Source organism: Epinephelus lanceolatus, chromosome 16, assembly GCF_041903045.1.
Source record: "Epinephelus lanceolatus isolate andai-2023 chromosome 16, ASM4190304v1, whole genome shotgun sequence".
Lineage (NCBI taxonomy): Eukaryota > Metazoa > Chordata > Actinopteri > Perciformes > Serranidae > Epinephelus > Epinephelus lanceolatus.
In genome coordinates, this window is record NC_135749.1 from 42,855,926 (window position 1) to 42,968,541 (window position 112,616).

The 112,616-nt window shown below is 41.5% G+C and overlaps 1 protein-coding gene, 3 long non-coding RNA genes and 1 pseudogene across 9 annotated transcripts; 2 read left to right on the forward strand and 3 right to left on the reverse strand.

Annotated features, from left to right (window-relative positions):
- Nucleotides 1–21,656: 21,656 nt before the first annotated feature.
- Nucleotides 21,657–23,632, reverse strand: LOC144467384 (uncharacterized). The gene is made up of 2 exons (XR_013493617.1): nucleotides 23,390–23,632; nucleotides 21,657–21,978 (listed from the first exon to the last, which is right to left on the reverse strand). It is a non-coding gene; the product is annotated as an uncharacterized LOC144467384 (long non-coding RNA).
- Nucleotides 23,633–38,643: 15,011 nt separating this feature from the next.
- Nucleotides 38,644–44,633, forward strand: LOC117263718 (uncharacterized; annotated as a pseudogene). Its single transcript, XR_013493670.1, has 11 exons — nucleotides 38,644–40,374; nucleotides 41,334–41,457; nucleotides 41,580–41,829; nucleotides 41,935–42,211; nucleotides 42,318–42,495; nucleotides 42,619–42,695; nucleotides 42,812–42,992; nucleotides 43,176–43,424; nucleotides 43,520–43,691; nucleotides 43,776–43,924; nucleotides 44,180–44,633. The product of XR_013493670.1 is annotated as an uncharacterized LOC117263718 (transcript).
- A 4,120-nt stretch (nucleotides 44,634–48,753) lies between these two features.
- Nucleotides 48,754–82,531, reverse strand: LOC117263743 (tRNA selenocysteine 1-associated protein 1-like). Of its 5 annotated transcripts, none has more exons than XM_078176124.1 (10): nucleotides 82,353–82,509; nucleotides 73,213–73,302; nucleotides 72,909–73,006; nucleotides 72,732–72,846; nucleotides 72,581–72,630; nucleotides 63,016–63,147; nucleotides 52,591–52,707; nucleotides 52,289–52,490; nucleotides 52,160–52,193; nucleotides 48,754–49,056 (listed from the first exon to the last, which is right to left on the reverse strand). In XM_078176124.1, exons 3-10 carry the CDS (start codon nucleotides 72,992–72,994, stop codon nucleotides 48,896–48,898), a joined length of 897 nt encoding a protein of 298 aa, XP_078032250.1. In that variant the 5' UTR covers nucleotides 72,995–73,006; nucleotides 73,213–73,302; nucleotides 82,353–82,509; the 3' UTR covers nucleotides 48,754–48,895. The 5 variants fall into 5 exon arrangements, with proteins under 5 accessions (XP_078032250.1, XP_078032251.1, XP_078032249.1 ...); XM_078176125.1 differs by having other exon boundaries at nucleotides 73,213–73,317; XM_078176123.1 differs by lacking the exon at nucleotides 73,213–73,302 and having other exon boundaries at nucleotides 82,353–82,531.
- On the forward strand, nucleotides 81,827–101,751 carry LOC144467476 (uncharacterized). The gene is made up of 3 exons (XR_013493671.1): nucleotides 81,827–82,212; nucleotides 100,618–100,921; nucleotides 101,019–101,751. It is a non-coding gene; the product is annotated as an uncharacterized LOC144467476 (long non-coding RNA).
- LOC144467475 (uncharacterized) lies at nucleotides 90,218–92,360 on the reverse strand. Its single transcript, XR_013493669.1, has 4 exons — nucleotides 91,991–92,360; nucleotides 91,268–91,318; nucleotides 91,099–91,163; nucleotides 90,218–90,848 (listed from the first exon to the last, which is right to left on the reverse strand). It is a non-coding gene; the product is annotated as an uncharacterized LOC144467475 (long non-coding RNA).
- Nucleotides 101,752–112,616: the final 10,865 nt, after the last annotated feature.

Sequence of the window (112,616 nt, forward strand, 5' to 3'; positions counted from 1 at the left end):
AGCAAGGTAGGATATTAACGTATTGGGGCGTTTGGGGCGGAGCCATCATCATGTCCAGCAAGTTTGAAGCTGCTGAGATCAAGTATGTGGGCGGGAGAGCCGTTCGAAATTCGATGGCAAGAAAACAAAAAGTTGCCAAAATTTGTCACGTCCTAGCGGCCACGCCCCTTGACATAGAGAAAAGCTTTTAATAACTTTTGATCAGCATGTTCTCAGGATGATCTATACCAACATTGAAGTCAATAGGACGAAATCCCTAGGAGGAGTTCGTTCAAATGTAAGTTGTGGAAATCGCCGTAACGAAAAAATTCAAAACAAAATGGCCGACTTCCTGTTGGGATTTCACCATGACGTTAAGAGACTTTTTTGTGCGTCTCAGTATGATACATGTCTGGACCAAATTTCATTTACCTACGACAAACTAACCCCAATGGGGAAGGTATTTTGAAAATTTGTAGGGGGCGCTATTTCGGCATTTCGCGCCAACCATGTGCAACCGCCGAAAAATATGAAATTTCGGATGTGGCCGGACGAATGTGGAGAGTTAGAAGCATTTTCAAATTTGGGAAAGGGCCGAAATTGGGACACGAAATGTTGCAAGAATAATAATGATAATGAACAGCGCGATTTCAAGAGGGTCCTCCACGGAAGACTTCGTCGTCGCTCGGGCCCTAATTAAAGCTGCAAGCTGCGATGAACGGACCCTCGCAGTCCGCGCGTCTGGGCATGCTGCCGTCGGGGGGCGTGCACCTAGAAGTCTTGTCAGCTGTAATAAATAAAAAAAATAAACGTTATCTCTTACTTACATTTCCAGTATAGAGATAGGCACCCAACCCACGTATGTATTTTTCCAAAAAGTAGAAGCTTAATACATGCCCAATAGTTCAAGGTCTTCTGACTCTTTAAAAGTTGACATGGTGTCTCTAGCTCAAAGTATGAGGGACAAGAAGAGGTTGAAAGTCAATGAGTTTTGAAGAGGATTTGAAGATTTTCCAATTTACTTTTGTTCACACTAATTAGACTGCCACCAGAGTGCCACCTATTGGCCGATTTGCACTGAATTTTGCACAATCACTCATCGGACCATGGAACACAATTAGCAAAAGTGTTGTGGTAATCAGACTGTATTGAGTCAAGATATGAAAGACTGTCTGTTTTGAAAACAATGTGCAGGAATTTGTTGTTTTATATTTTTGCCGTTTAATGGACAATCAAAATTCTTTTAATGACTTTTTGTCAGGAGGGTTGACAGATGCTACATGCAAAGTTTCGTGCAAATCGGTCAAATCGCCTAGGAGGAGTTCAAAAAAGTACATTTTTCATTTGTCGCGATTTAGCGAATGGAAAGTTATTGCAAAAGTGGGCGTGGCTTACACCACACAATTCAGCGGAATTCAGAGAATGCGTAAATAGAAGGTTTAACAGTGTGCGACATATTATTTGGGAGTTATTAGCCAAAAACGCTTTTGCACTGAAAATAGCGCCACCTGCTGGTCATTTTTGGTGTGTGAGTTACAGGGGCCAGTCTATACCACCCCTATCAATTTTATTTCCATGAGTGTTATGGTGTTGGCAGTGCCAAATATTAAATTAGACGGCCACCAGAGCGCCACCTAGTGGCGGATCGGTAAGTCCTTCGTTAGATATCCTCAGGAGGGCATTGACAATAATTAAACCAAGTTTCATGTTAATCCGCCCAAGCGATGTTGAGATATAAAATACTTCAATTTAAAGAGCGCCACCTTGCGGTCATCACCCGAAATTTTGCACAGAGCCTCAGGGGCTCATGGGGAAGGGTTAACCTGAGTTTCATGTCAATTGGATACACCAATGTGGAGATATGCAACACTTCCTGTTTAGAACAAAATCTGCAGGAAGTTGCTATTAAATAACTTGAGTATTGTTTGGAATATTGAAATGCTTTTAATAACTTTTTGTCGGGAGGGTCCACTGATGCTGTGTGGAAAGTTTCATGCCAATAGGTGAAATTGCCTGGGAGGAGTTCGAAAAAGTAGGCGTAAATGGGTGTGGCCTATATCACAAGATTCAGCACAATTCACTGAAAGCGTGGATATAAGGTTTTTGAATGTGTGACAAAGTATATGGGAGTTATGAGCCAAAACGCACTTTCCTTAATAATAACGCCACCTAGTGGTGGAAATTCAGGACGACAATAGATTATAAAATTTTTCGCCAGGTGTGACTTATATTCCAAGTTTGGTGAGTTTTGGGGTATGTTCAGGCAGTGAAAAATGATCATATGGGCGGAAGAAAATATATATATAGGAGATGAGTTTGTTGAAGCCATCAAAAAGCCAAACGTATTTAGTGGCGAGGGATCGATAGTCACCACGCCGCCACAGGGACACCATTAGACGTAGCTTCACAGTGTTCATAAGGTAGCTTCACCAACTTGTTCTGCATGCATTAGAAGTGGAATGAAGTTGATGCAGTCAAGTTTGAGGCATTCGTACATGTTAAAGTAAAAACTGGTCACTTCCTGTTACCACCAGGGCCGCTATGAGTAAGGTGGGATATTAACGTATCGGGCCGTTCGGGGCAGAGCCATCATCATGTCCAGCAAGTTTGAAGCTGCTGAGATCAAGTATGTGGGAGGGAGAGCCGTTCGAAATTCAATGGCAAGAAAATGAAAAGTCGCCAAAATTTGTCACGCCCTAGCGACCACCCCCCTTGACATAGAGAAAAGCTTTTAATAACTTTTGATCAGCATGTTCTCAGGATGATCTGTAGCTAATTTGAAGTCAATCGGACGAAATCCCTAGGAGGAGTTTGTTCAAATTTAAGTTGTGGAAATCACCGTAACGAAAAAATTCAAAACAAAATGGCCGACTTCCTGTTGGGATTTTACCATGACGTCAAGAGACTTTTTTCTGCGTCTCGGTATGATACATGTGCGTACCAAATTTCGTTTGCCTACGACAAACTAACCCCAAGGGGAGGGGTTTTTGAAAATTTGTAGGGGGCGGTATTTCGGCATTTTGCGTCAACCATGTGCAAACGCCAAAAAATATTGAATTTCGGAGGCGGCCAGACGAATGTGGAAAGTTAGAAGCATTTTGAAATTTGGGAAAGGTGCGAAATTGGGGCACGAAATGTCGCAAGAATAATAATAATATTAATTAAAGCTGCAAGCAGCTGTGATCGGGCCCTCGCACCTTCACACAACTCGGGGGGGCTGGCAACATGTCTTCTGACACGTCAGTTCATTTCTGTCAAAGTTAGATATCGCATGCAGGAGTGACTCTGCATATCCTTGATACAGTGCAGGAATGACATATTTCACATTTTGTATCACTTTCTCTTTCCACTAGAGGGAGTTGGAGAGCGCACTAATCATACATCATGTTTTTGTACATCAAATATACACCACAGCATTTAACTTTCAGATAAATCGAAAATTAAGTGTTTGATGAGACCTACTTCCTGTTGCCACTAGGTGGGTCTATGAGTATCAGGCGATATGGTAATGAAAATGTGTTCAGGGCGGGACTAATATGAATCATGTGAAGTTTGGTGAAGACAGGACCATTTATGCCAAAGCTACAGCAATTTCGTTTTTCACGGCGAGACCTCAAGATTCAATACTCGGCAGCGGGCGCGCCACTCAACATTGGGCAAATTCTGTGATAACTTTTGGTCACAACCTTGTCACGCTTACATACACCAAGTTTGGAGCCAATCTGATCAAATCTGTAGGACAAGCTCGTTAATTTACAAGCCCTGGAAATAGGCAAAAATGCACAAAAGTGGCACAAGTAAATTCAAAATGGGGGACTTCCTGTTGGGTTTGGAGCATGGCTCCAAGAGGCTTTTTTTGTACGTAATAGAGTGTTACAGGTGCCTACCAAGTTTCATACATGCAGGTCAAACCAGCTTTGGGGGCTGCTTAATTGAAATATTCTAGGGGGCGCTGTTGAGCCATCTTGATGCATCAAAGCACAAAAATCACATCAGACAACAGGACTTGCGACCTGTGATGTGTATGCCACGTTTGGTGAGTTTTCAAGCATCCCTTGTCCCTTCAAAACAACATCGTGTTTGATGGCGAACAAGGCGGCGCCACGGTGACAGCTTCGTTTTTAAGCATCATCAAGGTCTAAGGACTTAGACCAGCAAGTTTGAGGTGGGTCTGATTAACCTGCTAGAAGCGGGACATCAAAGAATGTATAAAGTAGCTTTCTGTTGCCAGAAGGTGGCACTTTGGCGGTGATTCAAAATTCCTCTGTAGATGTGTTCAGGGCTGGACTGTCATCATATGTGTGAAGTTTTGGCAAGATATTCCCACGTGGAGTCAAGTTACAGCAACGTTTATCATCACGGCGAAACATCAAAGTTCACCGCCAGGCTGTGGCCACGCCCTTCGACGAAAACTCACAGTTTCCACAATAAAGCATCATCAACGTCTTATGACTTTTTTCACCAAGTTTGAAGTGGATCTGGTCAAGTCTGTAGGAGATGTACATTAAAGTCTAAAACATGACATTTCCCATTGCCAGTAGGGGGCGCTATGTTTATCTCTAATTACTGACATGTGCATGTGTTCAGGGCGGGACTGGCATCAATCCTGTGAAGTTTGGCCAAAATTGGACATGTATGCTGGAGTTATAAACTACTTCCTGTTTAGTTGTCGAGACCCCTAACTTTGACGCCATCCCACGGTCACACGCATTGACGAAAACTCAAGCTTTTGATAACTTTTCATCTTCAAGGTCTTGGGATGGGACAGACCAAGGTTTGAAGTCAATCGGATGAAATCTCTAGGACTAGTTTGTTCATTTATGACCCCTGGAAATGGCCAAAAATGCACCAAAATTGCACAGTAAATTCAAAATGGCTGACTTCCTGTTGGGTTTAGAGCATGCCTCCAAGAGGCTTTTTTGTATGTCTCTGGGCATTACATAAGCCTGCCGAGTTTCATACTTGTAGGTTAAACTAGCTTCAGGGGCTGTTTCCTCTTCTTTATGCCAAAGCTACAGCAATTTCGTTTTTCATGGTGAGACCTCAAGATTCAACGCTCAGCAGCGGGTGCACCATTCAACATTGGACAAATCCTGTGATAACTTTTGGTTACATAGTCAAGCTTACATACACCAAGTTTGGAGCCAATCTGATTAAATCTGTAGGACAAGTTCGTTCATTTACAAGCCCTGGAAATGGGCAAAAATGCACAAAAGTGGCACAAGTAAATTCAAAATGGCGGACTTCCTGTTGGGTTTAGAATAATAATAATAAAAAATCCTTGCATTTCAATAGGGTCCTCGCACTGCTAGGTGCTCGGGCCCTGATAATAATAATACAAAATCCTTGCATTTCAATAGGGTCCTCGCACCGCTAGGTGCTCGGGCCCTAATTAAAGCTGCAAGCAGCGATGAACGGGCCCTCACAGTCCACGCGCGTCGGGGCATGCTGTCGTTGGGGGGCCTGCACCTAGATGTCTTGTCAGCTGTAATAAATAAAAAAATAAACGTTATCTCTTACTCATATTTCCAGTATACAGGTAGGCACCCCACCCACGTATGTATTTTTCTAAAAAGTAGAAGCTGAATACATACCCAATAGTTCAAGGTCTTCTGACTCTTTAAAAGGTGACATGGTGTCTCTAGCTCAAAGTATGAGGGACAAGAAGAGGTTGAAAGTCGATGAGTTTTGAAGAGGATTTGAAGATTTTCCAATTTACTGCCATTCACACTAATTAGACTGCCACCAGAGCGCCACCTATTGGCCGATTTGCACCGAATTTTGCACAATCCCTCATTGGGCCATGGAACACAATTAGCAAGAGTGTTGTGGTAATCGGACTGTATTTGGTCAAGATATGAAAGACTGTCTCTTTTGAACACCATGTGCAGGAATTTGTTGTTGTATATTTTGGGCGTTTTATGGACGATCAAAATTCTTTTCATAACTTTTTGTCAGAAGGGTCCACAGATGCTTCATGCAAAGTTTGGTGCAAATCAGTCAAATTGCCTAGGAGGAGTTCGAAAAAGTACGTTTTTCATTTGTCGCGATTTAGTGAATGGAAAGTTACTGCGAAAGTGGGCGTGGCTTACATCACACAATTCAGCTGAATTCAGAGAACACGTAAATAGAAGGTTTAACAATGTGCAACATATTATGTGGGAGTTATAAGCCAAAAACGCTTTTATAGTCTATACCACCCCTATCAATTTTATTTCCATGAGTGTTATGGTGTTGGCACAGTACCAAATATTAAATTAGACAGCCACCAGAGCGCCACCTAGTGGCAGATCAGTAAGTCCTTCGTCAGATATCCTCAGGAGGGCACTGACAATAATTATACCAAGTTTCGTGCTATTCCACCCAAGCGATGTTGAGATATAAAATACTTCAATTTAAAGAGCGCCACCTTGTGGTCATCACCCAAAACTTTGCACAGAGCCTCAGGGGCTCATGGGGAAGTAGTAACCTGAGTTTCATGTCATTTAGATACACCAATGTGGAGATATGCAGCACTTCCAGTTTAGAACGAAATCTGCAGGAAGTTGCTATTTAATAATGTGAGTATTGTTTGGAATATCGAAATTCTTTTAATAACTTTTTGTCGGGAGGGTCCACAGACACTGTGTGTTACGTTTCGTGCCAATTGGTGAAATTGCCTGGGAGGAGTTCGAAAAAGTAGGTTTGCGACTATACCACAAGATTCAGCTCAATTCACTGAACGCGTGGATATAAGGTCTTTGAATGTGCGACAAAGTACATGGGAGTTATGAGCCAAAACGCACTTTCCTTAATAATAGCGCCACCTAGTGGTGGAAATTCAGGACGACAATAGATTATAAAATTTTTCGCCAGGTGTGACTTATATTCCAAGTTGGGTGAGTTTTGGGGTATGTTCAGGCAGTGAAAAATGCGATCATATGGGCGGAAGAAAAAAAAAATTTGTGAGAAAAACAATCGGGACCTCACAGGTCTCCTGCTCGGGCCTTAATTAAAGCTGCAAGCAGCTGTGATCGGGCCCTCACTCCCCTATGCAACCGCGGGGGCCTGAGGCATGCGGGGGCTGTGGTACGAAGCGAGAAGGGACAAAAAACCTGGGAGGAGCGAAAAAACGCAATATTTTGTTCATCCACCAGGTGGCGCTACAAGCAAGACCAGATGTGGCCAGGTGCGTTTAGGGGTGGATCCTCATCACACAGGTGAAATTTCGAGCAAATCGGACAATGCATGAAGGATTTATACCAAGTTGATGTTCCATGGCGAAGGATGAAAAGTCGCCGCCACGGCAGCCTGCAACATGACAGGACACGTGTGTCACTGTGGAGATTCATCAGCTTGATTGTCATGTGGCCACAAAATCAGGTCGATTAGGTTGATCAGGTCAGGAGCTTGAGGTTGGTGTTTGTCTGTGTAAAAGATGGCATTTCCTGTTTCCACAAGGGGGCGCCATGAGCAAGATTGCCTATGAGCATATGGAGGCGTTGAGGGTGGGGCTCTTATCATGTACAGAAATTCTGAAGCACTTTGGATGAATTATGTGGGAGAGAGAGCTGCTTGAATATGCATGGTGATGGATAAAAAATGGCAGCGCCAATAGTAGCCATGCCCTTTGACCTACAGACATGCAGAGCACAATTTTTGATTAGCATGGTCTCTGGATGATCTGTAAAAACGCTGAAGTCGATTGGATGAAATCCCTAGTACTAGTTCATTAAAATACATGTGGAAATCACGCCAAAATGACAAGTCAAAATCAAAATGGCCGACTTCCTGTTTGGAGTAGATCATTGGTGTCAAAGACTTTTTTTGTGTATCTGGGCAACATGCAGATATGTACCAGTTTTCATCTTCCTACTCCAAAAAAACCTAATGGGGAGGGCTTTTTGAAAATTTCAAGGGGGCGCTGTAGAGGCCTTTTGTCCCCCCCATGGGCGACGCCCCTATCAGATGCAAGAGCTCGCCATTCTTGACCTGTATATCAATTTTCATGAGGATATGAGGCCATTGAAGGGGTCTGGTTGGCACCACCTTCTAGCCCCTCTCATCCATCCCTCCAGCCTTCGGGCCGGGCCTACACTGGCCTGGCCTCCTAAACCGCTGGCGGCCGGCGCCTGGTGCGGGCCCTGTCCGTTGTGGTGCTGGTCCTCTCCCCGGGGACGGTGCCGGGCCCCTGCGCCTGGCCCCTTGGATCGGGGGTGGTCCCCGGGTGTGTCCGTGGGTGGGGGCGGGCGGGTGGTCGGGGGTGGGTGGTGGTTGAGGGGGGGCAGGGGGGGGTCCGCGTCGGGTGGTGGGTGGGCGGGCCCTCCTGCCCCACCCACCTGGGGTGTGTCTCTGGCTCCCTGGGGGTGCTGGCCATTGCCGCCCCGGTTCCTTGGGCCTGCGTGGTGTCCTGCGGCCTCTGCGGCTCCCTGGGCGTGGGGTCTGGGCGTTCCTGCGGTCTTGGGGTGCCATACTGCCCGCCTTCCCCAGCAGGGCTGGCCCTGGACCCTGTGATGGTTTTCATAAACACATTGGGAGGGTTCAAATACACGCATGCATGTTCGATACTTCAGCTCCGTGACACATCGCAAAGAACCGATGGGATCACTTAAAAGGGGCCCACTTGCTTCTCGAACCTACCACACTGCGCTGGCAACTCTTCTCCACCAGGACTCTCACATTTTTGGTGTTCAGTATAGACTTCTCTTTTGTTTTTGTTTTTCAGTACAGTATAGTAGATGTGTATATGTTTATTTTTGATCATCTGTATGGAGCACAACCACCTCAAGGCCACAATACATCAGCTACACTGCCTGTTTCTCCTCTGTTTTTTTGTATGTTTGTTTGTTTTTTCCTCCTTCTTCTCCGCATGCACTGTCGCTATATAACTCAGGACTTAAGCACCTGCCCCTCAATCCCCCCTGCTTGTTCCTTACTTTCCCCTTGACACACTTTGGTGTATCACAGCCCTCTCTGGCTCATATTAGGAAGTTTCTCCAATAAAGGCTGATAGGCTAATCTCCAGGGAGGGTGGGTGACGGTCACAACCACGCACAAGTATGGGTATAAAATACTTGACTGCAAGACTAACAGTACATCAATCTTCATAAGAAGCTTACACCCTTTCGTGGCGCTAAGCTACGAAGACCAATGCAGACAGGTAGAAAAAATAAATAAATAAATAAATAATATATATATATATATATATATATATATATATATATATATATATATATATATATATATATATATATATATATATATATATATATATATAATTCAGGGAAACCTGAGTTTCATATCATTCGGACACACCAATGTGGAGATATGCAGCACTTCCTGTTTAGAACGAAATCTGCAGGAAGTTGCTATTAAATAACTTGAGTATTGTTTGGAATATCGAAATTCTTTTAATAACTTTTTGTCGGGAGGGTCCACAGATGCTGTGTGCAAAGTTTCATGCCAATAGGTGAAATTGCCTGGGAGGAGTTCGAAAAAGTACGTTTGCAACATTTTGCGAATTTGCGGAAAAAAACGGTAGGCAGAAATAGGCGTAGCCTAAACCACAAGACTCAGCACAATTCACTGAACGCGTGGATATAAGGTTTTTGAATGTGCGACAAAGTATATGGGAGTTATGAGCCAAAACGCACTTTCCTTAATAATAGCGCCACCTAGAGGTGGAAATTCAGGACGACAATAGATTATAAAATTTTTCGCCAGGTGTGACTTATATTCCAAGTTTGGTGAGTTTTGGCGTATGTTCAGGCAGTGACAAATGCGATCATATGGGCGGAAGAAAAAAATAAAATAAAATAAATAATCGGAAGAAAAACAATCGGGACCTCGCAGGTCTGTGACCTGCTCGGGATCTAATAATAATAATAATAAACAGCGCAATTATAATAGGGTCCTACGGATGACTTCGTTGTCGCTCTGGCCCTAATTAAAGCTCCAAGCAGCTGTGATCAGGCCCTCGCTCCCCCATGCAACCGTCGGGGCCTAAGGCACGTGGGAGCTGTCGCACGAAGCGAGAAGGGACAAAAAACCTGGCAGGAGCGAAAAAACGCAATGTTTTGTTCATCCACCAGGATGCTACAAGCGTAACCAGATGTGGCCAGGTGTGTTCAGGGGTGGACCCTCATCGCACATGAAATTTTGAGCAAATCAGACAATGCATGAAGGATTTATACCAAGTTGATGTTCAGTGGCGAAGGATGAAAAGTCGCCACCGCCGCCGCGGCAGCCTGCAACATGACAGGACACATGTGTCACTGTGGACATTCATCCACTTGATCGTCATGTGGCCACAAAATGTAGTTGATCAGGTCAGGAGCTTAAGGTTGGTGTTTGTCAGTGTAAAAGATGGCATTTCCTGTTTCCACAAGGGGGCGCCATGAGCAACATTGCCTACGAGCATATGGAGGCGTTGAGGACGGGACTCTTATCACGTACAGAAATTTTGAAGCAGTTTTGATGAATTATGTGGGAGAAAGAGCTGCTTGAATATGCATGGCGATGGATCAAAAATGGCAGCGCCATAGCAGCCACGCCCTTTGACCTACAGACATGCAATGCACAACTTTTGATCAGCATGGTCTCTGGATGATCTGTAAAATATCTGAAGTCGATTGGATGAAATCCCTAGGACTAGTTCGATAAAATACAACATGTGGAAATCACGCCAAAATGACAAGTCAAAATCAAAATGGCCAACTTCCTCTTTGGAGTAGACCACTGATGCCAGAGACTTTTATGTGTGTCTGGACAACATACACATTGACCTGTGTAACAGTTTTCATGAGGATATGAGGTCGCTGAAACCATCAAAAAGCCAAACGTATTTAGTGACGAGGGATCGATAGTCGCCACACGGCCACATGGACACCATTAGACGTAGCTTCACAGCGTTCATAAGGTAGCTTCACCAACTTGTTCTGCATGCATTAGAAGTGGAATGAAGTTGATGCGGTCAAGTTTGTGTCATCAGTACATGTTAAAGTAAAAACTGGTCACTTCCTGTTACCACCGGGGGGCGCTATGAATGAGGTGGGATATTAACATATCGGGACATTCAGGGCGGAGCCATCATCATGTCCAGCAAGTTTGAAGCTGCTGAGATCAAGTATGTGGGCTTCAGGTCCGTTTGAAATTCGATGGCAAGAAAACGAAAAGTCGCCAAAGTTTGTCACGCCCCAGCGGCCACAGCCCTTGACGTAGAGAAAAGCTTTTAATAACTTTTGATCAGCATGTTCTCAGAATGATCTGTACCAACTTTGAAGTCGATCGGACAAAATCCCTAGGAGGAGTTTGTTCAAATTTAAGTTGTGGAAATCGCCGTGACGAAAAAATTCAAAACAAAATGGCCGACTTCCTGTTGGAATTTTACCATGACGTCATGAGACTTTTTTGTGTGTCTCGGTATGATACATGTGCGTACCAAATTTCGTTTGCCTACAACAAACTAACCCCAAGGGGAGGGGTTTTTGAAAATTTGTAGGGGGCACTATTTCGGCATTTCACGTCAACCATGTGCAACCGGCCAAAAATATTGAATTTCGGATCCGGCCAGAGCAATGTGGAAAGTTAGAAGCATTTTGAAATTTGGGAAAGGGGCGAAATTGGGACACGAAATGTCGGAACAATAATAATAATAATAATAATAATAATAATGATAAACAGCGCGATTACAATAGGGTCCTACGGACGAGTTCGTTGTCGCTCGGGCCCTAATAATAGTAATAATAAACATTCGAAAAACAATAGGGAGCTCGCAGGTCTCCTGCTCGGGCCCAAATTAAAGCTGCAAGCAGCGATGAACGGGCCCTCGCAGTCCACGCGCGTCAGGGCGTGCGGCTGTCGGGGGGCGTGCACCTAGAAGTCTTGTCTTGTAAACGTTATCTCTTACTTACATTTCCAGTATACAGGTAGGCACCCTACCCACGTATGTATTTTTCCAAAAAGTAGAAGCTGAATACATGCCCAATAGTTCAAGGTCTTCTGGCTCTTTAAAAGCTGACATGGTGTCTCTAGCTCAAAGTATGAGGGACAAGAAGAGGTTGAAAGTCAATGAGTTTTGAAGAGAATTTGAAGATTTTCCAATTTACTTTCTTTCACACTAATTAGACTGCCACCAGAGCGCCGCCTATTGGCCGATTTGTACCGAATTTTGCACAAACCCTTATCGGGCCATGGAACACAATTAGCAAAAGTGTTGTGGTAATCAGACTGTATTTGGTCAAGATATGAAAGACTGTCTGTTTTGAAAACAATGTGCAGGAATTTATTGTTTTATATTTTGGCCGTTTTTTGGACGATCAAAATTCTTTTAATAACTTTTTGTCAGGAGGGTCCACAGATGCTTCATGCAAAGTTTGGTGCACATCGGTCAAATCACCTAGGAGGAGTTCAAAAAAGTACGATTTTCATTTGTCGCGATTTAGAGAATGGAAAGTTACTGTGAATGTGGCCGTGGCTTACACTACACAATTCAGCTGAATTCAGAGAACACGTAAATAGAAGGTTTAACAATGTGCCACATATTATGTGGGAGTTATAAGCCAAAAACGCTTTTGCATTGAAAATAGCGCCACCTGCTGGTCATTTTTGGTGTGTGAGTTACAGGGGCCAGTCTTTACCACCCCTGTCAATTTTATTTCCATGAGCGTTATGGTGTTGGCACAGTGCCAAACATTAAATTAGACAGCCACCAGAGCGCCACCTAGTGGTGGATCGGTAAGTCCTTCATCAGATATCCTCAGGAGGGCATTGACAATAATTAAACCAAGTTTCGTTTTAATCCGCCCAACCAATGTTGAGATATAAAATACTTCAATTTCGCAGGTCTGTGACCTGCTCGGGCCCTGATAAATAAATAAATAATCAGGAGAAAAACAATAGGGACCTCGCAGGTCTGTGACCTGGGGCCTGTATCACAAAGCGAGATCAACCTTTCCTGGGTTACCCAGACCTATCCTGGGTTGACTAACCCTAACAATGGCAATCAGGATAATCCGTATCACGATGCTGGATATCAACTCGGTAACTCAACCCAGGGTTGGTTTATCAAGAGCTGTGAATGCACACACAGCAGACAAATCACAATCATGAGAGAAGCGCAGCGTCACTGAGCATCCTCACAGAGCGCCATAAGTGAGGGAAAAAAAAGTATTTCTTGTGAGGATCAGAGATTAATTCTACTAAAATATGAGGAGGAGGAAATCAACATTACAGAAAAGGCCAACACCGTGGCAGCTGCAGGAGGAGGAAACATGCGTGGCAACGCATAACGGGATGGATAATGTTTAGTTTTAGTTTAGATTAGTTTATTTGCACATAATGTTAAAAACAGACAGTATAAAATTTACAAGATTAAGAAAAGAAAAGTGCCGGAGAGGTTAGAAGCCACTAAAAGCTTATAAAAGAAATTCCCCTGTCAAAACATCAATGAAATCACATAATAGAGAAGAAAAAAATGGGTAAGGAAAGAAGAAATAGAGGAGGAGAGAGGGAAAAATCAAGACAAAACAAGGTAGCAAATAAAATGATGTGTAGGTTAAATTACTCATCACTGGTTCAAGTAGCTACAGTACCTGTACCTGTACATCTGACACTGATCACACCCTTGAATCCCATGAAATCAATGCTGCGCAGATGAATTGCGTGTATTACAATTATCGTCTAACATCATTGCGTCTGATAAATTGGTCTTCTTTGTCATAACGTTATATATGCTACAATAAAGCTTAAAGCTGACGCCACAATTAAATCATATCAACACCAAATTGATAGTCTGAATAAAATCATCCTGATATTGAGCTGTGTTAGAAATTAACAGCTGCACAAAAATATACAGTACAAGCCAAAAGTTTGGACACACCTTCTCATTCAATGCATTTTCTTTATTTTCATGACTATTTACATTGTAGATTCTCACTGAAGGCATCAAAACTATGAATGAACACATGTGGAGTTATGTACTTAACAAAAAAAGGTGAAATAACTGAAAACATGTTTTATATTCCAGTTTCTTCAAAATAGCCACCCTTTGCTCTGATTACTGCTTTGCACACTCTTGGCATTCTCTCGATGAGCTTCAAGAGGTAGTCACCTGAAATGGTTTTCCAACAGTCTTGAAGGAGTTCCCAGAGGTGTTTAGCACTTGTTGGCCCCTTTGCCTTCACTCTGCGGTCCAGCTCACCCCAAACCATCTCGATTGGGTTCAGGTCCGGTGACTGGAGGCCAGGTCATCTGCCGCAGCACTCCATCACTCTCCTTCTTGGTCAAATAGCCCTTACACAGCCTGGAGGTGTGTTTGGGGTCATTGTCCTGTTGAAAAATAAATGATCGTCCAACTAAACGCAAACCGGATGGGATGGCATGTCGCTGCAGGATGCTGTGGTAGCCATGCTGGTTCAGTGTGCCTTCAATTTTGAATAAATCCCCAACAGTGTCACCAGCAAAACACCCCCACACCATCACACCTCCTCCTCCATGCTTCACAGTGGGAACCAGGCATGTGGAATCCATCCGTTCACCTTTTCTGTGTCTCACAAAGACACGGCGGTTGGAACCAAAGATCTCAAATTTGGACTCATCAGACCAAAGCACAGATTTCCACTGGTCTAATGTCCATTCCTTGTGTTTCTTGGCCCAAACAAATCTCTTCTGCTTGTTGCCTCTCTTTAGCAGTGGTTTCCTAGCAGCTATTTGACCATGAAGGCCTGATTCACGCAGTCTCCTCTTAACAGTTGTTCTAGAGATGGGTCTGCTGCTAGAACTCTGTGTGGCATTCATCTGGTCTCTGATCTGAGCTGCTGTTAACTTGCCATTTCTGAGGCTGGTGACTCGGATGAACTTATCCTCAGAAGCAGAGGTGACTCTTGGTCTTCCTTTCCTGGGTCGGTCCTCATGTGTGCCAGTTTGGTTGTAGCGCTAGATGGTTTTTGCGACTCCACTTGGGGACACATTTAAAGTTTTTGCAATTTTCCGGACTGACTGACCTTCATTTCTTAAAGTAATGATGGCCACTCGTTTTTCTTTAGTTAGCTGATTGGTTCTTGCCATAATATGAATTTTAACAGTTGTCCAATAGGGCTGTCGGCTGTGTATTAACCTGACTTCTGCACAACACAACTGATGGTCCCAACCCCATTGATAAAGCAAGAAATTCCACTACTTAACCCTGATAAGGCACACCTGTGAAGTGGAAACCATTTCAGCTGACTACCTCTTGAAGCTCATGGAGAGAATGCCAAGAGTGTGCAAAGCAGTAATCAGAGCAAAGGGTGGCTATTTTGAAGAAACTGGAATATAAAACATGTTTTCAGTTATTTCACCTTTTTTTGTTAAGTACATAACTCCACATGTGTTCATTCATAGTTTTGATGCCTTCAGTGAGAATCTACAATGTAAATAGTCATGAAAATAAAGAAAACGCATTGAATGAGAAGGTGTGTCCAAACTTTTGGCCTGTACTGTATATTGAACGTGTTGTTCTAACTGTTCTTATACCATATACATCATCTGTATGATCATGATGTAAACATTACATCTAAGTTATCGAATTTCATTCATTTGTTGCACATTACCATACTTGCAAAAAAGCTTATTCTCATACCAATTTGATGAATTAAGTCTTACTTTGATGGTATAGAGTACTTCACATAAAGCAGGGAATAGGTTGTGTATTTATTTGTATATTTGTATAACAGTGATGTCTCTCCGTATTTCAGGCTGCATTGTTGGAAGGGATGACAAATGAAAATATTTGAACCTCTGGCACTACATGTGATAATCTAAAATGTAAAGGTGTAAGCTTCTCTCTCTCTCTCTCTCTCTCTCTCTCTCTCTCTCTCTCTCTCTCTCTCTCTCTCTCTCTCTCTCTCTCTCTCTCTCTCTCTCTCTCTCTCTCTCTCTCTTCTCTCTCTCTCTCTCTCTCTCTCTCTCTCTCTCTCTCTCTCTCTCTCTCTCTCTCTCTCTCTCTCTCTCTCTCTCGTCATACGGATTACTGTTTATTTTTATGCTGATCTGTTCTGTACGACATCTATTGCACGTCTGTCCGTCCTGGAAGAGGGATCCCTCCTCAGTTGCTCTTCCTGAGGTTTCTACTGTTTTTTTCCCCCATTAAAGGGCTTTTTTTTGGGGAGTTTTTCCTTATCCGCTGTTGAGGGTCCAAAGGACAGAGGGATATTGTATGCTGTAAAGCCCTGTGAGGCAAACTGTAATTTGTGATATTGGGCTTTATAAATAAAATTGATTGATTGATTGATTGATACATGTGTAATACACTGAAATTTAGTCAAATATAAAAAATATAGTTGAGAAAATAATTTAAAAAAAAATATATAGTACTACAGGAACAAATGTATGTTAACGTACATGATCCTGCTGCATTTTCGGAATATTCTCCTCAGGAACACCTCTGTTCTGAAGAAATATCCACAGACCATCATCTTGTCGGACGGGGGGGGTTTGAGGATGTAGCCATTGTTGGCCCTGCAAAAATGTAGGAAAAAGGCAGATAAATATTTGTTGCGCCAAAAATTAACATGTTTAAAACTCTAAAGCCCAATAGTGTCATATTGTCAAATTATATGAAAGCATAAGCAGTTGACCTATAAATACTCTATCTATACAGTAAGTATACTCATTTGAAAGTCGACCTGTCATTAGATATTTGAATGTGCTCACTCAAATCACCACAAGAACAGGTTTGTGTAATGTCCATCTGCATGAAAGCTTTCACTGGTTATTCATAAAAAATAACATTACTCAAATATTACAGAAGACTAAACTCTGCAGCACATAGAGTGTGCTTTATTATTGTTATTACTATTACTATTTAAATAGTCAATAAAATCCAGATTGGGGCTTTGCAACATATGGAGTAGCTCATTGTACTTTACCAGTAAGCAGGGGCAAAAATGTTTCAAATTTTAAAGCCGCTACAATGAACTTTTAACTGGATATGCAAAAGTCTCTCATTTCTGCTGATGTCTGTGCATGACCTACAACAGCAAATGAGATGATTGGTGTGAAGATAAGCTATTTCTATATAGTGTATATCCATACCTTTAGGAAACTGTCTCCGGGTCCGCCCCAGGTCGCTTCCAGGACGAAACGATTTATGGCACTCAGACGGCACACGTCATCTTACCTAGCTGCTTACATTTATAGTGACTCTTATAAATAGTTGCTATTACTCCTCCTCGACCTGACGTCTGTGGGGATTTAAAATAGCAGCAATCATTGGGTAAAAGTTCTGTGAAAGCACTGGACTCACCAACAGTCAGCCACGTCTCAGTCACACAGAGAAAATCCAATCCTCGGGAAGTCAGGAAATCCTTCAGGATAAACGTTTTGTTCGCTAGCGATCTAGCATTTACCAGCCCAATCCTGGCAGGAGCCGGCGGGTCCACAGTGTTAGCTGTCCGGGGAACCACACACAGAGGCCGCAGGTTGCGCAGATTCACCCCGTGCCAGCGGGGACGAGGAGAGCAGGGGCCGTGGGGCTGGAACACCTCATCCGGGCCGATGACAGGTACCAGCCAGGCGTCGACAGGGTCCAGCGAGTGCCAAGCAATAAAGAGGCGAGGCACCGCTCCATACTCAGTCCAAGAAGCCGTGGAAGTGCTCGCCAAACAGGCCTTCAGCCTTACCAGCCGACCACTGCGTTTACCCCGGCGGCGGTGCTTACGCCAGAGAGGTGGAGCTGGGGTTCGGCAGAGGTGAGCTGGGATCCCCGATAGGAGGGGGGGCAAAGGTTTCCCGTCTTGTTTCATTCATCCTCAAAACAGACACATGCACGAGTCAGGTAAGCGTCTTTACGACAATACGCGCTAGAGCTCATGGGAAATGTAGGCTTCATTCCGGCAAAACACTACTGCTTTTGTCCACAGGGTTGCCAAAATCAACTCAAAATGAAAGTTCCTTGTAGGGGCTTTAAATAATTTTATTCCATACCATATACAAATATGTGTAGGGGCGTTTCATGCAGGATCTTTCCTCACTGTGTATCAGGTGCATGCATGTATTAAATGACAAACCACAACAATCTCAGTAACTCAAAGTACTTGTCATGGTGCTTCAATATAATGACTAGTCTACTGGCAATATTTCACTTAGCAGACGCTTTTATCCAAAGCGACGTACAACACAAGCAAGATCTAGGATGTTCTGGTTATGTTTACGTGCTCATGTTAAACTACTTCTATGTTAATATCCTCACGTTACGTTTCTATAGTGTTAGCGTGTACTATAGCATATAAGTTAACCAACGCTGTGACGAATGTCTCATTAGCATAACCCCCTCTCTAGCGAAACCACTGGCATATAACTTTGCATTTAACTTAACGTTATAACGAATGTCTAGCTCGTTCTACTTGTGCCAAGTCAATATATTGAAATAAAGGTGGTTAATTTGTGATGAGTAACAATGTCCAGCATGATGGAAAAAACTGTTAGCTTAACGTTAATGTTACCTGACAACTGAAAACATGCCCATACATGTTTGTCAGCTAACGTTGTTACAACCTGTTACTAACCTAACCTGTTACACTAGAATGCAGTCGAAAACATAGCTAGATTATCATACCCTGTGTGTAACCAATTACATGCCTTATCCTTATTGAACCGTAGTTGAAATTGTCTAGGAGCAGGAGCACGGATGCAAAATACATCCATGAGCAGGTGCCAGGTGGGAGCAGAAAATATTACTCAGAAAAACAGGGAAAATTTACTCAGAAAAACAGAAAAAATTACACCAAAAAACAGAAAAATAAATAAATTACTCCGAAAAACAGAAAAAAATACTCTTACGCTTTTTTTTATTTGTCAAGTGAATGCAATACGCTTCCGTACATTTTACCACACTGATATGGGAGGGATTTTATATCTTTCCAACACAGACATTACTGACTGTTGTTGAAAAGTTTTAATTTTGCTGATAAATGCTTTATGCAGAGGTATCCCCAAAAGTAACAGAATAGGTTATATGGTTGTATTTCAACCTTTTCACAATATTTTTCCAAATGAGATGAAATGGGTGCAATTTCAAAATAAAAAAATAAAAAAATATATACAACTTCCCACTTTTGCTTTTTTCTACATTTGGAAAAGATTAGAAAATAATCTAAGACTCTGACCAGTTGCAAATTCAACTCACTACTTTGACAGACCACCCTGTGGCTCCAAAAGACTTTAGGTCAGTAACTGTGATAGATGAGTGGAGGGCAACTTCAGCCATTTTTCTCAACTTCCTGCAACATGCAAGCAGAGTCTTTAAAAACCCAACTACACACCAGACACAGGTGTCAAATGCCAAGTAATTAACAATGGTCATGGGTGTAGCTTTTCTCTTAAGAGCACATTCAGCCTGCATGAGTGCACCAATGCAAATTAACTCACTGATCCTGCAACAGTGAGGGGCTAAGAAAAGGTATGTTCAGCAACTCATCAGACTTGGCATCTGTATATCAAACCATAGCACCCTGATTAGACTTAAGAACATAAGCAAATGATAGAACAGAAAGCTAGTCCAGTGGAAGCAAAGTACATGCCAGATAAGTACTGCAATGCATAATCCCACCCATAAAGAAGTGAACAGGGATGTCCATCACGTAAGTCAACTTTTTTTTCAATAAAATGGCTTACAAGATATGAAGTTAATTATATTTAATTAAAAAAAGCCAACCCTGGATCCAGAGGTGTTAGTTAACTATAGACCAATATCTAATCTTCCCTTTCTCTCAAAGATCCTTGAGAAAGTAGTCGCAGACTAGCTGTGTGATTTTCTCCATGATAATAATTTATTTGAGGAATTTCAGTCAGGATTTAGAGTGCATCATAGCACTGAGACAGCACTAGTTAAAAAGCATTTGAAGCACCTCAAATGAACTCTCTACCCCTCCTTTTGGCACCCGGATGTCTGGAGGACGCATCCCTCCTGACTGGATACGGGAAGGGGGCGGGGTTATTGAGCCACTCAGCCGCTGCAATGCTGGAGGCGATGGTGGACAAAAGCATAACGCTGCCGCAAATGGACCCCGGTAAGTTTCTTTTCAAACATTTTCGCCATGCACATAGTTCTTTAGTTTTACCAGTTTCTTCAGATAACAGCTGTGTCCCAATTTAGGGCCTGCGTCCCTCAGAAGATGCGGTCCTAAATTGGGACACAGCTATTGTTTGTGATGTCTGCTTGTCTTAATGTTAACTGATCAACAGGTTAACCTTGCTAACATTAGCTAACGTTAGCAAGTTACCTAGCCATGGGCTCACCTACCAGCCCCACTTTCAGTTGGCTAAACATTGTATAATGTGTAGTGGACAAGTCACTGTTTAAAGCACTGTTTTTCATGTGGTCTACAGAGTTATCTGTCATCGAACAAGATGATGCACTGTTGCCAACTCCTCAGTAAGAAAAGTAGCTATTGGCTGTCCTAAAAGTCGTTAGAAGTCACTAAATGACATCATCGCCTAATTTGCATAATTGTCCATATGCATGTAATTGTAATGGCTGCTGTAGGAGAGAGGAATAACGTCGTGGGAGAGACAAAAACTGAGTAAAAAAACACCCTGAATATGTTTAGAACTACAAATGAACCTTCTTTCAGTGATTTATATTACACAAAGAAAATTTTACATTTACATCCCGCCCTGACTGTAAACCAGGTCGGGATCAGAGCGATAGATCAGCCAGCGGCGGTTCCGCGCATGCGCGATTCACTTGCAGTCTGGACATGGAGGGGTTAACGTCTCCTGCTCTGACTGCTGCTGGGAGGGAGGACTGGGCCTAAAAGTACCTTACCTAAAAGTATGACTTGATAATATAAATGTGTGCTGTGATAAATGAACAATCATTCATACACAATCCCTACCACCCATGACTGCTGCCATTGAACCAGGGCTGCTACATACTCCAATCAGCAATAATTTAATTTAATTTTATATACTTTATTAATCCCCGAGGGGAAATTCAATTTTTCACTCTGTTGTCAATTACACACAGGTCCAAACACACACATGAACAAACTGGACCTATACATGCACTAAGTGGAGAAATGTCAGAGTGAGGGGGCTGCCCATGACAGGCGCTCTGAGCGGTTGGGAGGTTCGGTGCCTTGCTCAGGGGCACCTCGGCAGTGCCCAGGAGGTGAACTGGCACCTCTCAAGCTACCATTCCACGCTCCATATTTTTGGTCCGGACGGGGACTTGAACAGACAACCCTCCGGTTCCCAACCCAAGTTCCTATGGACTGAGCTACTGCCGCCCCCAAATACTATGCACAATTGTCACTGTTACTTTTATACCCACATCCTCATTTGGATATGGTGTGAGGTCTGTATACTGTGTCATAAGACTAGTGCTGATTGTTGAGCTGACATGTTTGTTACATTGTACTGCTGAACCTGTGTTTATCTACTTATGACTTAATGAAAAACTTTTAAACTGATTCTTCTATTCTTGTACACAGGGAAAATGAAGAGAGACAGCAACACAGAGCTGCTGGAATACCTGGAGAGGGCAGATGAGAGGTTCTTGCAACACAGCAAGGACCTGAATGATGCCCTGCTGCAGAAGCTGGAGACTGACACCAGTGTGTTTCTTGGAATGATGGGGTTACCCATTTATGAAGATGCTTTTCATAGATGTCTTCAGTCACTGTGTTTATAAAGAAATGAGAACATGACAGCTATAATCATTTCTATGAATTTATTGAACTGAAGGATTAAACAATATTGGTGACATGAAGTAGTCCAGCAAACACAGGTAAAAGTAGTCAGGTAAGTAGCAAAACAGCAAAAACAATGGAGAGTAGCAGCCATAACATGTGCATCATACACAACCAGAACTAAATAAAACAAACATTTGAATGGCAGGTTTTTAGGAGGCACCTCCACCGTCCTTTCAATCTCCCAAAAGCCATTTCCACAACCGACCGTGCACTGCTTAATCTGTAGTTATAGGTGTGTTGTTCAGGGGTCAATCTGCCAGTTTCCGCAAAGGGCTTCATGAGCCAGCTGTGCAAAAATTCATAGGTAAATAAGCATGTTGAGTGGAGAGTGATCAATACTAAAATCAATATCCATCATGCTATTTAACCCTTATGCCTCAGTTTTGCTTGTATTGAAAAATAAATGCGTATGTGCATGAGTGTCTGTACATAAATGTGTGTATGTGCAGATACATACAGGGTCTTGCAGATTTGCATTCATAGCATGTGAATGTGCTGTACATTTAATGTATGAGGAAATGTACAGCACATTTGAAGTGTAATATATCATTCTATTGAGTTTATTACGTTCTATTGATGCCATATATATATATATATATATATATATATATATATATATATATATATATATATATATATATATATATATATATATATATATATATATATATATATAAACACAGCCAAAATTATCAAGGAAATTAAGTGACAAACCAAGAATGTTCTTAGTGAGCCATATGGATTAAGAAAATGAGGTTAAACATAAATCACTGACTTGTATTTTCATACAGTTTGTTTACATGCATTTCAAATAGTAGAGTTCATTTGACAGAGCTAAGCATCCTCTTTTGTTCAGCTGAAACTAAAATAAACTAGCCCTCAGTTGTCTAAATAAGTACACATAACGTTACACATTTGCATTGTGAATTAGCTGTGCTCTGCCAGCTAACGTTATCTTACAACAAAAACTAACATAATCTCACGTTCAGTGTTAGTAAGAGACAAACCGTGTTAGGTTATTACCTGTCTTCTGGAACGTAATTGCCGTCCATACAAATCTTCTCGAGCAGCACAAATACGATGTATCTGGAACGTTAGCATGGCAGCCGACTAGTGCTAACGTCCCTACGCTTCTCCGCCAGGCTCAGTGAGCCGGAGCCGAGAAGCGTGGGGACGTTAGCGTTAGCACTAGTCGGCTGCCATGCTAACGTTCCAACTCTTCTCCGTGAGACCGTGAGCCTCTGGCTCCAGCTCACGGAGAAAAGAGGGATGTTAGCGTTAGCTCCCAGAGTTAGCACTAGAGCTACTATGGCTACTGGAGTAACTTGCAGCTATGGAGCGCTTCTACCAGCTCTTCTAGTCACTGAGCCTCGCCTCCATTTCAGCAAATATACTGCATTTATTACAGGTACCATCATCATTGAAGTAGGCAGGGGAATAGCTAAACACAGCCGCCAGGCTGCCGGCCGGGCTACATTTTACAATGCTAATTGCAAATGTTAGCTGGGCTGCCGGGCTACTCACCTAACACAACCGTAACGCCTGACCCATTGCTGGACAGAGCCGCTAATAACTCAAGCTCCGGACATTAACCCATGCTACAATTGTAACATTAAATTTAATTGAATCGACATAGCGACATGTGCCTAACGTTACTGTAACACTAATTAAAACAGACATTTGACTTTATCTTGTACCTGTCCAGGAGAAGAAGAGCTGGCTCCGAGTCAGATTGTAGCCCCTTTAGCTCTTGCAGTGCTCTCCACCTTGGAAATGCAAGGCCAATGTTAATCCGAGTTCTGTCCCTTTCTTTATCCGACAACTTCTTCGCCAACAATTGTTGTTTCTTTAGAGGTAATGTCAGATCCTGGTCGTCTTCAGGTGGACGTTCCGCTCTCTGCCATTTCATTTCGAAAATACGCGCTACCATTGCTCACTGGCTGTAGCCTTTTATAGGGAGGGAGGGCCGGGGGGGGGGGGGGATTCACATGAACACACATGAACGCACAGCTGGACCGGTTTGTAAACAATGGGCTGGAGATCAACACAGAGAGAGGGTGTGTGAGGTCATGCTACACTCCAGATGAAATTACACCTCTAGTTATTCACATAGCAATTTTTTAATTCCTTCAATCTAGAAATGATGAATTTTGCTTATTGCTCCTTTAAATTGAGTTTTACCTAGTCAGATTAACACTGTAGATATCTTTAAGTGGAATTATGACCAGTCAAAATTATGTTGTAGATATCTCAAACTAGAATCAGGGATAGTCGTAATTTAATTGCAGATATCTTTAATCAAGTTGTAGATAGTTGAAGAATTATGATAAGAGATATCCAAATTGGAGATATCTTAACTCTCATTCTGCCTTGTCAAAATGTGATTGCAGATATCTTGAATTAGAGTTTTGACTAGGCAAAATGACGATGCAGATATCTGTAAAATTGGGAAGCGGGAGCAGGTGGGAGGCGGGAGCAGCTTGCTATTCAATGAATCAAACCCATTCAAATCATCGACCACTGCAACCTTATTTCTCCAGCCTAGCTATGAAATGCTAAAACGGCTTGCCATATGTAATATAACCCATATGGTTTGCTGCCATGTCGGAGCAGCCGGAAGCTGCTGTAGTTGGAGTTTTTGACAGGGTTTTTAACAATGCAGCCTGTGCACAACAGGAGCTGTCGGCGATAAATGCAGAGGATTTACTCTCGACAACAAGACAACTATTTCGCCGTCAAGTGGATTTCTTCTGCTAACACTGTTCAATTGTATTGTTTACTAAGCCAATATCCAATGGAAAGCTTGCCATAATGAGCAACGAATGGGATGCCTCGCTTGAGCAACGTCTTCCACAACAATTCTGAGTCGTCATAATTACGTTTGAAATAGCTTTAACTTTCATTCTGCCTAATCGAAACTGAATTATAGATATCTGTAAGTGTAATTTAGGATGTGTGACGAGTCGAGTTACGTTTTCAGTGACGTCATTGCTGATATCTAATTTAGGTTTGATTAGTCAAAACTGAATTACAGATATCTCTAACTGTCATTTTGACTGGTCAGAATGAAGTTATAGGTATCTTGAATGACAATTCTTACTAGTCACAATGTAATCATGACTAGTCAAAATGAAGTTGTTGATATCTATAATGTTAATTCTGGATAGTCAAGCTTAGCCATTAAATGTTAAAACGGCTTGCCATAGTGGTCCTGCTGATGCCTCCTACTGCTACTGTTAATATTAGTCATACTTCTACTGGTACTATACACATATGATTATTGTCACATACACAATCATATATTAACATATACTTACAACATATTGTACAATAGTCATAATTATTATTATAATATTATTTCTTAAATAATGTTGTTGTAAGCTACTGTCATTACTGTCTGTCCTGCATCGCTCTGTCATATGGATTACTGTAAATTTATTATGTTGTCATTATGTCTGTTCTGTACAACATCTATTGCCCATCTGTCCATACTGGAAGAGGGATCCCTCCTCAGTGGCTCTTCCTGAGGTTTCTACCCCCCCCCCCCTCCTTTAAAGGGTTTTTTTGGGGGGAGTTTTTCCTTATCCGCTGTGAGGGCCCCCTCTGAGGCAAATTGTGACGTGATATTGGGCTTTATTAATAAAACTGAATTGAATTGAAACTTCGGGTATGCCTTGGACACTTGTTTTAAGTAAATTTATGTGGGTTTTACAGAATGCCTAATTATAGAAGACATTTTAAAAAAATAAGTCCATTAATAGCTTAGATGGAGCTTTATTTTGAAAAACATTGGCGGAAATCGTATTGTTTACTTTGTGTGGCTTGGTGGCGCCTCTGAACTGGGTATCTCAGTTGGTCCGATAATATCACAGCCAAATTTGAGAGAACACGTCCTGAGGACAACTCCTATGAACCTGCTTGCTGTCTTTATTGCATGAAAATGGTAAAGGTAAGTTTCCTAAAGCGGTACTACGAATTACTTTGATGTATTGTCATCGTGATTACTGTCGTTATAAGCAGCTGAAAATAATTCCTCCTCACGAATCAAATAGGTTTCCACTATGTTGTATGTTGTTACATGACAACATAGTGGAATCAAATAGGTTTCCACTATGTTGTCATGTAACGTTCACGTGCGTCTCATTACCGGTCTATGTGGCATTAACGTTAAATGTGCAGGCCGGGCTGTCAGCCACGCCAAGCTCAATATAGCCAATTTAACTTTTAGGATTTTTCAACACTTGTTGGCATCATAGTCTCAAATCGAGTTCGTTGTGGTCTTACAACAGAGAGAACTGACATATGTGCCAGGCTCCATCTAAAAATCTCGCAAATTAACGCCGCTTTGACTCCTTTCAGTTATAAAGCCAGGTTTACCTGTCGTATTTGTTGTGAGATTTTCTGGCTCCTTGGTGAGCGCTATTCAGTTCGGGCCAGATTTGTTACTCAGAGCACCACAGAATGTCAATGAAAGAGGCCTATCCACTTTTGTGATAATAAAGGTATTCTCAGTCTCCTTCCACCAACATGCAGTGATCAGGGCGGTCGCGGTAGCTGTGCCCCAAATATTAAAGTCGCGATTATATTGCAATTGAATCCTAACCTAATGTATGCCGAACACCGTTGTGAGTTGTTACAGCTGTTGGATGTTGTTTTGCGGTTTGTGTGTTTGCCAATGAGCAAGGCTTCATTAATTGGGAAATAGCATTTTTCCTTCTCCTTTCAGCATGCGGGAGAAGTCAGTGGGCTAAATGCTGACGAGTAACACCTATCTGTGAGCCTATCTATTTGACTGTGTTCTCCTCGGATCTGTCCCTATCACTGAACGCTGGATGATCGACTGAAATTGTGATTTCATAGACCTCATGTTGTTTACTGAATGACACAGTGAATAGAAATTACCATGTGAAATCCCTGTTGGCTGCTGTGGTGTTGCATTTGCAAATGGACTGCTATCCACCCTGCTGCTCTAGTTCTCATTCATCTCTCACTGTCGGTATAATGTGAGGATGTGTACACCAAGGGAGAGGGGGATATATTCACTTGTTGGGTGATTGCTCTTTTAGAAAGCAATTGAGTAGTGGGTGTTTCTGTGCTTTGACTTATTATGCATGCTGTGTTGAACCCCCTTCCCAGGCTCCTGCTGCAGTGTCTATGGATTAAAAGCAGCCTAGTGAATATTGGTGACGACTTCTCCTCTGTGTAGCAAGATGGGGAACGGATTTTCAGATCATCACTTCCTCTTCCCCTGCCTGCCGTCCTTCCAGGCTTTCCACATTGTCATTCTAGGACTGGACTGTGCAGGCAAAACCACTGTACTGTACCGCCTGCGTTTCAATGAGTTTGTGAACACTGTTCCAACTAAAGGTTTTAACACAGAGAAGATCAAAGTGTTAATCGGAGGAAGTCGACAGACAGTGTCTTTCCATTTCTGGGATGTAGGTGGTCAGGAGAAGCTGCGTCCTCTGTGGCGCACTTACACACGCTGTGCTGATGGCATCTTGTTTGTGGTGGACTCAGTGGATGTTGAGCGCATCGAGGAGGCCAAGACAGAACTGCACAAGATCACACGGCTGGCAGAGAACCAGGGAGTGCCAGTCCTGGTGGTGGCTAACAAACAGGACCTGAGGAACTCACTCAGCCTGGCTGAGATGGAGAGCATGTTGGCTCTAGGTGAGCTCAACATTGCCACACCCTGGCACCTTCAGCCTGCTTGTGCTATCATTGGTGAGGGGCTGCATGAAGGTCTGGAGAAGCTACATGCCATGATCATGAAGAAGAGAAAGATGCTGCGGCAACAGAGGAAGAAGAGATGATGTGCTCACAGCAGGAACTATAAAATGTGAGGTGGATCTACATAAGAACTTCTATGAGTTGCATACAGTCTGCTGTTCTATTGTGACAAGTAATTTGGCTGCCATTTCAAGTCTGATTGGCAGAGTTTAATTGTTCCAGTGGAACTATTTGTTCAGGTCAGCCAGTGTATGGCTCCGACCGAGATGTGAGATTGATTTTTTCCTGTGGACTTGGGATGCCAACAGTCTGTTTAGCAAGGAGTCATTTGTCAAGGGAGTCCAGTATCAGGCTACATACATACATGCAGCAGCAAGCTATGAAGTTTACATTGAGCTCTTACGAGGAGACAATGAGCTCTGTCCTGCCTGTTTTGTGTTATTTGCTCAAATATCTGCTGCTTATCTGTTAAAAACAATCAGTCTTTATAATTTTATTTTACCAAAGCTTGTGTAAGCAAATTAATCAATACTGCATATGTTAGTACAGGATCAAGTATTTTGTATTCATGTTGCACAGCAGGGATTAGTCAAGAAGTTCACGTTAAGACTAATGATTTACTAAGAACGGGTTGCACAATGATCCCAATACATGCAGACATGTAAAATGGCTGTTCATGATGTAAACATTTATTTATCACGAGCCAACATATTGTCAGCCCAGCCACAGTGATAGCAAAATGTGTCAGTGCGTTTAAAACATTAGATTTTGGTGTCAATTACTCTGAATGAAAAAGGGAGAGGGCTTCTTTCTAGAACCATCACTCTATACCAACAGGAAGTCAAGAGCAGAATGGGGGAGATGTCAAGTTTCTCCACTGAAAGTAGCCTTGAAAGAGCAGAATGCAGGGGATAGCAGACTGTTCCTCTATGCCAGATTGGGATCTTTGTTACAGTAATTAATGCAGGTCATACAACAGTTAATAATAGAAAGTTTAGTAATATAGTAACAGTAAAATGAGGTACAATACAATCATCTTAAATTTGTTATTTATTAGATTATATTATTAAGGGCTGTTATTGGGACTAGACCTATAAATTTTCCTGGCTGGTTGTACAACATATATTGGCCAAGCTAATTGCAGATATTGTGGTGTCATATGTCAGCTCTTAAGTAATGAGCAATGACAGTACAGAAATGCCAAATATATGGTTGAGGTAATTTGGAGAAAAAGTTTTGTTAAAAAGTGACTATCTGATATTCAGTTCAATTCAGTTTTATTAATCAAGCCCAATATCACAAATCACAATTTCCATCAAAGGCCTTTAGAGCACACGCCATCCCTCTGTCCTTAGACCGTCACAGCAGATAAGGAATGAGCGAATATATTGATCAAGTCACCTAATCTATGTCGCTTTGTTACCTGAGAGTTAACTACCATTTGTTTAAGGTATGTTAGCTTGCTAGCAGGGCTTGGTATATTTTAAAATGTGTCTCTACTAGTGGTACTGAGAGTTTTAGCATCATAATCAAAATTATACTTTTTTTTAGGGATGTACTGATTCATCGGCTACAGATTGGTATTGGACAAAATTTGCTTTGTTGGCTGCCATCGGCCTATCGGCAAGTAAGATGATATTCACCGATGGCAGTGGCCGAAGTTTTTATGTTGTGTCACATCAATTTTGCGCATGCTAAAAAGCAGGACTCCAGACTTATGTCGGGGACAATAGAAAACGTGTTTGGGATGGACAGAGAACTTCTCTGGGATGCCGTCAGGACGAAAAGACAAAATAAACTGACTATTGAAACCTCAGGGGATGCACCCTGTTGTTTCCGTGGTAATGCTACATTGTGAAAACAAATCAGTGTTGACATCAACAGGAAGAGGGCTAGTTAACGTTAGCTGTTACCTGGTAGCAATTGGTGACCAGAACTAACTGCGGGCGGTGGTTGCATCAGGGGCCATACATATACAGCATTTTGTGCGCCCCCAAATTCATTGTTTATTAAATGTAGACACGTAGCAGGCATGCTTAAACGCCAGAGCGATGACGTCATGGTGCGCACGCATTGCCGAGTTCGTGATGAGGAACAACTAATCACAGCGGGCAGATATCTTTTCCTTCATTGGTAAATATCAGTCTGTGGTAAATATGGAGAAGAAGGTGATCATTTTTGTGTAGGGCTGCCAGAGCTTTACATTTGACCTACACACAGACAACACCTGGAAGAAGATCAGCTCTGCACCTAGGATTTGAGGTAAATAGACTATGATATGGGGCTTGTTGAGGTTGCTTAGCAACCTCAGAAGCAACCTGCCACCATTCTCCGGAAAGGCACAATAGTGGCACCTAGTGCCTGACATCACGTCTTGCAGGTGGTTAAAGATGCAGCATGTGTACGGCCTCTTAAATTACATTATGATGCGTTCAATCACTAGTCAGTAAAAATGATTATTGTCTGCAGGTAAATTGTAAAGTTTTCATGATGTGTTAAATGTAATCTTGTAAAATGTAGTTTTTGGTTAGAAACTTGAATAAATACAGCTGTTTGAAGGAGAAATTTGTTTGTTTTCACAGCAATATAAAATAGATATTAGAGAGTGAATTATGAGATGTGTATGTGTGTGTTTGTGTATATATATATATATATATATATATATATATACACACAGTACAGGCCAAAAGTTTGGACACACCTTCTCATTCAATGCGTTTTCTTTATTTTCATGACTATTTACATTGTAGATTCTCACTGAAGGCATCAAAACTATGAATGAACACATGTGGAGTTATGTACTTAACAAAAAAAGGTGAAATAACTGAAAACATGTTTTATCTTCTAGTTTCTTCAAAATAGCCACCCTTTGCTCTGATTACTGCTTTGCACACTCTTGGCATTCTCTCCATGAGCTTCAAGAGGTAGTCACCTGAAATGGTTTCCACTTCACAGGTGTGCCTTATCAGGGTTAATTAGTGGAATTTCTTGCTTTATCAGTGGGGTTGGGACCATCAGTTGTGTTGTGCAGAAGTCAGGTTAATACACAGCCGACAGCCCTATTGGACAACTGTTAAAATTCATATTATGGCAAGAACCAATCAGCTAACTAAAGAAAAACGAGTGGCCATCATTACTTTAAGAAATGAAGGTCAGTCAGTCCAGAAAATTGCAAAAACTTTAAATGTGTCCCCAAGTGGAGTCGCAAAAACCATCAAGCGCTACAAGGAAACTGGCACACATGAGGACTGACCCAGGAAAGGAAGACCAAGAGTCACCTCTGCTTCTGAGGATAAGTTCATCCGAGTCACCAGCCTCAGAAATGGCAAGTTAACAGCAGCTCAGATCAGAGACCAGATGAATGCCACACAGAGTTCTAGCAGCAGACCCATCTCTAGAACAACTGTTAAGAGGAGACTGCGCGAATCAGGCCTTCATGGTCAAATAGCTGCTAGGAAACCACTGCTAAGGAGAGGCAACAAGCAGAAGAGATTTGTTTGGGCCAAGAAACACAAGGAATGGACATTAGACCAGTGGAAATCTGTGCTTTGGTCTGATGAGTCCAAATTTGAGATCTTTGGTTCCAACCGCCGTGTCTTTGTGAGACGCAGAAAAGGTGAACGGATGGATTCCACATGCCTGGTTCCCACTGTGAAGCATGGAGGAGGAGGTGTGATGGTGTGGGGGTGTTTTGCTGGTGACATTGTTGGGGATTTATTCAAAATTGAAGGCACACTGAACCAGCATGGCTACCACAGCATCCTGCAGCGACATGCCATCCCATCCGGTTTGCGTTTAGTTGGACGATCATTTATTTTTCAACAGGACAATGACCCCAAACACACCTCCAGGCTGTGTAAGGGCTATTTGACCAAGAAGGAGAGTGATGGAGTGCTGCGGCAGATGACCTGGCCTCCACAGTCACCGGACCTGAACCCAATCGAGATGGTTTGGGGTGAGCTGGACCGCAGAGTGAAGGCAAAGGGGCCAACAAGTGCTAAACACCTCTGGGAACTCCTTCAAGACTGTTGGAAAACCATTTCAGGTGACTACCTCTTGAAGCTCATGGAGAGAATGCCAAGAGTGTGCAAAGCAGTAATCAGAGCAAAGGGTGGCTATTTTGAAGAAAGTAGAATATAAAACATGTTTTCAGTTATTTCACCTTTTTTTGTTAAGTACATAACTCCACATGTGTTCATTCATAGTTTTGATGCCTTCAGTGAGAATCTACAATGTAAATAGTCATGAAAATAAAGAAAACGCATTGAATGAGAAGGTGCGTCCAAACTTTTGGCCTGTACTGTATATATAGTAAAAAGGCTTTTGAAGCTTTTTTTATGTTATTCATGTGAAAGGTTATATTACAGGTTGTTTCATAACTGTGTCTGATAGAATTTGTACTCGTTCAAAGATAGTGTAATGAAGGACTAAATGACTTTAAAACAGTTATTTGTTTTTAGAATGAAGATTTCTGTGTTTCCCTAGCACAAATGGGGGGATAAATGAAAAAAAAAACAAAACAAAAAAAAAAACATAAGTATCGTCCATCACCCTGGCATTGATACTGACCCAACAACTGGTGCAGCCCTACTGTTTCTGATACCTAGCTTTGAGGTGTAGAAACAACGTTTTTGACCATTTTGAACAAAAGTTGCCAACATACTCAAATTGTAAATGTCTAAACACTGAGCAGCCGTTGAAGGACTCTGATTAAAGCTAAAACTATAGCAAACTTTGATTTTAGTAAAATATCTGATCATAAACTGGATTACAGAATTGACCTGACAGTCATTACTTGGATATTCTGTGCAGCTGAAACATTTCTAAATAACATTTAGATTGACGAGCCTGAATTGCAAGCGAACAAATGTTAGTGCTGGATTGTTCAGAGTGATTTTAAAACACTTGTGATCATCCATAATGCACTTTGTTCTGGTGATGTTAGCTTCATTAGCCAATTTTTCTTCAGAGGCTCCGATAGTGAGCTAACATTTCTTAGCTGACAGCAGTTCGCTCACTAGCTAACTTTGGCAAACTTGTCCCTTGTTAGTAAGTTAGCTATTATTATAGATTTATACTTGTCAGGTTATTTTAATGTTTGTCAAACTGAATCTATTTTTCAACATAGATTCAATTTGACAGCATTTTCTTCAATCTCAGTTTTAGCAGTTATTCAGTAATATGACTTGTGAATGTGAAGTGTCATATATGTATGCATCATTTACTGGGTTCCTTAGATGGCAACTTAGCATAATCACATAGGAGCAAATGAAGGGGAAAGTGGATACACCAAAGATGTCAATAACACAAAATGTAAAAAAAAAACAACAAAAAAAAACAACTGATGATAATATTAATAATAAGCCCTTTTTAAATAGGAATTGTGCAAATTTGCAGGAAAGCCCAATCAGTCGTCTTTCAGCATTGGAGGTATAAAAACAAAATCGGGGAGGGCGTGCAATGGGGGGCGTGAGCAAGTAACAAAACGTGTAGCTCAGCGTGTGACGTAAACAGTGATGTACTCCAAGGGAAGCAGCAGCTGGTCAGTCCTTTGGTGATTCTCTCATAAGTTGGCCCGTCCTTCACATTCCCCGTCATTTGACAGTTAATGGTCTCTTCATTTGGAGGGCAAGAAGGGCGCGCAATTCTTTGTCTCCCCAGTTGCTCATTTTTACAGTGTCTTTCAGGTTTGCGTTTCCCTCTTGCTACTATAGTACTAGCTGCTCATTCCTGCTATCAGCTGTTTCCTGTTTATCCACTGCCAGCGGGTCGCACGTGCGGCGTCATCAACAGCTCCTCCAACAAGTCATCAACAGCCCCTCCTGAGGCAGAAAGGCGCCTCATTCTTTTCAAACCAAAAAGGGTTCCACCAATATATTTACCCCTACGTGGCAGAAAATTGGGCTCCTCGGATCAACTCGCCAATCCAGCTCTGTGTGTCTAAATGCTCGCAGCTTGCCAGCAAAACAACCCAACATTCCCAAAAATCTTGCAGTGTAAAAGGGGCTACAGTCTAATAACTATCAATTGTTTCCATGTGTAAAAAGTGAGACTGTTTGGCTGGGGTAAGCTGTGACTTCATCATTAGCATAGTTCCCTGTAGATGTGCCTTGAGCAATTGTAATTTCTGACAGGCCCAGTTGGATAAGCAGGAATATTCTTCAGCTGCCTGCAGGTCTTTGAATGGCTACTTGAGGCTGGCTCTATAAGCCAGTCAGTCCCCATAGACCTCCATGTGAAAATACCCAACTTTACAGTAGAAATAAACATGTTTGCAGCCTGGTACAAAAACCAACTTTGGTTACTTTAAGTAATTTCCTTCTTCATGACAGTCATGTGGCAGATGGATACACAACTTGCCTGTTTAAATGTTGTTAAGGCTTAAAGTTAAGGGCAGGCTGCTTTCATTGACAGACTGTCTGCCGATAGTGTTCTTGGTTTCTCAATCAGATCCACCCCTTGATCCTCCACAGCTCCAGCCTCTCACCCAAACATGATCACTTATGGCTACAAAAATCCAAAACTGAGTCGGCCAAAATGCCAAAGTCAAGGCTTCAAAATGGGAGTCCACAAACAAATTGGTGACATCACAGTAGCTATGTCCATTATTTTTACAGTGTATGGTCAGTCTCACCTATGACACATGACACATTTACATACTCTGTAGAGCGGACTTCTGAGTGCACTTTACTGATTGTATAAGGATCCTGACATTGACTTCAGAGTAGAGCAATGCCAAAAACAGCAAACAATATATACTCATGGGCAAAAGTGCTCTATTTACAGTGCTCAAACAAAAGAATACTAGAAAACCAAATAATAACTAAAAAAAAAGGTAGTCAGCGAAACAAAAACTCAACTCACCTACAGATAGCTTTCCTAAATAACAAAGTTATCAAGTTACAGATGTAGAGCTTAGGCCATAGTGCTTCACAAAATGAATGAAAATTAAATTAAATTATAAATATATTAACTATTTAAGTAAAAGTGAGATGAGAATTATGAATTTCTTGCTCAAGATGACAGATATCAGCAGCTAACAGTAGCTTTAAGCCAATACATACAGTAATGTACGGAAACGTATTGCATTCACTTGACAAATAAAAAAAGTCCTGTTTTTCAGAGTAATTTTTTCAGTTTTTCTGAGTAATTTATTTATTTTTCTGTTTTTTTGGTGTAATTTATTCTGTTTTTCTGAGTATTTTTTCCCCTGTTTTTCAGAGTAATATTTTCTGAGTATTTTTTTGTTTTTCGGGGTAATTTTTTTTCCTGAATGAGGAGACGAGATACTTCAAAATCTCGCAAGAAGCTCCCACCTGGCACCTGCAAGTGACCCCGGCATCCATGGTGACTCCTGCTCATGGATGTATTTTGCATCCGTGCTCCTGCTCCTAGACAATTTCAACTACGGGATCAATAAGGGTAAGGCATGTAATACACGTGTATGGGCATGATTTCAGTTGTCAAGTAATGTTGTTACAACCTGTTACTAACCTGTTACATTGAGCGATAGGCCTACACTAGAAGGATGCAGTCGAAAACATAGCTAGATTATTATACCCTGTGTGTAACTAATTATATGCCTTACCCTTATTGATTCTGTAGTTGAAAAGAGGCCCGTTTCCATTGCAGGAACTTCAGGGTAATTTTACAGGGCTGGGGCCGTTGGTGCGTGTCTCCACCGCAGGAACCACCCCCAAAGGACAGAGTTCCGGAGCTTTTACAGGGGCTAAACAAGTCCCTGCCTTGGGGTAGGTACTCAGAATGGCCCCGAAAGACTTGTCCAACGACAAGAAAAACGGCGGATGCAGAACAGGTGTGTGGAATGACAAGGGAGACGCGGAGTGAGCCAACACTGCCAGAGAAAGAGACACGGTGCGTACAGACTGCGACGTCAGGCTGAGGAGACGCCAGGTTCAGGGGGACTGTGGAACGAGGGGATGTTTGGAGCCAGAGGAATAGCCGACAACCCGTACGAGCCAAGAGAGAGGCTGCGTCCAAAAGGCCCACTGGCATACTGCATACTACTACTACGTACTACCACTAGATACTACTCCTATCTACTAAACAAGTTGGGTCCATTCGGACATACTAAAAGATTGGAGGGAAAACACTCCATCCGCTGGCAGAGCAGAGGTACTGCACATCTGCCAGCAGATGGAGTGCCTACGAAAGCAGCCCATCTGCTGGCTTGGCTGAGGTACTGCACCAAAATCCGAACGCACCTGTGACTATTGAAATTACCCAAAAATGAAGCTGGCCATCCTTTACCCACCAGCAACATGGCTGCAAGCTCTCTCATGCTTCTCAACATGCAAAATGCGAGGCGTAGGCGAGCCAGAGCTTGCAGATGCCTCCTTTTGCACATAATAATTAATTCACTTAAATTCAAAACTTAAACTTTGCACTTTGAAGATCCTTCATATTGTTTCTGAAATAATCCAACCTGTTAAGGTGATGACAACCATCATCACTTCTCATAAGTGTCACAACACTAACATCATGTGTCAGTCAAGTGATTAGTTCATTGAATATCAATATCTAGATACAGCATTTCCACCAGCACATTCTGTCATGTGTGTAGGCTGAGTCACTTTGAACACCTGTCACCTCACACAGTACAATGACATCCAATAAAACTGCTCTGCCATGATGTACTTTCATTATGCCAAACTTTATTATCATTTGTTTTAACAGTACTAGTATTTATTATTATCATTACTTATTTTATTATTGTTATTTGTTTTATGTCACCATTATTATTGTGGTTTTTGTACACACACACACACACACACACACACACTGTCACTACTGTCACTAGTCTTTGCTGTATGTCATATGTCTTTATTTGTACGTATGTATGTAACTGTGTATTATGTGTCTTCTTTCACACAAAAAAACAGTACTAGTATTTTAGGTTGTGTTCAAGCATTTGAGGTCACAGTAGGCCAGTGGTTTCAATTCACTGTAGCCCATATGACAAGCACACACAATCACTTTAAATTATTAATTTAATGTAATTAAATTATTCCTTTTTGTTCACATTTCAGGGTGGACCCTGTGGTACATACTGCCAACTAAACACCAACGTGCCCATCATTCGGCAGTTCTTGGATGACACAGTTGACCTGCGCCCCAACCTTCGTCTCTCTTGTCGATCCCTTGCTGCTTTGACTGCTGCCCTCAACTTCAGTGTAACCCAAGGCTGGCCAAAGGACATTGAGGTGCTGGTGTTTGTCTGCTGGCTGGCCCATGCTGCTCCGTACAGAGTCGTGTCTGCAGCCTGTGACATCCCAAAGTCCACTGTGCATGACATAGTGCACAGGGTCAGCAAGGCTGTCATGGGCATCCTGGGCCGCACCATCCGCTTCCCCAACCCTGACCAGCTGGAGAACATCAGTGCTGGCTTCAGCCGCCTTGCTGGATGTCCAGCATTGAGCACAGTGGTTGGGGCAATTGATGGCTGCCATGTGCGCATAAAACCACCCACTGTTGACGAACAGGACTACCTGAACAGGAAGCTGTTTCACTCTATCCAGTTGCAGGCCATCTGTGACCACGAGGGGAAGTTCCTTGATATCTTCGTGAGCTTCCCTGGCTTGGTCCATGATGTCCGTGTACTGCGAAACAGCCCCGTGTATTACAGGCAGCTCTACCCACCAGAGGGATGGTGCATCTTGGGTGATGGAGACTACCCTTCCTTGGCTGCCTCCATCTGCCTCATAATGCCCTACCGGGAACCTGTGGTGAACCCTGTGCAGGCCCGGTTCAACAGCATGCATGCAAAGGCCTGGAACATCATCGAATGAGCTTTTGGGATGATGAAGGCCCATTGGCGGTCCATCTTCTTCAAGGCCCTTGAGGTGAAGCCAAGATTTGCACCGGAGGTCATCGCTTGTTGTGCCATCCTCCATAACATCCACATGGACAATGGTGACCTGTTTGAGGCCGAGCCTGCCGATGAGGAAGATGGACAGTCGCCCTGTTCAGAAGCAGCATCAGGGGACAACCTGCGGACAGACTACTTCTGAATATTGTATAGTGCCATAAGTAGACACTTACTATACAACATTATGTTCCATTACCCTATGTATATATATGTGTGTGTTTGCATACATACATACACACACATGTACATACATAGGGTAATACAACGGAATATTGTATAGTATCATGTGTCTACTTATGGTACTATACAATATTCATAACACACACACATTTCAATGTCCTTTGGCCAGTCATGGGTCTATGGCAGCAGTTAGGGCAGGAAAAGAGAGACGAGAGAGACAAAGGTTGAGGTTCACGTTAACTGTTCATCCATAAACTGCAGAATGATGGGCACGTTGGTGTTTAAGTTTAAGTAATAGTTTAGGTTCTAGTTATAGGTTAATTTAATTTACATATATTGGGTTTTGTATTGCTATGTACCTCAGCAAATTTTTAATTTTGTATAATTATTTTGGTTTATTTTCTGTTTGGATTCAATAAACAACTTTTTGACTCAAATGTACCTGAAATTGTTGTGTGATTCTTGAGCATGATCAAATCAAACCTGAAGTATAAAATACAAAGTCAATACACAGAGATGCACAAACTTAAGAACACCAACCTTTTCTACACAGTCAAAGACGAAATCAACATTCCACACAACTTGTGATTTTCAAAGTGTGTTTTCATAGAAACAATTTAATTTAATAAAGGATTTCCACAAAATATCAAAAACAAAAAACTGATCCTGTGCTACTGTATATACTAATAAATATAAATTCACTTAAACAAAATATATAAATAAATAAAATCATTTAAACATCTCCTAACTCAAAAAGAGGCACAAAACCAAACCAAACAGAAATTACTTTTTTGTGAGCATCTCAAGAAGTTTAAGCTAGCGCTCTTCTCTCTCTCTTGCTTCCTGGTCCCTTCTCTCTTCTCTTTCCTCTCTTTTCTTTCCTCTCTTTCAATTCTCTCCCTCTCTCGTCTGTCCTCTCTCTCTAACTGCTCTCTCCACCTTCTCTCTCCTCTTTCTTGTGACTGCCTCTCTTGCTCCTCCAGTCTCTCATCCACCTCTTGCAGTATCTCGGCAACATCTGGCCTCCTCCTCTTCCTCCTGGGCATCCATGCCTCCTCCTCCTGGCTCTCAGGGGTGGTGGTTGATCTTGCAGTAGAGGTGGAGGGTCGTGCAGAGATGGAGGGTCGTGCAGTGGCCGAGGTGGAGGGTCGCGCAGAGGTGGAGGTGGAGGGTTTAGTGCCAGGGGTGGAGGGTTCAGTGCCAGGGGTGGAGGGTTCAGTGCCAGTGGTGGATGCAGTGGCAGAGGGTGACGAGGATGCAGTAGCCTCCTGGCTGGCTGAGAAAATGAGGCTGGGTGGTGTTATTTGTGGCCTCTCACCCAGAGCGATAGATAAGAACAGAGTGGCGACACTCCCATAGGACTCCGTTGTAAAACATGGCGGACAGAACTTCCGGGTTATGGAGCCCTCTATAGTTCCAAACATTCCTCCCGTGGGGTCGGACCCCGTTTATTTCAATGGCAGCATGACGAGAAACTCCTGAGGTAAGGTGATGAAATATCGACCAATTTTAAGTCATTAGGTGTGTTTATTATATGGAGGTCCTTTATTATGTAGATATCAATTTTTTTTGTATGTTCACAATGTAATTATGGTTTTTTTGAGTCAGGAATTATGATCGGTTTTCAGTCATTGCCTGCTAGTTCGTTAGCTTGACGTCGCCAGCTGTGGAGGTTTAGCACCGTTTTGCACCTGACATTTGTGATGTCCCTGTTTGATTAATGAATCACAGACAAATCACATATAGTTGGGATGATTACTAACGGGTTTTATTTAGATTTTATCATCCGAACCTGACGGCGTTAACTAAGGGTAACGTTAATAGGATGTGTTAGCTTTTATTAGTTTTCTCAACTGTTCCATAAGAAGATAATGTAGGACAGGCGCACATACTTCTGCCCGAGCCTTTATTAAATACCTAATGCTACGTATGGTGTATTCTTTTAATGTTTACATAAGAGTGTTATTATCTCATAATTTAATTCCTGTTTATATGTATGCCTTGGGATGACAGACTAAAATAGGACTACTACTTCACTACTACTATTATGTTTAACTTGGAACTATGTCACAGTCACACTATAGAGGCTAGACAGCTTAAAAATGCTATTTCAGCTTGTCTTTGAATGTTACATTCATAAACTTAATTGTACAAGACCAAAACATTGCACAGTGGTTGAAACACTACGGGAGTATATCACAACACTTGTTACCACTGAATTAATGATATTATTTACCTATGGCTTAAAAATATTACATGTTTATATGGAACGTTGAGTTTAATTATTTTAAAGGGGACATATTACGCAAAACTCACTTTTTCGTTGCTTTAGTATGTATATTTGCATATCCGGAGTGCCTCCCCACCCCTTAAGAATGATTTTCGACCACTAAGTCAATGTTTTGTAAACTTGCTGAGTCAGGGAATGTGTCTCTAGAAGAGCCATTTAGATTTCACCCGCACTGTTACGTAACAGTCCGGGTGAAATCTGAGTGATATGAATACTCCCACCCTCACGCTGGGTATCTCCTCCCATATTACGCCGGCTACCTGAACGAGGATCCGCCATGACAGCCTGACCGCTACCATGTACAACCCGAAAGCCAAGCACTCCTGCTCTGTCGTCGGATGCACGGATACTCATGTTTCCCTACATCGCCTCCCTGCCAAAGAGGATATCAGAGCGAAGTGGCTAAATTTTATTTTTCAGGGAAACGTCCCAGCTTCAGTGAGCAAAAGCGTTTTTGTCTGTGCCAATCACTTCACGCCGGACTGTTTCAGCAACGAGGGTCAGTATAAGGCTGGACTGGCAACGAGATTGTTCCTAAAAGATGGATCCATACCTACCCTGTCCGTGGCGACGCCACAGATGAAGGAACTGTAAGTATTAAAAAAACAGTGTAGTTTGTGTTACTTTGGCTGTTTAGCACATGAGCTAACGCTAACCGTCGATGTAAATATGAGGCTGAACTAACGTTACAACGTTGGGCTTACTGGCCATAGGATTCACGGTAATGTTAATGTTGCCAAACGTTAATTTGTCATATCAGCACTCTTAAAATGAATTAGGATATTGAGATTTGATGGCTTCTAACCGGCCGGTGAACCACTGCGCGGCCGTGAACATGCTAGCTGGCGCTAGCTAGCGCTAGCTGCTAGCTAGCTCACCGTCCGCGAACAATTTTTCAGTTGTTAGTGCTGCTGTTCCGACGTGATCATGCATGGGAGACCGTCTCCTCCACATGCTCACGGCCGAGCAGACTGTATGAAATGGTCTCAGTTGTTCACGGACGGTGAGCTATTGTTCCGCCGTGAACACGCAGAGAGGACGGCATGAAATGGTCTGTTATTCACGGCCAGTGAGCTACGTTAATTAATTAGCATGTTGTGCTAAAGGACAGTGTGTTAGATGTCCAGGAGCACGTTGGCAGTCGAACGACTTCCTTTGTGTTGGTATGCATGTAACTACGTGTGTAGTGTTAGCTGCTGGCATGAGAGACCCGATCTGAGAGTACCAAAACGTTATCTGCAGTAAAGCAATCACTACTTTGTTTTGGAGCCGGAGACAGGGGTTACCTGCCACATGTCTGCTGTGTTGTGCTACGATTAACGTTAGTTATATGCAGGCACGGACACAGAAAAGTTGCTTCGCAAATGTGTATTGCTCACTTACTAAATCTAATGTGAAATGAGGGATTTGCGTGGGTTTGCTCGGATTATGATTTGCCAGATTTTGCCTTATCAAATTGATTTTTTAATCATCATTTCTGTCTACATAGCTTTGTTTCATGTAACATGAGAAAACAGACACATAACATATTATCTCCTTTTGTGTTTAGCCAAGCACATCTGTACAGCAGCCTGTGGTGCATCATGTTGCCTGCCAGACAGACCAACCAGTGACATGCACAGTTGGCACACAGCTTTCCATGAGAACTCTCCAGCCTCACTTCAGAAGCACAGGTTTGTTGAACAAAAGCATATGATGTAATGTTAGTCACTATGTTACTGTAATATGTAATTTTTGTTTTACTCTGTTATGAATATGGATTGGCTAATGAAAATTCTGTTTTCATCTATCAAAGGCACACAGAAATCAGTGTCCTGTGCTGATGTTGGAGTTGGCATCTCAACCATTGCCTTCTCAACTTCTCAACCATTCTTATCATCAACCCCAATAAAGAGACCACGCAAAAGGGCTCGCTTGGAACTGGAGGAGGAGGAAGAGGAGAATCCATTGGAGGGCAGTTCATCCATGGACATTCCCGACCCCAAGGATTCTTTGTATGATCCTGAGGACTCTGTCACAGTTTTGTCTGAGTCAGCAGATGTGACGTGAGTAAATAACCTCAGAATTTACTTTTTTTTTTTTTTACATTATTTGTTTCAAGTAGTATGGGAGTTACTAATTTATCTTTGCAATTTTTGTTTTTCTACTAGACTGGAGCCTTCCTGCCCTGTTCATAAGACACCAGCATATATTGTCTATGAAAAGTGTCTGATGGAGCTGTTTGAGGTGTGCCCTGTCTGTCAGCGTGTTTTAGACGTGCAGACAAGAAGGATAGGCACGTTCCTCTCTGTAGAACAGACATGCCCACATTGTCAGTTCTTCAGAAAATGGAACAGCCAGCCAATTCTGGGAAGCACACCTGCAGGAAACCTCCAGCTTTCAGCTGCCGTATACACCACAGTTGCATCTTTCTTCAAACTTGAAAAGGTAATGGATTAAGACTTCACTATGTAATTTTATTTGTTTTGCATATCATATTGCTAAATGTTGTATAGAGCAGTACTTATGACACATCTTGTCTGTCTGTCCTCAGATCTTCCGGGCAATGCAGCTGAAGATGTTTCAGTATGACACTTTTCGCCGTCATGCACGGACGTACATAGAGCCTGCCATCATACACACGTGGAAGACTGTGCAGGACGCCATGATGGAGCAGCTTAGTCAGCAGGAGAGTGTTATCCTGGGTGGTGACCTAAGGGCTGACTCACCAGGTATACAAGATTCTCTGATACATTTTACTCTAATTTTTTTGTTTAGAAAAGTGGTTACTATGAAGTACAACAAAGTGATATGTAAAATGTAATTTTTGTGAAATGATGCATTTATTTTTGAAGGGTACTCTGCCAAGTTTGGCAGTTAGTCAATGATGGACCTGAGGAGCAACACTATTATTGACATACAGCTGGTTCAGGTGAGTTCAAAAGTGTGATCTGTATTCAAGTTAACTAATCTGTGTTTAACGAGTGCTTTTAAAAATCATTTTGTTTAATAGACTTTTATGTTCTGTTTTTGTGTTTTTCTGATCAGAGCAACGAAGTTGGTGGAAGTTATCACATGGAGAAAGAAGGTCTGAAGAGGAGCCTTGCTCTCTTGGAGGCACGTGGTGTTGCATTGGACAGCATTGTCACAGACCGTCACCCTCAGATCCAGAAGTTCCTGAGGGAGGCCAAAGTGACACAGTACTACGATGTCTGGCACATGGAAAAAGGTATTCGTTACTGTGTTTGTGTGTTAGACGGTGAAAATCAGGATAAAATGCCCTTGCTCACAGGTTCACACACTATATTTTCCTAGTATCATAATTACTAATGTGTTACATGGGTTAGGGTTACGTGTTTTGTTTTCAACATATACTGTTTATCTGAACGTGACTGAAATATTGTTTTATTAGGACTGTCCAAAAAACTGGTCAAGATAGCCCAGAACAAAGATTGCGCGAAGCTGAAGAAGTGGCTTCGCAGCATAAAGAACCATGTGTACTGGACAGCAGCCTCCTCTACGTCAGGGCCAGAGAGAGTGGCTAAGTGGACCTCCATTCTTAACCATGTCCAAGACATCCACACACATCAAGATCCTGCTTTCCCCCAGTGCTTGCATCCGCAGCGCACCTCGAGAGACAAGAGCAAATGGTTGACAGCAGGTAGATAGACACACAAAATTGTGTGTAAAATGTGTTTTTTTTATATATCTAAAAGATGTTTAAACCATTTGAATTCATGTGTTTTGTTTTTTCAGGAACACCAGCTTTCTGCAGGCTAGAAAAGGCGTTGACTAATAAGAGAATTCTGAAAGATGTGGAAAAGCTCAGCCCTCACTATCAGACCTCATCGCTGGAGGCATTTCACAGCGTCATTCTGCAGTTTGCACCCAAGAATGTTGTCTTCCCCTACCTTGGAATGTTATGCAGGTGAATAAAACATCACTATCTGTTTAGTTCATTATAGTTTAGTGTGCTTGCTATGATTTTTAAAGTACTATTTTTCCACCCAAGACTCTACCTGGCTGCCCTGCATTACAATGAAAATACTGGCCGACCACAGGCAACATCTACAAGTGGAGAGCTGCTGTACAGAGTCAACTTCCCCAAATCTAAACATGGAGAATGCACCGCAAAGCCTGTGAAAGCAGAGCCAACATTCCGTAAGTTTTAAAATCTTTTATTTGAACCCAACAAATTAAAATAAACATGAACACACAAGCATAACACAAAAGGTTGAAAATAAACACAAATAAAATCTGAATTCTTTTTAGATGGTTTTCAAAATAAATAATAAATAAGGAGAATGTATAAATTAGGAGAAATAAGAAGAGACACTTTACAACACTGCAGCACAAGGCTTTTTGGTTCTAGTGCAATTTTCTTGTAAACATTAATTTTTGTTTATTGCACTGCAGACTACGTTGATGCACTGTTGGACCTGATCTTCGAGAAGGTTTTCCAGGACCCTGCCCCATATGTGAACGAGGTGCTGAAACTTACAATCCCTGAAGACCTCTCTGCTCAGTATGAAAGACCCGACAAGCTGGATGTTATAGCCAGTTACGTGTCAAGGTTCAACCAAGGACAGGTCTGAACCCAACATACTGTCCTTCTGCGTCAGGGAACTCTGCACGAATCCTCAGCACCACGCAGGCAGGCAGCACAACTCTCACTCTCCGCCCCAGAAAGCCCCAGCACCAGCTTACAAAGCTTCTGTAGGCTAGGTATCTATATTGGCTGGACACAATTCAATAGAAAGTCAGCACTGAATGTTCACATCCATGGCAACTGGCAAGTTCAACTGTTCCACTTCAGATATTTATTTTGTATGTTTACAAATGTTTCTTGCAATAAAACATCTTTACTAACTGTTCTGTGTGTTTTCATTGTTTGATATGTAGTTGTGTTACCATGTTACCAAGTAAAAAATAGTAAAGATAAACTATAAGCAATGTAAGATAGAGAAAGCAGTTATGTACTTTTCATCATAACACTTTTGCAATAAATTAATAGTATTTATAGGACTAAAAGCTTACTGCACTATTCCCCTCAGACGTAAAGGTCCATAGTCTGCCCGATAAATGTTCAGTGCATTCTGCAGTGAAAATACATTCAGGCAGACAGGTTCTAGGCCAGGATGATCCACCATGCATGATGGTGGCTCAGGAAGCTGCTGTAGTCTTCGTGTAACCTAGAAATTATGAAAGGTAAGTGAGTGACAATGGATAACAGAAAAGAGAGACTGTAAAATGACAACCATGTTTGCCCAGTGTTCACACTTGTGGTATTTCCATACAGCAGATATTCTCGGGCTCGGTAGGCATTTGTTCACAATTGCCACAGGAACACCTGTTTTTAAACAGAATTTGTGTTATTCATTGGAAACTACATAGCTAATCAATCACGTCGCGTTGTTTCTTTTGTAATATTTATTTAAAGTTTATAAACTGTTGGAACTGGTTCAAAAACAATACTGCTGGTAGAGAGGTGATGGGAGGCAACTGGCTCATTGAAAACTACAGTTGTTGAAAATTGTGGCAGTAGCTATTTACAGGTTGTCACTGCAAATAAGAGCAGGTTCTTAACAGACTTACCTGGCTACATAAAGGTAAATTAAAATAAATAAATAATATGGGGTTATGCTTTTCTCTAGTATGGGCGAGTGCTCAATTGCATCCGCGTTACTGCAACTTAACAGCAGTAAACGCCAACCGAGGTTTGGCGAAGATTTATGATGTAAACACTCTAGGCAGGAGAAGGGGGTTGTGATCTGTAACAACATGAGAAGACGGCCACTAAGCCAGTAAAACTTTCGTTAGTCTATGCAGTAACATAAAAGTAATGTCGAGGTAACAAACTTAACTACTAACCACTGAGAAACATCCATGTTCATTCTTGGCTGCTGACTTTCTTCTGGAGCGTCTTGTTGTTCAGGGTCGGACTCCGGCTCGAACATGTACGGTTGCACCGCAGTCTGTTGTCCAGCAGCCATTTCTTTCACAAACTCAGCCGTTGCCATGGTCACACGGTGCCGGCCTCACGTCTTCCACAGGCAGGAAAAGGTGGGCGGCGCAAATACCGTCTCTGGGCGGCGCACGCAGTAGCTCATTAGCATTTAAAGGGAAAGGCACTGAAACCGGCCATCTGGAGCAGGGCTGTGAAACTGGTGTTTCAAGAACCCTGCTGTGCTCAATCCTTCAGCTTTTTCGACCAAAGCACGTTACTAACGTACCATTTAGACATCAGGGAACCTTGTCAGGAAGCAGAAATGAGCATAATATGTCACCTTTAATGGATAAAACTCCTATACAGTTCACCCATGGCTTGTGTCAGAACAAACACTTTGCACTCCCCCTATTTTTCTCTTTGTCGTGGGACTAGACAGGGATGCCCCCTCTCCCCTCTCCTATTTATTATATTTATCAAACCATTAGCAATTAAACTACAAACAGATGACAAGGTAACAAGGACAAAGAAAATCTTACCCCCTTCTAGAACGTGCCAAGTCAGATTTTCAGAGATGGGATAATCTCACACTGTAATTAATTGGACGTATCATTGTCATGAAAATGACCATTCTACCAAAATTCTTATTTTTATTTCAATGTATTCCACTTTGTATACCTAAAAAGTATTATAAATATATTTCTACATTTATTTGGAACAGCAAGCCCCAAAGGATCCGTAAAGATTTCATGCAAAGAACAAGACAATCAAGGGGGACAAGCTCTACCCAATTTTCAGTTCTACTATTGAGCAGCAAATGTACGAAATATGCTTTACTGGCTAGGTGCTTCATCTTTAGAGGCACCAACATGACTCCATATTGAATCGTCATACTGGCTACGGTTACACGATGGCTTCTCATTCAGAATGAAATAAATCTGAATGAAATCATTCGGAATTAATGTTTTTCCAGGTAGTTTACATGACAAATATTCATTCCGAATGAGGGTTTACACGGGAGATCAGTTTAATCGCCTATATTCGGGTCTGTGCAAGGTTTGGGGCAGGGAAGGTTTCTGATTGGATAGGGGGCGGGGCGGATGTTACGTGTTTACATTTACCAGAAGAAAACACTGTAGTCCTCGCTCCGGATAACAAGATGCTTGACGACGCCGTTCCTAGTGCCTTTTTCGGGCTTGTTTTGCTTATGTCTTGTCTTGCCTTCTGGCAGAAGGTACAGACTTCCCAAATGCAAACTGAACTGTTTCAAACACTCATTCATTCCTAATTCCATCAAATTGTTAAATAGCTCTTGAAGGCTGGGAAATACTGGGGACTGTGCAATAACTTAACTTCATGTAATAACTTGGGTTGGGAAATATTGGGGATTGTGCAATAACTTGGTGTTGTTCTGTTTTTCACATTTTGTCTGGTTTGTGTCTTGAGTGTGTATGTTTGCCATTTCCTGTGTCTTTGCTGTTTTGTGTATATTTATTGTCTGCAAGGCAGCCAGTGTATGCACTCGAGTCCACAACAAATTTCCCCTAGGGGACAATAAAGTATATTCTATTCTATTCTTGAAGCAGCAGTACGACAACAACCTTGTTCTGCTAATGCTTCGTCTGTTGAGGAGGAGAAAGGAGGTAGAAGGTAGAAGAAGGCAGATAGAAGACCGTGCTTTGGCGTATGGAAACCGGTGAGTGCAACGAGTCAGACTGTTCTATCTCAGCCCGTTGCTATGCGCGCTATATACGTCATCGCGCCAGAAGGGCAAGGAAACGAGCATGCTCAGAAAGACCGGAATGAACTTAAAGAGGAATGAGCATATACAAGCGCGAGAAATTCTTTAATGCGGAATGACAAACAGAGTAAACCACCCCCTTAAATCGGATTTAATTTTCAATCGGAATGACCATTTTTCAATCAGAATGACCGTTTACATGACCACTTTTAATCGGAATGGCCTTTCATTCCAAATGAAAGTGGAATTAAACTGTCCATGTAAATGGGCTGACTGTGGTAAAACCTCACTGCCGGCTTTGCTTGGGTCAGCTCTTCAATTAGAACACTTGAACACTTTTAAGTGCAATCCTTTGGTATATCATTCTCTGAGAATCTGGGTGTCGTGTAGGAAAAGGTTTGGATTACATTCAGTGTCAATCCAGTTTACTCCAATCGTGTTTCCATTATCAATAATGTGCACAACAGGGGAGTAATCAAAGTGACATATACTACATTATCAACTCTACATTCTCCCTCTCTCTCCACTACTAGATCCCAGTGGGAGGATGATTTGGTTTCCAAAATCACAGATCACAATTGGCAGTCCAGTTCTCTCTTTCTTAATATGCGCCAGACATGGCCTCTTACAGTTCAGGGTCCTGCACCACCTTCATCTTTCCCAAGAAAAGTTAGCCAAGATTTATCCAAGGACAGATCCCTTATGCAACAGGTGTAGAACAGTAACAGGATCCCTCATTCATACTTTCTGGACCTGTCCAAATCTTAATAATTATTGGACATCGATATTTAATAAATCTTCTGTGGCTTTTGCCGTCAAATTTACCCCTTCCCCACTAGTTCCAATTTTCGGAGTAGTTCCAGAGAACATACCTCTCTAAAGACACTACACAAATGCTATTGCCTTTGCCTCCTTAATTGCTAGACGCCTTATACTTACTAAGTGGAAGCAGGAGGCATCTCCCACACATGCCCAGTGGGCTAGTGATCTTATGAGTTTTCTACACTTGGAGAAAATAAGGTGTACACTGGGTGGTTCTACAGGTAAATGTAAGAGGACATGGAAACCATTTCTGACATATATGAAAACACTAAAACTGTGTGATGTTTTATAATTGATTCTTACTTAGACAACTGTGACTGATGTATAAATATATTTGTATGATTGTGTGTGTGTACCTATGTTTACATTTTGACTTATGTTGCTATCTGATAATATATACAACCTTTTTTTTCATTGCCAATGGGAGTGGGAGGATGAGGGATGGGGGATGGGGGTATAAAAATGGACAACATACAATTATTTTGGTATTCCACTCTGGACTTTTATGTCTTTTTATGTTGTTGAAATCAAGGAAAATAAAATCAAAAATAATAATATTAACAATCCATACTGTCAAAATTTCACCAGACAACTGTAAATAAAATCCCCAATGTGGTCAGTTTCAGCAGTAAATGGGCTCTGGTAGGCTGGATGTCATAAAGTCCTGTTCTGCAGAGAAGTCTGCTGGTTGCCAATGACACTCAATCAGAGCATCATACAGTTCCTCACTGAGCTCCATGAACTTTTTGTTAGCCTCCACCACATCCAGCTTCGGACTGGGATCTGCAACACAGAGACAGTTGATAACGAAGTGTTTCGCAGACATAATAAAAAAATGGAAAAATACACAAGCACATAAGATACATGAACAAAAGAAATATATATATATACAGTACAGGCCAAAAGTTTGGACACACCTTCTCATTCAATGCGTTTTCTTTATTTTCATGACTATTTACATTGTAGATTCTCACTGAAGGCATCAAAACTATGAATGAACACATGTGGAGTTATGTACTTAACAAAAAAAGGTGAAATAACTGAAAACATGTTTTATATTCTACTTTCTTCAAAATAGCCACCCTTTGCTCTGATTACTGCTTTGCACACTCTTGGCATTCTCTCGATGAGCTTCAAGAGGTAGTCACCTGAAATGGTTTTCCAACAGTCTTGAAGGAGTTCCCAGAGGTGTTTAGCACTTGTTGGCCCCTTTGCCTTCACTCTGCGGTCCAGCTCACCCCAAACCATCTGGATTGGGTTCAGGTCCGGTGACTGTGGAGGCCAGGTCATCTGCCGCAGCACTCCATCACTCTCCTTCTTGGTCAAATAGCCCTTACACAGCCTGGAGGTGTGTTTGGGGTCATTGTCCTGTTGAAAAATAAATGATCGTCCAACTAAACGCAAACCGGATGGGATGGCATGTCGCTGCAGGATGCTGTGGTAGCCATGCTGGTTCAGTGTGCCTTCAATTTTGAATAAATCCCCAACAGTGTCACCAGCATCACACCTCCTCCTCCATGCTTCACAGTGGGAACCAGGCATGTGGAATCCATCCGTTCACCTTTTCTGCGTCTCACAAAGACACGGCGGTTGGAACCAAAGATCTCAAATTTGGACTCATCAGACCAAAGCACAGATTTCCACTGGTCTAATGTCCATTCCTTGTGTTTCTTGGCCCAAACAAATCTCTTCTGCTTGTTGCCTCTCCTTAGCAGTGGTTTCCTAGCAGCTATTTGACCATGAAGGCCTGATTGGCGCAGTCTCCTCTTAACAGTTGTTCTAGAGATGGGTCTGCTGCTAGAACTCTGTGTGGCATTCATCTGGTCTCTGATCTGAGCTGCTGTTAACTTGCGATTTCTGAGGCTGGTGACTCGGATGAACTTATCCTCAGAAGCAGAGGTGACTCTTGGTCTTCCTTTCCTGGGTCGGTCCTCATGTGTGCCAGTTTCCTTGTAGCGCTTGATGGTTTTTGCGACTCCACTTGGGGACACATTTAAAGTTTTTGCAATTTTCCGGACTGACTGACCTTCATTTCTTAAAGTAATGATGGCCACTCGTTTTTCTTTAGTTAGCTGATTGGTTCTTGCCATAATATGAATTTTAACAGTTGTCCAATAGGGCTGTCGGCTGTGTATTAACCTGACTTCTGCACAACACAACTGATGGTCCCAACCCCATTGATAAAGCAAGAAATTCCACTAATTAACCCTGATAAGGCACACCTGTGAAGTGGAAACCATTTCAGGTGACTACCTCTTGAAGCTCATGGAGAGAATGCCAAGAGTGTGCAAAGCAGTAATCAGAGCAAAGGGTGGCTATTTTGAAGAAACTAGAATATAAAACATGTTTTCAGTTATTTCACCTTTTTTTGTTAAGTACATAACTCCACATGTGTTCATTCATAGTTTTGATGCCTTCAGTGAGAATCTACAATGTAAATAGTCATGAAAATAAAGAAAACGCATTGAATGAGAAGGTGTGTCCAAACTTTTGGCCTGTACTGTATATATATATATTTATATATATGTGTGTATATATATATATATTTATATATATGTGTGTGTATATATATATATATATATATATATATATATATATATATATATATATATATATATATATATATATATATATATATATATGTACTAGGGCTGCAACGATTAGTCGACTAATCGATGACTAATCGACTATTAAAATAATCGGTGACTATTTTAGTAATTGACTAATCGGTTTTGACCTTCATAGAAAAGTACTATAAAAGTACCCCAAAATACTGCAGCTTTACAGCTTTGCAGCTTCTTATGTTGAAATACTGGCAGCTTTACACACTCTCCCATGACGATGAACTAAAACCCTTTGGCGTGAGTACGAAACAAGACATTAGATGACATAATTTTGAGGTTTGGGAGAGACGGACCGATATTTTTCAACATTTTAACACATTTTTCGATAAAATGATTAGTCGACTAATCGAAGAAATAATCGACAGATTAGTCGACAATGAAAATAATCGTTAGTTGCAGCCCTTATATATATATATATATATATATATATATATATATATATATATATATATATATGACAAAGAACAAGCCGCTGTGCAGCTACATACTCTTGTTTATTCAGTAGCACAGCACACTCCCTGAGCCAAAGAATGCGTGCCGTTCCACGACGACCATTAACTGCCAGTGGGCCAGGTAGCTGATTTGGCCAGGGAGACTAAGAAGTATGTTAGCGATGGTTACTTTGCTTGTGTTTATATGATTGTAACATTTAAACAGGTTTATTCATGTATGTATTTGACTGAGAGAGCTAAGAGAGCTTGTGGAACAGCACTTACTCGCCAGTCTGTACAACAAAATGACTCTAATGCCAGATAATCTTATGTTAGTAGTAACTTAGTAATAATAAAGGAAGGAAAGGGGGTCATCAAGCCATGATTTCAGTCCTGCCCAAAAAATCCTGGACAGAGAAATGGTGAAAATCAGTTTGTCTAACTCTGCTGTAAAGCTCCCAGTCTTTTCGCACAACAGGCATTTTCGAACATGTTGAATGTGTTTAGACAGAAATCACTGATTTTGATTTACCCGGACTTTAAGCCTTTATCCTTTGACATAAATCCTTAATCGGGGTTGTATGCTGTATTGGCTTTGAAAGACATCAGTTATTAAATGCCATTGCTCTCATTGCCAAATACAAAACTGTACTACATAAAGAACTACAGTCAAATGTACTGCTTAACATAAGCTTATTTATACCTTTGAGATTTACAGTGACAAATTTTAAGATATCACCTTGGGACTAAACAGACGCAACAATCAAATCTAATTGATATATAAGTCAGTAATGAAAATAACAATTTGCAGACCCTAATCCCAATACCAACCTTCAAGTCCATCATCCTGTACAGCTTCACTTTCCTATAGAGAAAAAACATGTTAACATGATTCATATCTGTTAACAATGACTAACTGACAGCTGTCAGCACTGGCTGTTTAACAGAGGGAGAGCTTACCTGTGGTGGGGGATGCTGTGTGTAATCATACTGCTGATAGCTGTAGCCATAACCTCCTACAGTCTGATCATAGCCCCAGGAGGAGTAATACCCAGGATAGGCCTGCTGCTGGTACTGATTGTACTGGTCGTAGCTGTGTCTGTACGCTGAGTTGGACTGCCACGATCTGTGCTCTGATGGCTGCTGCTGCCTGTTCCTTAAACTCCAGAGGGAACAATAGACACCCTGCTGAACTTAACCAATCATTTGGCACAAATACATGGGCTTACTGAAAAGGAGTGAAGACTTTAAGAAGAACTTACTTGTTAGCAGCCAGGCTCAGTCTCAGAGGTTTACCACCCAATCCCACAGCACCCTGACACTCCTCTAACGCCCGCTTCTGCAGCCGCTCGTCTGGGAACTGAACAAAGCCACAGCCCCTGCAGCAATACACAAGGGTGGGGTTCAAATTGGGGGAAAGCTTAATGAGCTGAACTTAGATGACAGCAGAACCTTCCTAACAAACCAATAGAACTCCAAATAGACTCCTTGCAGTAAAGACTCGAGCCAGAGATGCAATTTACAAATGACCCTAACCTTTGAAGGACAAGAGTGTTTTATTATCATTAGCTACTGTTATCATTATTCTTAAGGAAACAAAGGTGGAAAGGTGGAAATACATATATTTACCAATGCAGGCCAACATACACTGCTCACAGAAATTAATGGAAAACTTAATGGTCACACTATAACACCAAACGTCAGGGATATCAATCTGTCCATTTAGGAAGCACAACTGATTATAAATCAGTTTCACCTGCTTTGGTGCAAATGAAAGTGACAACAGGTGCAACAGAGAGGCAAAGGCAAGACAACCCCCAAAAAAGGAATGGTTTTACATGTGGTGGCCACTGACAATTGCTCTCTCCTTATCCTTCCTAACTGATTCTTCTCTAGTTTTGTGTTCTGCTAGTGTCCTTGTCACTACTGACAGCATGAGGAGGTACCTGCAGCTCAATCTGGTTGCACAGATAGTCCAGCTCCGCCTGGGCCCTATTTCAGAAAGCAAGATTAGTAAAAACTCTGAGTATGCTGAGCCTGAGATGAGGGAAACTCAGAGTTTTCCATTTTACAAAGCCAGCTCAGAAAAACCCTGAGTCAGTTACTATGGCAACTTACTCCATCTATGCCTGAGACTGATCATGTAGCAGGAGGAGAAACATGGCGTGGCCTTTTGTGAATAAAGTCGTGGACGTTGTGGCACAGTTTATTCACAGGCTGTTGCGTAAGGGGAAGGTAATTAGACCCAGTTTGGATGTCTCGTCGCAGGAGTGTCTGTATGAAAAACACAATTTCACCTCACACTCTAACATTTATTAACAATCTGTTCCACCCAGATATATCAAATATTACATATTGTGGATTTACATTATCATCGGAGCAAATTTTATGCATTGCCCTTTGATTCTTTGGCAGCGGCAGTTTTCTTTATAACATCGGGGACACTGAACACATAAGCGGGGCAGCAGTTTGTCAGGCTGTAAGAAAAGTGACTCTGGCTCTGAAAGGACTTTTGCCTGTTTTTGTGGCGTTCCCTGGGCACAAATCAGAAGCGATTATCAAAGTAACTGCCACAGAGCTTCAGTGGCTTTGTGGAAAGAGCGGGCGCTCCGTGATCTGATGCTCAGTCCTTGATGCAGCAGCCGTGGGTTCAAACCCAGCCTGCAGCCTCCCGTGCCTGTTGTTCCCTCTCTCCCGTTAACATGATGCTGTTTTGCCCATAAAGACAACAAAAGCCCAAGAAATAATCTTTAAAAAAAGAGGAATTCCACAGAACTGCAGGTTTTTCAGTGTTAATAAGAAATAAATCTATGCAGATACATGATGCAATGATTTATGAATACTTTTCATATATTCAAAGATTCCGCGGTGTAACTGGCTCATTTATGAGACTCAACATCCCATTATAGCTTCATCTGAGAATAAAGGAGATTACATAAAGTCATTTCACAGGAATTCAATTAACCTCAGCCTACAAAAAACACAGAAAAGTCCAAGGCACTCTCCTTAAATCTATAAAATGCCTTTATTCACATGGCATTGTCACAGTGACATTAAAAACCAAACTCCGACGCGTTTCGGCATATAGCCTACATCAGGGAGTCAAACAGAGTTATGAGGAAACACCTTATTCTTTTGTAGTGGTGTTCCACCAATGAAAATCTTCCACCTGGTCCCAGTGACACAGAGAGAGTGTGGAAATCAGCCAACCCCTGTAGAGGGCGTGGCCATGTTTGTTGGGTGTTTGGTTTAAGATGGCTGTGTACCAGTTTATCCTGTAGGGTGGGGCACCTCCTGAAACTGATTAAAGGTGGTTCAGGGAAAACTTGACGAAGTGTATTATCACTTTCAATAATGCCCCAATTTCTTTTTATAATATGTTTAACATTTTCTGCTTCTGTGCTGTATGTTGTTACAAACGTCACTCTATCTTTTGTTTGTTTTGGGGCCTGAAACTGTCCATAGGGAATATTTTCTTTACGTCTCTTGGGGTGGAAACTTCTGGCATGTAGTGTGGTATTTTTGTCTGTTGGTTTCCTATATATAGATGTATGCAAATTCCCTTGATTATCTTTACAAATCTCAAGATCTAAAAAATGTATACTCTCCTTGCTGTAATCTAAAGACAGCTTGATGTTAGGGTTAATACTGTTCAAAAAAGTGTGGAAGGCAAGTAGCACTTCCTCTGACCCCAACCAAAGCACACAAACATCATCAATGTACCGAACCCACCAGATAAATACCCCACAGTATTTAAGGGCTGCCAGGCCCTGTTCATGTTCTATGGTGGTGTATAATGATTCAACATCCACAGTGGCTAGAAGAGTCTCTGTGCCTATGTTTTCCAGTTATTTGAGTCTGTTCAGGACGTCAATTGTGTCTTGAACATAAGCTGGAAGAGAAGGTAGAAATGACTTGATGAAATAGTCAATATACTTTGACACTGGTTCAGTGAGGCTATCATTGCCTGATATCACAGGTCTGCCTGGGGGGTTGGTCACACATTTATGTACTTTTGGAAGCATGTAGTATTGCTACAGTAGCTTGTTATAGTCCCTCTTATGCAGGCCTGTATCTGGGAAAATGGGAGGAAGATTTTATATTTGACCAGCAAAGAAATAGGTTCCTGAAACACATTACTGAAGTTATTGTTCTTGGCCCCAAACAACTCAGAGACTCTTTATCTGATTATTGTCACACATGTATACTGCCAGATATTAATATATACTTTCAACATATTGTACCACAGTAGCCAGAACTATAACTATAATATTATTACTTTCATTAATGTTGTTGTAAGCTACTGTCATTACCGTCTGTCCTGCATATCTCTCTCCCTCTCTCCCTCTCTCTCTCTCATTATGTCATATGGATTACTGTTAATTTATTATGCTGATCTGTTTTGCAGGACATCTATTGCACGTCTGTCCATCCTGGAAGAGGGATCCCTCCTCAGTTGCTCTTCCTGAGGTTTCTACCGTTTTTTTCCCCCGTTAAAGGGTTTTTTTTTGGGGAGTTCTTCCTTATCCGCTGTAAGAGTCCAAAGGACAGAGGGATGCTGTATGCTGTAAAGCACTGTGAGGCAAATTGTGATTTGTGATATTGGGCTTTATAAATAAAATTGATTGATTGGTTGATTGATTGATTGATTGATTATCTGGTGGGGTCGGTACATTGATGATGTTTGTGTGCTTTGGTCGGGGTCAGAGGAAGAGCTACTTGCCTTCCACACTTTTTTGAACAGTATTAACCCTAACATCAAGCTGTCTTTAGATTACAGCAAGGAGAGCATACATTTTTTAGATCTTGAGATTTGTAAAGATAATCAAGGAAATTTGCATACATCTATGTATAGGAAACCAACAGACAAAAATACCACACTACATGCCAGAAGTTTCCACCCCAAGAGACTTAAAGAAAATATTCCCTATGGACAGTTTCAGCATGTGCGGAGAATATATGACCAGGAACAGGAATTTGAGATGAAATCTAAAGAAATGTTGTCACGTTTTCTAGAACAGGGATATAATAACACAAACCTACAGAAAGCATACACTAGAGCCAAGAATCTGGACAGACAAACCCTCCTACAAAGACAGGCCCCAAAACAAACAAAAGATAGAGTGACGTTTGTAACAACATACAGCACAGAAGCAGAAAATGTTAAACATATTATAAAAAATATAATTATAATATATAATTATTGAAAGTGATAATACACTTCATCAAGTTTTCCCTGAACCACCTTTAATCAGTTTCAGGAGGTGCCCCACCCTACAGGATAAACTGGTACACAGCCATCTTAAACCAAACACCCAACAAACATGGTTGGGTATCAAACCTAGAGGGTCCTACAAGTGTAACCAGTGTAACCACTGCACAAATGTAATGCAAACCAAAACATTTATAGATTTTACATCTCAGAAAGAGTTCACTATCAATCATTTCATAAACTGTAAAACTACTTTTGTCATGTATAGGTTGGAGTGTCCCAGTTGTAAAGTGTTCTACATTGGAAGAACAAAAAGACGTCTTCAAGACAGGTTAGCAGAACACAAATATGCCATCCGCACTGGTAATGTTAATTACCCTATGGCAAAACATTATTTGGACTTCCATAACAGTAATCCATCCACTTTACAAGCCTTTGGTATTGACCACATTCCATCCTCCACACGCAAAGGTGACAGACTAAAAACACTGAACCAACGGGAAGCTTTTTGGATACACAAATTACAGACTACCAGACATCCTGGCCTTAATGAAGACCTAGATTTTACAGTGTTTCTGTGAATTCATTATTTTTTCTAAGTTGTCAATATTTGTTTGTTTGGACAACCACTGTTATTGTATATATCGCTGCATGTCCCTTTAACTTTTCTGATGATTGTCAATACTGATGATTTTGCCCTTTTTCTTCAGTTTTATCTTATTTTAGGGTGGGTCTTTACAGAGATTGGCTGTTTTTCCACACCCTCTCTGTGTCCACCTATCTCTGTGTCACTGGGACCAGGTGGAAGATTTTCATTGGTGGAACACCACTACAAAAGAATAAGGTGTTTCCTCATAACTCTGTTTGACTCCCTGACGAAGGCTATATGCCGAAATGCGTCGGAGTTTGGTTTTTAATGTCACTGTGACAATGCCATGTGAATAAAGGCATTTTATAGATTTAAAGAGAGTGCCTTGGACTTTTCTGTTTTTTGTATGCATTTTGTGTCCCTGTCCAAAGAGCACCTCTAACCAAGAATGAGTCCACGAAGCGCTCCTGTTTTGAACATTGTTTAACCTCAGCCTAATATTGACAGAATGAATAAAGTATAAGCAAAACTTTTACCAGACTGTACACTATTTTGGTGTTTGATTTTGAGTTGCTGCCCAGTGCGTCTGGGCTCCATCAGATTACAGCTGAATAAGAGGATATAGCAAATTATATTAAAATATATGAACACTGTTAAGATATAAAAGTATTTCTACTAGGGCTGTCAGCGTTAATCGCAATTAGATTAATGCAATCCATAACACGTTTACTTTTTTTAAAATCGCATTTTAATTTCGCAAGCCTTTTTGTCCCTTCTACTCACCCATAGTCGGCTCCTCTAGCGTCATGCTTCGAAGCGGCTTCCTGCAGTAAACCTACCGCGGTGATGGAAAGAAAGAGTGCTACTGGATTTTTGAACGGCTTGTTTAACTTTAAAAAACTTCCAGGCGGTTCAGTTGACAAGTCAAAAGTAAAATGCAACCTGTGTCAAACGAAGTTTAACTACCACCAGATTACGTTGAGTTTGAGTTACCACCTCCACGCTAAACACCCAGCTGCAGCCGACGCACCCCAGCCAAGCGAGCCTCAGCTCCGCCAAAGTACCATTTTGGAGTGTGGGAATCACCACAGACCCGTGGATGAAAGTACATCGAAGTAGTTAACTAAAGCGATTGCTAAATGGGTGGCAATCAACTGCAGACCAGTCAACATCGTAGAAGACTCAGGTATTGTATTAAGTTGGTCTACATGGCACTTTTTTGAAAGAAAATACAAAAGGTCAAAAAGGAAATTCTTTCTTTGTGTTCATTTGATTCCCAATTAAGACACTCTGGTAAGAAATGCTTTACATTGGGGCATCGGTGGCTTAGTGGTAGAGCAGGCGCCCCATGTATAAGGCTGTTGCCCAGCGGCCCAGGTTCGACTCCAGCCTGTGGCCCTTTGCTCCATGTCTCTCCCTCTATCTCTCCCCCTTTCACACTTCACTGTCCTATCAATTAAAGGCAAAAAATGCCCTAAAAAATATCTTTAAAAAAAAAAAAAAGAAAGAAAGAAATACTTTACATTATGGGCTTAAAACTGCCTTGAAATGCAAAATAACAGAATTTTAAACATGCAATTCAAAACGCGATTAATCGCGATTAAAAAAATTAATTGTTTGACAGCCCTAGTTTCTATATTTTCTGTAGACAAGATACGCATTAACGCATCACATTACATAACGTCACTTCACATTACCTATCAACACACTCTGCAGTCTCTTCCCATCACACCTCACGTTGTTTAGCTGCAGCTGCCATAATAGATTTTTTTTCATGTCTTCATTCGCGGTCATTAAATCTCCGATTGAGTTGGGATAAAACAAGTGGCTTTGGTGCTCGCCGTGAACGCGCTTCCCTCTGGCTGAACATACTCAGAGTTGATTGAGCTAATTCTGATCAGCTGTTCTGGAACCGAAAACTCAGAGTTTCTCAGCTCAGGCTCAGTCAAACCGGAGATTAGGCTCAGAGTTTCTTGAGCCTGCTTTCAAAAATAGGGCCCTGAATCAATATGTGCAGTTGCAAGAAGGTTTGTTGTGTCTCCCAGCACAGTCTCAAGAGCATGGAGGAGATACCAGGAGACCGGCCGTTACACTAGAAGACCTGGACAAGGCCACAGAGGGCCATCAACTAGGGATGCACCGAAATGAAAATTTGCGGCCGAAGCCGAAGCAAAATTAAACGCTTGGCCGAATACAGACTACCGAATACCGAATTGTTTAGTTTTTCATTAGTTTTTGCAGATGAACACCCTCCAGATTAGTGTTGTCATGGTACCAAAATTGGGACCCACGGTACGATACCAGTGAAAGTATCAAAATAAAATGAATTAATAAAATAAAAATCAACCAGCCACCCTCCTCCCCTGACAAATTAAGAACAGTCCCTGAATTTGGGCAGCCATGACACCAAGAAGAGGAAATTATTGGACCTTGACCCGGGCTTCTCCGTCCGTCACCGGTAAGCCATTATCTTGCGCCGCGGAGCACAATGGCCGCCATATTGACAGGAATACACTCCTGTCTGTGTCTGTGACTCCCGTTCAACCCACAACCGGCAGGATTTGCCTTTCGTTGAGTGCCAGGTGGCCAGCGCGCGCCGTTATTGGACGGCGCATGGACACTCACCCTCTTGCGATTGGACTTTGAACTTATTCCACAGTAGTGATACCTGAGGTACCGTAGTACTACGGTACTCCAACATTATGGTATCATATGTACGGTGGTGTTCTATCACTCTCCAACACTTTGAAATATCGCCACACTGCCTACATTTTACTCCGTTCGTCACCGCACGCTGTTTGATTGCGTCATCAAAACACGCCACTATTATTCGGCCTTGCTTTTCACTTATTCCACCAAATACCGAATGTGTTTTTTTTTTTTTTTGTGCAATATTCGGCCGAATATATTCGGTTACCGAATATTCAGTGCATCCCTAGCATCAACCCAGCAGCAGGACCAGTATCTCCTCCTTTGTGCAAGGAGGAACAGGAGGAGCACTGCCAGAGCCCTAAAAAATGACCTCCAGCAGGCTACTGGTGTGCATGTTTGTGACCACACTGTCAGAGCATTGTGCAGCTCGACTGGCATTCGCCAGGGAACACCAGAATTAGACTTGCACCAATTTCAATTTTTTGGGCCGATACCGATTTCCGATTTGCAGTGTTTGGATGGCCAATTCCGATTTTGTCCGATTCCGAATTCATTTTTTTCAAACCACTTTACAGCACACTAGATATTGCAATATTTTCTATCTTTGCTTTACTAGAACATTTTAACCAAGATATAACCAGCTTTTCAATAATCATCTCAAACAAACAAAAACAGAGAAACATTTTCCTTTTTGCTCAATTATAACTTCAGGTACAATATTAAAATAAATAAGTAAAAAAGGCATACATAAATAAAAACATAGATAAATAAAATAATAATTCTTGGTGTATAGCATTTGTGGGTAATTTCTTGAATAGATAAAAAAGTAAAAATATCTCCTGTGGAAATTTCACACAGGTCTTCAAGACTCGCTCGCCAGTGAGTGAGCGGACACGCGCATCTTCGGCACGCAGACAGGCGCCTTGTCAGTTTCAAGCGGCACAGTACAGCAGTGAGACCTCTGCAGTTCAGTTTAAACACGGACAATTAACAACTTTCTCCTTCTCTCTTTTGATGTGTGTGCATGAATGATTAAAGTGAGAAGCCACCCATGTTTCACTTCCTCACATCACCCAAGCCTTGGGTTGCACATATGCGTGTGTGTGCACTGCTGATGTTACACGATGTCAATCATGCGGCGCGCCCGGAATTTGACTGGCATATTTTAGACTGACCGGCCGGTCGCAGGTCATAGCTGATCATGTGAAAAACAGCCCGACTCCAAGCACTGGTTCAAGTCTAAAATTGGCAGGTCCACAACTGGTGCCCTCTTGTCTTCAGATGAGAGCAGGTTCACACTGAGCACATGTGACAGACGTGAAAGGCGTGGTGTTGACCAAAATCTCATATCCCGATATAGGTCATTTCATATCCCGATAACCATACTAGGGATGCACCGAATATTCGGTAACCGAATATATTCAGCCGAATATTGCAAAAAAACACACATTTGGTATTCAGTGGAATAAGTGAAAAGCAAGGCCAAATAATAGCAGCGTGTTTTGATAACGCAATCAAACAGCGTGCGGTGACGGACGGAGTAAAATGTCAGCAGTGTGGCGATATTTTACTCCGTCCGTCACTGCACTCGCATTTGCGACTAAATATTATATATTATATTATAACTAATATGTTAATCACTTATTGATGCTGTTTTTGAAGTATGAAGAAGTAAGTAATTTATTCCATTGAAATATCATTGATGTATTATAGAAAAGTGATTTATCTTTTTATAAATAACACAAGGCACATCTGCCTCATTTTCGCTGTGGTATCGTGATACTACTCAGAACCATGATATTTTCACTGGTATCGTACCGTGGGTCCCAATTTTGGTACCGTGACAACACTAATCTGGAGGGGGTTCATCTGCAAAAACTAATGAAAAACTAAACAACGGTATACGGCCAAGCGTTTAATTTTATTCGGCTTCAGCCACAAATTTTCATTCAGTGCATCCCTAAATGATACCTATCCCGATATATCACATTTTAATCCAATGAATAAAAAGTTGCATCCCTAAATGATACCTATCCCGATATAGCACATTTTAATCCAATGAATAAAAAGTTGCCCCCCCCCCCAAAGGCATATATGTGCCTCTGTGTGTGCTTTTACGTAGCATGCAGGTGTTCCGAATTCAGAGGTGTGACGGAGATCAGACTGATTAGAGCTTTAAACTCTGCCATGAGGGAGTACAAAAACGTAGTGACGTTTGTGGACGAGGGGAGGACAATTCTCCTCGTTTGATAACATTACGATGAGTCGGGCAACCGACTCATTTTAAAGAAGACGAGAGAAAGAGAGAGAGAGCAGCTATGGTTGAGCAAGCTAGAGAGTGAGTGAAGAGAGGGAGCGCTGGTAGTGAGAAAGCTGGTTATTTTCTGATTGTTTCACAGCGGTTATGTTCTGAAGCACAAACACGCCCACACCCCCACACACCTCCGCTCAACACTGAGGCTGTACTCCAAATGACAAAATATATTGCCGTAAAAAGTGTAATTTGCGTCACAACGATATAAACAATAGAGCAAAATATGAAAGGATAGACATTTTTCTCTTGTCACACAATATATATCGTCATATCGCACAGCCCTAGCGTGGTGAATGTCACGCTGCCTGTGGAAGAAAAGGCAGAGGCCCGCAGGACCGAATGGCAGGCTTTCAGAGGAGTAATCATTCATTTCTACCGTAGTTCAGGCGGACAATGGCGTTGGTCTTGGATATGTGGTTACTGTTGTCTCTCCCTGCAGTGCACGTGTCACGTGATGTAAACACGGGTAAGCAAAGCTCATGCTTTCGCTGGTCTCGCGCAAGCGCGCACACGTGAGCGCAGAGCACAGAGAAGCAATCAGAGCTACAGGCTACAGTGGGGCTAAAAACAGTTCATATGACGTTTTTCGAAACAACTTTTTATGTCAGGGCTGCAGGACACTTGGATCACTATGGATGAGCATGTTGAAGATATTTTGTGGTTTCAATTTTGTGTTCTTGGACGTTAGTCTGGGGCGCCGTCAGCCATTAGGTGTGCTAGCCACTCCCCCCGCCGATCTCCGCAAGGGATGTGAGGACTCTAAAACTTCACCAGAGCCTCCCTTGGCATGAGGGTGAGTAGATAATGGCTGAATTTTCATTTTTGGGTGCACTATCCCTTTAAGTGTTCCCTTTATCTTTTTGAGTAGCGTACATTTGTTACATATTTTCTGTAATGTGTGGTGTTGTGTTAATACTTACTTGGAGTTGCCCATGCTGTCCAGCACCACTTTTCCACCACGGCAGGAAGGGTAGCGGTTGTAAAAAAACTCATAAAGCATCCCATCATCCACCTCTGGAGTTAGATCTCCCACAAACAGAGAATACATCTGTCTAGAACAAGAGGTGAATACTGAGGCTAGATTTGTTTCCGGTGCAGACACAAATACATTTGTTTCAATGAAAGGAGGAATTAATGATAATTTCATTATTAAGGAGACATTTTAGAGAAATGATCAGATTTTTTTAAATGGGGTTGTATGGGGTACTCATCCATAGACATTACATTCCGAACAGTAGATGGTGGTTGGCAGGCTCTCAGTTTGGGGGAAAAAAAAAAAACACACACTAATGTCTCACATTGAAGCTAAGCAGACTACTGCTGTGGCGGGGTCTGCAAATTAAAAGTATTGTAGCCACCCTAAAAAAAAGTCCCACCAAATATCAATATCAACTAGAACTGCAAGCAGTTATGAATGGGGTCCAAGCCTCCCCGCGCAACTCGGCCTCCACGCCCTAAGGAGCCCACGATAGTTGGCCCCAAATGACGACGGGCTTGGGGTGAGCGTCAGGACACAGGCCAACGTCTGAGCTGCAGTATTCACCGTAATGGGAAGTGCACTGAAAGTACCAAAGGCTGAATGTGTTTATTGCAATAAGTCACGCCCACTTTGACCAGTCATTACCAAACTTTGCGGCTGGCCTCAGGACTGAACCCACACAATGCATCTCTCTCTCTCTGTGTCACTCTCTCTCTGTCTCATTGTGACATACGGATTACTGTTAATTTATCATGTTGATCTGTTCTGTACGTCATCTATTGCACGTCTGTCCATCCTGGAAGAGGGATCCCTCCTCAGTTGCTCTTCCCGAGGTTTCTACCGTTTTTTTCCCCCGTTAAAGGTTTTTTTTTGGGGGGAGTTTTTCCTTATCTGCTGTGAGGGTCCTAAGGACAGAGGGATGTCGTATGCTGTAAAGCCCTGTGAGGCAAACTGTGATTTGTGATATTGGGCTTTATAAATAAAATTGATTGATTGATAATGCTCACCATATTTCGTACAAATCCGATCAACTTTTACGAAGCGTCAAATTATTTTGATAACTTTAGAACAGGTCCATCTTGAGAGTTGACGTGCCACGCAGTTTGGACAAAATGTGTAAGAGGAGTTCGAAAAAGTAGGTTATGGATGTGTAGCAACTTAGCAAAGAAAATGTGCGGCGGAAGTGGGCGGGGCCTATGTCAGCAAATCCAGCTATATTTAGGGAATAAATATATATAAAATATAATATAAAGTTTATGGATATGTGATTTACAATGTGGAAGTAACAAGAAAAAACGCATTTGCATCTGTTATAGCGCCACCTAGTGGATTATCTGCGCAATTTTTTGTATGGTAGGTCTGTGTCCTATTCTACATGTACTCTATAAATTTCACAGCACTTATTACAATAGTTCAGCTGAAATAAATGTTATTTATTTTGTAACAAGCCACACCCACTTCAACCAGTCTTGACCACCTTCAACATATGGACTCAGGAATGGCCCTACATCATACCCACCAAATTTCATAAACATCGGTGTAGCTGTTTAGGAGATATGAACTTCCCATGTTTATAGCACCCCCTAGTGGCCAATGTTTACAAAATTCAGTTCACACCCTCACAGTCACATACTTAGTGAGAATCTCAGGTTTGGGTTTGATAGCTTTTAATTTGACAAAGATATGGAACAGTTCGCATTTTCATAGCTAGCTACAAAAATATGTTCATCAATAATTCGCACACTTTTTGACCGGGCAATTTTTTTTTGATAAATTTATATCAGGTCCATCTTGTGAGTCTAGGTGCCAGGTGCCAGATTTTTCAGTTTTTGCCATTTTTGGTGGGGAAAAAGTTAGGCGGAAGTGGGCGAGGCCATGCACACGTGATGCAGCTCCGTTCAGGGAATCCATGGATATAAGGCTTTTAAACGTGCAACATACGGTGTGGGAGTTACATGCCAAAATGCGTTGGCCTTGGTTGTAGCGCCTCCTGTAGGTGCACATGTGTAATCTTTTGCGTCTGAGGTCCTTGCAGGGGTCTGGACCAACCCTCCCTTGCACGGTGTAGCTTGCAGCACCACTTGATTTACAGAAAAATAATAAGTATAATTAAAGCTGCAAGCAGCTGTGATCGGGCCCTCGCTCTCCTGCGCCACTGTGGGGGGGGCAAGCAGCACGCATCACTGAAGCGGTTATGTGAAAAGTCAGACTAAATTAACCCTGACGTGTTGTGACATTTCAACTTCCTACTCAATAAAATACTCCTATGGGGAGGGGTTTTAGAAAATTTCAAGGGGGCGCTTTAGAGGCATTTTGTCCCCCCCATGGGTGACAGCCCCATCAGATGTAAGAGCTCACCATTTTTGACCTGTGTATCAATTTTCATGAGGATATGAGGTCGTTGAAGCCATCAAAAAGCCAAACGTATTTCGTGGCGAGGGATCGTTAGTCGCCACGCCGCCACATGGACACCATTAGACGTAGCTTCACAGTGTTCATAAGGTAGCTTCACCAACTTGTTCTGCATGCAGCAGAAGTGGAATGAAGTTGATGCGGTCAAGTTTGTGGCATCAGTACATGTTAAAGTAAAAACTGGTCACTTCCTGTTACCACCAGGGGGCGCTATGAGTAAGGTGGGATATTAACATATTGGGGCATTCGGGGCAGAGCCATCATCATGTCCAGCAAGTTTGAAGCTGCTGAGATCAAGTATGTGGGCGGGAGAGCTGTTCGAAATTCGATGGCAAGAAAATGAAAAGTCGCCAAAATTTGTCACGCCCTTGCGGCCACGCCCCTTGACATTATGAAAAGCTTTTAATAACTTTTGATCAGCATGTTCTCAGGATGATCTGTAGCCAATTTGAAGTTGATCGGACTAAATCTCTAAGAGGAGTTCGTTCAAATTTAAGTTGTGGAAATCACCATAACGAAAAAATTCAAAACAAAATGGCCGACTTCCTTTTGGGATTTTACCATGACGTCAAGAGACTTTTTGTGCGTCTCGGAATGATGTGTGTGCACCAAATTTCGTTTACCTACGACAAACTAACCCCAAGGGGAGGGGGTTTTGAAAATTTGTAGGGGCGCTATTTCGGCATTTCGCGTCAACCATGTGCAACCGCCCAAAAATATGGAATTTCGGATCCGGCCGGACGAATGTGGAAAGTTAGAAGCATTTTGAAATTTGGGAAAGGGGCGAAATTGGGACACGAAATGTCGGTATAACAATAATAATCATAATTAAAGCTGCAAGCAGCGATGAACGGGCCCTCGCACCTTCACGCAACTCGGGGGGGCTGGCAGGACGCCTTCTGACGCGCCAGTTCATTTCTGTCAAAGTTAGATACTGCATGCAGCAGTGACTTGGCATATCCTTGATACAGTGCTGGAATGACATATTTCACATTTTTTATCACTTCCTCTTTCCACTAGAGGGAGTCGGAGAGCGCACTAATTATACATCATGTTTTTGTACATCAAATATACACCACAGATTGCAACTTTCAGATAAATCAAAAGACAAGTGTTTGATGAGACCTACTTCCTATCACCACTAGGTGGGTCTATGAGTATCAGCCAATATGGTAATGATAATGTGTTCAGGGCGGGACTAATATGAATCATGTGAAGTTTGGTGGAGACAGGACCATTTATGCCAAAGCTACAGCAATTTCGTTTTTCGTGGCAAAACCTCAAGGTTCAACGCTCGGCAGCAGGCGCGCCATTCAACATTGGGCAAATCCTGTGATAACTTTTGGTCACAACCTTGTCACGCTTACATACACCAAGTTTGGAGCCAATCTGATTAAATCTGTAGGACAAGTTCGTTCATTTACAAGCCCTGGAAATGGGCAAAAATGCACAAAAGTGGCACAAGTAAATTCAAAATGGCAGACTTCCTGTTGGGTTTGGAGCATGGCTCCAAGAGGCTTTTTTGAACGTGATTGAGTGTTACAGGTGCCTACCAAGTTTCATACATGCAGGTCAAACCAGCTTTGGGGGCTGCTTAATTGAAATATTCTAGGGGGCGCTGTTGAGCCATCTTGGTGCATCAAAGCACAAAAACCAAATCAGACAACAGGACTTGGGACCTGTGATATGCATACCACGTTTGGTGAGTTTTCAAGCATCCCTGATCCCTTCAAAACAACATCGTGTTTGATGGCGAACAAGGTGGCGCCACGGTGACAGCGTTTGATGAAAACCCAAAAGCTTCATTTTTAAGTATCATCAAGGTCTAAGGACTTAGATCAGCAAGTTTGAGGTGGGTCTGATTAACCTGCTAGAAGAGGGACATCAAAGAATGTATAAAGTAGCGTTCTGTTGCCAATAGGTGGCGCTATGGCAGTGATTCAAAATTCCTCTGTAGATGTGTTCAGGGCTGGACTGTCATCATATGTGTGAAGTTTTGGCAAGATATTCCCACGTAGAGTCAAGTTACAGCAACGTTTATCATCACGGTGAAACATCAAAGTTCGCCGCCAGGCCATGGCCACGCCCTTACACGAAAACTCACAGTTTCCACAATAAAGCATCATCAACGTCTTATGACTTTTTTCACCAAGTTTGAGATGGATCTGGTCAAGTCTGTCGGAGATGTACATTAAAGTCTAAAACATGACATTTCCCATTGCCAGTAGGGGGCGCTATATTTATCTCTAATAACTGACATGTAGATGTGTTCAGAGCGGGACTGTCATCAATCCTGTGAAGTTTGGCCAAAATTGGACCATGTATGCTGGAGTTATAAACTACTTCCTGTTTAGTGGCGAGACCCCTAACTTTGACGTCATCCCACGGTCACACGCATTGACGAAAACTCAAGCTGTTGATAACTTTTCATCTTCAAGGTCTTGGGATAGGACAGACCAAGGTTTGAAGTTGATCGGATGAAATCTCTAGGACTAGTTCGTTCACCCCTGGAAATGGCCAAAAATGCATCAAAATTGCACAGTAAATTCAAAATGGCCGACTTCCTGTTGGGTTTAGAGCATGCCTCCAAGAGGCTTTTTTGTATGTCTCTGAGCGTTACATAAGCCAGCCGAGTTTCATACATGTAGGTTAAACTGGCTTCAGGGGCTGTTTCCTCAAAGTTTTGTAGGGGGCGCTACTGAGCCATTTTTTGGAACCCACGCACGAGACCCTTGAAATATCAAATTTTTCACCAGTTCTGAGATGTGTGCAAAGTTTCATGAGTTTTCAGGTATGTTAAGCTTCCCAAAAAGGCAATTCATTTGGAGGAAGAAGAAGAATAATAAAAAATCCTTGCATTTCAATAGGGTCCTCGCACCACTAGGTGCTTGGGCCCTAATAATAAAAAATCTTTGCATTTCAATAGGGTCCTCGCACCGCTAGGTGCTCGGGCCCTAATTAAAGCTGCAAGCAGCTGTGATCGGGCCCTTGCTCCCCCATGCAATTGTGGGGGCCTGAGGCACGTGGGGGCTGTGGCGCGAAGCGAGAAGGGAGAAAAAACCTGGCAGAAACAAAAAAAAAGGCAATGTTACGTTCATCCACCAGGTGGCGCTAAGAGCGTAACCAGATGTGGTCAGGTGCGTTCAGGGGTGGACCCTCATCACACGTGAAATTTCGAGCAAATCGGACAATGCATGAAGAATTTATACCAAGTTGATGTTCCGTGGCGAACAATGAAAAGTCGCCGCCACGGCAGCCTGCAACATGACAGGACACGTGTGTCACTGTGGAGATTCATCAACTTGATCGTCATGTGGCTACAAAATGTAGTGGATCAGGTCAGGACTTGAGGTTGGTGTCTGTCAGTGTAAAAGATGGCATTTCCTGTTTCCACAAGGGGGCGCCATGAGCAAGATTGCCTACGAGCATATGGAGGCATTGAGGGCGGGGCTCTTATCATGTACAGAAATTTTGAATTTATCGGTATCGGTATGATACATGTGCGTACCTAATTTCGTTTGCCTACGACAAACTAACCCCAATGGGGAGGGGTTTTTGAAAATTTGTAGGGGGTGCTAATTTCAGTATTTCGCGTCGACCATGTGCAACCGCCCAAAAATATCAAATTTCGGATCCGGCCGGACGAATGTGGAAAGTTAGAAGCATTTTGAAATTTGGGAAAGGGGCGAAATTGGGACACGAAATGTCGGAATAATAATAATAATAAAAAGCGCAATTCCAATAGGGTCCTCCGCAGACGACTTTGTCGTCGCTCTGGCCCTAATAACAATAATAACAATAATAATAATAATAATAATAATAAACAGCGCGATTTCAATAGGGTCCGCGGACAACTTCGTTGTCACTCGGGCCCTAATAAACAGCGCGATTTCAATAGGGTCCTCCGCAGACGACTTCGTCGTCGCTTGGGCCCTAATAATAAACAGCGCCATAGGGTCCTCACGGACGACTTCGTCGTCGCTCGGGCCCTAATAAACCGCGCGATTTCAATAGGGTCCTCCGCGGACCCTAAAGCTGCAAGCAGCTGTGATCGGGCCGTCCAGCCCCCATGCAACCGCGGGGACCTGAGGCACGTGGGGGCTGTGGTACAAGGCAAGAAGGGAGAAAAAACCTGGCAGGAGCGCAAAAACGCAATGTTTCGTTCATCCACCAGGTGGTGCTATGAGCGTAACCAGATGTGGCCAGGTGTGTTCAGGGGTGGACCCTCATCACACATGTGAAATTTCAAGCAAATCGGACAATGCATGAAGGATTTATACCAAGTTGATATTCTGTGGCGAAAGATGAAAAGTCGCCACCGCCGCCGCGGCAGCCTGCAACATGACAGGACATGTGTGTCACTGTGGAGATTCATCAACTTGATCGTCATGTGGCCACAAAATGTAGTTGATCAGGTCAGTTTGAAGTTGGTGTTTGTCAGTGTAAAAGATGGCATTTCCTGTTTCCACAAGGGGGCGCCATGAGCAAGATTGCCTATGAGCATATGGAGGCGTTGAGGGCGGGGCTCTTATCATGTACAGAAATTTTGATGCAGTTTTGATGAATTATGTGGGAGAGAAAAAAAACCTATGGGGAGGATTTTTTGTCAAGGGGGAGCTATAGAGGCATTTTGTCCCCCCCATGGGCGACGCCCCTATCGGATGTAAGAGCTCGCCATTCTTGACCTGTGTATCAATTTTCATGAGGAGATGAGGTCGTTGAAGCCATCAAAAAGCCAAACGTATTTAGTGGTGAGGGATCGATAGTCACCACACCGCCACATGGACACCATTAGACGTAGCTTCACAGCGTTCATAAGGTAGCTTCACCAACTTGTTCTGCATGCATTAGAAGTGGAATGGTGGGATATTAACATATTGGGGCGATCACTTTTATGAAACGTGATATTTCTGGGTTTACAGCGTGCACTAGTGGCCAATTTGGGCTAATTTTGGCAGCGAGCCTCTGAACAACCGCTGGAACAAGTACGTTAAGTGTCATGTTGATATAATTTAGTCTGACAAAAATGTGCAACAATATGTATATTTTGGCTATCAAAAATTTTTTTGTCGTTAACAATTCTCACATTTTTTGACCTGTCAAAATTCTTTTGATAACTTTAGATCAGGTCCATCTTGAGAGTCGACGTGCCAAGTTTCATGCAGTTTGGACAAAATCTGTAGGAGGAGTTTGAAAAAGAAAATGTGTGGCGGAAGTGGGCGGGGCCTATGTCTGCAAATCCGGCTGTATTTAGGGAACACGGGTATATAAAGTTTATGGATATGTGATTTAAAATGTGGAAGTAGCAGGTAAAAACTCATTTGCATCTGTTATAGTGCCACCTAGTGGAGTATCTGCACAATTTTTGGTATGATAGGTCTGTGTCCTATTCTACATATACTCAATAAATTCCATAGCCCTCAGTACAATAGTTCAGCTGAAATAAATGTTTGTTGTTTATCTTGTAATAAGCCACGCCCACTTCGACCAGTCATGACCACCTTCAATATATGGCCTAAGGAATGACCCTACATCATATCCACCAAATTTCATAAAAATCGGTGTAACTGTTTAGGAGATATAAACTTCCCATGTTTATAGCGCCCCCTAGTGGCCAATGTTCACCAACTTCACTTCACACCCTCACAGTCACATGGTTACTAAGGATCTCAGGTTTGGGTTTGATAACTTTTAATTTGACAAAGATATGTAACGGAACAGTTCGCGTTTTCATAGCTAGCTACAAAAATGTGTTCATCTGGGCAAAATTCTTTTGATAACTTTAGATCAGATCCATCTTGTGAGTCTAGGTGCCAAGTTTCATGCAGTTTGGTAAAAATCTCTAGGAGGAGTTCAAAAAAGTATATTTTGCAGTTTTTGCCATTTTTGGCAGGGAAAAAGTTTGGCGGAAGTGGGCGGGGCCATGCACACATGATGCAGCTCCATTCAGGGAATCCATGGATATAAGGCTTTTAAATGTGCGACATACAGTGTGGGAGTTACATGCGAATTGCACAGACCTTGATTGTAGCGCCCCCTGCAGGTGCACATGTGTACATTTTTGCATCTGAGGTCCCAGCAGGGGTCTGGACCAACCCTCCAAATTGCACCGCCCTCCCTTGCACGGTGTAGCCTGCAGCACCACTTTTACTTACGGAAAAAATAATAATAAGATGTATAATAATAATAATAATAATAAAAATCTGAACAAAAACAATAGGTTTCCCAGCACCGCTGGTCCTGGGAAAAGCGTCTGCTTGCATACGCGTTTCCCAGGCCCCGCGGGCTTGGACCCCTAGTAATAAAAATCCGAACAAAAACGAAAGGGTTGCCAGCACCACTGGTCCTGGGAAACGCGTCTGCTTGCATACGCGTTCCCCAGGCCCCGCGGGCTTGGACCCTTAATTAAAGTGTACACTATATATATATGGACGTCTCCTGCTTCTCCATGCTGTCAGACAGCAATTTCCGACTGGAAAATGAAGCCATTGTATCATTCTCTTTTAAGCCAGACTGAGAAAAACAGTGATTTAACATTGCTGAACACAGGCAGTGCTGATCTACCACTGCCTTGATCAGTTATATTGTTTGTGTTGTGTGGCGTTTAAAAGGGTTAGTTTAGATTCATCAAAGTCACACAATAAAACAAACTAACAAACTCATCAAAGCTGCAGTAATCCAGCAGCTCGTGTTGTTCAGCAAGCTAAAATGACCATTTTTGTCAAAGGAGCCTGGTGGCTTTCACAAGAGTATAGATGGCAAACTGAAGCCATTAATGACTTCCCTGTCAGAATGGGCTGTCTGGCATTAAGGTAAAACAGTTAAAATACTTTAATATAGCATACAATTAAACTGATATTCGGCGCATTATATACAGTAGGTGTCAGTCGGCACACCCCCAGTTTGGAAAAGCAGGCTGGAGTCGCACATGGAAGCTAAGCAATGTACTGCTGTGGTTGGGGTTCAGCAGCAGATTGCAGTTTAACCACCTAAAAAAAAAAAATCACTAAGTTCCCCATACAACCCCGTTTAAAAAAATCTCAACTATCTCTTTACTGTCGTCTTTAATATCCTGCTTCTCCATTTTGACTCACCCACTGTCTTGTTTCCCAAAGGTGGCTCGGTTTAATTTGAATCTTGTGGGCTGTGAGAAAGAAACATTTTAGTCCACCATGCCATTTTCAGAATTGTCCATCAACTGAGATAAGAAAAAAAACATGGCCATTGTATGAACAATCTTTATACCGGATTGGCTCCTGGTAAGGCTTTTCCATTGATTTTGCGGAGACACCTCTCAGCTGTGGCCTCATCTGTCATCTCCACGAAACAGTAACCCAGCGCACCCCTGGGTGATGACACACTGTTTAACGTAGGAATAGAGCAACTCCAAAAAAGACAACTGCTTGTGGATTTAGTTCTTACCCTGTCATCTTGTTGCGTATGATCCGTACATTTATCACCTGCTCTCCCATGGTAGAGAAGGCCCTGGTGATAAACTTCTCATCCATGTAGGCCTCCAGCTATAGAACAGGGGAAAACAGACTGTAAGAACAGAGCTCAGGATTGGTGGTGAATGATTAATACAAGGCTGTAGTTAGGGTCCGGGCAGCTAAGCTGCCAGGACATTCTTCTTCTTCTTCTCCTTCTTCTTCTTCTTCTTCTTCTTCTTCTTCTTCTTCTTCTTCTTCTTCTTCGGAAATCATACTTCCCATAGATGAAAACTCACCAAACTTTGCACACAGGTCCAGTCTCATGCCAGATATCCTCAGCTGTAAACTCAAGCCAATAGTCCTGATGGTGGCGCTACAGCAAGCGTCTAAAATTCAAAACTCTGAAAATTCATAACAAATCAACCATACGTGCTACAACTTCACAACTTTCATCAAACTGTAGCCCCAATACTAAAGAAACTTTTGTACATTTAAACCTATTAAAATTATGAAGTTCATCACTCTGGTTTTTTTTTTCAAAAACTGTAAAACTTCTTAACCCTTGGGGCACCTTAAGAATGACTATACTCTCTTAACCCTAGGGACCAAAAATGGTTCCTCTCATAAAAGTGTAATAAAAATGCAATAATTTTTTTTTTCACTTTCACTGCTTCAAATCTTTTCAACAACTTCAGACCTAACCATAGAAAAAAGTTCGTAATCATTTTTGTTATATTTTTTTTTATGTTTTTATGCCCTTTTTATCATAAGAACCCTGATTTTTTCAACGTGAAAAACACAAAATATGCAATATTTTCCAAAAATGAGGTGCAGAGTGGATTATTTGGGATGAGGTTATTACAATCTTGACTAGGTCAATAATTGATAGCAACACTGATTTTGATGCATTTTTATTTTTGGAGCAATGAGAGTTTAGTTGACAAAATTAGTTATTAATTTAAGGACCCAAAGCAGTCCCTCTCATAAAAATGTAACAGAATTGCAATATATAATTTTTTTTTTTCACTTTCACTGCATCAAATCTTTTCAACAACTTCAGAACTATCCATAGATATTAAGTTTTGTATTTTTTTTTAAAAAATATTTTTTCATGTTTTTATGCCCTTTTTGTCATACGATGTCATGTGTTTTGTCATGTCCGGGTGTTTGCAATTGAAGGCATACACCACAGATTCACTGTATGGTGCATTTTGCATGCATTTGCTCCACATTTGGCGCACTGGTTCCACACCCCTCTGCACTGTGGGCACAAGACACACTGCCTGCACTTTCTGGAGGGCCCTGAGGCTCCTCCTCCTCCTTTTCCTCCTCCTGACCATTGAAGTGGCCCCAGGCTTGTAGGGCCAGGCTGGCTGCAGATGGTCCTCTGGGCAAATGGCGCTGTCTACTGGAGAGATGATACTGGGGAGATGACCAGCCAGACAAGGTTGCAAACTATTCTGCAGCTCTGCAGCTTCTTCAACTAGACTTCAAACATGCACCTGCAGCAGGAGGTGCTCTATTCATCAAGAAAAAACAGAAACACAGCCTATGTGGCCTTTGATGACTTGAATTTCACACACAAACACACACACACACACACACGCACACACACACACACACACGCACACACACACCCACACACACTATAAACCACAACTTCAAACTACAGGTGTGTAAACTAAATTTCAAAACAAATTTGGTCTCCATGATAAACAGAGCTCCCTGACAACACAACTACACACACACACACACACACACACACACACACACACACACACACACGTAAAAAATGAAACAAATAATTGGACAATAACTAACTCATTGTGCTTCATAAACAGACAAATCAAGCCTGACCAGCAGGTGTCATTATTGGCTGCCATTATAAAACACAAACACACACACACACACACACACACACACACACACACACACTATAAATCACAACTTCAAACTACAGGTCTGTAAACTAAATTTCAAAACAAGTTTGGTCTCCATGACAAACAGAGCTACCTGACTCCCTGACACACACACACACACACCATAAATATATATACATATATATATATATATATATATATATACATATATATACATACATATATATATATATATATATATATATATATATATATATATATATATATATATATATATACATATATATATATATACATATATATATATATATATATATATATACAGTACAGGCCAAAAGTTTGGACACACCTCCTCATTCAATGCGTTTTCTTTATTTTCATGACTATTTACATTGTAGATTCTCACTGAAGGCATCAAAACTATGAATGAACACATGTGGAGTTATGTACTTAACAAAAAAAGGTGAAATAACTGAAAACATGTTTTATATTCTACTTTCTTCAAAATAGCCACCCTTTGCTCTGATTACTGCTTTGCACACTCTTGGCATTCTCTTGATGAGCTTCAAGAGATAGTCACCTGAAATGGTTTTCCAACAGTCTTGAAGGAGTTCCCAGAGGTGTTTAGCACTTGTTGGCCCCTTTGCCTTCACTCTGCGGTCCAGCTCACCCCAAACCATCTGGATTGGGTTCAGGTCCGGTGACTGTGGAGGCCAGGTCATCTGCCGCAGCACTCCATCACTCTCCTTCTTGGTCAAATAGCCCTTACACAGCCTGGAGGTGTGTTTGGGGTCATTGTCCTGTTGAAAAATAAATGATGGTCCAACTAAACGCAAACCGGATGGGATGGCATGTCGCTGCAGGATGCTGTGGTAGCCATGCTGGTTCAGTGTGCCTTCAATTTTGAATAAATCCCCAACAGTGTCACCAGCAAAACACCCCCACACCATCACACCTCCTCCTCCATGCTTCACAGTGGGAACCAGGCATGTGAAAACCATCCGTTCACCTTTTCTGCGTCTCACAAAGACACGGCGGTTGGAACCAAAGATCTCAAATTTGGACTCATCAGACCAAAGCACAGATTTCCACTGGTCTAATGTCCATTCCTGGTGTTTCTTGGCCCAAACAAATCTCTTCTGCTTGTTGCCTCTCTTTAGCAGTGGTTTCCTAGCAGCTATTTGACCATGAAGGCCTGATTGGCGCAGTCTCCTCTTAACAGTTGTTCTAGAGATGGGTCTGCTGCTAGAACTCTGTGTGGCATTCATCTGGTCTCTGATCTGAGCTGCTGTTAACTTGCGATTTCTGAGGCTGGTGACTCGGATGAACTTATCCTCAGAAGCAGAGGTGACTCTTGGTCTTCCTTTCCTGGGTCGGTCCTCATGTGTGCCAGTTTCGTTGTAGCACTTGATGGTTTTTGCGACTCCACTTGGGGACACATTTAAAGTTTTTGCAATTTTCCAGATTGACTGACCTTCATTTCTTAAAGTAATGATGGCCACTCGTTTTTCTTTAGTTAGCTGATTGGTTCTTGCCATAATATGAATTTTAACAGTTGTCCAATAGGGCTGTCGGCTGTGTATTAACCTGACTTCTGCACAACACAACTGATGGTCCCAACCCCATTGATAAAGCAAGAAATTCCACTAATTAACCCTGATAAGGCACACCTGTGAAGTGGAAACCATTTCAGGTGACTACCTCTTGAAGCTCATCCAGAGAATGCCAAGAGTGTGCAAAGCAGTAATCAGAGCAAAGGGTGGCTATTTTGAAGAAACTAGAAGATAAAACATGTTTTCAGTTATTTCACCTTTTTTTGTTAAGTACATAACTCCACATGTGTTCATTCATAGTTTTGATGCCTTCAGTGAGAATCTACAATGTAAATAGTCATGAAAATAAAGAAAACGCATTGAATGAGAAGGTGTGTCCAAACTTTTGGCCTGTACTGTGTATATATATATATATATATATATATATATATATATATATATATATATATATATATATATGTATATATTGGATATTAAAAACTAACTAACTAACTGACAAATCAAGGCCAAGTTGACCAGCAGGTGTCATTATTGCCTGCCATTACAAAACATATACACACACACAGGCAAAATATAGTCTCAACCACATTCACACCACTCTTTTATATCCATACCAATACACCAAGACCATTTTTGTGGTGTTCAGCTTTTATATTGCCATACATTTTGCATGGTAAGAGAATCATTGCAACACCTTGAAACTTTATGCTAATGAGCTGTGCTGCCCCTGGTGGTTTAGGGGGGTCATCAGACCTAAAACCTGTTTTCCCTTTAGTTTGAAGGGAGAAGCTTAGATTTATTAGGTTTTCATGGGAAAAGCATTATAATATGTCAGGATTACAACATATCAAAAATATGTGTTTATAATGGGAGTCAATGGCCCAAAAAGGTCCCTTAAGTTATTAAGTGGATGGAAATTTATACCTCCTAATCTATACACCTTGGAAAAGAGGGAGTCATGGAATTTTAAAAATAATAGTAAAAAACAAACCCTGGCCAAGTTTCATACAATTAACTGACAGATATATTGAGAATCAAACAAACTAAAATCAGCAAAAGGGACCATTTTAGTCCTAAGGTGCCCCAAACCTATCTCCTCACACAATTTTTGCTCAATTGACACCAAACTTGCTACAGAGCATCTTCAGACTGTCCTACAAAAACTATGTTTCTCAGATTTTGATTTATCAAAAATTGAGCCTACAGTGCATCAAAATGTTTGACTGTAAACGGTACTGTAAACATATACATGCAAATTCTTGCTAAATAAATCTTCAATTTTTGTCTTAATAACTGAACTTTTTTTTTTACAGTGGTTTCAAATCTGCCTTTCCATGCATGGATGGCTGCTTTCCTACACAACAGTGAATGGCTTACTCAATTTGTGAAGCCACTGTTGAATTGCTACTTGCAAATTAGCTCAGAGCGGTAGATGACTGTCTTAGGTTCTAGAGGTTGCGAGTTGAGCCTCAACTGGTGCAGAATCCACATTGTAATGTAATCATCTTCTTGTGCTCCAGCTTATTGCTTAAAATTGCCTGAGCCTGACTCATCGATGTTCAGCATCTACAAGTCTTCTTCCTGCTAGAAAATCTGCCTTCTCATGCTTGAAAATAAACCAAACTTCACAAAGATCCAGTGTCAATACTTCAGTGTGAAACCATCTGAGGCTTCTCGCTTTGCACATAGCTCAACTAGTTAAACATCAGTTTTTCACTTATGAAGCAAATCAATCATTGTTAAAATAAATTACCAACATCTCCATGCTGTCTAGATGCAATATGCGTATTTTCAGATTTTTGTTTCGATAACTGAATTTTTTACAGTGGTTTGAAATCTGCTTTTCCATGCATGGACGGCTGCTAAACCTGCACATCTGGCTTAGTCAATTTGTGAAGCTACACATGAATTGTCACTGACTAATTAGCTCAGTGAAATAGAAATTGATCCTTAGTCTCAGAGGTTGTGAGTTCAAGCCTCAGCTGATGCAAAAGGCAGATTGTGTTGCTAAATTCCTAAATGTCTTCCAATTCTTCTGCTTGTTGCTCAGAATTGCTTAAAAATGCCTGGACCCGACCCATCGCTGCACAGCAGCTAAAACTGGCTTTCAGTTTACACATTCTTATTTGTAAGTTCAGCTGAAAGTTACGGGGATAGGCTGATTCTCCATTCTACCGCTTCAAATTTTGAGATAGATTTGAGACATCATAGGGACAGCCTTAACACTTTTAAAGATCATTTAAACTTTTGAAAAACCTTTCTTCCTATCTCTCTGTGTCAAAACAGGCCTCACCCTCCCCCCCAACAGACTAAAGACTGATACAAACATTCTCGACCTGAACTCACACACCTTTACCTGAGTCCACTTTTGAATCTGACCACTCCACCAGTTCTGTCTAAAATCAAAAAACATACACCTTTCATCCTATTTAAAGGTGTGTGTGCGAACTGTAAAAAATATTTAGGGGCACATGTGCACATATAAAAAATCAACCGAAGCAGCCTATATTTTTGTCAATTAAAAAAATATGATAATCTAACCGCAAATGTTGGAAGAACTCCAGCCGCCTTCCCTCTTCCCCGTGTGACACGGTTATGGGCGGTTTTCTAAGCCACTGTCAGCATAATGTGCTCTTGCGCCGCGGTAGCTCATACACAATGAATGGGTTCGTCGGCGGTGGTCTGCGCTTTGCGCGCTCTGTGTGAAAAGGGCTTAAGTCCCACTGTCGGCAGCGTGGAAATAAGTCAAAGTGTGGAGGAGATGGACCAGGTTAAGCGGCGGATCTCCGGGGAAGCCTGCTCCGTTCTCCCCGTAGTTCAAATAATTTCAACTCTGAGCGCAGTGCTCGCACGGAAAATCAGAGCGGTGTGCGATGCCAAGGGTAGCAGTGCCACTTTGTCAGGCGTTGCTGCCCTCTCCATAGACAAACAATGGGACAGCCAGCACAAAGCGGTTTTACAGCTGATCATGTGTAGAGGCCTTTAGGGACCGTTCGCCACGGTACTGCTGCTGGGCAGGATGGAAATAAAGCCCTTTTCACACAGAGCGTGCAAAGCGCAGACCTCCGCCGATGAACCCATTCATTGTGGATGTGCTACCGCGGCGCAAGTGCGCACCGCTCTGCCGCCGAGCTGAGTGGAGCGCGAGAGGCCGCATGTTGCGGCGTCTGCGCGCTGTGACGACACCTCGGTGCCGCACGTCCAATAGCAGAGAAGAGCCTGAAGTAGACCCGAAAGCGGTCACCATGGAGCTGTAGCTCCTGAATGAGCCTGTACTCCCCCAAATCCTGTCCTTTGCGCCCTGCCCCACGGTGGGCACCGCAAAAGCTCTGTGTGAAAGAGGCTTAAGCTTAAGTCCTGCAGAGTTTCAGAGGACCTGGAGAATGTTTTAGGATAGTAATAACATTATATAAGATAATCATATTGCAAAGATAATATATATAAGATAATAACATTAAAGACAAAATTACATTGCAATACTTTTTCAAAACTTGATGATTTTACCTTTCTGTACATTTTGTATACAAATTCATTAAATAATTTTATTTGTAAATGTCTATTTGCATCACGTTTATTACGGAAAACACATTACTTGATCAATTTACATTGTGCCCCTAAAGTTCTTTGTGCGCTCCTTACTTTTTCAACTTAGGAGCACATGTGCTCCTTGGGAAAAAAGTTAGCGTCAAGCCCTGTAAGTCAAGCCCTGTGAGTTTGGTGACACTACACTGTATCATATTGAAATTATTGATTAATATTCCTAATAAATATTCCCAAAAATTATTTAAAATGCCTTTCTTTCCAACCAAGTGTTGTAGTGTACTCTGTGGGAGACCAATGAAGTGTGGGGTGAGTTTGGTGACACTACACTGCATCATATTGAAATTATGGATTAATATTCCTAATAAAAATTCCCAGAAATTATGTAAAATGCCTTTCTTTCCAACCAAGTATTGTAGTGTACTCTGTAGGAGACCAATGAAGTGTGGAGTGAGTTTGGTGACACTACACTGCACCATATTGAAATTATTGATTAATATTCCTAATAAAAATTCCCAAAAATTATTTAAAATGCCTTTCTTTCCAACCAAGTGTTGTAGTGTACTCTGTAGGAGACCAATGAATTGTGGAGTGAGTTTGGTGACACTACACTGTATCATATTGAAATTATTGATTAATATTCCTAATAAAAATTCCTAGAAATGATGTAAAATGCCTTTCTTTCCAACCAAGTGTTGTAGTGGAGTCTGTAGGAGACCATTGAAGTGTGGAGTGAGTTTGGTGACACTACACTGTATCATATTGAAATTATTAATATTCCTAATAAAAATTCCCAGAAATTATGTAAAAAGCCTGCCTTTCCAACCAAGTGTTGTAGTGTACTCTGTAGGAGACCAATGAAGTGTGGAGTGAGTTTGGTGACACTACACTGTATCATATTGAAATTATTGATTAATATTCCTAATAAAAATTCCCAGAAATTATGTAAAATGCCTTTCTTTCCAACCAAGTGTTGTAGTGGAGTCTGTAGGAGACCAATGAAGTGTGGAGTGAGTTTGGTGACACTACACTGCACCATATTGAAATTATTGATTAATATTCCTAATACAAATTCCTAGAAATTATGTAAAATGCCTGCCTTTCCAACCAAGTGTTGTAGTGGAGTCTGTAGGAGACCAATGAAGTGTGGAGTGAGTTTGGTGACACTACACTGTATCATATTGAAATTATTAATATTCCTAATAAAAATTCCCAGAAATTATGTAAAAAGCCTGCCTTTCCAACCAAGTGTTGTAGTGTACTCTGTAGGAGACCAATGAAGTGTGGAGTGAGTTTGGTGACACTACACTGTATCATATTGAAATTATTGATTAATATTCCTAATAAAAATTCCCAGAAATTATGTAAAGTGCCTTTCTTTCCAACCAAGTATTGTAGTGTACTCTGTAGGAGACCAATGAAGTGTGGAGTGAGTTTGGTGACACTACACTGCACCATATTGAAATTATTGATTAATATTCCTAATAAATATTCCCAAAAATTATTTAAAATGCCTTTCTTCCCAACCAAGTGTTGTAGTGTACTCTGTAGGAGACCAATGAAGTGTGGAGTGAGTTTGGTGACACTACACTGTATCATATTGAAATTATTGATTAATATTCCTAATAAAAATTCCCAAAAATTATTTTAAATGCCTGCCTTCCCAACCAAGTGTTGTAGTGTACTCTGTGGGAGACCAATGAAGTGTGGAGTGAGTTTGGTGACACTACACTGCATCATATTGAAATTATTGATTAATATTCCTAATAAAAATTCCCAGAAATTATTTAAAATGCCTTTCTTTCCAACCAAGTGTTGTAGTGTACTCTGTAGGAGACCAGTGACGTATGGAGTGAGTTTGGTGACACTACACTGTATTATAGTGACGTTATTGAATATTTTTGTATAATCTCTTTTCGGTGTTGCACTTTGTAGACGGTCCCTGCGCGCTGCGCTCACAGCCGGCTGCACGTAAACACCAATGTTCTTGGTGTGGCTCCGAGGACGGCTCATTTTGATGATTATTATGTTGTAGCTCGTTGTCTATCTTACTACGATTGAAAATATGCGTGTTTTGTGTTTTAACAACGTTTCACTGAAGAGTTATTGATCCCGGAAGTTCGAATCTGCCAATATCTTTCCAACTTTACCTAACCCGCGTTTGGGCCTAACCGTATCTCATCCACCGCAGTGAAGAGGAGAGTTCATTGAGACGTAGGCTTTACTTCAACGGAGTTATCCGTGTTGTATTACTGATGTGCCGAATAACCAGAAATTAACACTAGTCCATGAGCTACTCGATGCCAGCTCTTCGACAAACAAGGTCAGTTAATATTAAAGTTTTGTTTTTCTAACGGGGGTCTTGATACATTTCCAGTCATATAATGTATGTTAACATAGCTAACACAGTGGTCATACTTAATGATTCATTGCAATAAAAATGTATAACGTTATACAACTCACGTTCCCCATCCATAACGTGCTCATGCTGTTGCCGAAGATGTGAATATTCCGATGTGCATTAACTGAGAACGTAAATTATGCTGAACCTTCGAGGGCGCACATGCTAACTTGTATAGCAGAGTCGTTAACGTGGAAAGTACACTAACAATACGTCCTTACGTCGTTCTTCTTCTTCTCCTCCTTCTCCTTCTTCTTCTTCTTCTTTTCGTTTTATGGCGGATTGCAAACTTGGCTTTAGAAGGTGCATACCACCACCTACTGTACCGGAGTATGCAGATAAATTACTATTATTTAATGTTTAACCGAGATTTAACAAAAAAACAAACAAACAAACAAAAAATAAATTAATTAATTTAGAAAAAAAGGATTACCTACGACCAAGGTACCCTGAGGACCAAGGTACCTTTTAACCGTTTTCTGGGAATAACTGATAGTCCATGGACTATCTGAAGTTAGGCTACTGATTTTATGCACATCATTTCTTTGAACATCGTCTTTTGTCTTCACTTTCAAATATTACACAGAATTAATTCACTCAGAATAAAAAAAAGTCATTTTTATTGCAAGTGGAAGTTTTTTTTGTTTTTTTTTTATAAGTCTGTGCCTCTGTGCACATGGATCAGACAGCTGTCAGTCTGTCAGAGCAGCGCCTGCACTGAAATGTTTTTTTGTAAATAGTGTGTATTCTCAGTTAAAATTATGAAAATCTGTGTGAAGCTTTAGACATGTAGGATCAATGAATAACGATCTCTATCGGGGCGGCTGTGGCTCAGAGGTAGAGCGGGTCATCCACAAATCGAAAGATCAGCGGTTCGATCCCGGGCTCCTCCAGGCTGCATGTCGAAGTATCCTTGAGCAAGATACTGAACCCCAAATTGCTCCAGATGGCTGTTCCATCGGTGTGTGAGTGTGTTAAAACTGAGTAACAGGTGGCACCTTGTATGGTAGCCTCGGCCAATGAGGGATGGGTGAATGGGTGAATGTGACTCGTAGTGTAAAAAGCACTTTGAGTGGTCACTAGATGACTAGAAAGGCGCTATACAAATGCAGGTCCATTACCATTATCGATGTGATTGGTCGCACTGATGGAACATAATTCATATAGTCTAATATTGCAAATTATTAATATTTGAGTGAGCAGCTGGAGAATGTAGCTTTAAAGTGAGTTTCTTTAATAGAACGTTTTAATTGAACGTGTTTTAACAGCATTGGACAGTTTATCAGACTCCAGGAAACACTCTGTTGTATATAACATGCAGCGTTTTGTACATGTAGCAAGTAGCATTGTACTGGATATAGCATGTATCATAGGCTACATACTATCCCCCATGCGTTGAGGAGTGGAGGAGCACATCCTCCACGTGCCTGAAGTGCCGGGACAAGGATCCTTTGTACGCAGAGGTTGCTGGGCTGTCCACGGCACTGGCCTTTTTGAAGTCCCTTCCATAAAAAGTTCAATCAATTACAAGTTCCAAGTTCCGTTATTATTGTTATATTGTTGTATATTATATGTTTGTATATTATTGTTATTATTGTTATTGGTGTTTCACCAAATGTTTTGCATTAAAAAAACAACATTTTTGTGTCAGTTGTACATTTGAACATGTATTTGAACACAGGCAAAGATACAGATAGAGTCAAATCAACTTTATTTAATACACATACCTAGATATTATTTCTTCTCTGAATATCACAACCACATCAGGTAGGGTACGGATGAATAGCAGCTACAGACAAAATTGTGCTAAGTGGTAAGACTAAGATGTCCTTTATTGAACCCAGGCATTGACACACAGTGCAAATATAAAAATGGGAGAAGAATACAATCAAAACAATTTGAGTAAAAATATACACATGATCTAAGATCAATAGTACAAATGAATAGAGGATAGTATGTAGCCTATGATACATGCTATATACAGTACAACACAATGCTACATGTACAAAACGTTGCATGTTATATACAAAACAGTGTTTCTTGGAATCTGATAAACTGTTCAATGCTGTTAAAACACGTTCAGACTATTAAAGAAACTCACTTTCAAGCTACATTCTGCAGCTGCACCACGATCCTGCTCACTCACAAATATTAATAATCTCCAATATTAGACTATATGAATTATGTTCCATCAGTGCGACCAATCACATCGATAGAGATCATTATTCATTATTATTCATCCTACGTGTCTAAAGCTTCACACAGATTTTTATCATTTTAAATGAGATTACACATTATTTGCAATAATGAATGTAATAAATGTATATATATATATATATATTATATACACACATATATATAAAATTTCCACTTGCAATAAAAACTAGATGGTTCTTTTTACTCCACCATAGCAGGTAGTGTGAATCTCTAAACTGTCTGCACAATTATTATTATTATTATTATAATTATTATTATTGTTATTATTATTATCAAGTGTCTCCATGTGACCACAACTGAGGGGAAAGTCCAGTGACAGCTTAACTCTAACTGATAGTAGCCTATAGTAAATGCCTTTCCATAGATGTACATCAGTTTTTTCCCATCTGACTGTCAACATAGGCCTATTCATTCATATTTGTATTTTTGATGACAACTTTGATGCAGTGCGACACCTGCTGGTCATTTTTAATAACTACTTTTGGCGTGCTTGCTGTCATGTTGATAGTTTTACTGAGAGCAGACTTCACTGTTCACAGTACATCCTGAAGAAAACTTACTATAGAGCTTTAATTTTCATGGTCTATCAGCTGCATATTAACAGGCAATACAATAAAACGCTGTTGTATTACTTCATTGCCTGTCTGTGTGGGTCGAATCTGCAGCCTCCGGGTCTGCAGAGACATACTGCTGGCGTAAAGGCCAAGAGGTAACCTTATTTTGAAGGGCACAGCCCAAATGTAAGTGACAGAGCACGTTAGCCAATCAGAAGCAAGGGAGTGCTGAGAGCCCGCCCACCAATGAGACGAAATGGTAAATTTGTTTTTTGCAATAGGATCAGAAAACAAGAAATTGAGCTGAATTTCGTTTTTTCATTTTCTTGCCAAAAACGAAAAAACGACTTGTTTCTGGTTTCTCATTGTGTCAGTTATTCCCAGAAAACAAACGGTTAAAATGTACCTTGGTCTAAAAGGTACCTTGGTCTTATTGCATTCCATAATTATGTGTTCTGTATTTTCTGTCTTTTTACACTGTAAACCAGAGTCCTTGAATAGAGTCGCGTCATCTTCGTTCACTCTAATGGGCCATTTTTTTCACAGCAATGGCGGTTCGCGGAGCCTCTCAATAGTTCCATGGGTCCATCCCAAGTCTCTTAAATTACTGCTAGTGCTACTGCTAGCCGACTTTGCTAGCTGTTTAGCCCCTCCCACCTAGGAAAAAACGTGAGGAGCTAGCGCTAGGAGCGATGAGCGAGCATTGTCGGTTTAAGAGACATGAGACGTCCTTCCCCATAGATATATATATACATAGATGACGCACATGGCTTATCCACCTTATTTTCAAACAAGGAAGTAAATAGTGATCAACTTCCGTTTTTTTGTGCGTGACTTCCGGTCAGCCGCTTTCCCTCATGCTTTCCCTTACTGGAGCTAACAGTGCAAGCTATTTTTTTTTCAGTTTTCAGTTGTTTATGTTAGTCAATCAGTTAGTTAGTTAGTTAGTTAGTTAGTCTGTGTATTTTGTATAGATAACTGTGCCCACGTTTCCGTTATAATGGAAATTTATTCCCCCTAAAAGCGAATAAATCGCACGTCAATCATAAACTACGAACCAAAAAAGCACAATCTATCCCGAGTGAGACAAACTGCTTGATCCCCGTCTCCAGTGTACCAGCAGAGAACCTGCAGAACTGAATCAGCGAAAAAACACACCGGGCTACACAGCCTCTCTACTTGAGCAGCTGAAGCTGCGGCTCGTACCCTCGACACACAGACGGTGCTTCTGCATGCCAGCCAAACGTGTGCGCAACTGTGAGAAATAAATATGTGAGGTGTACGCTGCTTTTCTATCTTTTTTCCCCTTTTCTTTCTTTCTTTCTGTCAGCGACATACACTCCTAACACAGGACGGGTTGTTTTAATTGACTGAGTTGATCATTAAGCCATAGTGATGCGCGGATCGGCTCTGATAGCACCTGAATCAGCATGTACGCATCAATCATCCAGCCGTTACAACATGATTGAGCTAGCAAAGCAGTTTTGTGTTGCTATGTGTGGTATTTATTCAGTTTGGGGAAATCACGATGTCTAGAAAGCATCAGTGGCTGCAACTGACAGGGACAGCTAACGTTAACAGCAGCAGCAAAGCTAGCATCAGGATCGTCATCTGTTAAAAGCCTCCCGTTGTCGGATATGACATGAAACTACTCCAGTTAGCTCAATCGTGTTGTAACTAAGACATCCGCTGGAGAAAATATTTTTTTCACAGGCCACTTTGTGAGTTATTACAGACACGGCTAACAGCTAACAGCTAACGGTTAGCCCAGCTAATGTACGATAACCATGTTATTAATTACACACAGAGAAAATACTAATGTTTGTTCAGTCATTGTGTTTATAGACTTTACAAACATCAGATTAGTCTAAACGGTGATATCGTGACGTGAAAAATGTGATATATACATATATATAGCTAAACTCAGCAAGGTAAACAACAAGGCGATTCCCATTTACACAGTGGTGAGAGTGCTGGACCTGAAGTGTCGCACAAAAAAACGGAAGCTGGCTGCGTTCTGTTTTGCCTCCGTGTTTCCGTGAAAAATAAGGTGGATGGGATGCGTCAATACCGCCGCCATCTTGCCTAGGTGCTCTGAACGGTCTGAACCGGTCAGAGCACCTAGGCAAGATGGCGGCTGACCCATGTCAGACTCGGCAAAAATGCCACATTTTTGCACTGCATTTGGGTGTACGAACGAAAGAAGTGTGAAAACCAAGCAGAAGGGAATGACATTCCACAGGTAAGAAGTTGTTTTACAATATTCTACTGTTACGAACATGTTTAATGAGATATATATCTGAAAAAGTGATCCTTCTTTTAAGCTAATCAAGTAAAGTAACTGTCCTGATCTGGTCCTAATGCCAAATTAAGCTAATGCTATGTCACACAACTTAAAGAAAAAAGGTTAACATTTATATAATATTACTTATAAAATTATGATGCTTTGTCAAACAGCTATGTCTGTGTATGTGTTATTCCAAATTGTCAACTATCTGTTTCATGGCACCAACGTGACATAACGCAGTATAACGTTAGTTAACTTGTGGCCTGAATTGTAACTACAAATTATGTGGAACTGCGTTTTTCTGACACACTTATTTTGTGTGTAGTTTCCCAAAAAACTTAGACGTTTAAATCACATACAATAGACGTCTACATTTAGACGTCTACATTTTAGACGTTCACCTGACGTTCATGCTTATACCAAATATAAACCCAGGTATAGACTTAGACGTTGATTAGACGTCTATTAGAGGTATAGACTAAATTTTGACGTCTAATAAACTTTCATTTCTATACCACTGTTAGACCATTTTTAGACTAGACGTCTATTAGACATCTAATAGACCTAAAAAAAAAAGCTCAATGGTTTCAGTCAATATTTTAATAAATTAGCAAAATATCATTAATGCATATTTTCATAAACATCTAATACATTAATGACAATTTGTCAATTTATGAAGATATTCACAAGAAACATTTAAATAGCCAAAAAAGTACTGTAGTCAATATGCACAAGTATTCTTCAGCCGGAAGTTGCGCAGTCTACAAGGTGAAGCCGTTTTCATGTTATGGTCGTACGATCTCCATATGGGTGTAAAGCAGGGGTCTTGCAGAGCTACCAAATGTTTTTTTCGTCGCTGATCTCGTGGCCTTGCGGCCATGCCGATAACTTTTATCACGGACTACTTCGCTCTGAGCGGAATAAGATTTTTCCCGGAAGTGGTTTCACGGTGCGTCACGTGACCGTGATACACCAATAAGGTGGCTGCATTTTTGTCAACAGCGCAGGTAACATGGTGGCAGCCAGTGTTACCGAGACGGAGGAAAAAAACACCCGATATTTAATAATCGAATGGAATTTCACCGACCAACTTTGTTGTCGAGTGCTCAGCAGGACCCGGGCTTTCAGATGAACCGAAGATTTTTTGGGATTTATACGTTTTGACGGGATAAGGCGAAAACACCAGTCACGCTACGGTGTAAACAAGGCTACAATGCTACAACGATGAGCTCGACCCACGAAAAAGCAATTGCTGCCTCCCACAGCTGTACTTGGGCACTGCACATAGAAAGAGTTGGCTATTCCATCAGATTATTGTTGTTTGTTTTTTTCTCTCCTAATATTAAAATAAAAAAATATATAATTACAAAACATGGTCTAATTATAGATGTTGAAATGCGGGATATTAGACGTCTACATCTAAACTACACCTTATAACAATTATGGCTATTAAAATGATTTTAGTCCAATGTTTAGAGATCAGTTCTGCAACGTGCAGTTATTATTTTAAATAAACAACTACTGAATAATGGATTAAATTCAATTGTCTAGATTCGGTCTATATCTAGACGTTGAAATGCAGTAGAGATTTAGACGTATAAATCTCGACTATATCTATACTATACTGTATATCTTTCAACAGCTATCATTATTATTTTAGTTAAGTATTTGGAGATCAGTTATGCACCTTACAGTTGTTTTTTTAATTAATAGTTATCGAATACTGGATTAAAGTGCAACGTCTTAATTCCGTCTAAAAAATAACTAGACATCTAATATCCGTCTATTGCTCAGTGGGCTGCATTCACACCGGGCGCGAGTGAAGCGAATTACACGCGCGTGACGCGAGTAACGCGCCGCCCGTAACGCGCGGGTTTGGACGCTGGACCATTTTGTTAATTCGCGTTATCGCGTCATTCGCGCGAGTAGCGGGGAAGCCGGCTGTGCTAACCAGAGCTAAGCTAGTGCTAACGTTCATAGTACAACCATTCTGCAAACTAATAAAAGACACATATTTACAGAACTTACCAAGTAGACCAGTCTCCTCGGCGACTTTCACCCAAGCCTGCTCCTTTTTGTTGCGGTCTCTGCAGAGTAGACATGTAGTATCATATAGCTCCGGGTAGCCGCACACCGCAATGATAAGTTTCTCCTCCATCTCGGCATCAACAACTGGACGTCGGGGCGTCAAGACGTCACTGACGACCATGGCTGAGATAACCACCATCGCTGCTTTGTTGTTTACCTGCTCTGGAGGTCCCAAATGCGTCGGAGGGCCAAATGCCGTCGTTTTTGGGTTCACCCTATCCTGCAGCAGTGTATGGCGGGTGGATAGTGCCAGGGTAATCCTACCGCAGGAGACTCTCGTGTGACATCAACGTCTGAACTGGCTGACTTACTCCGTCGCCAGTGCAAGTCATCGTTGATAAGTACGTCGCCACACCTACATCGTCATGGCCCCCCCCCAACTCTGAGGTTGAGGTGAATAAAAGAACTGTGTTATGACCTAAATAACATGCTGTTGCTATCTGCAGAAAGTATTAAAGCATGAAATCCCGCATTTTTAATGTACAAAAGCATCCTGTATCATAACTACATGTGTGCCGTTTGTAACAAACCAAACCTCGTGAAAATCAGTTGAAAATTCAGTGAGTTATTCTATTTTACTTGTGCATACAGCTCCTTCCTCAATAGAAGTGAATGCACTGTGGAGGCGAAGCGAGACCCATCCAAGATGGCGGCCGGCGAGGACATCAGCTCTGATAGGCAGCGGCAGTCAATGCAGCGTCTATGTATATATGTCTATGAATGCATGTATGTCTATTGAGGCAGGAGATTATTTATGATTAAAATCATCATTACTCGCTGAATTCTCAACCGATTTTCATGCGGTTTGGTTTGTTACAATCGTCAGACATGTAGTTATGATACAGGATACTTGGTTAAATAAAAAATGCAGCTTTTCATACCAAAATATTTGATCTTATGTAGATAAAGTAACAGTAATAGTTATACAACACATTTAAACTAAACTTTCCCCATGTAATAGATATTCTTTTTTTCTTACTACATGTACAATGCCCACCATGATGTCATTTAATTATTAATTTTGACTATAAATGTTTATTCACATTTCACACAATGTGCAAAAAATAGTTTATCAGCAGGGTTGTGCCGAGCTGCAGTGTAGATTCTGATTAACAAATGTTGGTTTTGTACAAGTGAAAATAAATGACTTAGAGCTGCATGTTTACACAAAAGTTTTGCTTTAATCTCATATGTATAACACCACAGTGCTCATGGGAGCCTGGACACAGAACTGTTTACATTATTAGGTCATATTTACAAAAAATACAGTGTACAGTAGCTAGTATTATTTTTAGGAGTCTGCCCAGTCCTGTCGAAGTCCTCAGGTCTGAAGTGACAGCTGCAGATGACTGAGGAGTCACTCGGGACAAAGTCCTTTCTCCTCACTGCTGCTGCCCATGCCCGTCTCCTATCTGTGTTTATTGGGAAATTACACACAAAATAAGTGTGTCAGCAGGGCTGGACTGGGACAAAAAATCAGCCCAGGCATTTTGAGCCTAGTCCGGCCCACCAGGTATTGATGGAAAGACAATGAAGCCTATGAATGAAAACAAACTTTCTTGTGACACCACTTGTACACTGTCTTGTTGGTGTATATGTACTTGTCTAATAAATTTAAACCTACACCATCCTCCCAGTCCCATTATTCTATACAGTACTTACTTAGAGGAACCCAAAAGGCTGCTTGGTCTAGTGAACCTCCTGAACAATGAACGTATGATGGGATCCTGAAAATTGGACAGTGAGGAACAGAGGTGAGACATGATCATTGATGAATATTAAAATGAATAAATGACAGATTTAGTAATATTTTCATAGACTATGTACTCACCACATCAATAAACAGCACAGCAACACATAATACTTCCTCAAACATGGCAACCTTTAAAAAGTGAAGGGATATTTTAAATTGAATGGAAACATGCCCACAATAAAAACAAAATACAGGTAATTATTGTCCACAAGAGCTTGCTGTTACATGTCAGTAAAAAAACAATAAGATAAAAACACAACATATCTAGAATAAAGAGGATATTTATGTATAAAAGACAAATACATTTAAGTAGTTACCTTCAACTCCAAGCCACTTTTATGTTAATGAGCAGCATCACATCTCCTGGCAAATCCTAATTTGATTCAATTTAAATTATATCTGCAAGTGTAGAGGGTTTATGATGAATACTAGCCTCATCATTTGGTTTTACATGAACATTTTTGCTCTGTTGAGCTTTAGCTGTTTCAGAGTAAAGAATTACTGCATAGTGCACTTATATCAATTAATAGACATTGAAATATTTTACTACCTAACTAATAAAGACTACTTAACTAAATGAATAAAATAAAGTTACTGAAGCACTAAGATCACCATCACTAGTATAACATCACAGAAACAGCCCAGCAGTAGAGAAACCCCGTCATGCTGCTCAAAAGCCAGCTAAATTGTTAAATGGCCTACTCATAACTATGCTGTGTTAAGAGTTAGCAAGCACAACGAAAATCAACTATCAACTAAACTTGATTCATATCTGACCCAGATAGACTCATCACTTCTTACCTGAAGTTCAAATTCCCCTCCAGTCGCACCGACTGTGCCGTCGTTATATAATGCGGCGGCCGCGGGTCTCCTCCTCCTGCCTCCCCTTCGCCTCATCCACCTGCTGACGGCCACCTCCGCCATCATTACCTGCTGCGGCTGCTTTGGATGCCAGTGCGGGTGCGGTCACTGATGCTGCCGCTGAAGAAGCTCCGCCATAGCCAGCAAACATCTGTGTTATTTTAACACATTTGGCAGCATCTTCCTAAAGGGCTTGTCTCTTTTTCTCTCTTATTTTTTCCGCACCTCCTTTGAGTTTCTTCTCAATTTTGTCAATCTCCTCTCTCTCTGTATGATTGATTGACTAGCAGCCGAGGCCCAAGTGGGAGGGGGGGGGGCATCGGCCCTCGGCTGTAATTGGTCCAGCCCAGAATCAATCATGACTAATGGGCCGATCTACCAGTTTTGTGTACCAATAGGTATCATGACATGACCAAAAAAAAAAAAAAAAAAAAAGGCCCGGCCCAAAATTACTGCCTGCGAAGCGCAGCGCACCGAAATTCTCCCGCGAGCCAGAGCACTTACGTTCACATCAGACGCGCATTTCTCCACACTGGTCGACAAGTGGTTCTGCTCCTAGCTGTTGTCTTCGTCACATTTGGGGCTGTTTTTCCATCATGGGTAACTACCCAGCTTGACACATTAGCTTGCGGCTCGCACAGAAAATAGACCAGACGCCGAAATGATCGCTGCAGGGCCGGCGGCGGAGCTGCGCGGTGCGGCCGGTGTGGATGACACAATCGGTTAACATGGGCACCGAAAGGAAACTGGCTTCACTTCTCGGCGCTTCGAGGCTATTCGCGGCGCTTCCGCGGGCGGTGTGGTTCTTAACCGTGTCACATGGGGAAGAGGGAAGAGGGACGGCGGCTGGAGTTCCTCCAACATTTGCGGTTAGATTATCATATTTTTTTATTGACAAAAATATAGGCTGCTTCGGCTGATTTTTTCATGTGCACACGTGCCCCTAAATATTTTTTACAGTTCGCACACACCTATTTTTAGTCGCAAATGCGAGTGAAACGCTCGCACTGTCAAGCCCTGTCAGGCATCTTGACTTAAATGTTTTCTTAGAATTCTGAATGCACGATTCCTTTCTTTAATAGCAGTTTTGCAATCATCATTCCACCATGGAACGGTTTTCTTTTTCCAGTTCACAGTGTTCTTGGGAATACATGTTGAGGCAGCATCAATTATAATGGAAGTCACTGCTGCTGTACAGCTATCTATATCGCCCTCTATGGATATTCTTTCTGTGGCATTAATATAACATTCTTTAAATTTTCCCCAGTCAGCTTTAGAAAAGCACTATCTTTCTATTGCATATCCTTCCTGCACATGGAAGTCAAAATTTATAGAGCATAATATCATAAAGTGATCACTCCCTATGTTTGTATGATCCTTTACATTCCATTTGCATAAATTACTCAAATTCCCAGAGACTAGAGTCAGATCTAAACATGACACTGTATTTCTTCTAACATCTCCTCGAGTGCCTCTTCCATCAGTTAGACACACAAGTGATCTTTCTTCAATCAATTCTTCAACTACTTCTCTGTTTGCATCTGTATAATCACTTCCCCATAAAGTACTGTGTGCCACACCATATTTCTCTTCTATTAACACTTTCTGAGATCTCACGAAACATCTGTATTTATAAGCTCCTGCAACGATTATAAAAGCTGACTAATCTAATACTTCCTCTGGGACTACACATTTCTATCACTATGCATTCATACTCATTTGATACATCAATTTTCCTGTATGGTATATATGTAAAGTATTCTTAATGTATTCTTAATGAACGTCACACACCCTCCACCTTGTTTACCAATTCTGTCACATCTGACCAAGCTGTAGCCTGGCATGACAAAATCCAAGTGTGGTCTTAATCACGTTTCTTGTATACACATAACATCAGGTATAACTTCCAGATCATCTACAACCTTCGTAAACTCTTGCCCATTAGCAATTAAACTTCTGGCGTTCCACTGAAGGATATGGATTACCATGAGAATACTAATCACCTTGAGACAGATCATCAGACTTGGAAGGATTCAGCATCTCATGAATCAGCTCACAGCTCAGCTTACAGATGAAAGCAACAAACTTGATTTTGTCCACAACCAATGTATTCTCCAGGGGCGTTGCTAGGAGCTGAAAACATCCAGGGCTTTAGCCCTGAAGTGTTAAAGTGTTTTTTACCTGGGGGTCTGGGGGTTTCTTCCCACTCCCCAGAGTGAAACAATGCACTGATCACGAGAAATATAGTGAGTGATGGGCTACAAGGCTGTAAAAACCCTTTTTATGTGCCCCAAACACAGCTCAAACAACAACTAAATAAACAACAACAAATCAAACACCATACAGCACCGATGTGCCGACCCACACTGCATATTTCGGGCTCTACCTCAACGCCATGTTATGCAAAACACGCCATTTATCTCAAATGAAAGCAGAGACTCTGCTGTTTCTACACATATCCACCAAAGCTTCAGATAGAGGCCAAAGAACAACAACAACAGAAATCGTTTCGCCGAGCCATAATTGTAATATTTCTCTTACCGTTGTTGTTTTGCCGTGAAATGGTAATTCTGTCGGTAAACATTCCTGGCAGACGGACATTGTGATGTGTTCAAATTAATCCGGGCGAACATGACGGGCTTTAGGTTCCGGCCCCACAATGGCGTTCTGCTGACTCTGATTGGCTTACAGTGCTGTCAGTCTCGTTTTGGTGGGTATAGCCTCATTCTATTGACCTATGGCATTGTCCTAAGTCCTGCCCTCAAACGCGATGAGCCAATCACAGTGTGTATATCCCATGTGATACCATGGTCTGGGTCAATACTCAATTCTGATTGGCTGCAGGGTGTCCGTTAAAAGGTGTTATGCTGCATTCTATTGGTAGCCGGAACAGGGATTGATACGGTTTCCGGTCCGGAAAGGTACAAAAGAACACCCGTTCTACCCGGAGGTCTAACTCGGGCAAGGTCCAGGTAGACCGAGTTGGTAGAACTGACGTCATGACGAAGATGGCTGCGCACATTGTGAATGGTAAACAAAGTTATTTGTCCTCAATTTGTCCTCGTATATGCTGTTTAATTAAGCGTTTGTGTTGTAAAAATCATACAAGTACTTTGCAATGGCATTTCTATTTCCACTGTTGATTTGTGTTGGAAAAAAAGTCTGTGCAAGCCTGTTGTAGCCTAAAGTCGTTTGAACCAGCAAAGTCTATGGCTATGGCTATTCTCTGGTGCTCAGCAACTATGCAAACAAAAACAAACTTACGGCGTGCCGCCATGTTTTCCGGACTGTTGCAATGAAATGCTTTCAGATCAGACGTGTCATACGGTCATATAAATCCGACAAGGAATGACCGGCCTGGATTGCCAAACGAATGCAGCATTATTCACCTTATTTTTCACGGAAACACAGAGGCAAAACAGAACGCAGCCAGCTTCTGGTTTTTTGTGCGACACTTCCGGTCCAGCACTCTTGACCACTGTGTGAATGGGGAACTGCCCATTGTTCCGACAGCCCATTGTTCCGACCATATTAAACCCATTGTTCCGAAGTCCGTCCCGAAATCATCATGATGCCCTGTGCTTAAGGTCTGGTTAGGTTTAGGCACAAAAACCACTTGGTTAGGGTTAGGAAAAGATCATGGTGTGGGTTAAAATGAAAAAGAAAGTAATAAACACATAAGCTGTGAGCCTGCTTCGCCTCAAGCCTTTCCCAGCTGCACAGAGCCGGTCGCGGGAGAGGGACCCAGCTGCAGACATGATGGCGGACATGGGCGCCGCCATATATCCAATCCATACTGGAAGTCCATACCGGAAGTTGGTCTGTGTGTGTATTATTCGCCGAAGAAGAAGAGGAAGAAGACAACGGAGAAGACGAAGAGAAGAATGCAAACAATACACACACGACTAAGAGAAAGAGTGGTAAGAGAACAAGTCTTTTAATTATTAGAATTAGACAACCTTATTGTCATTGTACATTGTACAACGAAATTCTGTTCGGCACTTAGCAATAGCAGTACTAGCTAGTAGCTAGCACTAGCATAGAGTACCAAGCCACTGCGTTTATACGCACTGCCATCTTCATTATCTTGTAACACCTGTGTGATGTTCTCTAAAATGCAATTCTACGTAATCTCGGCATGCACAAATTACTACCACTGGATGGGTTTAGCTACATTTGTTGTGTAAAAACGAGGGCATGATTGGTATTAAATTAACGTTAGCTGCTCAAGGTATGTTGTGCTCCCTTTCATCAATGTCTGTGTGTAAACAGTGTTAGGGCCCTATTTAGATGGTCTAAAGCAGACGGCGGAGGGCTCATAATCCATGTCGCAAGTGTCATTGCTATTTAGATGCAAGCGCAGTTGTCATTTTCACACCCTGCGCCCTTGTCGTCTAACTAGCAAATGAACTTGCGCTTCTCTGGGTGTGTTGGTCTTAAAATGAGGAGTGGTCAGGCGCAGTCATGGCACGTTGATAGTTAGATGAGGTAAAAAGCAAATGCGCCAGTGACCAACAAAAACCTGGTCTAAAGTCAATGGTGCAGTATTTCGCTGTTAAACAAGTTAGTAACACACACAGAGCAGCCACACATATGCAAAAGATAACAAATAAAAATATAATTACAATGTGAAAGGTTATTATTGTGCACATTAAAATATTTATCAGAAACACATCTTAATGGTCAGTCATTAATCAGAATGATCTAATCGCAGTAATAATGATCATCATAATCCGGGAGGTCCAAGCTACCAGACGGGCCCGGGTGCAGCCACGGGACCAGCCCTTCCTGCACCTTCAGGCAGGGGTGGGGGGGGGGGGGGGGGGGGGGTTCAGGATGAGGGAGGGAGGAGAGGGAGCTGGGCTCTCTAACCTCTCGGGTTAAAATAAAATACATTGAATAATTTACAATTTGTTGACAGCGTTTCTCTCGTGTGCGCGCGCTCTCTCTTTCTCTCTCGCAGTCTCACTCTGTTTCTTTTCTTTTGACTTTTCTAAGATGACAGATGCTGAATCTATCTGATGCTGTGGCTGTTTGTGGCTGGCTGAGAGGGATGTGGACTTATTAGTTTGCAGCTGTGTTAATCAAATCAGGTTGGGTTTCCATTACATGTGCCAAACAGTGCCAATCCCCTTTGATCTGACATCAGATGTGACGGGACAGTCGATATAGAGATACATTTATCGTCTCCTCAGCTGTAAAACGCTCACTCTTTCCAGTTGGTGGGTCCGCCATCTAACTAGCTCTCCACCGTGCGCTCCAGTGGTGTCACTCTGATTGGCTTATTGAATGATAGGCCCAAAACACACCCATGACTAATTCACAGAGTAAGTCCAACCCTTTTAGACTCTCCGCCATGGCGCACAGTCTGAAAACGCGCTGTCTAACGAGCAAGTGACTGGGACACACCCAATGCACTGCATGCCTGGCGCTTTGCGTTTCAGACCATCTAAATAGGGCCCTTAATGTTTGTCAGAGACTATTACTGCCCTCGCTTGATGTGTTGGTTAATTTAGATGTGTAGTTTGCAGCGGGGTTAATATGTGTTCCTCTGCTTTTTGGTGTGTTGTGGTGTAAAACATCTGTGCACACACTCACTGCACACAAGCCATTTTTCCCAATTTTTGGTTCGCCTGGTCTCTTTGTGTATTAATGTTTGTATAACCTCAACCCTGCACTGCACAATCAAGTTATATACAGCTTTTTTTTCCAGAGATATTCTAAAAATAGTAACAAGAGTCGTTTCATGTGGTGTACGACATGAGCGACCCCCGAGGGTTAACCGGGTCAGATAAATAATGTATACATAGCCCCGGGTGTCTGCAAAAAATACATTTGTATTATGTTTTAGTAATGCAGAGCACTAATACACATACACCTGGATACATAAATAGCTGTAGTGCCTTTTCCACCATGAGTCCTTTAGATCGGTAAAATATGGTTGATGTTTAGTATGTTTACCAGCTATCAATGTTGATTGACTTCACCTTTTTTCAGATGCACCCCTCTATTTTGAGTGATGAAACCAGTCTGGGGCACACAACCCTTTCACCATCCGAGTTTCGGTGTCCTCTCTGCCCCAAATTTAAAACCAAAAATGAGAGCGCGATCCAGAGGCACCTGAAAAATCATACGGAAAATGCAGTTCATTTCCATGGTATGTTGATGAGAAGTATCTGTTTGAGATCATATACTTCTACATGTAACAGTAATGTTTAATGATTTTGTTTGGGACAAAACAAGATATTTTAGGCTGCATCTTGGGATCCTGTGATTTGTGGAACAGTGGTTGACATTTTATACCATTTTCTTACATTTTATAGGCCAAACAAATAAATTATTTTACTGTTTTTCCTTTTTTTTTTCCTTTGTTTTTTCTCTACTTTTGAGATTGATATGGATATCTGGAATAAAAACTTGTTCACAAAAAAGAGAACTCAAGTCTACTTCTTTATGTTGCCAGTACAATAGTGTAATATTGTGTTTACATGTGTTCCTGAAATATAATATAATACATCTGACAATATGACAATCTAATTATTACGTTCATTTAATAGTTAAATAGTTACAATTAACCATATTGATGTAAGAGTAAGTATGACATTTGTTGTGTCCATGGTTTTCAGTTGTTTTGAATGACTTGATAGTAATCTGCATGTTGCAACTGTAGCCCAATAAATGAAAGTGCTCAAATTAATCCAACTAAAATTCTAATTTTCTGCAATTTTTGTAGGTTTAACTTGCTGAGGTCAGTGTTATTCCAAACAAAACATGATTGTATTTAAAATAATTGTTGAAATAATTGTATTATTATTATTATTTATTTTATAATATATATATATATATATATATATATATATATACATATATTTATAATTGTTGGTTCCTTCAAAGTTTGTAAATGTATTGCTAAAATAAATAATGGACTAAATTATGGACTTCCGGTATGTATGAAACTTGCGGTATGGACTTCCAGTATCGTAGACACGAAGAAGATTGACTTCCGGTATGGATTGTATATATCAGAGATATTGGATGAAGGGAGATACCCAACTGTAGGCTTATCCAATGTTAAGAAAACGGTTACTCTTCCTGTCTCCTAAATGGGCGTGGTTGGCTCTCCCTCCAATCAGAGCCTGTTCTCCCTCGACCCCCCCCCCCCCCTTTTCCCCACCACCGTGTTGAACAGAGGCTCTGTGGATGTCTGTGTATGCGTATGGAGAAGCAGGTGGAATGAAAATACATTCTTCCTATTATTGCAGCCTATTGTTGCACAAAGCTTGGGCATTTTTTTATTTATTAGTAGTGGTAAATAACTGTTTGTAAGCTAACTGTGATTTTACCCATAGATATATATACGTAGATGCCGCATTCAACGGTGCTCCTCATTGGAGCAATACGTCAATGCGGCCGCCATCTTGCCCAGGTGGAGCCGCGCTGCCTAATGCATGTATGTCTATTGAGGCAGGAGATTATTTATGATTAAAATCATCATTACTCGCTGAATTCTCAACCGATTTTCATGCGGTTTGGTTTGTTACAATCGTCAGACATGTAGTTATGATACAGGATACTTGTTTAAATAAAAAAATGCAGCTTTTCATACCAAAATATTTGATCTTATGTAGATAAAGTAACAGTGATAGTTATACAACACATTTAAACTAAACTTTCCCCATGTAATAGATATTCTTTTTTTCTTACTACATGTACAATGCCCACCATGATGTCATTTAATTATTAATTTTGACTATAAATGTTTATTCACATTTCACACAATGTGCAAAAAATAGTGTATCAGCAGGGTTGTGCCGAGCTGCAGGGTAGATTCTGATTAACAAATGTTGGTTTTGTACAAGTGAAAATGAATGACTTAGAGCTGCATGTTTACACAAATTTTTTGCTTTAATCTCATATGTATAACACCACAGTGCTCATGGGAGCCTGGACACAGAACTGTTTACATTATTAGGTCATATTTACAAAAAATACAGTGTACAGTAGCTAGTATTAATTTTAGGAGTCTGCCCAGTCCTGTCGAAGTCCTCAGGTCTGAAGTGACAGCTGCAGATGACTGAGGAGTCACTCGGGACAAAGTCCTTTCTCCTCACTGCTGCTACCCATGCCCGTCTCCTATCTGTGTTTATTGGGAAATTACACACAAAGTAAGTGTGTCAGAAAAACGCAGTTCCACATAATTTGTAGTTACAATTCAGGCCACAAGTTAACTACTAACATTGTACTGCGTTATGTCACGTTGGTGCCATGAAACAGATAGTTGACAATTTGGAATAACACATACACAGACATAGCTGTTTGACAAAGCATCATAATTTTATAAATAATATTATATAAATGTTAACCTTTTTTCTTTAAGTTGTGTGACATGGCGTTAGCTTAATTTGGCATTAGGACCAGATCAGGACAGTTACTTTACTTGATCCCTGTATCCCTGAATCGGACCCTGAGCTGATTAGATATTCACCTGCGCTGTCTCCTGATACACCTGTCGGCCTCGTAAGAAAGGTTTGGTTTGACCTCCAACTGTGTTTGGCTTGGTGTGGCAGGGAGGCTAACCGTGAGCTGACCATGACATCATTCATCATCCAGAGAGACGAGGATGGGGTTGAATATGTCAGCCTAGCGCACAACCCGCACACAAAAAATCATCAGGATCCGAATGAGCCACATAAAGAAAACCTAAGAGGCTTCATGTTTGCCAGGCCCGGGGATCCACTGTGTCCAGTCAAAAGTTTTAAAAAGTACATATCCACCAGATGCAAAATCTTTTGGACATCAGATGTGTGGTACTCCAGGGAGCTGATGGGTGTCCACTACCTTGGAAACATGCTGAAAAAGATCAGCGAAGAGGTCTGTAGCTATAACACACTACATTCTAATAGTAATGTAGGCCTATACCCCTCTTCTGACCTCAAGCCTAATTATGTTTATTATTGTACCTTTCAAGTGGGCCTGTCGCAGGTCTACACCAATCACAGCCTCCGGAGCACAGCTGTGGGTCGGCTCTCTGACGCCGGCCTGGAAACTCGTCAGATCATGACCGTCATGGGACATCGGTGTGCAGGGTCGGACTGGCCATCTGGAGGTTCTGGAGAATCACAGAAAGGCCGGTACTCCAGGACGGCCGGCGGCCTCCACACAGTCATCACCGTTTTTTTTGTTGTTGTTGTTGTTTTTTTTCCTTTTTCTCCCTGATAATCTACTGTTCCACGTCCAGTCCGCTAGGTGGCAGCCTTTAAATTGGATGCCAGCCAGCCCATAGATATCTATGACCCGGCCGGCCGCCAATCAAATTGAAGAAGAAGGAAGCGCATACCATATGCGCACTGGTTGTTGTGGGCTGGGCCGAGTCAAAGTCCAGGGCTGTTTTTTAGTCCCAGTCCGCCCCTGTCGGTGTGAGAGCAGCCTGCAGGCTTATTGGGCTCCGTCAGCGCAGGAGTGACGAGGCTGGAGCAACATCTTGTCGTCTCCAAATGTCCCAACATGCAGTGTTCAATCTGTTAATCTCTGTCCTTCAAATGCCACCCATATCACTTTCAGATTTCACTATTAATGGTAATGTAGCATTTAATTTTAAATAGGAAACAATCGTTAATTTGTTAATGTGTTTATATGATTTAATCTCGACTACTGTATGCTTATGAATTATTTGTTGCAATTAAAAACGATTTTGACTACTATTTGGATGTTGATTAGGCTATTTGAAACGATTTTTCATGGGCCTATAAATGAACGCCAATGAATCATGAAAGTAATATCTCAAGTCTTTTTTTTGCACATCATCCTCTGTAACACACAAGCGGTAAAGAGTCCACTGGCTTTCTGAAATAATCATCTTCTGAATAATATCATGTAGCCTAACGTTTAGCCATCATCTCACTTCCCTTCACTGACCACAGCGGGTTTCCATGGCAACGCTTGTGAACTACAGAGATTAAATAGTCCGCTCAGCTGTGGCTTGTGAAAAACTCATGATTTTAACTGTAAAACATATTAAAGCATAAATAATTGATTTAATATTCATTTCTTTGGTAAGTGACCATGGTATAAGCGGGTTAATGCCCTTCGAGGTGTCCATTATCAGGAATGAATGGACTTCACGGAAGCTTCGCGTCAGACGGTTCACGCCTCCGCGTCGTCCATTAATTCCTGATAATGGACACCTCGTCGGGCATTTACCCTTACATCACTACTGAAAATACGTTCGAGACTAGAGTCATAACATCTTCAGAAGCCCCGGAAAAATGCTTGGTGACGCCACTGGTATTCTCATTAATCTCCTTTGTGTATGGATTCATTTCTTTTAGACTCTGGCTTGGAGCGGGAGACGGGACCTGTGTTATCCGTCTGTCGCCGGGTTCCCTTGCATTATGAACATGTATTTGGGTTCATGGGTTTGAACTGTGCGGGTTGATATTATTGTTTGCATTGTTGTTGGTTGTTGTTTGCACTTGGGCTTTTGTATAATACACTGCGGGGAAGCTGAATGGTGTTGGGTGTTTTGTGGCTTGCTGCTCATTTTTCTGGTGTACAATTGTTTGGTGAGGGAGTTGGAGGCTCTGCCAAGTCCTTTGTTGGTGTTCAATTAGAGATCCTATGTTTTTTGTCAGAATGACCCTCTGACTGGCACCCCAGTATTAGACCAGCAACCGCTACACAGTTGGCACTGGAGCATCACATGTTGGACAGTATCTATCACTCCATCACACCACCCTGGTGTTTCCCTACCAACAGTAGCCCACTCCACAGTCCAAAGTGCCCCAGCCTGAATCTTGTCAGCTAGATTTCATCTTCTCTGTATAGTTTGGCAATACTGTGTCACTTAGCCCAATTGAAAAAAGATGCCCAGCCTCATGTGACAAGAGTGTGGAGGCAGTTCTTGGATGATGAAGGCATTAATGCCAATGACTGGCCCTCTTGTTGTCCTGACCTAAATCCAACTGAGCACCTATGAAACGTTATGTATGGGTGCATCCAATATATAATTGAGCAGAATATATGAATGCACTATACAAGAGAGGACAGTGCTGACTATCTGCTAAGGGGACTTGGGTCCTTTAGAGTACAGGGGGCACTCCTGAGGACCTTCTGTGACTCGGTGGTGGCATCAGCCATCTTCTATGGAGTGGTTTGCTAGGGCAGCAGCATCTTTACAGCTGACAGGAAGAGACTTAACAGACTGATAAAGAAGGCCAACTCCATTCTTGGATGCTCTCTCAACCCGGTGGAGGTGGTGGGAAAAAGGAGAATGATAGCCAGGCTATCATCCCTTACGGACAACATGTTCTTCCCCATGCAAGACACTATGACAGGACTGGGCAGCTCCTTCAGTGACAGGCTGCTTCAGTCACAGTGTTTGAAGGAGAGATAACGCAGGTCCTTCCTTCCTGCTGCTGTCAGACTATACAACCAACAATACTCCCAGTAGACCACAAATATGAAAACCACTGACAATCAATCATCCTTCTTGTGCAATATCTGTATCTGTATACACTAACTGCGAAATATCTACACTTGATACACGCAATAATGAAAATTCTACCACTCAGCCTGTCTATTTATTATTATATCTTGCTTTTATTTTTAACTGCTTACAATCCAAGCACTAAGGTACAATATCAGTATTGTAAAAATGTGCAATATCTGTACTTCCATCGGTCAGTAATGTAAAATCCGCTATTCGGTCTGTTTCTTCATAACATTCTGTTTCTTTTTAATGCTTCCTTATTATATTGCTTTGTGTTTCTAAACTGTTTATTATACTGCTCTTGTTTTTGTACAGTTTACTTATTTTCCACACTTCTGTATTGCTTTGTATTTTTTTTCTACTGTTTGCACTATCCCTTTGCTGCTGTAATGTTGCAAATTTCCCTGCTGTGGGACAAATAAAGGATTATTTTATCTTATCTTATCAGACACCGCCAAGTACCACTGCAGACTGTCCAGGAGCTCACTGATGCCCTGATCCAGGTCTGGGAGGATTTTTTTTTTTTTTTTTATCATTTTATTATTACCCTAAAACCTTTCTTACCCTAAAAGTAGTTATGTTAACTTTGATTAGGTAGGCCTACACCTTACACAGTCTAATAAAACAGCCCTGCATAAATCCTATCGTATATGTTCAGTTATTGACAGCTCCATTCATATCAATAAGGGTACTAAGTATTGGTACCTCTCTCAGTGTGACACAATACAATTCAACAGCACCACAAACTACAGCTTCCAAACTAACCATCCAGGTGAATCAACACCTCTTTCACAGTTTTAGCAAAAAGTAAACATTATAACCTTCACACAGGGAGAATTTATTGCATAAGTGTTGTATAAGCTAGACTGTGTTAGTTTTAGCTTGGTGGACGGAGTGAACTTAAGTGTAAATTGTGTAAAAACAGCAGAAACAGCTATATGGAACATAACCTCTCACCAGCATGTTAAAATATCTACAGGACAAACAGACAAAGTACAGAAGACTTGACCTGAGTACCCTAAGTGGTAGTGTAGTGTAATGTCTACATTACATTAATGTAATGAGGTGTTTATACTGTACCTTTAAGTTGAACTTTAAAGACACGTGTTGAAGCAATGTACTCTGTGCACTGAGAAGTCACACACTGGTTTATTATTTTATGTATTCCTATGAGACACACACTCACTGAGCATTTAAGTATTGTGGTGGAGAAGTACCTAGGCATCATTTCTAAAAAATAGCATGAGGATGGGCTCAGAAACACTGGTGGAAAGTTAGGGGAATTACAGCTTGTCCTGATATGACCCTGGTAAGAGGAGGCGGTCTTAGATTGTCCAGGAAAACGTTACGAGTACAAGTAAAGAGGCGGGATTTAGGATGAAAGGAGAAAAAGTGAAGACTCAGCAGAAATATGACACCGTTATGGTGGTAGGATGAAAGGAAAAAAAGTGGAAACTCAGCAGAAATGTGACGTCGTTACGATCAGAGCCAAGTGGGAAGGATTAAGAAAGAGACGATTCAGCAGAAAATCTTCACAATAAAAACAAGTGCGCAAACAAAGAAATTTCAGTCTTGCTCCGGAGTTTGACTCATTGAGTTGTATTGTGCTGATGCCTGCGTGCACAATAAAACTCAGCTGCATCTGATTCTACGTGTCTCCAGTGATTTTTTTTACCTCTGAGTATTTGAGTTTTTGATATCTAGACAACTTAAAAACAAAATGCTTCCAGCTATGGCTATCAGGCATACAAAAGCCAAACGAACAATGCTGCCATGATGGTAATCTGTGTGTATTCACTGGAGTTTACTGACATTTACAGAAACCACAGGATGAAGTCTGGTTCTGGAAGGAGAGCACTGAAGACTGCTGAGGAGAAACACTGGGTCATTTACATGTTCCACCATAAACTATATTACTGATTCTGGCTTCCAGTACCAGTAAGACTTGTAGAATGTTGTTTATAGATTCGATTCAAAATAATACATTTACAGCTATACAATCCCAAATGCTCCTAATATATAACACTAATGTACAATCTTCAGACATAAAAACATCAGCTGTACTGCACAGGGTTGTAACATCATTTGCAAACTTGTCACACAAACTGTAAACTTGGAAAGCAAAATATCTGTCTTTTGCACCGATTTGCAACTTGCAAACAGATGTTGAAAGTGTTTCATTTTATAAGGTTGAATACTTTATATGATTTCCTTCCTGGCTCCATTATGTTTATAAGCAAAACATACAAAAGCCACAGTAGAGATATAACGATTACATCCAAAAACAAATCAAAGTATAACTGTGGAGCCTTCAGGTCAGGTTTCAGCCGGTAGCAGTACATGGTGGACACAAACTCTTACTGTTTTCTTTATATAATGATATGACAGTACAATGTCCAAACAGACTTCAAATAAGGTGCTGCTGAGTGACTGCTACTTCCTGTTCCAGATGGAACCATCACTTTATCCCACAAATAATACTGCATTAGATCTGTACATGCAAATCTCAGTTTAAAATGCCATGATGTCCATGAGACAGATTTCACCTACACGCACATATTACATACATATTACATATGACAGTCAGTGTTCATTCTTGTGAGTTGTGAAATGTTAAAACAAAAACAAAACACAACTTTGCTTAAGGTCCACTTACTGCTGTAACTTACAACTCCACAACAACTGAGCATTAAGCTCAGTTTGTTGATAGAGGCCATAAGATGTAGCTGAGATACTGATGTTTTTTTAGTTTATATTCACAAGTTATCTTGTGTAAATAAGAGATCAATACATTTTGTGCATGCTTTATCTCATTTACAAACATTGTCTTGTTTGCACAAGCTATTATAATGCACGTTATCTTGTTCCCACAAGTTATTATCCAGTTTGCAAAAAAAAAGATATCATCTTGTTTGCACAAGATAACCTCATTTGCACAAGTAATTATCTAATGTGCACACGATTAAAAAAGATCTTTTCTTGGATATGGGGACTCCATAAGGAAGTGTACCTTGGTCTATACTGGCATACGTTATATAGTTCAGACAGAGATATGACAACCTCTTTGAAAAGCTAGCATGATGAGAGCACAGTTAGATACACATTTGACTAATGTAGCAATAGTGTGAAAATCAATCACTTACCCAAAGGCTTGCACTACTTGTTGGTATGATCTGATACATGAGATAATGTTTGCAGGAATGATCTTAAACACAGGAATGAAAACTAAAACCACATTTTGCATGTTAAATCATACACAGAATAGAAGGCACAGTACGAACAAGTACATCTTAAAACAACATCAGAGAAAGGTTTCAAAACCAAAGTCTTATCTTACTATTATATAAAGGTTTAAATGTCTGTGCTCTCCATGAGGGGGCAGCTTTATAAGGCTGCATTTGGACAAACCCCAACCCTTTGTAAGGGAAACAGGAAAATGAACCAGACTGAAACATTCATGAACAAGTGCACTATGGAAGCTGAGCACTGCCATGATTACTGATTGGTGTTTTGTTTTGTTTTGTTTTTATGCCTGAGATCTCAATTTAGTTACTATTAATAATAATCTTGAGATAAACTGTTTGGACTCAACCACAACCTAATTATCTAGTAATCTGAAGATACAGTGGTGCTTCTAGATCTTATAATACTACTATAATAAGAAATTGGAATATAATAATATAATAGTAACATTATGTGTAAGCCCCTCTTCCTTTCACCTCAGTCTGTTCTCCCATTAAGCTATTCCAGTGAGCCAGCCTGCACAATACCAGAGCCTCCCCAAAATGGAATGCAGCCATCATTATTAAATTCACCTGTGCTTTTCCCACTATGAAATGACCCAAAAGTATCCAAGTGGAAGCAAGGATAAGAGCTGGGCTGAGGTCCAATACTCCAAAAATTACTTTTTGTTTTTTACTTAAACAATTGACCTTAACCGAAAATGTCATGAGGTTGCTCAGGAAAAGACAACCTCAGTACGAAGAGAATCTGACTGCACATACACTAGGCTACACTGAACTGACAAAATGTCTGTTTTATAGTTACTGACATGTTTTATGTCGTAGAACAAAACCTGAATCTCACTTAAGCTTTTGTTAACCACAGACCTTATTTGAGGCATTTTACCAAAATCCCATTCAAAAAAAGTATTGACTTTTAGACGAGAGAACCGGAAGTGCTAAAAGCGCTAACGGAGTTCCGGGTTTACTGGCACACTCTATATCAAGATGTCACAGTGAAGTTGACCTTCGACCTTTTGAATATAAAATGTCATTACTTCATTATTTTATCCTATTAGACTTTTGTGTGAAGTTTTGCCATATTTGGCTTAATGCAACACTTACCTTTCTGGAAATTTTACACTTTTCTGTGTTTAGGTTAAAATGCTATTAATATGCTGATGGCACACTAATATCTAAGTGAATTCCACCAGAAATAAAAACTCATAATTATACCATTCTCATATGGTGAGAGGCCTCCGACTGACGTAACTGCTCGCGGCCGCACTTCCCCCGCATCTCGCGGCGATGTTACGCGAGCGGTTACGTCAGCTCTAGGCTAGGAGTTAACCCCATCAAACCAGCTGTTCCCAGCGTCCTTCTGGCGAACTCCCGCTCGCTGGACACGAAAATGGATTACATCCGACTGTGGAGATCCACTCACCGAGGAGGGAGGGACTGCTGCTTCCTTGTGTTCACTGAGACATGGATGAATGGTAACATATCAGACTCCGGTGTTGAGCTAACGGGACTAACACTACATAGAGCAGACAGGGAGGCTGCATCATCTGGTAAGCTCCATGGTGGTGGTCTGGCAATAAACATTAACAGTTCATGGTGCTGTGATATAAAGAGGATCTCCCAGTTCTGCTCTCAGGATGTGGAGTTTCTGATTGTGAAATGTCGACCCTTTTCATGTTACTATTGCACTATATGTTGCACAAATTGTTTCTATATACAATACAATAGTCTCTATATAGTCTGTAGGCAAACCCTGGAGATCTTGCCTCCGGAAGAAGAGCGGAAGAGCCCTGGTTTCCGGTTGTAGGCTGTTTGTAGTCCGCGTGATATTGACCAATCACATTTGAGCCGGCTGCAGTTGTTGCCAGGTTAAACGGTCCGTGCGGTGAACTAACGAGGCGGAACATAATTGGCAAACTCACTGCAAACTCTGAATCCATCGCAATGTTTCAGCATATTTACTTATATATAAACGGAAGTCGGAAACGGAAATTCACCTCCTCTGCCCAAATCAAACCGGAATGCCAAAAAATCGGGGGTCTGCCCCAGAGGCTGTTCCGCCATCTGCCAGAAGTCAGACGCTGAATACAGCCGATGGGTTCCGAGAATGCGTTTCCACTTACTAGTAACGTTAATGCTACTATCGAACGTTAGCACTGTAACCTTATTCTAAAACTCATCAGTCATCACTGACTCTGGTTGAGTTTTAAAACTCCGGGGTTACGTTTTACTGTCTTGGTTGTAACGTTACACTCACTCTCCTCTTCCATGTATCTAATGTTACCTTGCCAACGCCTACGTCTATCATAGAGGTAATGAGGACGTAATGGAGGAGGGGGGAGTAGGCCTTTGGAGGGAGATGGAGTTGCAGGAAGAGGGGGATGGGACTGTGGAGGGAGGCGTGGATGTTCAGATTTTTTCTAAGTGCTGTGTGAAATGCAAGAAAGGTAAGAGTTGCTTTAAGAATTATTGAGTGATAGCCAAAAACATGATTTGCGAGGTAACACTGACCTTGACCTTTGACCACCAAATCCTAATCAGTTTCTTCTTCAGTCCAAGTGGACACCTGTGTTAAAATTCAAGATATTACCTTAAGGTGTTCTGGAGATATCGGGTTCACAAGAATGAGACGGATACAAGATTACAGTAACCTTGACCTTTGACCACCAAAATCTAATCAGTTAATCGCAACCATTTTACTTTTGTGACTGGTAGCCTATAATACTCTCTTACTTTAATTGCAAGTCATATTTTTTACCAGGTTGTCCATGATTATATAGCCTGCATGAAACAACGCTAAAGAAGGCACGGGCAGAAATATCTAAAATGCACTTACAGTATTTCATCTTCAGATCACTGTTTATACCACTACAGAACCATGATAGTAATATCTACTGTCACATAACAACATAGCCCAGTTTAAGTGCAGTCGGATTCCCTTAGGACCATGGTTGTCTTTTCCTAAGTCCTTATGAATTCTCTGTCACATGTCTCCTTAACCCCATGATGTTTCCATCGGGGTCAAGAAAAAGTGGTTAGGAAAAGACAAAGGACATCATGTTTTGATTATTTGACACAGGTCTCTAAAAACCTAGTTAATAACTGATTTGTTAAAAGACTCAAATAGGTCTGGTGTTTTTCCCACTGACAGTCAGTACGTTTACATGATATTAGCCACAGTAAATGTATTGTGTTAGCCTGACTAAAACCGGACTTTTAAAATACAAGTAAACATGTTATTCTGACTGAAATTGTACTATATTGAATTTCTCAAAGTTGGACTAACACATCCAGATAATGTGATTGGGAGCAGAATTTCTCCTGCATGTGCACAGTCAGTCAGACCCAAACTGGCCTAGGTGCTCTGCATATGCTCCACAGTTTCCACCCTGGGCTTTGACCTTGAAGTCGAATTACATTAAATGTGTAACAGAGGAAGACACCAGTAACAGCATGGCGAAATCTACATCCAGAGCTGTGCATTTTTGGATGGACATAATGTACAGAGTTGTCCAAAGCAGTCCACCATGGTACCAGTTTGCCACTAAATAACCATAGCTAACTTGTTTGTCGATTGTTTGGTCTGTGATGTAATAGGTCAACCAGAAAAAGGTCCAGTACTAACAAGCTGAAATGGGACATATCACCACTTACCATAGAGGAGTCGGACATACTTTGGTAATTAATTGATTTCCCACCTGTGCTTGTATACTGGTACAAGGACAGACGTCCAATTAAATGGCCTTGTCAAGCTATAAATGTAGCTCCATTAAACTGAATTGAGTTTTTCCCCTGGATAGAAAGCTAATCAACTAACCACAGCTTTGTAAGCCAAATTAAGAATGGGGTTGTTACCGTCCCATCTAGCTAGCTAAAGCAGTGGCAAATAAAATCACGCCCCTTTCCCCAACCCAAATGCACCATGCCACACCACATAAACTGTTCAGGAATGTCTTGATGAACAGGACAAAGAGCTTGAGGCGTCTACCTGGCCTCCAAATTCCTGAGATCCCAATCTGATTGAGCATCTGTCGGAAATGTGCGTACCCCACCTTACAACCCACAGGACTCATGGACTTGCCACCAACGCCCTGGTGCCAGACACCACAGTGATGTGTCGTATTAGGGGTATCAGTACATCCCACAGATGCTCTATCAGATGTTAGGGCTGGCTCAGGCTTGCCCTGTACCAGCCCCTAGTTAGGCTGACTTAGGCCTAGTCTGCCGGAGGACCCCCCTATAATACACCGGGCACCTTCTCTCCTTCTCTCTCTCTCTCTCTCGTATTCTATGACTGCATCTTGCTAACTCGGCCATTCTGGATGTCACTAACTCGGCTTCTTCTCCGGAGCCTTTGTGCTCCACTGTCTCTCAGGTTGACTCATATCGCAGCGGTGCCTGGATAGCGTGACGTGTGTGGTTGTGCTGCTGCCGTGGTCCTGCCAGATGCCTCCTGCTGCTGCTACCATCATTAGTCATTAGTCATACTTCTGTTATTATACACATATGACTATTGTCACACATGTATACTGCCAGATATTAATACATACTTTCAACATATTGTACCACAGTAGCCAGAACTATAACTATAATATTATTACTTTCAATAATGTTGTTGTAAGCTACTGTCATTACCTGCATATCTCTCTCTCTCTCTCTCTCTCTCATTGTGTCATGCGGATTACTGTTAATTTATTATGCTGATCTGTTCTGTACGACATCTATTGCACGTCTGTCCGTCTTGGAAGAGAGATCCCTCCTCAGTTGCTCTTCCTGAGGTTTCTACCGTTTTTTTTCCCCGTTAAAGGGTTTTTTTGGGGAGTTTTTCCTTATCCGCTGCGAGGGTCCAAAGGACAGAGGGATGTCGTATGCTGTAAAGCCCTGTGAGGCAAATTGTGATTTGTGATATTGGGCTTTATAAATAAAATTGATTGATTGATTGATTGATTGATCAGATCAGGATCTGGAAGATTAGGCCAGGTCGACACCTTGTGCTCTGTGTCACGTTCCTTGGGCCATTCCTGAGCAGTTTTTATGATGTAGCATGGTACACTGTCCTGCTGGGGGGGCACTGCTATTGGGGAATACTATTGTCATGGGGGGTGAGGGTACCTGGTCTGTAACAGTGTTTGGGTGGGTGGAGCATGCCAAGTGGCATTCACATGAATACCAAGCCCAAGGTTTCCCAGCAGAACATTGCATTGTGACAAGATCAACAATGATATTCACTTTACCTGACAATGGTTTTATTGTTGTGGCTGATCAGTGTGCACCGCTGTTGCTGTCAGTAGACTTAAAGAAATTACATCTCTTAAATTGACATATGATTGTTGTAAAAACAACTGCTCCTAGCAGCCGCTACCACAGCCACTGTGTTCTGTGTAATGATAAATGTGATGGCTAAATGATCACACTACAAATGCATTTATTATCTTAGGAGAAAAGGTATTATAAAAAAACCTCAATAAGTAAAACATTAATCGTAGTTGAGCTAATAAGACACTATTTAATCATCAACCATGGATAGACATGGTGATCTCGAAATGTCATGCAGCAATTTTATTTTTATATCATTCTCAGTCAACAGTTTCTCATGATTATCAAAGAAAAATGCTGATGTCTGTAAGATGACTTACAACAACCTGTGCAGCGGTATCTACCTCATCCACACTTTTCGAAAATTGTTCAGGCTATTATTCTGCTGCCATTTTTCATGGATGTAGCTTAGTAGCTAACTAGTTTTGTAGAAGGACGACATGTTGAACTGTTTCTCCCACAAGTTTTACCAAAATCCATAAATCGCACAACACCAGACCTACATGAATCTCTGAACAAA

Coding starts and splice junctions, on each gene's coding strand:
- LOC117263743 (XM_078176123.1), bottom strand. CDS start 82,376: ATGAGCACGTTATGGATGGGGAAC. Junction 63,148..72,580: donor TTTGGGAAACAAGACAGTGG/GTGAGTCAAAAT, acceptor CTCTTGTTCTAG/ACAGATGTATTCTCTGTTTG. Junction 52,194..52,288: donor CACAGCATCCCCCACCACAG/GTAAGCTCTCCC, acceptor TTTTCTCTATAG/GAAAGTGAAGCTGTACAGGA.